The sequence below is a fragment of the Astatotilapia calliptera genome, chromosome 5 (assembly GCF_900246225.1).
Source record: "Astatotilapia calliptera chromosome 5, fAstCal1.2, whole genome shotgun sequence".
In the NCBI taxonomy this organism is placed as follows: Eukaryota; Metazoa; Chordata; class Actinopteri; order Cichliformes; family Cichlidae; genus Astatotilapia; species Astatotilapia calliptera.
In genome coordinates this window covers 5,435,830-5,559,830 of record NC_039306.1, presented here as the reverse complement: position 1 = coordinate 5,559,830, position 124,001 = coordinate 5,435,830, and the positions used below count along the sequence as shown (strand labels likewise).

The following is a 124,001-nucleotide window of genomic DNA, read 5'->3' as shown; positions in this document are numbered from 1 at the left end:
CAAACGTAGAATAAACAGAAAAATCTCAAGTACAATATTTCAAAAATCAAACTTGGTGCAAAAGTGTAAAGGTTGTCACTTTGTGCAACTGACAGCATGAATACGTCATTTTCACACACAAAAAAAAACACAAAGAAAGAAAAAAATCAACTTAGTGTGATGTACACATTAAAACAGTACATAACAAATATAACACACACACACACACACACACACACACACACACACACACACACACACACACACACACACACACACACACATATCACCTCATTAAGAATTTTAAGATATGTCCATGAATATTAGTTATTCCAGCAAAAGACTCGTAGATTTGTGGGATTTCAGTATTATTGACTGCTGTCTGGTGCCACAGTCACTGTAAGAGTCTGCAGTAAGTCTAAGTGCTTTCTGAAAAGAGTGGTAAAAATGTCACAGGGTTGCTGAGGTCACTTGGGAAATCAAAGGGTTTTCAGACTGTAGACGAACTAATATAACAGCCAGTTTCAAACTTTGAGAATTTAAAGCTCCCCAGACGGAAGAAACTGGAGGTATTAAATTCCCTGTGCTTTTGCGTGATTTCAAAAACAGACTTTAATAGCTCTTTGTATCTCATTAATGAGACAACATTGTCTATGATTTTCTAAATCTATAGCAAAGGGGATACAGCTGTGTTGTTGTTTTTGTAGTTGTTATCAGGCGTAGCTCTCCAGATGGCGTGTGCAAAAATCAGGTGAGTTATTCATTGTGCTGAAGATTGAAAACTGTCTCAGAGGAAAGCTGGAGCCCATTCTGCAATACATAATAGCTGCCAGTAGAGTGCAATGCTCTCACGATGCAAGCCAACATTACAATGACCAAAAGGGGCTTTATCACCCAATACACACCCAAAATACAAGCTATTCACCGTGGCTGTGGATAAGAATAATGGGTAATTAAGCACTTTTATTATTTTCAGTGCCATTAATGGCTGTCAAGAGGTCATTCTGGTGATCCACTCCTGCTCATGATTATTGGCCACAGGGATTTAAGCTATAACTCTGAATCTAATGCTGAAAGAGAAAAGGGCTTGAAGTTTTAGGGCATACCAGAAAAAGCACAAGTGTGCTTCCTATCTATGACTATGCAGCATTTCTGTGCTATTCGATAACTGTCTCTTTTTTCCCCTCACAGTATCTTGAGGGTATACAGAGAGCACAGTCAGAGAATTGTTTCTCCTGATAGGCTGCTGGTGAATGGTGTCTTCCCAGCCCTAATAGAATGTCTCTATTTCAGGCTCCTCAATTAACCAGCTCTGTTCAGGCTGCTGACTGGCTGCTGTGAAGAATTCGTGTCCTCAGATCCGTTGTCCCGTGTCCTTGTCTCTCTTTTACAAACAACCGAGTGTGCAAAGTTTTTCATTTAGCTCCGCTTTGTTGTGAAAGCAGTGGGTATAGAGCCTACTGGCTTAAAATTGAACCATCAAGAGGGATTTTCTCAGTGCTGGTCTTTTTATTTAGAACTGATCAAAAACAGTACTTTTGTTAATCATCAACAATATTATAACATGGTTTTTGTTGGACTATTAATGTGAGCGAATGAGTGTTTTTATTGAATATGAATATAATTTTAAGTACTTTTTATTTCACAATACTTCTCCAGTTCAGGGGGAAACATAATACTGTACATTATTTTATAGATATAACTCTAAAACAAATGACACACTATCACCCAGCACTTAAAAAACTATTTAAATGAGCGACAAGACCATACTACGCATTACAGCTTTTCACATGTGCCTGTGTGTGTGTTATGATTAATAAATCATTGCCAGAAAATGACATTGTGTTATTTTATTAGTTTGACAGAGTGACTGGTGACTCCAGAAGCATGCTATCCTCCTTAAATTCCTAACCGTCTTGTCCCTCATCATTTCACTGATGATTACTAACCCAGATAATGAATACTTTGAGGATGGCTGATTTCTGTTTATCAGTGTGAATGATAATATGATGGTTATGGTGATTTTCCTCCAGTGGTCATGGAAAACAGTAAACCACGGAAAAAAACAAACACCCAGATTATCAACACTAAGACATGTGCAGGGATGAAAAAATAAGCCTCCTGTGAGCAATATTAAACAGAACAGCAGCGGTGCTTGCAATCCTTTCACTCATTTAGCCAGGTGTTATCTTTTTCATTCATTGTCTACATTTTTATATTGTTCCTTGCAAATCCCTTTATTTGTTTTACATATAAATTGGTAGAAAAATGAGAAATGATGCAGCAATTTATTGAAATGTTCAAAATTACACGGAAATACAATATATAAGGTGAAAGCAATGCATACAGTTCTAATAAGCTTAAGTGTAAATATGACGACGTTTATTCTTCTGAACTTTTTTAGGCATACTTTCTTCTAACTATTTTAAATATTTTTCAGAAATAGATCCACAGTCTTCTTGAAGGAGATTAAATGCTCTTGTTTTGATGTTGGCTGCATTGTGTCCCATTCTCTGTCAAGAGGATTTCAAACTGCTTCACCATTGTTGAACATTTTTGAAGGTCTGGGCTCATGATAGGGTTCCATTGCATGTTTTCCCATTTAGGTATTCTTTCACTGAATTGCCGGTGCGTTTGGGGTCATTGTCATGCTGATCAGACATTTTTCAGATGGTGTTGCATGGTGGATCAAATTCTAACTGTACATTTCTGCATTCATAATTCCATCAGTTTTGACAAAAGCAAGACAAAAGCTCCACTACATTTTACAGATGACTTTAGGCACTCACTGTTGTAGCTCTCTCTTCACTGCCTCATTCCACAAGACCTGTTGACATTGAGTTTCAGTTCAGTCCTTGCATTATTTGGCATACTACAGTCTGTTCTCCATTTCCCTTTCTTAAAAATGACTTCTGCACAGTCATGCTTCCATCGAGACATTTTTGATGAGGCTTTGGTGAACAGAAGATGGATCAGCTTAAAGGCCAGGTGCATCTCTTGGGTTATGTGTCAGGTCTTTGATGGATTTTCTTCCTGTTTCTTAAGGACATGACTTTTAGATATTGTTCATCTGCTGTAGATAATTCTTAGGCCTGAAAGATCCTCCTTTTTCCTCTACTTGTCCAGTTTCCTTATTTTTTTTAAGGACACATTGCACAGTGCGATATGCCAAATTTTTGGTAATAGCTCTGTGGAAATACTCTGTGCAAAAAGCACTATTATGCCCATCAAACCCTGTAAACTTTAGCATTTTCCATAGATTCAAGAAAAAAAAAAGCTTCTTTGCTAAGTTGCCCTATATGTGTAGTTACACCACTGGTTCATATGAGTTAGGTGGCTTTTTATGCGTGATTCCATATTAAGCTTAGCAAAAACAAAAAACAAAAAAAACAAATAACAAAAACAGTCCTCTGAAAATGGTGAGGTATAAGAAATGAACTGAAAATTAATGGTATCCAGTGGAAAACCTGGAAAGAATTAGAAAGCCAGGAGAAGCATTCCTCAAATGGCACATTAAAATGAAATCTCAAAGTCTGACTCCTTGGAAGTAATTGCAATGGCAATTTATTTTTATAGCATGTTTCATTATATGTAAACTTAATGCGCTTAACACTAAAAATAAGAACATAAAAACATGTGTGTGTTTACCATTTCCTTAAGGCAGTAAAAACAGCAAAATAAAACTTTAAAAAAATAGTTTCGAGCTTGTTTATGTCTGTTGGTTCAGAAGTAATTGATCTCAGGTCAGCAGGCAGCTTGTTCCAAAGAACAGGGCCTCAACAATCGATGGCGCCCTCAGCATACCTCTTCATTCTAAGAAATTTTTAAAAGATCTACACCTGATGACCTGAGAGCTCTGACTGAGTGCACAAGTCAAAGATGTACTGGAAGGCCAAAGCACTGAGAGCTTTGTGAAGTAATAACATGATTTTAAAAGTAATTCTCTATTTTGCACTGCGAGCTAACAAAGTGATCTCAGTACTGGAATAGGTGCAAGTGTGTGTCATCTGGATAAGAATTGTAGGATATATTATGATTTTTTTTTATGATAGTACCAAAGCGGAACATGTAAAGTTTAAAGAATAATAGACCAGGAACAGAATCTTGAGGAACTCCTGGTTGAATCTTTACTTGTGGATGTCTCAAACTGCTGACTGAAACATAAAAACGTCCACACTTCAGGTATCATGAGAGACAAATAAGAATCTGACTAACTGAATCACGAAGCCGTTAAATTAAAATGTGATGAATAACAGTGTCAAAAGCAGCAGTGAGAGAAAGTAAAACTAAGACTGAAACTCTGTAAATCACTATTGATCTTCAGTCACTTGTGCTTTTGGTAAGAGCTGTTTCTGTGCAATGATTAGATCTGAAGCCTGATTGGCACCTATCATAAACACTATGTAATGAAAGCTTTTACACAAAGCTCAAAACTTTTACACAACACTATATAATACGTTGTCTCCTCTTCCTCTTCCATGGATATGCTGGAGTTTGACAGTTAGATGAACAATACTGCATGTGAAGACTTGCATAGTGGAACATACATATATTGGTGAATAAACCAGTGAGGGAAGAAACATTATAACACATGTACAATACAACCAATGTTATTTGCCTGAATGTTATAAAACATTTCAAGATTCAAAATTCAAGAACTTTATTGTCAGTAGAACAATATACACAGTATACAGTGTAATGAAATGCCGTTTCACCTCAAGAATCAGAATCAGAATACTTTATTAATCCCGAAGGAAATTAGGGTTACAGCAGGCAGCACGCTAATGGCGCATGCGCACTTACAAAGGAACCTTCTGACCAACTTTACACAAACATCACATTGGGGAGACATGTCAGAAAGGTAGGCTGATAGGAAAAAAACAACAAAAATACATAACATGAGGTAAGAGGAGGAGAAAAAAAAACTCCACTCAGACTGAGCTCCTAGTGGGAGAACAGTTTGATAACAGAAAAAACCCCTCAGCACAAAAAGCACATGGCTATCAATACACCATAGAAACACAAGACAAGCAACAGGGGCGGGTAAAGGGTAAGAGAGAGCCGGTGTAGACAGCGCATCCGGTCCTGCAGCATGTCTGTGCTGGTCCAGTCGACTGCCATGCCCCCCCATGGTACATTTGCTAATTGTACCATGGGGGGCATGGACTAAGAATGAGAAATTTTCTATTTTGAGTGCAGAAGTAACTAAATATTGTGAATAAAGCCAAAGCAACTCAAAAAACATTGTAATACATCAGTGATCTAATGTGTAGCAGCATGGAACCCACTGTATGTATTCTTCATAAAACATTGATACTGCTAACAAAACTGTTAATTTAATACGTTTATACTTTAACTTGGTAGTCCTATAAACCTTCTTCAAAAGAAAGGCTTTCAAGTCAAAATTTTGGTGTCAGCACATGTTCTTTATGCTCCTTTGTACTTTCCCCCCACACCAATCTTCCCCCACACTCTTTCTCTTATCTCTTTTGACATCATTGCTGACTAGGATGTTTTTTTTGTCAAATCCATAGACCATTTTTAAAGATCCTTGCTTTCAGTGAAATTCTGAATCCAATTCTAAACCGGGGGCTGATATTTAGCTCTTCACTGGAAAAAAAAAGAAGAAGAAAAAACACATTTTATTTTTCAAAATAGCTGGATGAAACACAAAGAACATCATTTTCATTTGCTCAGCTGTGACAGTTCCAAGTTCCATCATGAGAAAATGTTTTAAAAGTGCTCTCACAACTGCAAAAAAACATGTTTAACCCCTAACATCTGGGGCCCCGGTCTGAATCGCAAATGCATATACTTCAAAAACCTCCATCTCTCTTACTTCTGCTGTATTATTCCCTTCTTAAGTGAAAGTGTGCTGGTATTCAAAATGAATATTTCATCTCCATTTCACACCTGGCACTCCATCGTAGATGCCAGACATAATGTGGAGATGACACACCACGGTGGCACAGACGATCAGAGGAGAGGAGCTGTAAATATAGCATCAGTCTTGCCGTGAGCCGATGACAATCTAGGATCTAATCTGAAGCAGTTATCAGCATCTGTTGCCTGGCACCCATTTCTGTGGGGGTTTTAGTTTTTCATCTATTGCTCCATATCTATCACTTTTTTTTTTGCATCTGATTCTCTGTACAGAGGACACATTCAAGAGTGTGGGAGGATGTAGCCTCTCAGTAGCCCCCACTAACTTACTCTGTCACCAGCACGCATGTGTCCGCTGCCAGCTCACCTAATGGCATGAAGAGGTTAAGTTTTAGAAATTGATTTGTTTTGCTAGTGACCATGGTAAATGTAAATTGCCTGAGCGCCTGACCTTGAAGAAGTCCTGATTAATAATTTGCATATCTCCAGAGGGGTTATGTGTCTTCATGCTGCGGACTGCCATCATGGTTACCAGAGCCTTTGTTTTGTAATCATGCAGCAGCAGCTGGATATGAAATTTAACATCTAACAACTGTTTTTTCATTCTGTAGTCACTGTGTACAGCATGTAAGCAGGTTGTTTACAGTCATTTTTTTTGTTGCAAGTCGTAAAAAGTCTCATATTAGCACAGCCATTTAATTGTATCTTCACTTGAATAACTGGATATGAACTCTGGGAACGTTACTTGGAAAAGGATGTAACGAGTCTAATTTATGGCTGAGACAACAAGAAGTCTCTGGGTTTAGATAAACTTGAATATGAGCAGACAAAAAGGGAGACCGCCACAAATCACAGGCTTACAAGAGACGGGAGACAATTGGAGGTTTGTGATTTATCAGCGTTTGAACCAGCTTTTTGACAAAGGCCTTTTCTCCACAAAGAGACAAACCAGCCTCATCAATTTGGCTGTCCACTGCAGTCTTTGTTATCAAGGCTTGTGAGTTATAAACCAGAGTATGTTGATCAGCATGGGGCTTGTTTTATGCCCCTGTCTGAGCTGAATATGCCTCAGCTCATTTTCCTGAAGGTGCGATATTTTTTTGTAATGTGTGCAGAAAGAAATATATTGAATGACGACTGGGAGGCACTGTAAGGCCAAAAAAAAAAAAAAAAAAAAAATTGGCTCTAATATGTCACCAAGACAAGAAAGGAATGAATGCCATCTTAACGTCAAATATCCCTCAAACTAAGATGCTTTCATAACTCAAAATGTGACCTATTGCGTGGTTTATGATATCTAAAAGACATTGTTGTTTTCCCTTATGAAATGGACTTCACTAAACCCGGTTTGCTAGGATCAATACTTCACTTCAACACTTGACGCAGTCTTTCTTCCTCAAAGAGTCTGAACTCACCTGCATTGAAAGTAGAAGTAGCAGTTTATTCTTTGCAGCTGCCAAATGCAACACATCTGTTAAAATCAAAGGTATAAATATAAAAGGGCACCGTGACACTGTGTAGATATCATGTCTCTCTCCTGCTCTTAAATTGTACTCAAACTCTTAAAAAATGCAATTTGAATAAATTATTGTACAATATGGAAAACACATATCTCTCTTGGAAGAGGCAGCCTGTTTATCCAGGCAACCATCCAGGCTAAAAGCACAAAATAGTAAAATTATGAATGGTAATTTAATCACATAATGGCTCCTACACTCTCCAAAAGTCTAATTCCTTGTGTCTGCTCCTCTGTAAGTAGCATGCAGTGTGAATTTCAATGATGGATACTGAGGACAATTGTTTTATTCCATTTTAGACAACTCTATTCGTGACCGATGGAAACGGATCTTCAGCAGATTCAATATAATAACTGAAAAGGAGATATAATGCTTTTGCACATCTCTGAACAATGTTATAAAAGTGTATTAGATTATCTACTTCATAAGAAATATCAGAGTTATAAAAATTCCAGAATGGCTTGTTATGCTTTCTTCTTCTGCTTCACATTACACATTTAAGTATTTATCTGCAGAGCTAGACAGTATTCAAGGAGACATTGATAAGATTTTGCGATAGTTTTATAAATATTCTAAAGTTTAATCCCAATTGGGTCCATCTGTGGGGCTCATAATTTGGCAGCTGCCTGTACAGAAATCAAAATTAACTTTGATGTTTAAAACTATTCCCAGGCAAGAAAGTTAATAATGCATGATTCAAAAAACTGTGCATGATCTTTGGCAAAGTTTTAGAGTGCAAAATGTCTACATCCACAGATAGTTATTACAGTTGGGTTAAAGTCTGGAGAAAGATGGTCCATATGATTATTATAAACACAACCTTTAATTGCAGGTCAGTGACAAGAGGAAAGTTTCTTGCATTTCAGTTAAGCAACTTACATCCACAAACCTGACCTCCACATCCTTTCTTTCAGCCTCTTACAAGTAGCACACAGTAAGTGACAATTTGCTAAGCCCAGCCCTTTTAATTACTGCCCTTATCCCTGTCAGTCTTTCTATTCGTGCACAGCAGATAACAGGGGTTTTTAATGCCTTTGCAGTTTTTAAGCACTTTAGACTTACTAGTAAGTGGGGAAAAGTTGCACTTTTTTTTGTAACTGCAAACTTTAGGGTTAGTCTTTCATGCAAATGGACTGGTTCTTATATAGACTTTTCTACTCTACATGAGCGCTCAAAGCACTTTATACAACTTGCCTCATTCACTCATTCAGACCCACTCATACAAGACATAGAAACAGACTTTATTTAATCCCACACTGGGGAAATTCATTTGTTACAGAAAGAAAAGGTGAATTAGAGCTATATTAGAAAAATATAAATATAAAAAAAAAGAAGCCAGAATACTATACAATGCAAAGATGACTGCTATGTACAGAAAGCGAACACTTTTTCCTACCTAACTGCTTTCTTTCTAACATTCACACACATTTATACTTTGATGAATGCATCGGAAAGCAGCTTGGGGTTAGTATCTTGCCCAAGGACATTTGGCATGCAGACTGGGAGCAGCCAGGGATTCATCCACCAAGCTTCCGATTAGCAGCGCTACCTCCTGAGCTCCAGCCGCAATGTGTTTCATGATTTATCGACATTTTAAGAAGTTATCTTGTTAGTCATGTTACACATGTTATGCTTGCAGCTTGCATTAGAGCAGATAAAGGCACTTATACCTATATAAGATGAAATCCAACTATTTGGATGGTGTACACAAGAGTGCGGAACAATGTTCACTTCTCATGGCTGCCATCCTGCTATCTGTGTGCTAGAAAGGTAAAAATTATAGACTTAAGTCAGAGGGTAGATCTGACTTTAAATAATCATAATGGTGGGCTTGATATAAAGCTTGTCATTTTTACTTTAATGGTGAGCATAACTCACTAAATGAACATCATGTTGTATTCAGTAAGACTACAAAACCCTATCAAAGACTACTAACCATAGAAGTTGCCATTTGCTGGCTATTATGAAAAGTACAGGTTTATGGCATGTATGCACTGGGTTCTCTTTTCAGGCCCAGAGGCATGTCCATGTTTTTCACATGCAGTCTGTTAGCCATTAACAAGCCTCTGGCTGGATATTTGACCAGCTGTCTTGGCAGAACTGGTAGATTTTATTTAAACTGGTTGATTTTAAGTGGGTCAAAACCAGTTTATTGGATCACCCACCTGTGTCCAAGTTTTAACCAGCTGATTTATGGTGAAGTTGAAAAATTTCAAGATAGTCCTCCCTCTTTATTATTCCATCCACTTTCCGCAATGAACTACCACTGGCAGCAAAAACACAGAGCATGATGCTACATTGTGCTTACAATTAGAGAGGTAGATTGTTGTTAGAGTTCAAAGAGTCACCTTAACTACTTCAGACATACCTTTGTAATTGTGATAGCTCATTTTTGTCTCTTCTGACCATGAAATGTTTTTCCCAGAGAGTATATTTGCTTGTCAGTTCAATTCAATTCAGTTTTATTTATATAGTGCGAAATCACATAGCAGTCACATCAAGGTGCTTTATGTTGTAAGGTAGAGACAGTACAATAATACAGAGAATGTTGGCAACTATAAATTTCAGTCGTGCTTGAAGGTATTGATTTTGGAGCTGGGGCTTCTTTCCTCATCAGCACCCTCTCAGTCCATTGTGGACAGTCACAATTTTCCAGCTAAGGGTAAGCTTGAGCTTACAATGTATATTTGTATATAATGTATTTATGTATATTTGAACCTGTGTGTATAATTTTGACCATGTCTGCATTAGAGAAAAGCAAAAAATAAAAAAATAGAGAAAATAAATTCAAAAATGTGCACCAGTCCTTGTTTTTACACTCTTTAAAGATGCAATCACAAGAACATTTCAAATATAATTCAAATTTCCAAAACGACGACATTCATGCCTATGATGACTAAATAACACAGAATGTAGTACGTTACTTAATTACTCCAAAGAAAAAGTAACTCGTTATACTACTCTTTAATTTCATGTTTCTCCATAAGATGATGTGAAACACATTATTTCATAATCACCATCCAATAATATAAACCTACAGGCTACAGTCCCACACACCGACACAAATCCCTATTTTAATGAGGAAACACACAATCTTTTTCTTTGTATTTAGTTATAAACACAAAGCCAACCGCACAAAGCAAAGGTGAAAACCAGCACAAAGACACTTCAAAGCAGTCACCACAGTGATTCTACTCTAAAAACATGAACAGGTAGAAACGGAGGCCGCAGGCTGACTGCTCATCACTGCCTTTGTTACCTGTTGAAGTTCAGGGTCTGGCTACTGGGCTGGTGTCGGCATTTACGCAGCTTTATCATCACGCTAGGTTCTTGGCTTGCTTAGCATTAGCATACTGTCTTTGCAGGTGTTCGCAAAGATTCAAAAGTTCGGTAAGCGGCATAATACGGGTGTTTCTGTCCTGGATGCAGTTTCCACTTTAGCATCACACTCCCATCCTTTTGTGCAATATAAGTACAATGTCGATATCCACGCTGTAGACCGTGGAGTGTGCCACTATTTTCCTCCTCCAGCACATGAATTGAACTCAGCTGATTGTACCACAAGTGCAACTAGAACAAACAAGCTGGATTGATAGGCAAGCAGACTGTCAGGGTTTCTGGGTCTTTGACCCAGTATTCTTAGTTCATGTTCACTGTTTATATTCTGCCTGCTTCACCTCCTGTTTTATTGTGTTAGCCTTGGTCCATGTGCATTATGTTCCGTCCTCTTCCCGTTTATCATTAGGTCATTATGTTCAGCTGTGTACTCACCAGGTTCTAATCTCTCATCACTCAGCCTGTGTATTTATGTCCCTCAGTTCAACCAGTCCAATGTCGTGTCATTGATGTTATTGTGATGTTGTTCTCGCCGCTGTTAGGTTGTCCTCTGTTCAGTTCCGTCAGGTCAGCCGGTCAGTTGTCAGTCAGTCTTTCATTCATCCATTCAGTCAGTCGTCCAGCCGGCCAGCCGTTTCCTACTTCTGTTCTGTTTGTTCACTCCGTTGACAATAAAACACCAATCTTCACCTACCTGTGAGTCCAGCGTTTGGGTCCTCCTTCTTTCGTCCACGACCTCATCCTGACACAGACTAACAATTCCTAGGAATTGAACTATTTGGAACTGATTGTAGAGTACCGGTTCTCGATTCCCATCCCTAGTGATATTATGCCTAAGCGCTGAATATATCTATATATAGAGAGAGAAAGACATTTAAAACGTGTTTTGAAATTATGAATTTAAGTACCCTGTCCAAATTCATGTGCTACACTGCACAATTAAGAGTGTCAGACATGGCTTGGTAAATGGGGCATGAGACACAGGGCTAGTTTCAAAACATGGATGAAACCAGGTCATGGACCACAAACTTTCTCTATGAAAATTTCCATCAAACTTTACTTTCAATCTGGGAAATTTGCTGTTGTTTTCTGACTTGGACACAAAAAGTCAGTTTCATGCAAATCAGTTGCTTTTAAAATGACGTTTTTTAAAATGTGCATTTTTAAATGGGTGAAAATAAAATACATATATACATCCCTTCTGTCCTTCAATCCAAACCACCAATTTTGGCTTTGACAAATCAATAGACAAAGGCTAGATTACCTTTTGAGCGGCTGGAAGTATCCCTGCCAGCCTGCCGGGGTATTCCTCTGAAAGCCGGGCACTTTTCACTTTTATGTTGAAATGGTGACACTATTGATTCAGAGACATAAACCCTGGAGGACTTTCAAAGCATGTCTCCACCCCTCTCTGAATCAAAGACCCATTTGAGGGGATTTGAGGGGTATATTCCTGTCAGAAAAACAGAATCTGATCAGATACTCCAAGAAATTAACAAATAATGTGAAACTATATTTTTTCTGTAACTCTTTAAAAGATGAGCAACAAGTAAAAGTAACCATCACCAGATATTTAGAACTCATCAAGGTCTTTGTGCTAAGTACAATCTGTGGCTGGACTCAAATAAATGCCATTTGACTTCTCAGGTGAGTAAAGTAATTCTTTTTCTCGATGTGAAATGGCAGGCTGTGACTGCTCATATAGTGCAGTGTTTACCTCTAGCTTTGCCATTATCACTCACCAGACAGATTGTCTCAAAGGCACAATCAGACCAGTTGAAGAAGATTGTTTGTTTATGTCTCTCTTGCCGTGGGTATTTTTGTGCAGTGCCCTATTTCAGTCTTGATAGCGGGCCATAATTTCAGTGTTCACTATGGAAAAGATCCTTAGAATAAGCTCCATTTTCTGTCATTTTCATCAGTAAAAAGATCACTGAAAAGTCCAAGATGACAGCCAAATGAGAGAAAATGTTGTTGTTTTTTTGTTGTTTTGTTTTTTACCCAAAAGATCTGAACTGAGTTAAAATAAATCAGAACACAATAGTAACAGAAGGACATCACAAGGCTTTAAAACATTTAATTTTAAGCATCAATGACAAAGGGATGTTGGTATTTAGATAAGGTATTTCCCCCATATTGCACATTCCATGCAAGGAAGAAAAATGGACACAGCCAAAAATGAATCCAGCAGTCTCAAAATTTTAAGTACTCGGTCATACTTCACTCTAATCTAATTGAGTTGGAAATTAATGCTCCAGAATAAGGTTAGTGACAGAGCTTTTATAAATGAGGTATAATAATAGCCAATGCAAATTGGGTGTAATATCATCAAGTCAGTACTGGGAAGTCATGGAAGGTAAAATATCCATGGACAAAGTAGTGTAAAGTGAGTTTCAAATGTATTTTTTGTGCAGTTGCAAAAAATGCTGCATATTTCTAGTAAAGTGTGAATTAAAATGTGTATTTATAAATCATCTTGTAAAATTACAGCAATGTATCCTCAGTAAGTGTTTCACAGAATAAAGTCTTTTACGAAATAGTCTGGTACCGTGTTAAATAAATGACTCGATAATGACAGGAAAGTAACCACGCTCGCTGTTTTAGAGAAGAGGATAATATTTGAACTCGACACTGCCCTCATCAAAGTAATACATTTTAGTTGTTTATGTGTTTGACTTTTAAAGCTGATTAAGTTCAGAGCATTCATGCAGCTTTCATGCTAAAATTAACTCGGTCTGTGAAAATATCATCCAAATGTCATCACAACATCATACCTTCCTTTTCATTGTGAGTATATGGCCACTGACCCATGCCTGATTGGTCAGAGTGTTCAAACACTGGCGCTAGTGTATCGCTTTCTTTGATTTTCGCGTTCTTTCATTCTTTTTTTCTCTATCTGCTTCAAACACACACTTTTTATTTTGAACTTTCAGTCGGCGATGGTCCTTTTGATGTAAGGACAGTTTCAGAAAGTACAAAAGTTAGTGTTGCTGTGCTTTTCTACAATTTATTTTTTAGGTTGCAAGTAGCTGATAGCGGTCCCTGTTCACATTCGAGACACAGCTGTTTATGGAGAGGTCAGAAACTTGCCATAAATCAAGGTAACAACCACTCTCTTTTTTTCTGTATCAACAATGCAGAATCTAGCAATACAACATTTCTTACCAGCCTAGATTTATGCTACAGTCTCCTGTTTTTTTATTCTTGGCCTTTCCTGTGTTTCCTGTATTCAGTTGCTAATTTCCCCCAGTATGGTTGTTCTCATGTTTTGTTACTTCCTGTTTTATTTTGTCAGCCCCTCTTCTTGTGTTTATGGTGTTTGGTTTTGCTTCCCTGGTTTTGTCTACTGTGATTAGTTTAAGCCATGTGTCTTCTCACCCTCACATTAAATCAGTATACTCCAGTCCATCCAGTCCATCCAGTCCATCCAGACACCCGTTAAGATGAAACATCAATCCCCAAATTCCTCCATGAAAAGTGACGTATTTGCTGCACAATGACAGTAAAGACTTGGCAACCTTGCTTTTATGTAGGAATATAGACAGCATGAAGTACCAAGGTAGTTCAATCCCCTACTGCACAGACATGCAATGCAAGTGAGTAGTGCACATCGGTGCAGTCTAACTCAGATCAATTGCAACATGTTGGCATTGTATCCATTTGTAAATTGGATGGCAATCAAAATCTAGGAACTGGTTATCGATTAGATGAGAAAAAAATGAATTCAGCCCGTTCCCAGTAACTACACAAAAGAACTTACAGTTCCTGCTGCCTCAAAAAAAAAAAAATAATAATAATAAAAGACCTTTCTCAAGTTAGACACTTTTGATTTGAACTGCTGCCCTCGGGCAGATGTTTCAGAGCAATTAAAACACAGACAAAAAGATTTAAAAATATTCTTTATTCAAAGGTCATGACTGCACTAAAGACTGCTGGGAACAGTGCATTTTTTAGGTGAATGCATTGTGCCGTGATTTCCTGCAGAATGTGAAAATGTGCAGAATTTCTGTTAGAATTTTTGTATGTTTTTTATATTTTTGTGTTTTATGCAACTTTTTATATTTTTATATTTATATATTTTTTGACATATTTGGAAGCCGTTGCAGAGGTTTGCATAGGATTTTATCTAATGCTGTTGTAATACATTGTATTGTATATTTGCAGTCAGTCTGAGTCCGACCACCAGGCAACTAGTTGCAAGGTGATTGCAGTCACTTATTTTTAAGCTAGTATGACTGAACAATAAGGGAACATAATGTTGGTCTCTTGACCAGTCAGCTCACTGCTTTGATGCAGGTTAATTCACATGAAATATGAAACTTGCATCCATTTTTTCCTCTGATTTATTCTGGTGAGCCACCATGAGGTTCACGTCTGTGGAATTGAGTGAAATAGTTAAAACTATTAGAAAACTATGAAATCTTGCACACATGCTGATGTTTGTCAGTGTGTGTCAAACGTGTAGATACATAATAATCTGCTATTTTGCATTTAAGTCTAATTCAAACACTAATATCAACATTTTTGAGTATTTTAGCACATTTTTGAAAAGTGAGATTTAAAGTCATAATGCTTAGTGCTTTGATGTTTTTGAGGAACTGGTACATATTATTATGATGCAGACGATTAGTAACCCAACAGGAGGTTGGGCTATAAGATCCTACTGTTTTAGCATTTTCATCTATCAGCACGTTTTTATGTGCGTGTGTGTGGGCATACATGTTGCTGTAATACAAGACAAGAATTAGAAAATTCTTGTGCCTCTCACATGAAATCGCGCTAAACTTTCAGAGAGTGAGGTTTGTCACATTTGAACGCACTGAGGCTGATGATTTTTGTCAGCCAGGACTGCTATAATTGAAAATATTCATTACTCTGTGTAATTTATAACTTTGTCATAAATCAGCCTTGGAGTTCTTGGACCATCCAGTGTGCTCATTAGAGTTTTAATTAAAGCACTGAACTACGATAACGTTGCGATTTTCTGAAGGGCAATGAAATATAATGGTAGAATCACTATATCTCCTCTTAATTTTCTCTATTGTACAGTACAAGGTTTTGTCTCTTTTGCTGGGGCTTTTTCACCACATAAACACGCAGTGCTCTGCATCTTCACACATTTGCTTTCAGATTGCAAAGTTGGCTTTGTCCTTTAAATGGTGGGTTGGAGTTATTCATGTGACAGTTACAGCATCAATAGATGGGTCTGTGTCAGCCCTGCTGCTGATGGGTTTTCCATAGGCTGTATATAATTTAAAAACATGGGTGAATGCAAATGTAAAATTTACCACTAAATATCCACAGAAGTATGTCATAAACAAACAACCTTCAGAAAGGATCATTTGCATCACCATTAGAGTCGACTACCATCAATGCTTTAGTGTCTAATTGCTTAAATTGTCTGTTACTTTAACACACCTGCATTTTCTGGGTCCATTTGCTGTTGACAAACAAGCTTTAACACTCTGCCACAAAGCTTTCTATTCACCATTTCATCCTTATGGCGGGGTACTGCGTTTACATTTGAATTCCTCATCCCACCCCCACCTGATTTGAATCTGTTTTGTGCGTGCACTATTGGCTGTTATGAATTTCACGCAGGATTTTTGTGTGGTGTTTATTTGCTCTGCTGCTCAAAGCTTAAGAGGTTCCCAGAGTCAAAATCATTTCTCTCTAAGTGGTGGGCTTTCATGAGCAGCTGCTACACAGCAGCCGGTCCTAAGATGTTGGTCAACACTGCAGTTGATGAGTCTTTTCAGATTGTGCATTTTCTTTGCATCCCTGCAGTAGGCTGGATGAACGGGATTCACATGCTTGTTACTCTGTAGTGTGGCTTTATGTTTTGGATAATGAGGGGTGGGCTTTGATGTTTTGTAAGTGAGTCATAAGATGACTACTCAAGTACAATCAAGGCTACTGGGGTCCCTGTGAATTTATTAATCCACACCCACATTGTTTTTTGTTCTCTTTTTTTGGCTCTGTAGCAAACTGATTATCTGAGCTGCTTTCTCTCCTTTGTAAATGCAATCTTTGTATTTGGCATAGTCACGATTTCACTATCTTTTCTACATGTTTTACCTTCTTGCTCTGCTTCTCCAGTTGTTCATGCATTGAAACTGATCAGAAAACACCTTTGGCCCATGTCCACCTCATTGCCTTTATTTCCTTTTCTTGACTGCTACCTTTTTTCAATCCCCATTTCAACCTATTGTATCTCTTTTTCTAACAGCTATTAAAAAGGGTTTCTTTACTTCAACAAGGAAGAAATATCTGCCTTTATTCCATTTTGAATTTCCACTGCATGTATCTTGAATAACAGTACCATGCATCTTGCAGTAATGAATGTTAAATGGCTGTAGTAATTGCTGTAGAAAGGGTTTTACCAAATAAAGAGGGACATTAAAACCACTATATTTACAACATTTGTACTCATGATTAATATTCATTGGACTGAGGCTTGGCAGAAAGTCCAAATGAAATCATTTGCAATCATCATGGGTCATATATCGAGGGATATTATGTATATGAGCTGTGCCGTGTGAGATGGTGCAGAGTAAACTATGAAAATATCATGTTATTGGTTTTCATCATGGCATCACAAAGTAAATGGATGCAAATAATCCCTTTTAAAAATAAAATCAATTATCCTTGATGCTTCAATCATGCATTAATCAATTTTTTCCCTTTGATAGAGTTCTTAGCAGCCTATCAACACAACACTAATGTATCATCACTTCATGAAGCTAATGTGAATAGTTTTAGTTTTATTCATTATTTGTCAGGAACCATCCACTAAAATATTGATCTCACAAGAGGAAAGTTGCCTTGCACTAGATTTTGCTAACAGTTAATCTCCATGTGCATTCACTGGGCTTATACACAAAATATTAAATATGCTATAAAGGCAAATACATATCTACAATGCAAGTATAGTAATATAATTAAATATATTCATACGTCTGCAACATATTAGCAAAATTGCATTGACCTGGAGTTGTGTTGCTTGTGCTTCTTTCCCCTTTTCTGCTTTGATCTTCACCAGTTCTTAAAGGGAACGTGTGACATAGCCGCTTTATGTTTACAAGTCCTGTAACTTCTTCCTTTTCATTTCTTTCAGATCATAAATGTTTTTGAGCCTTTTAGGCAGTAAAATTCTCACTGATGATGTCTGTGAAAGAGAATCAAAAAAACTGAAAAAGCTGTAGGCTGTGCTAGTTAAAAAAAAAAAAAAAGTCCAGATAAAAGCTCAAATGCTGTTGTGAGCTTCGGATCACTGCAGCAATGAATAAAAATGTTTTGTCACACTTTTTATATTAAATAATTTCATTTAAGCAGTTTGGATTCTCTGGATTCAAACGCAACATAATTACCACCTGTTTATTTATGTTAATGATTCTTTTTTTTTATTCCTAAACATAAGTTATTAACCAACAATCAGTGAGAATGGCTGTAAGGTGATAATAGTTCATTTTAAATGAAGATGACATTGTTAATCATTTCATTTATTCAAGTGTATTCTGACCGTGAAGGTGAAGTCAGAGTTCTAGTATGTTAAAGCAAGCGTGACCATCGTCTCAGCCGACTTCTGCACACATAATACTTCATATGTGTTTGAGACCTTGAATTATTTTTATTTCCTTGTGGACTAATACAGCAGTTGAAGTACAGAGAAAAAAAATGTCCATGCAAACCTGAAACTAACTCACTGCCCACTATAGGTACACCTTGCTAGTACTGAGTTGGATGAGTTGGATCATTGCATAGATTCAGAAAGTGCTGGAAACATTCCTCTCAGATTTTGGTTCATATTGATATGATAACATCACATATTTGCTGCAGATCTGTTGGCTTCACATCCGTGATCTCCGATTCCACCACATCCCAAAAGGTGCTCTTTGCACTGAGCTCTAGTGAATGGAGGCCATTTGAGTATAGTGAACTCATTCCATGTTCGAGAAACCAGCCAGAGATGATGTGGAACAGTGCCTTATCTGGCTGGAAGCAGCCATGAGACGATGGGGACACAGTCAAAAATGGATGGACATGGTCAGTAATAATACTCAGATAGGCTGTGGTGTTTAAATGATGCTCAGTTGGTATTAATGGCCCCAAAGTGTGTGAAGAAAATAACCCGCACAACATCATACCTACCAGCAGCCTGAACCACTGATACAGGGCAGAATGGATCCATGCTTTGATGTCGTTTCTGACAAATTCTGATCCTACCATCTGAATTGAATTGAAGCTTATTAGACCAAACAACATTTCTCCAATCTTCTGCTATCCCGTTTTAGTGAATCTGTGTAAATTCTATCCAGAGTTTCCTGTTCTTAACTGAGATGAGTGGCACCTGTGCTGTAGCCCATCTGCCTCAAGTTTGATATGTTTAGCATTTAGAGATGCTCTTCTGCATTTGGAGATGCTCTTCTGTATTTCTTGGTTCTAATGAGTTTCTGTTAACTCCCTATCAATTTAAAGCATTCTGGCCATTCTCCTCTGACCTCTGGCATCAACAACACATTTTCCCACACAGAGTGAATGCTCACTGGATATTTTCTCTTTTTTAGAACGTTCTCTGTTGTGTGGGGAAAAATGCAGCTGATTAGCAGGTTCTGAAATGCTCAGAACAGCTCATCTGTCACCAACAACTGTGCCACACACACACACACACACACACACACACACACACACACACACACACACACACACACACACACACACACACACACACACACACACACACACTCAAGTTTAAATCAATCCAAATAAATGTGGTACCCTTGTAGAGATTGTTTTTTCTGTTTTATAAGGGGCTATAAAAAGACTAAATGACATACAAATATCTCTCATGCACTCAGCAAGCATTGCCCCAGGTGAAGGACAGTGACATGAGAAAAACCTTCAAAACTCAGCCTTATGGGCAATTAACTATTTAAGATATTTCCCAGTCATTGTGAAAGATTGGAACGTATGACGCATATAGTCTGAATGCACCTGTATTTTTTTAATCTAATTACAAAGATTAAACTAAACCTTAATATGCTGTTACAATTTTATCAATGAAAAAAAGAGCACATTGCCAAAAATGCAATTTTGTCAAAAAAAATATCCACACAATTAATTTTAAACGACATTTTCCCGCTATCCTATATTTTGGTGAATATTTGAAAGTCTCTACTGTCACTAGTTAATGTAAAGTACTGTGAAAAATTGCTAGTAAATGTATTCTCTAAAGTTCAGATGGCACCCAAAAGCTTTGAACGTGTCACAGTAAAGAGTATGAGAAATCATCAGGCAATTGACAGATTGAGGTAATGGTATGTCAAATTATTTAATATATTAATATATAATTCTGATGCAGACAATGATAACAATTGCATTAGTCTTTATTTTTAGGCTGAATGTTTTCATTTATTTATTTATTTTTGTCTTTGTTATGCAGGGAACAGTGATAGATTTTGGAATAGTGCACATTTACCTACATTTTATTTGACTTGGTGTGCATATCACTTAACATACAACGCATAAACTTCTATGTTTACACTAAATTTTACAGATTTATACAGGAAAATTGGAAAACTGGTTTACAAATGTGCCACAGCACCATAACATGGTAGATAAAACAAAAGCAAACCCCTGTGTGAAAAATCCATGCAACTTAAAATTTTAAATCCTGGGCATGATGTTGTACATCATGTGGCAGAACTTGATCTGAATATCTGAATGTACTGGAGTCCATCAATAGCCTATCTGTCTTAATACCAAAGCCACACAGCCTCTCTCTCCCTTTCATTTTCTCCCTCTGACTCTCCCCTCCAACAGCCACACACAAGGCCATCCATTCAAAGGCCTTCCTCGTCCAGCCCCAGCAGTCCCCTGAGGCATCTATACGTTCAGACCATGCTGCCTGGGATTAAAGTGTAAAATAGAAGTAGCTAGTGGGGATTGCTGCTTCTTCCTAGCTGATGGCGAGGCTCTGTAGGGCTTCCTTTGACACCCCCTCTCTGCTTTGGCTCACAGTTTGAAGATGAAGGCTTATTTGAGGAAAAATTATAGAGGATGGAGTTTTTGGTGCTGCTTTATATTAATGTTATTCTCTTGTACAGTATAAGAGACCAATAGTTAAAAGCATTTAACAATTGGATTACTGCATTATAATCCTGCCCTGTATTTCTTTCACATTAACTGTGTTAAAAAAAATCATAATGAGAGGTGTCCTGTGATTTTAGCTAGCTACTACTCTAAATTGTTCATGCGGTACTTTGCTTTTATGTACCAACAAAAATATCTGGACAGTCTGCTCTGTGTCAGCTGGGTTGTCTGGATTTAATAGAAAATTCTTCCAGGAATATGCATCACTAAGGTATAATAAACTGCATCACACTGTTTTGATTATTACTGAGGACTTTTTGCATTACTGCTTGTATTTTAAGTCTGCCCAAATTATGTGTTTTGAAATTACCACTCATCATCAAATGAGTCATCAAATGGCACAAATTTAAGGTGATTTCTTTCGGCATATTGCATTATTCAGAACGTGTAATTGACTTTTAGTTTTTCGCAACGCCAATATCGTTTCTTTATAAATCACGTAGTGTAGCATGGATGAAAGAGTAAGGCTGTTACATTACAAAAACACTCCTTTATGGACTGTTTGTGGTCTAAATGCGACATTGTGTTTAATGTATGCCAGTATCCTAGAATGAAATTCAATGAATAAAATAAAGAGCTTCATCTCAGAATCTACAGGCCTCAGCTAGTATGTTAGATCTTAAAGTTCATAACAATACAACTGGAACAAGATAAGATAAGATAAGATAAGATAAGATAAGATAAGATAACCTTTATTAGTCCCACAGGTGGGAAATTTGTTTTGTCACAGCAGGAAGTGGACAGTGCAAAAGTTATGAGGCAAAAATTTGAATACAATAAGAATAAATACAGTACACAACTGTACAGAATAGAATAAAATAAAATACTATATACAGTAGAATAAAATAAAATAAATATACAATAAGATAAAAATAGAATACAAATACAAATACTATATACAACTGAGTAAAAATACAACGATGACAGAAAGGATTATTGCACTTAGTATTATTGCATATGTATGGATGTGTGTGCTTGATCAGTTAAAGTCTTTATTATGGAGTCTGACAGCAGTGGGGAGGAAAGACCTGCGAAATCTCTCCGTCCCACACCGTGGGTGCCGCAGTCTCCCACTGAAGGAGCTGCTCAGTGCTGTCACAGTCTGCTGCATGGGGTGGGAGATGTTGTCCATCAGGGATGACAGCTTAGCCGCCATTCTCCTGTCACTCACCACCTCCACTGGGTCCAGAGGGCATCCTAGAACAGAGCCGGCCCTTCGGATCACCCTGTTCAGTCTCTTCCTGTCCCCAGCAGAGATGCTGCCGCCCCAGCAGACCACGCCATAAAAGATAGCAGAAGCCACAACAGAGTCATAGAATTTCTTCAGGAGTGGGCCCTCCACCCCAAACGACCTGAGTCTCCGCAGCAGGTACAGCCTGCTCTGCCCTTTCCTGTAGAGGGCGTCTGAGTTATGAGTCCAGTCCAGTCTATTGTTCAGATGAACACCAAGGTACCTGTAGCTGTCCACAGCCTCAATGTCCATACCTTGGATGTTCAGTGGTTGCAGTGGAGAATGCTTGTGCCTGCGGAAGTCTACCACCAGTTCCTTGGTTTTACTGGCGTTGATCTGGAGGTAGTTCAGCTGGCACCAGTCCACAAAGTCTTGGGTCAGACCTCTGTACTCCTTGTCGTCCCCATCAGTGATGAGGCCGACTATTGCAGAGTCATCAGAGAACTTCTGCAGGAAGCACTGGGTGGAATTGTGGGAGAAGTCTGCAGTGTAGATGGTGAAGAGGAACGGAGCCAGAACCGTTCCCTGTGGGGCCCCCGTACTGCAGACGACCCTGTCCGACACACAGCCCTGAGTCCTCACATACTGTGGTCGGTCGGTGAGGTAGTCCAGGATCCAGGTAGTGAGGTGATGGTCCACTCCAGAGTTCACCAGCTTGTCCTTTAGAACCGAGGGAAGAATGGTGTTGAAGGCACTGGAGAAATCAAAGAACATGATTCTCACAGTGCTTCCAGCGGTCTCCAGGTGAGCGAGGGAACGATGTAGGAGGTGAATGACGGCATCATCCGCTCCAATGCCAGGCTGGTAGGCAAACTGAAGTGGGTCCAGTGATGAGCTTATTAGGCGCCGAAGCTGAGCCAGGACCAACCGCTCCATACAAGTCTGAATATGTATGGCTTGTTTGGAAGGGTTTCCAATAAAAGCCTTGTCTCTCTTAAAAGAGCATGCCATAAAGCTTGGGTTTGCGAGGTTGCATCTTAACAAATCAAAAGATGTCCTTCAGAAAGATGAGACCATTGTGGAAATGTTTTGCCATAATACGCAGCACCAAGCTTGACGAAAACATACAGAGCAGATCAGCACAAAGCACTCTGGTGGAGGGATGACAATTTGAATCTTGATTTGCAGCCATGGGACCTAGTCACCTTAGAGTCATTCAGTTAACCATGTATAGGCTACCAAAGTGTTCAGGAGGCAAATGTCAGGCAATCTCTCTAGCAACTAAAGCTTGGCTGAACTTGGATCATACAAGAAGACAATGATCCCAAGCACACCAGCAAATCTACAACAGAATGGCTGCAAAAGCATCAAGGTGCAGCAATGGCCCTGTCAAAATCCAGACCTCAACTGGCCTAAAATGCTGTTGTGGGACTTGCATAAACAAATGCTCACAAACTCTAATGAACTGAAGCAACATTTAGAAGAAAAGTGGGCAAAATTCCTCCATAATGATGTTAAAGCATGTTAAAGTCATACTGAAATTTATTACTTCAAATTATTGCAGCTAAATGTAGTTTAGCTGCAATACAAGCTACTGAATCATGGGGTATACCCAGGCTTTCAAAGGGCTGCACAGGGTCCTGTAAAAAGTCTTTTTCACATGACTGTATGTAATAGCACTTTATTACTTTACACCACGATGCATTTTAAGGTAATTTAACATCGTTTAAATGGAAATACAAGACAGCAGTTTTTAATATTACGTCCTAGAGTACATGGTGATGTTTTAAAGTGACCTCTAGCTGCTGTGTTAATCACTGCATAATATGCACCACGGGTGTCCCACCTGTACTCATGATGGAAAGTAGTACCTGAAAACAAACACTGAGCTCTGTGTGTTTAATTTAGTAAAAAGCTGTATTTTAACTCAAAACACGTTGTTGTCCTATCCCTAACAAGCAGTTATATGCCAAAATGTCACCTACCATAAATAAAAAATGAAAGTAAACAAGAAATTAAAATAAAACTTTAAAGTGGCTTTGAGCAACAGTCACGTTCCAACATTCGAGGTAAAAGTTAGATGTGTTTTTGCCACCTTCCCGCTACCCTTCCTGCTTTCTAATGCAAACTTTTCCCCTTTTTTAAAAGTGCAAAAACCTGAATATCTGTCATGTCCCAGCAAACACTTAATCGATGAATTACCGCTGGCTGACAATCTTGTCTTGACATTTGGTATAGGAACAGTTCCAAAATGAAAGTTATGCCAGAGAAATAATCTAACCGTTATACCTTCGAGCAGATTTGTGTAAAAAAAAAATAAAAAGGGGGGGGGGGGGGGGGGGGGGGGGAGTATATTACATTTCTTCAGACAACACAGACAGAGGTATTTTTAAATTCCTTCCAAACAAGCGCTGTTTTGTCAAATATTTTGTCCACGAGAAAACTGTCAGCAGCATGCCAACGCATCAAGTGGCAATATAACTGACTTCATAAAAGGAGATGAGGGCGCACACCTTTGACACTGTAAGGCAAGGTTTTATTTTTTCATCTCCACAGGAAAAGGCAAAAGCAGAGTTTCTATAATTCTTCAGCTTGGAGGAAGTCTTCCGAGCTGTTTGTTTGCTTGTTTGTGAAAGGACGATTTGATCATTTAGATGAGGGACTTGTTAAGGTCAAACGTTAACAAGGGTACCAAGCAGGTTAAGGCGGGGTGTAAAACATTAGGCCTGCATGGCATGAAACATGTGCAAAGGGAATTATTGATAATACTACTACTACTACTACTACTACTACTACTACTACTACTACTACTAATAATAATAATAATAATAATAATAATAATAATAATAATAATAATAGAAGAAGAATAGAAGTTTCTTGTCTGCCAACAGGGTTTATTTTTCATTTTGAGATTATAAAAATAATAATGAGTAAACAAATGCATAACTTGAAATTTTAAATCGGATTTAAAGTTGATTGATTGATCAAGTCCAGTTTCCTGCATCACAACGTCACGTTCTGCTTTACAGTGCATCACCACCATACTGGAAGTGCCAAGTGAGTTGAAGTCTGTCACAGATGATGGCAAAGTGAGGCAGAGGGGAGGAGGACTGATGACACGGAGCTGGCACAGCGAGCGAGTCGTACATTGTACTTTGTGGTGAAGGAAGGGAAGCGTGCGTCTCCTCTCCATCACATTTCACTTTTTCAAACAGTGACGGGGAATCAAAGAAGGCAGGATGTAGAATCCGTCAGACACAGACCGTTTCTTCAGAGTCTTGCGGTTAATTCTGCTGCTTTCAGTTTTTTCGCTCTGCTCGGTGCGGGAGTCTGCCGATCGACCGAGGTGAAGAAGAGAGGTGTTGCTCGCTGCCTCAGCTCGCTGGATGGATCCGAGCTCATCCTTTCTCACTTACAACTGAGGACTCGGTTTGGAAGAGTTGGGATTTTGTTCCCTCCTCCACTCCATCTCCTTTTCTGTGAGTATTCCTGTTTTCGCCGACCCTTTTATTCAGTTCTTATCTTTGGAAGGGCTGATATAAATTTAGAAATTTGCATTTATCAGGTGAATAAATGCGTTTGTTGGGGAAGTTGTGCGATTCGTGCGCTGGAGGCGAAAAGCGGTGTTTCTAAGGCGTGAACGTTTCAGAATCACTTTTTGTCACGTTTTGAGTATAACGTGCACGGACACAAGATGTTTGCTTATACTCGACCAGGTAATACAAGTCAGTAAAGAAACGTCATCAGGTCATTGTGTAATTTATGTACTTTAAAATTCTAACAGGGAAAACCGCGTAACGTTATCAGCGCATGGAGAACTCTGAAGTAGATTTCCTCCTTATTTAGATTCAACAGGTTTGGCTGTCACTGTTTTTCACCGTAGGATAGTTAATGAAGCTGCTCAGAACAGAAGCCTTATAGTTGTTTCTTAATGTCGCTGATGCTGGTTAAATTGTACATCTAATTGTTCCTTTTCGACATAGGCTTGGACACAAAAGGCGAGTCATTTGATTCACATGCATACCAATTCATTGTGGTCTAAGTCGAACTCGTGCACATTTTATTTTTTTCATAGAAATCAGATTTTACATTTCACACAAACTTTTACATCCACCTTTAGCTGTTCTTTCCATTTTTAGCAGCTCAGGTGGCATTTTGTATAGATGACATTTTCAGATATTTAAACAAGAGACTGCTGAAAGTGAAAGGAGATTTAACAGAGAGGAAAAATGTTTTGAAACTCATAGTAGAATAGGCATGATGGTACACAGCACCTTGATGGTCAGCACTGGTCATTTGGTTGAAGACTGAATGTGTTGCTGTTAATTATCCACATTCCCTTTTTTGTGTTTTCTTCTTCAGATGCCAGATCATTTTCAGGGCAGTTAAGTCTGAAGGTGTGGAAGACTTTGCTTCACAATGGCAACAGGAGTAGCAGCGTGGCTCCCCTTTGCCAGGGCTGCAGCAATTGGCTGGATGCCTGTGGCCAACTGCCCCATGCCTATCGCGCCAAGAGACAACAGCAAGAAACAAGATGAACTTATCATCCTCAATGTCAGCGGCCGTCGTTTTCAGACCTGGAGAACAACATTGGACCGCTACCCAGACACCCTACTGGGCAGTTCTGAGAAAGATTTCTTTTACAACGAGGAAACCAAGGAGTACTTTTTCGACCGGGACCCTGACGCCTTCAGAAGCATTCTCAACTTTTACCGAACGGGAAAGCTCCATTATCCTCGTCACGAGTGCATCTCGGCCTATGATGAGGAGCTGACTTTCTTTGGCATCATACCTGAGATCATCGGTGACTGCTGCTATGAAGAATACAAGGACAGAAAGAGGGAGAACTTAGAGCGGCTGCAGGATGATCAGGAAGAGAATATGGACCTGAAGATGCCCAACATGAACTTCAGAGAGACCATGTGGCGCGCCTTTGAAAACCCCCACACCTCCACCATGGCCCTGGTCTTTTACTATGTCACTGGGTTCTTCATTGCTGTCTCGGTCATTACGAATGTGGTGGAGACCGTGCCCTGTGGTGCTACTGCCAATCAGAAAGACATGCCATGTGGCGAACGCTACACTGTTGCGTTCTTCTGCATGGACACCGCCTGTGTTATGATTTTCACCGTGGAGTATCTGTTGCGCTTGTTTGCCGCACCTAGTCGTTACCGCTTCATGCGCTCTGTGATGAGCATCATCGACGTGGTGGCTATCTTGCCATATTATATTGGTCTAGTGATGACCAACAACGAGGATGTCAGCGGCGCCTTCGTGACACTGCGTGTGTTTCGAGTGTTTCGTATCTTCAAGTTCTCCCGCCACTCGCAAGGCCTGCGGATCCTGGGTTATACACTCAAGAGCTGCGCTTCGGAGCTGGGCTTCCTCCTCTTCTCACTCACCATGGCCATCATCATCTTTGCCACGGTCATGTTTTATGCAGAGAAGGGCTCCAGCTCCAGCAAGTTCACCAGCATCCCAGCTTCATTCTGGTACACTATTGTCACCATGACGACGCTGGGGTGAGTAATAGACATATGCAACCCCCACACACGCACACTGACACAGGTAAATGCATTCACACACAGTTACACGTTGTGGTATATGTGTATTTTTGTTTGTGGAATTATAACAGAGTTGCTTATGATTTTAATAAACTGAATAATTTATGAAAACCACTTTGAATTTCAAATGAGCATTAAGACAGCCTTCCCCCATACTTCAGTACGCTACAGCTTATTTGAAACTGCCAGTGTGATTAATGGTGGGGAGTGTAGCATTTATCTATCAGCACAAACATTCATGGCGTTTTGTTTGCCTTAGTTAGAGCTCTCCAAATAAGAAGACACTGTTTGAATACATGCAATACACAAGTAGATGCTCAGATAATAGATTTGTATTTGTGCAAGGGATGTACAGCTCATGCAGAGCCACATCTTGTAGTTTCTTTTTTGATCAGTGTAAATTCATGGAAAAAAAAGTTTCCACATGTCATTAGGTTGCCACAACCAAAACATTTGAACATTTTTACTAATATTGAAACAAACAGTTCTATTCATAACCCTCCAATTAACTAACAACTCTTTTCCACCTCCACACTCTTATGGCATGACTTCTAATCATCTTTGAATAAATAGTAAGTTTGATTGTTTTCAGAGGACAAACAATAGCTTTTCTACAGTTTTTTCAACAAATTTTCCTTTTGCTAATTGGGGCTAAACCAGGAGCTCCGTATGCACAGCTAAAGCTTCAGTTAAAAAATGCTTTGCAAGCGTGAAATAATTTAACTGCATTATAAAGGGAGATTTTCTTCTGTACGCCTGGAGGCAAAGCGTCCCATGAGGCATCCTCTGTCACCTTTATTATGATTCCACTCTGCTCTTAATCTTTCCTTCGAGCTCGCTGAGATTCTGTGCCATGAATGGCAAGGTGAACTTAAAAGTGTTCCCGAAGTTTGGTCGAGTGTACTACTCTATTAAAGAAGCAGAATTGAAGAATAATTACAAATTCCTAAAAATGCATTCTTCCCTCAGGCTCTCTTTGTAGATAATGCTATGTATGTAAATGGAAAATGTGCTTTTGGAAAGAAATGACATGACACAAAATAATTTTAATGGTTTTTGTGACTCACATGGGTAATGTAAATGTATTTTTGACTATAAAAAACTTTCAAGTGAGCAGGAAACGCGTTAAAGGAAATGCCTATCGTTTTAAGTCTGTCTAAAAGGAATACCTACATTTTATATGTATTGAAAACATTTTTGGCCTCTGTCATTTTTCATTCTCTCCACAGCAACTGTGAAAAGATTCCCACCTCATGTGATTTCAGTGAAAGCAATGCAGGACTCTAAACTTCAGGATAAAAAGACAAAGTTTATATGAGTCTTCAAGAATTTAATAAATTGTGAAAAATGGACTTAAGATAATAATATTCACAATAACTGGTGGTAACCAGTTATTATGAATATTTTTGAAACTTCTATGAGTTGGATTTTTTTAGAGAAACATTGAAAGATGCTATTACTATACTAGAACTGATGGGTTGGATTTTACATTGTTTGATTTATGTGACCGCAAAGATATGTATTTTCTAATTATCAACAAGTGAGAATCGAGAACTTTTTGAACATTTATTAAAAATACATATGTACTCTACATTTCATTAATTATTTCAGCTCTTTTACAATATTTGATCAACTTAAAAAATAAGGAAAAACTCTAAAAAAATGCCTTACTCACTGAAATTTTACCAATTCTTTAACCAATTATTACAATAATGTCTGTAAATGTAGTGAATTTATAATTTTATATAATGACCACAAGGATAGACATTTTTCTTTCATCATTTGATAAATATAGTTATGTTGTACAGCCCCGATTGCTGGGGGGTAGCCTACTAGCCTTAATAAATTTTTATTTATACATATTTATAAACCTAATAAATAGACATTAAGAATTGTATTTACAACATTAAATTACTTTAACCTACACTGATCTTTATTCCTATCAAGGAATAAAGCTAATAGGTGCTATGAACTACGAATTCCCCTTTTAATTTTTCTGTATTGATTAAGAACAGGAGGCCTCACATGTGAGAGTGACACTGTCACAAGGTGACACTGGTTGTGTCTGCTGTAATGATCTGATTAGATTAGACAAGAAATGATGAAATCTGACAATTGTGATATTCTTATTCTCTAAAACAAGCGTTAAGCAGAAAAGTTTGTGTAACATCCTATTGCAGACCAGTCAGCTTACCATTTGTTATTGAGTTGGCCATCCTCATAGAGAAATGCCGCCTTGCTGAGATCTTCTTTGAAATGAAGTCTACATTTCCATAACATTTCTTTTTAAACTGACCAGATGTTCTATGCTGTTCATGTGTCTGACTTGCTGCCCAGCTCATCAGCTCTGTGCAGGTTGCCGTTGCTTCCATCAGTGTACTTTTAGCAGAGCTACTTGTGGGGAGCTTCTGAAATGCAAAGTGGCATATTTGGAGGAATCACAAGCATTAGCTTGACCGACCATGACCTGTTCCTACATCCCAGCGAGATGAAGGCACAAGGTTAGATGAGTTCAAGACGAAAGACACTGTAGTGAAATCATCATTAGAGATGATGCAATCATCATTAGAGATGATTTCACTACAGGAAATCATCTCTAATTCAAAGCAACTAAGTAACTAACGTTGCACTTTAACCATTTGTTTTATTTATCTATTTGACTACAAAAGCCATATCCTAGCTTTAGTTAGGACTTTGAATTGTACCGTTTGGTGAAAGTGATATTGTTTGTGCAGATATTAGTGCTGCTGGATGAACCAAAGAATGGCTTTAATTTATATGTGGAAGTTTTGTTTTACACATAGAGTTTAAAACCTTATAGAAAAATGGCTTTTTACCGTCTATCAGGATTTATATTGTCTAGAAACTACAAATATTTATGTTTAGTGACATAATAATTTTTATTTTCAAAAATAATTATGCTGTTTATCATTGAGTCATTGAGAAAACCATAAATACTGGATTGGACAGCATGTGTGGGAGCTGTCATGCTGCACCAGATTACTACAGATAACTACACTGCAAATGTCACGAGCTTCTGCCTTTTTCCTAAACTAAAATGAAATTAAATAAAGTATGGTTAGATTCCTGGTCAGGAGTCAAATGACATGTTTTGCTAGTCGACCTAAAACTTCCTGAACTAGACATTTCCCAGCTTGACTTGTGGCAAACAGCCTTTTTTCTGTTTTGTTGTATATACAGTATTGTGCGAAAGACAAGCATGGACCATAATAGTCCTGTTAGTCTCTGTGCTGTGTAAAGCCAGACAGACTGCCTGACCTTACCTGTGCAATATTTGTGTGGTTTGCTGTGTGTGGTACAAGTGCTTTCTTTTGTATCACACATACTAAAGGATACAAATGCCAAGGTGAAAGCATTATGTAAATTGTAAACCTGAACAATGTGTTTTCACAAAGACCCATTATGTGTGATGCACAATAGGCAGTGACACTGAGAGTCTATCTACAGCTCTGACAAAGTGAGCCTCATCACTACCCAAGGACAGTTATTTGTAATTGGGAAAACTATCAATTGATGCGCGTTCAAAGCAAACACACGCATCATTTTGTAAGTGCTGAATTCAAGGGCTGAAATTCAATACCTATTACAAAAACTAACATTGGATACTGTTGGAAATAATTCTGCAGCAAATCGAATGTATGAAGTCAGGTAGGGCTGTGCGATATGACCAAAATCTCATATCCCGATATAAGAATTCTATCGTCGATAACGATATAAATCACAAAAATTTAACATTTTCTGTAAATTATGTGAATCTCGGGCAGCTCGACTTGCGGGAAGTGTTTCCAGCTGCGCATCATGTAGCTGGAGTCGAGTGTTTTAACCGATGCATGAAACGATACATTTTTAGACATAAGTTGTAAAGGCCGCCGTTTTCTTTGTGAGTATTTATTACACAGCGTGCTGCGGGGAAAAGCCTGTTCTAACGTTTGAGTCTAAGGTTTATTTTTTAACACCTGGCGGCTCTTTTTTTAATTCTCATCCGTAAATGATCTGCTCTTTCACGTGATTCTGTTTATTTTGAAAGGTCTCAACAGGATCTTGAGCTTTATTGTGAAAGGTTTATGTGGAACATAAACAAGCGGACACGCGATGCTGTTACCGTCGTTGTTGCTAACCACAACAAATAAAAACAGGCACTTGTCTGTCCATAGTGTGGTTATATAAAATATAAGAGAAAGAGAGAACTTTACGAAATTAATATAGCCACTACAGTGACCATCAAAACGATGAAAAAATATTGCCGTAAACAGTTTATTTTGCGACACCACGAAACAAACGATAGCGTAAAATGAAAGATAGATGTTTTTATATCATCATCTGATATATATTGATATATCGAACAGCCCTAAAGTCAGGGTATAGATCAGTATAAAGCTAAACTATACCATACAGTTCATACCATAGTTTATACCATAGGGTTTTGTATAATTGCCTGAAAAAGATCTGTTCAGTATTATTGACTCTGTAAGTAAAAGATTCATTTTAATCTGAGTCATTGTCCCCTGTGCTTTTAGGCAAAGTAACACTGAGATCCGTTGCAATATTGTAAAATATATTATATTGTGTAATTTACTGTATATTGTATATATTTATAGTGTATAATATAGTATATAGTAAATCTTAAAATATTATAAGAGTTGTATTCAGCTTGAGTAATATCATAATCACTTCACCATTCTCTCCTATGTTGAGGTGGGCTGCATGTGTGCAGTAGTACACATCATAAAGTAGACATATATCAGAATAGATTCACAAACTCATCAAGGTCATTTTGGGCTTTTTAATTATTTCTTTGAAATCTTCTTTTTTTGAGGGTGGAATGATTGTACAGCATATATCTTTAATGACTTTAAACAACTAGAATTTGGCTTTATTTTGTTTTTTCTGTAATCCACACAGGGTCAACTATACGTATAGGCTCAAATATACACATACAATCATTTCAACTTTTAATAAGTGGAGCTGAATGTTCTAAAGTGTCTTTTAATTTGCCAAGGCCAAGGCCTGTTAGCTTCTCGTTAGTGGTCATGGTTGACTACAACTAGCAATTTGTTTGTCTGCACACACTAGACTGACCAATTTCAATTTCATTCAGTTTAGTTTTATATAGTGCCAGATCACAAGACATCAATGCACTTAATATTTTAATGACCCAACAAAATTTATGAGTAACACTCAGAACAATGGGACATTCCATGGAATTCATTGAGGCTCTAAGAAGGAGAACTATATATCTACACAAGTTGGGAGAAGGTTGCTTGAAGCCATTTCTATCCAACTGCAGATTTGAGGATCATCTGTACAAACAGTTGCATGTAAGTATAGTTTATCGCCACCCAAATGGTCACCCTCACATGAGAGGAAATTGGTTAGGATGTTCAGGAACAACTCAGGATCTACCAAGCCTTCCATGAACTGCAAACTGCTTGAATACCAGCATTACTGTCCACAATGAAACAAGTTTTGAATTGCCGTGGACTGAGAGGGTCCCAACAAAGGAAGATTCTACTCCAAATTGACACCTTTAAGCTTGACTGAAATTTGCTGCCGCCCATATGGACAAGCCAATTGCCTTACAATAGGTATGTTTGGAAGTGTAAAGGTGACGCTTTAAACCTAAGAACTCTGTACCAACTCTCAAGTATGGTGCGGTTAGGGCCATGCTCATGATAAAACAAGCTAAGGTTTTGGAATGGCTTTCCCAAAGCCCCAACCTCATTCTTTGCAACACACTATCAAACTTAAATAAACTTTACTGATTCATCAAGTCAAATATCCAGCCAGAATTATGCCCAAAGTCTTGCTGGCTACTAAAATCGTCTGATCTGACCTGCACCTTGCGAATGAACATTTAACCTTATATTACTGGGTGTATGTATCAGAGACTTTATGTATACTTGTGTGGATTACAGAAAATTCAAAATAAATTCAAACTTGTGCATCCAATTATTATTTGTTAGAGTCATTGAAAATGTATGCTGTACAGCTAATCCACCCTGAAAAAAGAACAGTTTAAAGAAATTATAAAAAAGTGCCAAATAACCTTTACATTTAACCGTATATAAATAACCATACATATAAGGTCATGATGTAAACTTCTAACAAAAACTCTATATTTAAAAGGGGAACCAAAAAACAAGCAAAGACACAGTATAGTACACCCTTTGTTTTTACAGCTTACACCCACACCTATAAAATCAAAGCAAGTCAGGTGAAAGTAGTTCAAATGTTTCTGCCTGTACATCACCCACCCCCCACTCTCTAAAGCTTCTTATATTTCAATTAGTATGGGTAAATATGTACATATGAGTACAACTGCAACTGAACAAACTCACCAGCCTTTCATGAGGCGCAGTGTTCCCTCCTGCCTGTCGCCTGTCAGTCTGTTCACCTACTGAAGGAACATATGCTCAGGTGATGAGGTCACCAATATCCCATCTGTCAATGCATATAAAAAGCTCTGGAGAAGAAAATCTTTTATCTAACACTGTTTTTTTATTCCCTTGAGTTCTGTTTGAACTGGTCTGTTTGATTTCTGAGAAAATCTATCTGCACTCGTTTATGTTTGCTTGTCTGTGTTTTATTATTTATACGTTATAAATGCTATAAAAACCATTTAAAGTGTTTGTTTTCAAATCAGTTTAAGTTTGTATTTCCATTTTTTATTTATCAAAAAAATGCTTTTAGCTGATATTGATATAAAAAAGTTTCTTGCTGTAAGTTTATTTTTATTTTTATCTTTAGGTAATGTAGGTAATGTTTTTTGAGGGGGGGGGGGGGGTTGGATCATGTGTGGACATAAGGAAAATCAATTGCCCATTGGGCACAATAAAGTTACCATTGAACTTGCAAGCAAACACCCATCTACTCTAGCTAACCACACACTTTATACCATATAAAAAACATTCAGTCTAAACCCTCTGATAGAATTTCAGCTTTAGCCTTCATACAACCTAAAGCTGCATATTTTCTCAAAGTTGTAAAAGAAACATTAACAAAGGGGGTCTGAATATTCTCCCTAGATTGAAACAGCTTCAAAACCACTGAAATTCTAAACTTGTCTTTTATTAGATCTATTCCGACATCTTTCAACAACCACATTGTCACGTTAGAAATACACAAATTTTTGAGTATCACAGCTCATGCCCAGCTTCAACACAGTGATTCTAATGATGAATACACTTATTCAGTGAAGTACCCTTATAGTTCAGCATAAGGTGAAATGGTTACTGCATTCAATTTGGTTAGCGATCATATTTCTGTGAGACTGCTACAAAGTCCAGAAACACAATATACAAAACAACAAGCACCTTTACAAAAAAATTGGATGTGGGCTATTATGTTATGGGTTGGAATTTTTAAAAAAGCCATTAAGATTTGCATAAAAAATACTCAGTTACCAGTTTCTTTTGCAACAACAACAAAAAAATCAAAGTCTTTGATGTTGATAGCCAATAATTGAGTCTGTCAATTATTTATCAGCCGCATTTAAATTATAACCCCAAAGAGCATATATGCACATTCAGATTTTGATTCATTTACACGCATAAGTAGTTATTGCCTTTGATCTTGTCGGGTTTATGACCTGTCTCCCTGCGCCCTCTCCACGTCTTCATGAGCCCAGACAGCACAGCACAGCAGTTTTGGGTAATGGGCTGGAGCTGAGGGAGATGAGGGGGGAAAGGGACTGACTGGCTGTATAATCAGCCACTTTCACTGTCCAGGAACAGGGGTGTTAAATCAACCTCAGGTGGCTGATAAAAGAATCTGGATTGAATCTCAGCAAGGTCTGCTGCCTGCCGCTGCCTGCCGACGCTGGCGCTGTCGGATACGCGGGCACCGGCATCAGTTGGACAGGATCCGAAAGATTGATGAGGAAGGAGAAATCCCTCTCTCCCGCTCTCTTTCTCCCTCCCACTGTCTTTTTCTCCCCCATCCTCCCCTCATCCCCCATGAGTCTCCCAGGGGAACAGCTATTTTGAGAGCACATGCACTGTGTGTGAAAGGGAGTTAGCAGTTTCAACTATAATCTGATACATGATCCAGACACAATGCATGAAAGCAGTCATTTTTACCTGCATGACAGGTGCACTGAAAGCAAAGGTTCACTGGTGAGGTATCATCTCTCCCAAGTCTCCCACACCTCTAAAAACATTATTAACCCAATAATGAGAGAAATATTAATGAGGTGTGCATTGAAATCTGACTCTGGTGTTATAATTAGATTGATTCTCCCAGTTGTAGAGTCCTGGTCCTGGACGGAGGCTTGTTCTGTAGCAGAAAGTGAGAGAAAATGTTGTTATGCATGTAGGTCATGTTCCCATCTCTGCCTTAATCAGTGGCTATATATAATCTGCTTCTTTCTTCAGAGAGACTTTAAGCTCGCTTCCCTCTGTGTTCTCTGCTCAACATCTCTATTAGATAAAGTAGACTGGGCCTAGGGGCCAAAGGCAGGACTAGAGAGTTCAGATGAGTTGTGCTTCCTGTTCAAAAGCGCTCTTTGTTCTAGTATTGGGAAAAATGAATAGGCTGAGAAAGACAAACAAAACTCGCCAAAGTCACTCCTGTCATAGACGTTGCTTCAGTTTTTTATTTTTAATACAGTGCTCAAATTCCTAAACCACACAACCATAAGCATGCAGACCTGAAGAGGAAACTAATCATTATTTTCATCATCGATCAAGATAGGGATTAATTTTTCAGTGTGTCCATTAGGCTCAAATTACACTGTAGAACCATGAAGGATTGCCTAATGTAAATTTATTTGTCCGTGAAGGTGGGAATTAATTTTTTTTCCACTGGTTACCTTCAGTCCAGCATCTGACGTTGGCTGATATATAAGTGAAGGTGCGTGTGAAACTTTTCAGGAAGGTTCTGCAAACACATTACTTAAATTGGGTTATTTGAGTTCAAACCTCGATCAAACTGACTCAAGTGAAAGCAAATGAACAAATGTATGCCTATAAGGTCCAACCTGTAAGGTGTGGTGGGGTTGGTGAAAAATTTGCAATGGCAGGCACCAGAATAACTTTTTATCTCAGAAAGGAACCGGGTCTCCGTGGCACTGCATTGGCAAGTCACACTTGAACAGCAGAACACAAACAACATAACCAGTGTCAATTCATTAAAAAAGCAAGAAGGTACCACCGTGTGGTTTTCATCCAGCAGTGACAAAGTACCTCTTAAACTAGTGTGTCAGTTGGAAAGTGGGCAGTTTTGTGAAAGACAAATATTAATACAATAATAATATGCATAATGTGGCCTCAATCCAACTAGCACTTCCACTTAGCAAATGCCTTTAATTGTGTTTAAAGGCTAATTATTGATACTGAATTACATTTTCAAGGAGGGAGACCACTTAATCAGTAAAATTAAAACAGCAAAATTCAACCAAAAAACAAATAAACAGCAACAGACTTGATAACTGATATGTGTGTATCATATATTGCTCCAATGCTCCTCTCTGCAAATGTTTGCCTTGAGTGTAAAGTTCAGCATGTGTGTTTGCAATCCATGAAAACTGGGATTCGTTTTTTATGCAATAACAACACATGGCTCAGGTGACAAACCATGTTGCAATAATGACTTCTCAAGGTTCTGTCCCAAGATACCAATCTCTGCACTGCTAGATTTCCTTTTCCAATAGTCAAGTCTGGTTTCTTTGACCTTCACCATGGGGTACCTATTCTAACCAGTCATCCTCATCCCCTAGTCATAATACCATGGTTTCCTGATCTCATACCAGCTGTTTTCTTACGTAAACCAAACAACAGCATAACTATGGCAGGTTCACATCAATACACCTGCAGGTTGATATTTGCAAAATGTGCAAAATACATTCATTGATTTATTTAGTAGTCTTAGGAGGCACTGACAAAATTATTCACACGTCCCCAAAAAGAGCTCAGATCACACAGTGTTTGTCTTTTTGAATGTTATTATTAATAATATTTCAGCATAGGATCACATAAATATTTTTGTTGTTTTGAGCTTTTCCAAAACTCTTATTCTTTGTGCACCCTATGAATATTTCACAAAATCTAAATAGGTTTAATTGCTCAACTTCACCACCGATCCCAAGGGTAATGTTAAATTATAATGAGTAAGTCTGTAGCACTAAGTTTGGTGATGATAAAGAAAGCAATAAAGAAAGCAACAATCTTAGACCTGATTTTAACTCTTAAATCCTTTCTTAGTTCAACACTCAGTTATGTGTAAAGGGATTAATTAACACTGGGAAGAACAAAGCCTCTCATGTTGGGACTGAATTAACAGTCTGTAAAAGAAGCTGAGTATTATAGTTGTTTAAAGACTGCATGTACTATCTGAAGGATTCTTTGTTTTTCCATGGAAACGTGATTATGACTGTGCAAGAAAATGGGATGCGAATTTGATTTCTAGCCTCTGCTTGTTATGCTAATCTGTCTATTTCCCTAGTACTTGCAAATTGTGTTTGCAGTTAATTATGGATCATTGGTAACAAAAGTGGGGAGTTGGATTGCATTTTAGAAAGCAATAAATGTCAATTAATTGTGGAATGTCATACGTTTGTTAATAATGCAGGATCTCTGTGCCAAGCTGAAACAGAACTGGGAGGCAGCGCTTTCTAGTTTCTAAGTGCGATTATTCCTTCACACAAATCATCTGACGTTGTTACAGATTGTTGTAGTTTTCTATGGCAGTCTGCTTTCAGACAAAATTAATGGGCTATTTTGCTGCCTTGCAGAACCCCTGGGGTCAAAATGAGTGCAGCTAGTAGGAAATTAGAAGTATTCCTGCCTTTATCGGGCCAAGATGCTCTTGGAGCCAATTTCCCAACACAAGGCTCTTTAATAGAAACCTTTCTAATGATAGCTGTGGAATTTAATTTAGCTCCAGTACGGGTTCATTTAACACCTAAACTCATTTTAAAGGAATTAAACTTGCAAAGGATAGTGGTCTCTGGCAAGCTTAACAACCCCTACACTCTCCTGACATTTTTCTCTTTCTCTTACTGGGATTGTAAAATGGCCAAAGCTTCGTCCCATATGAAATTCAGATACTAGTTTGACAGCAGGGAACAAGAGAAACTGGCAGGTAACATTGCAAAGGGTTTTTTTTTTTTCAAACTATGTTTAACCAGCAGTGTGCTTACATCATTTCTCTGGTGGAGCAGCAGCACAGCATAGTGTACAAAAAATTGCTCATCCAATTATCAAGTTGTGTTTTTTCTGCATGAATCATGAGGCAATATATGCAGAAGCAGGATTAATAGTCATACTAACAATCCTCATTATTATCTGTGTACAAAACTAGCCTCACTTTTAGGCTAATGCTTTTAAGAAAAATGTTATCCTCCTAAGACCCGAACTCTTCCATGGCATACGTTTAAAAATAAGAGCCACATATGAGGATATTTGTTTAAAATTTTGATAGAACAGTGGCAGTATAATGTCCTCGTAAGTGGATATCAGGCCCTTGTAGAGCAAAATTCAGTATTTTGGTCTAAATAACCCAAAATGTGATGTCCACAGGTCCTAGGAGGTTAAATGCACCAGAAGAAGAGAAGAAGGGTATTCGCTTTTTTACTACGATAAAGCAATTATCCTTGGTTCGAAGATGTTACCTTACAATAACCTATTAAAATACCACCTTAAAGGTAAATCTAACATAAAGTAAGTTCTCACAAGAGCTTTTCTAAATACAAATGATATAAACAATGGTGTATGAAATGCCATAGCTAGAGGACATTACAGGAGTGAGAAGGCTAACGAGCTTGTCAGAGATATAATGTAATACTAAACCCATTAAATTTCTTTTTAATATTGTCAAAGAATTCCACCTACTTCTGCATAACCCAGGTATAAACATCCAGTGACAGGAACACTGGCAGGTAAAGTTATAACCTGGAAATTAAACAGTTGTGGAAAACTGGGAAGCTGTTGCTTACTTGCACATCTTGTAGATGCTGAGAAGCATAGTATACTCCCACTAAAAGGATGTTTTTGGCCTGGAACCCCTGAGATACATTCAGTTTTCTTTTTGTAAAAGGTAATAACTACTTCAGTTTGTTCAAAATGATATTTCTTGTGTTCAGTGCTGGCTAGAGTGTCTTAACAACTGCGGCATTTTATAAAAAAAAAAAAAAGAATTAATACATTTATATTCACAGTTTTGCAACCTTAAACTGAGTTTTTTGTACCATTTCTCTCCCTCCTAGACATCTAATAGTTTTACACCATCAGTCCACGGGCTCTGTAAAAACTTCTCAGTTATTTTTATTTCAAAAGTCAGTTCTTTTATGACACCACTTGCCTAAAACAAGCAGTTGGGGCATTACTGAACAGTCCTTTATCTATCTTCATAGAAATCCAGCTTGAAAAGGCTGAACTATTCACTCTCGTTCTCTGCTGTCCCTGGACTCCAATTTTTTTTCTTTCATCTTCTTTTCTTTCATCTCTTTTTTCTTTCTGGCCCTGATTTTTTTGTGCTCTGTTGCCAGTAAGGCCTGATTGCTTTTAACAGTTGAGCTGCAGTAATAAACATACTGCAGTCCATTCACTATTAGTTTTTAAGCAGTGAGGGGAAAACGTTCTCTTCATATAGTCTGAATATAGCCATAAAAATGATTATTGATACAGCTGAAAACTTCTTTATACAAAAGCTTATTATAAAGTTCTTCCTTTTCTTTCTAGTCATTGCATTTTGAAAACGCTACATTTTTAGGTTTCAAATTTGTTTCATGACAGATTACTTGTAAAAGTCTTTCTGCTGTAAACAAGAGCTGTCGGCGGGCCTCCTTTAACCATGACCTATAGTGCACGCTCTCTCTACCCACTTCCATTCAAGTTGCGTGTTTTGCGTGGAGGTGCCGTGACATTAAGTGTCATAAGTCATAAGTGGGAGTGTGTTACAAAACACTCCACAGAGAGTCTGCCACAGTGCTTCACTTACAGGCTACATATAAACATGTGCTGTTTGCCACGGAAGACGATCCATGCAAGTGTAAAGTGTATGTGACTACCGGTATGTTAACATTTTATAAACTAAAACTGTGATATAGACATAAAGACTATAAGCTGCTGTCTTCACCCAAATGTCCAAGACATGCAGTCACAGATGACCACAGTAAAAAAAGAAATTGATTATCAACCTTAAACCTACCGTGTCCTGGTGACAAGTGTATTTATGACTTCCATCATGGTCAAAATTTGTATTTGTTACAGACAAACAAACACCGAAGTTCAGTAACATACACCTCTCTGGTTCAGCCAGTGCAGGTCATTTCTCCCTCACGCTACTCCAGGTTTCCCTCTCAATGACCACTTGAGAACTGAAGTCTCCCAGATGGAACACTTTCCAGTAACCTACCCTGAGACTCCAGTACTCCAGGTACTCTGAGCTGATGTTTGGCCTGTAAGCACACATGATGCTCAGAGTCCATTCCCTGACCTAAATGGACATGGAAGAAACGCTAACATACACGAACCAAAATGGTTGGACAGAAGTACACCCACCCCTCTTTAGCCACGCCTTGACGTAAACCCGACTGCCTGTATCTCTCAACATTAGAAGCTTGGGCCTCCTCCACCAAAGAGATGAGATCCTACCGGTGGTGAGCCCAAAAGTGGGTGAAGCTATTTGGCTGAGGTTAGGCCCTGTTGGGTAACATTGCACCAGGCAACATAACACCTGGGATCACATCTTATACTATGATAAAACAGTAATTAAGAACACAGACAAACCAGGTGGATTATGTGCCAGTCATAGCAGAAATATGGAGGGATTGCTTTTTTAGCGAGCTGCAGGGACACTAGTGGTGTAACCCAAGGGAAAAAATTACAGCTGATCTGTCAGCTACAATTATGAGAAAGTTGGAACCAGCTGGATGAAAAATATTTTTCAGTAGAGAAGTTCATACCTCAGGCTGCACGACCTAAGAGGTGCAACAGCCTGAGGTACGGACCATGAGGTATGGCACCTCTAAGGCTTACAGCCTGAGGGCGAGCAATAAAGCATTAATTGTGATGGATTTTTTGATGATTTCATACTTTTTTCTCTGAATAATCTGGGAAAAACATAAATTAAATATAGTTTTTAAATTTGTTTTAGGTGTGTTTCACAAAGTCAGAATTTCCTTTTAAACAAAAATGGGTTGTCTCATATGTGTGGTTTGTTTACAAAGTAAAGTTGCTACAAAGTAAAAGAGTTGAAGATCACAATTTTTACTAGGAGCTGTAAACATTTTTATTAGGCCATTTTATGCCAGTGTGAATCTAAATTAAATAAATAATAATTATATTAATATAAATATAAGCTCTAACTCATATGGATTGGAATGAATATATTTTTTAAATGTTAGTTTAACACAGAGCTTCCCAAAGTGTGGGGCCCGCCCCCTAGGAGGGGCCACAGAGCCATTGCAGGGGGGAAAGGGGGAGAAAAAAACTGCTTGGACACTGCTAGCATGGGGCGCCCACACAAACGCAAAGCAGGAAGTGAAGCATCGCTGAATATGTTTCCAAACCAACTTCATTCTAAGCCAAAGACTAGAAAATATGGTGAAGCATATCTGCCCTTTGGTTTCACCTGCACAAGTGCCAAGGTAGGTCTCCCCTGCAGAATTGGGTTTCCCTTGGTCGGGAGCGCCCTGGGCTCTTCAAATCACGGACAAACAGTATCCCACATTCTTGATTTTTAGTTCACAAACACTTCTTGTAATGACTAACTACTCCTGACATTTTGGAGATGTTAGCTCTTTATACAGTAAAGTTACAGTGGGATACAAATAATATCAGGCTGATCCTGCTACGATTTGTTCCCCCTGTACAAATCACGGACAAACAGTATCCTACAGCTGTTTATGTTTTTAAATCCATTTTGCACAGAGAGGCATTTTTTGAAAAATGTATTGATAGCAATGTTGAATATTATTACACAGGAAAAAAACCAACTACACGTAAAATAATCACACCGTGATTATCACACTGCCTTTCTAAATGGAGAGACAGTAACTGCGTGTGTATATGCAAGCGTGTAAAACCTGAGGATAGTAAGATTAACAGTAACAGTATTTTGTCTCTATCTGCCATTCTGCATTTCATCTCATGTAAACAATAACGTGGCGCACATGAAAAAAGGCACATACCTTTGACGTTGCGTGATGAACTCTGTATTCCTCGTCCACACATAAACGCAAAAAAGGAGTTTTAAAAAATCTCGGTGATTCAAAACGCCGTTTACGTGTGGACGAAACAGCTGCGTTTTCAAAAATACCCGTGTAGGTGTGGACGTAGCCTGAAAGAGTTAGTAGTTTATTTTATTACTACCTGTAATTTATTGCAGATTACTTGTATTTGCTTAATTGTTTGAATGTTTGAGGTGTGAAATAAACCGCAATCGAGCAAAATATGGGTGTGTGTGGTTGGAGGATGTGTTTGTGCGTGGAGGGGGGGCGCGAACATTTTTCTTGTAAAACAAAGGGGGGCCTAGCAAAAAAAGTTTGGGAACCACTGGTTTAACAGTTTAACTGTGTGTACATGTCTGTCTGTCTGTTGCTATGGATTGTCTTACACCGAACACTAAAAGGATGGCTGTTTAATAGCATATGGCAACTTTTGTGACAAAGGCACAAGTTTGCCTCCTTTAAACAAGTTTAAGTTTGTTTCTCTGCTACTTAATGTGAAAAATACACACACAAAAAAAAAAAGTCAGGCTGTCTGCTCTGCATGTTTGTGAAATTGTCCATGACATGTTTTGCTTGCTGTATGATCTCACCCTCTGAGAGAGTAGGAGCAGTCTGTTGCACTTGGCTGAGTGAGTGTATATGATTGAATTTGGTACACAAAGTTCGACAAAGTGAGGGGAAGTGTAGGAAGATTATGTAAAATTAGGTTAGGGGAAAATCAACATGTACAAAGGGAAGAAGGATTGGAAATTTGAAAACATTTTTAGGCAAGGCAAGGCAAGTTTATTTGTATAGCACAATTCAACAACAAGGTGATTCAAAGTGCTTTACAGAGACATTAGAAACAAGAACAAATAAAAAGCATGATTTAAAATTGAATAAAACAAGCAAATAAACTAACTAACTAATTAACAAACAAACAAACAAACAACAGTATATAAAATCAAAACAGATAAAATCAGAACAGTAGATAAAATCAGTAGTTAAATGTAAGTTTTGAAATTTAAGCTTAAAGTGTGGATTTGGTGCTTTATTCAAATGCAGCTGAGAACAGGTGAGTCTTCAACCTGGATTTTAGATAAAATTATCTGAAGAATGTGACATTAGGAAGTGATAGATGAGAGAAAGTAGGAAAAAGAAAGCAAGTAGTAGAAAGGCAAAAAGGAAAAAGGAAGTAGGTGAACATCAAATTAAAAAGAAAAGGACAAAAGGGAGCAAGGAGGATAGAAGATGTGATTGTATCTAGTATAGCTCGCTGCAAGTTATCTCAAGATGTTTGTATCAGGACACAAAGACGAACCTTGAATGACACAGCATGCTCTTTACCCCGAATAAGTGCGTTATTTTTAGATGCTTGGCCCTTATCTCACTACACAGCTGGCAAGGTTTTGGCTCACAGAAAAGGTAAAGAAAATGTATTAATAACCTTCAATGTGATGTGAAGGTGGATGCAGACAGGGGAACAGGACTGGAACAGTTACATTATCTGAGTGGACCGTCAAGGTTAACTGAGCGTACCTTAAAGATAAAATAAAATGCATGAAACAAAGAGAGAATTAGAAAAGTCTGATTGTAGAATTTTGTGTGAGCTAATTTAAATGAGATGTAAATGAATGTTACTTGGCGTGTGTGTGTGTGTGTGTGTGTGTGTGTGTGTGTGTGTGTGTGTGTGTGTGTGTGTGTGTGTGTGTGTCCAAGCCTCCAGTGCATATATCTAACTGACATTATAAATAACACCAGCATGTTTATTTATGTTTTCCATTACTGTCTCAAATGTAGCTCTAGGATACAGACTCAGTTCCTTCTTTTTTTAACCTCACCTTTAAATATCAATTTATATTCAGCCAGAGTTCAGCAGATGGTTAAATAATACACAGTGTTGGTTTTCCATACATGTTTCGAATCAAGTGTTATTTTTTATTCAATATCAGACTTGCAAGTCAAGTCATGAAGGAAGTAAAAGAAGCTTTCTGATTGGATGTCAAAAGTAATCAACATTACATCATTTAAATCAGTTATAATGAGGACAAACAGCATATTCATATGGAAGAGGGGTGTTGCATTTATATTGTGCCATTATAAGTGAATGACAATGTTACTTATTCTGTTACTTTTCTGGCTAATTTAAGCACCAGTTTGAAAAAGCAAAGTGGTGATTACCATAATTATACCTTAATCTGGCCTCATTAGCAAACCAATGTCTGATGTTAACATGTAATAAGAGAGTTTTCTGATAATTTCTACCTGTACCTGTTTTTTATTCAGTCTATGCTTTCATAAACTGGGGAAATGCTATCACATTTCCACTAGTGATTTCTGAAAGCATTCATTTGAACACAGATCAAAATAGTTAATCAAATACAAACACATAATTTAAGTAGCATTCCATGAATTTATTGGAGTGAGGAGCGTCACTGCGCTCTCGAGCTTATGAAGAGAAAAAGTAATAATTTCAGTCAAAAACCTTTTGAAAAATTTGTAAACTGACTCATTTTGTATTTGCATAGGAGTGATCCAGTTGAGGTCATAAGTGGTTGGAACTTCCACAGGAAAGCCAAAAAAAAAGTGAGGAACATCCTGGGCAGGTTGCCAGTTTGTCATAAAGAAACAGACAACCGTTAAAACCTACAGCTGATTTGGAAGCACCAGGTAACCTAATCATGTCTTTGGACTGTAGGTAGAAGCCAGAGTATCCATAGACAACCCACACAGGCACAGGGAAAATGTAAACTCCACATGGAAAGGACACATACCTTCTTGCAAAAAGGCAACAGTGCTAACCATCATGTCACCCTGTAGGAAGTCATGATTTTTGTTTGTGCAGTTGTTACAAAAGCTCCAGTAGTGAAGCTGTGACATGTTCGATGTGTTTAATCTTTTATTTCCCCCACTCCTCCCCTCTGACATTTTCCATTCCCTACCCTGGAAATTTCCCTCCATCTGATATAAATGTTGGTAGTTTGTCATTAGTCAAAAGTACTGGGTTAAATTTCAGAAGTCATTTTTTAGTAATTATACACATGTTGACTCATTTTGTATTTTTGCATTAAACACTGGCCCTAATTACCAAGTAATAAATATTCCAAAACAAGTATTTTTTAAAAAAATGAGGAATGAACCAGTTTTACCACACGATATGTAACAACAACAAAAAAGTTATGTAAGAGAAAGCTAATTGTTGAGACAGTGAACTACCACTTCTTTTCTTAGTGTAAACTTGCTCCATTGAGATAGTTTAACAAACCAAAATGTACAGTAGTTGTATAATGATGCTAAAATGTGAAAGCTGTCACTCAGCTGGACATCGTAGCTACTAAGCCATCGCTTTGTCAAAGCCTTTAAACCCTTGAGAGCATAGAAGCTGGGTGGCCTAACTAACAGTTGCCATAAAAGGACTGTAAGGTGACAGTCTGACAGCTGGCCTGATTTTGCTTTTTAATGTCTCCAGCTGTGCTGTTTTTCTAAACTGCCTGTGAGCCACCAGTGAACAGTGACATTACTTTTAAATATGAAACAGCGGAAACATACTAAAGAATGAAACAGATGTGTCTCACAGATTACTGCCTTTACATGATGTTTGCAGATTGTCTGCGCTGGTTAGGTTAATACGCCACTGGGCTAGTAAACAATACAACCACAGCTTTTTTGATGAAATTCCAACAAGTCTTAATCTTGTGATAGTTTGCTTTAGGCTTTTTTTTAACTGTTTTCAAGTATTGCCTACTTTTCAAATCTTCTACAGCTATGATATCATTCAAAGTATAAGTAAACAGATAAACAGGAGCCTTGAGGTGTGCTTTGATTACCATTCTTACAGAGTCAGAGCCTCCATTTAGAATTGTTATCGTCTGTCAAACAGGGGCCCGGCTCTGTCTGTGGCCACTTCAACATGTCGCATCTCTCCAGCTGCTCTGGATGCCAATTATGTTGGCATCTACAGACCAAGCTGACTTCTATGTGTCCTTTCACCACAAGAAGCCTCTTCAAAGTTTGTCAGACAAACATCATTACATATTCAAACTGCATTTACTGCAGTTACAGGGCATGTTCAGCCACTGAGGATCGTTTGGTAATCTTCTTCTTCTTTCATTTTTATTTATTTATTTTTTTAATCACCTGGCACTAAAACATCCTGTTCAGGCAATGTTATTTATGTTAATCGTCATTTTGTTGACTAATGATTGTTGCATCACTGCATCGTTATGAGGCTGTAAATTATTTTGTCAGAGCTCACAAATACATTAATTCATGACATTTTCATTTTTCTTTATTTACTGTAAGTGTGTTGATTAGAACAGCCCTTAATCTCTTGTTTTGGTGATAATGACATTGATTATATTCAGCATAGACATAAAGATCATTATGAATACGGCTTGTTAAACAAAATTGTTTTGTGCAGCATGAATTGCTTCCCTCATAATTAACATGTTGATTTTTTGTCTGTTTCCAGTAACATGTCTTCATTTTTGATGCTTCTCTCATCTCTGAACTTTGATCTTTATTCGGTGCCTGCATGTTATTGTCCTTTGTTGAACTGCTGGAGTCACTGCAGAGATCATTATGACCAGATGAGTAATTATTGGTGTGTTCTGCTTATCTACTGCTAATCTGTAATGACAGGAGTGGTAATGACCATGTGCTGAAATTTGTCTGACTGTTATATTTTTGACAAGTGTTGAATTGCATCTGTTGAATTCACCATGCAGCTGTGTTAAATCCTTTTAGATAGTTAAAAATGTCAAGCTGAAAAGCTTAAAAAGTAGACTGATAAATGTGAAATACACACAGGCATGGCCCACAGATGAGACCAAATGACATATCTTCATAGACGCACCAAGCAGTTTCAGCCATAAGCATCAGCAAGGCATTTATTTTTCCTCAAGCATACCTTTAATGTATACCTGTATTCCTTGTCTGTGCTGACTTCCCAGCCTGGGTGGAACTTGTTTATGAATTCCAAAATGTTCCAACAGAAAACGTTTCAGCTCAAAGAGGTGAAACTGAGCTGATAGTCTATTTAAGGCAAATTTTGTGTATTTGAACAAGCAAATGTTGTTAAACAGTACTTTTTAACTGTTGCAACTGTCAATAAAATGTGGATTCAGTGCATTTCTAAAAATACTATCTCATGATAGCTGTTCACTTACACAAGCACATGCATTTTAGCTTTTTTGGCTGCCCCACCAACACTCAGCCTTTCAGTCTTTTGCAGTTTGACTATTCAATTAATCATTTTTCCCCTTTTTGATACATTTGGCCTTGTACTTTCACCTTTTTCTTAGAACAGGAAAATACATTTTCCTTTTTGAAAAGGCAATAGGAAAGATGTAGAAACTAAAACACCAATTTTAAAGCCATTGAAATGTTATTGAGTGGTCAACAGGACATAGCAACAAGCTGGAACCAACTGGAGAACTAAATTGATCAAGTAAATTGCATATCAAATTTGAATTTCAAAGCCCTGCACCCATTTCGAAGCGCTCCATAATAAATTGCAGTTTTGAGCTGGAAGATTGATATTCCTTTTTCATGTGAGCAACAGAGTAATCATGAACCGTGACTCTGTCCAGTATCATCATTTGCATCATCTGTATCTCTCTCTCATACAGAAAGACAGACAGACAGACAGACAGATAGACAGATAGACAGACAGACAGACAGATAGATAGATAGATAGATAGATAGATAGATAGATAGATAGATAGATAGATAGATAGATAGATAGATAGATAGATAGATAGATAGATAGATAGATACCACCACCACCAGTTGTCTGCTGCTGTAACCCATCTGCTACATTGTGTTTTGCCTTCAGATATGCTCTTCTGCATACCTTGGTTATAATGAGTTCTAGTTACTGTTGCCTTCCTATCAGCCTGAAGCAGTCTGGCCATTCTTCTCTGACTTCTGACATCAACAATGCATTTTCACTCAGAGAACTGCGGCTCACCGAATAGTTTCTCTTTTCCTATCCACACTCTGTAAACTCTAGACATGTTTGTGTGAAAAAATCCCAGTAGATCAGCAGTTTCTGCCACTAAGAAGCATGCTACATTCAAAGTAACTTAAATCAGCATTCTTCCTTATTCTTATGCTCAGTTTGAACTCCAGCAGGCTGTCTTGACCATGTCTACATCCCTAATGCACTGACAGTGAATGTTGCTGACATCTAATTGGCTTTGCGTTAATGAGCAGTTGAAGAATTTTACCTAAGAAAGTGGCCAATGAGTGCGTATCTGATTTAGACTTCTTTACATCAAAAAGCATTTACTCATATACTCCCTTTTGGGAGTGATTGTGTAGTATTTTTTTCGCAGCATTATGCTACTGTACAGTGTGTTCTGCTGTTCCACTTCTGCCTGACTGAGCAGTTTACAATGCTGATGCCCGGTCAGCCGTTAATAGTCAGAGGTCAAAATTATAAAACAATGTCTTCACTTCTGTTACATCACTTAAACGTTGAATATACAGTACTGTGCAAAGGTTTTAGGGAGGTGAGGAAAAATGCAGTAAACAAAGAATGCTTTCAAAAATGTAACTTATTTTCATCAATCAACAAAATGCAGAGAATGAACAAAGGAGAACTCAAAATCAAATCAATATTTGGTGTGACCACGCTTTGCCTTCTTCTAGGTACACTTGCACACAGTATTTGAAGGATCTTGCCTGGTAGGTTGTTCCAAACATTTTGGAGAACTAACCACAGATCTTCTGTGGATGTAGGCTTCCTCACATCCTGCTGCCTCTGTTTATGTAATCCCAGACATGCTCGGTGATGTTGAGCCCATAGCATCACTTCCAGTACTTCTTGTTCTTCTTTACTCTGAAGATAGTTCTTAATGACTTTAGCTTTATGTTTGGGGTCGTCATCCTGCTGCAGAATATATTTGGGGAAAATAAAAAATCATTTATATTTCTGAAAGCGTTCTTTGTTCACAGCATTTGTTTCACACCTGCCTAAAACTTTTGCACAGTACTGAATGTTTCTTTCCACTTGATAAAGTCACATATCCCATCAACAACAGATTGATTATTTGCTACATGTGGCAACAAAAATGGCCTTGATTCTACTGTAATTATAAAAGAAAGTGCAAAACAAAAAAAAGTTTCCCATTAATGTTCTGTCATTGTGTGCACATCTGTCTATGGAGTCCTCTGTGTTTTATGTAATCTAACTCTTCCACAGCTTCAGCTATATACCCCTGTCTCATCTGAACCCAGAAGTTCAGCACTGAACTCAACGATAGTTCTAGGCCTTTACTTCCTGGGCTATTAAACTTATTATTGGTCTCATTATGCTATTGTGTATTCTTGATTTGCTTGTTTGGACACCGCTGTGGTTGTTGCATTTTTCTAAGTGGCCCATAATGAGGAACCAATGTCAGTTGCACTTTTGGTGTAATTTGATGGCTCTTCTTAGTGGCAAAGGGTCAAATATAAAGAGTGCACACACGCTCCCCGCTGCTGCTCATGGCTCTGTGTGTGTGCCAAACAAGACCATTTTGTTTCTATTTATTCTGCTGCTGTGAATTACCTTTTATCAATTCTTTATAAAACTCTTCAGGAGATTGCATAGATTTGTTTTCCACATAGCTGTCACCTCACATCTAACAGTGATTGCCACTATTGATTTTTCTTGTGTTTGCCGCCTCCGGAGAGCACATCTCTGCTTGTAGTATCTGAACATTTTTGTTTTAATAATTTAAGAAAGGATTGAGAAGATGGAACCCAGGCTTACTGAGAAGCAATAATCTTGGTCTTTGGCAGATGCCACTCAAGCATAAGAGAGAATATCATGTGCTGAGCTCAAACTGTTTGTTTTTATTCTCTGAAGTTATAAAATGTTAGACTTTCTTGTACTTGAGTATATTTCAGTTTCACCTTCAAAATAAAATCCACCTTGTAATTATTGTGGTATCCTCTGTTAATCTGAAGCTTCCATTACCAGAATGTTTATACGGTTTATATTCTGGTAATTGAAGATAAATAAAGCTTTTTTAAATATATAATGTGTGCAACAACTTTAAATAACATTACAACTGTTTCTTTTTTAAACATTTATGCATGTGTAGTTATTCATATTTGATTTAAAAAAAAACCAACCTTTTCTTAACACAAAGGCTATATTAAGAACCCAGACTCTTAGCACTGTTAAACACCATTGATACAAATAATCATTACAATTACAATATTTATTCAGGTATTCAGCTAGTGTCACTACTTTATGACAGAACTTTTAAATCTTTTATAACTTGCAGCAGATTTGAACTCTTATTTATGCAACAACTTAACCACTGACACGTATTGTGATTGAGTGTTTAAATAAATTATTTGGGATGATCAACTATATATATTTTTTGTGGCGTGCCCACCTTTGTCTACTCTCGCTCTTATCACCAGGTTTCCTTTAATATACCTGTAACTACTAGCAAAACTTACCCTGACTGATTCAAAGTGAAAGCATCATGATATTGATTGATATTCACTCCAATTATTTGTGCAAAGTTGGCTTAAATACATATGCAAAAAAGACTGTGCCATATATGTAATGCCAACTGTCCTCACAGGATGCTGTGTCTGTGTGATGAATCCCACAGAAGAAGCAACATGCAAAGTTGTAGGTAGTCTGGCCCATAGTAGTATGCATAAAGTACATATGCATATAATACTATATGAGTAAAATGTGCTTTACCTGATTTTAGTTGTGATATTCTTAAGAATTTAAAATTGCAATGAGATGAACCACAAAACATTAAGTTGCTGAAAATATGAAATAAAACAAAAAAAGAAAAACTATGTTTTCACGGGACTAAATGCAATCGTGTGAAATATTTAATACAACCTTACTGCTGGGAATTAAAAAGGTCGCAGCCAGATAAAAGCAGATGTTCTGGCAGTGTGCTGGTCTGGAGCATTCAGGTGTGTGTTAACACAATGTCACATATTCCCAGGAGTTGACATATCAGCAAATTCACCCCAAGGTCAGGTTGTGCAATGCTCAGAGAAAGTGCAAAAACCCCAAAAGCTACGTCTTAGACTCTGCAGGCCTCAGTTAGCATGTTAAATGTTAGACTTTAATGTTAGTTATTCAGTAAGATCAAAAAAGATTGAATAAGTATGGTTTGTGTTTAAGGGCTGCCAGAAGAAAATCTCTTCTCTATAAAGAAAATGGCATTTCCATTCAACATGTGCAACTTAATAGTGGCCATCCCACATGTTGCCCATCAACATGTGCTCAACAATATGCATCCTGGTGATTCATTCACATCTAAAAAGCAGAAAGCTGCCAATCATTCATAAGAACAGAAGATTCCTGCACGTTGACAGGAACACTGTATTAGCACACGCAGTTAATATATCAGCCATTCTCTTGCTTTGCACACCATCTCCAACTGTGTAGAAGTTTCTTTGAAGTCACTATGCAGAAAGGTTTCTGCAAGGGGTGGTTTTATCTGGGTGACCTGATCATAATGGCCTCCTTCCATTTATCAGAGTGCCTCTTGTAGAACACTTGGTTTTGGCATAAACTGGCGGAAAAAATTTCAGTTTCCCACTTTTTACATCCATGTGTCGTCTGTATTAAATCAGCTATTTGTCATGACGATTAAACTGGAGAGATTATGTCTTGGGTACAAACAGTGCACTTTAAATAAAGCATTTCCTTAAAGGGTCCAAGGGATGGAGAGCTGCTGTAAGCATCTGTGTAATTTACCGACTGCAGTCCCTTTTTAATCCAGTAGCACAAACCTCTTAAAATACTCTCTTTTAATTTTAATCTTGACTTCAGTTAAGATAGTGAATGACATATGTGCTTGCCATCCTCCCTTAATATCATATGGATGGGAGCATTGCTACTTTACGTCCAAAACCATCTTTTTACTGTACATACTGTGCCTAACAGCATGAACAGCTCTTTTAGGGTGAGGGTTGTCTCTTTTCTCTCACCTTTAAAGAGTGACGCATAAGAGTCATCTCACCTGCTGTGCTTGGTGCTTGGTGCACGCTCGTTATGTTTGGCATATAGCCACCATCAGACAGATGCAAGAACTTTTCATCTGACACAAATAACTTTCTTTCAAAATAGTGTTTGTCTCATTGGCTATTAGACAACCACACAACACAACAGGATCAGAGGCTCTGCAGGACGCCTGTGTTCACTCTGCAAGAGCCTTAACTGTTGCAGACATATGCACAGTAGCATCTTTGCTCTCTCAGTGCCTCTTCATTGGTTTGTTTCTGTGCAGTGTATCTGAGTACTCCCTGGCTGACTCAGTTAGCCAGCATGCTGGGCAGTCATACTCTTACGTACGTGATACAGCATGTCTCTCTAATCCCATCATTGACGAGTAAGCGTGTGTGTAATGTCCTAGTCTCCTGCTGTGGAAAGCATGTTGAGATAAAGGAGTGTTGTTTTCACAAGATTTTTTTTCAGACAGATAAGCCCTAATTTGACACCTTTAATAAATTACAATAATAATACAATAATAGTACAATAATGCCACTTTTCACTACTTTATTGTGCTTTTTTCTTTGTATGGGTTGTTGTTCGGTATATGTCACCTACTTGTGGACCTTGTTATACCACAGTTATAGCATATTCAAAAACACATATACTCTACATGTACTAGAGTAGACCTCTATGCAGTGGACCACACTGGTTCCACATGTGTGATTTGAAAATGTCCATAAGGTTGGTAACATAAATATTAATACTAAATTTGACTGGGCTAACAAAGCTAGCGGCTGGCACATTTTAATAAATAAATAATATAATAAATACATTTTAATAAAATAAAAGATATCACTTTAACTGTCTTTCTAAGAGCACTATAAACATAATATTTGCGAGTATTTTCCTGACAGTATGACATTTATAGCAAATTAACTCAAAAGGTTTTGTTGAGCAATAAAAAATGTTAAAAAAAAACAAAAAGCTTGTTACTGTCAAACACGTCTCTGAAAAATACTGAAAAAATACTTAACGTAACACTGAAAAGATTGTTAACGTTTGTTCCTGAAACAATGACAGGAAGATAGAAACTGTTTGCTCTTCTAGTGATATACCAGCATGCCCTGAGCATAGCATGAGGCAAAGTAGATGTTATTTCTGTATTGTGTGTTTAGCTTTGGTTGTTTCTGGTCCCTGTACAACCAAAGTGACAGCTTGGACCACACTGTCCGCAAAAGTCTTATTCATTCCTGGTGGTTGTTGGTCTCTAGCAGAGCTGCCCTTTGTCCAAGATTCTCTTCATTACTTTTTGTGGACAGAGCAGTGTCCTGTTCATGTATAGTGTGAGTGTGGAGCAGTGGTGTGGTGTCTGCAGTGACGAGGATGTTGTGCTGGCATGTTGAAAATGAAGCTGCTGAGTTACAGATCAATCTGTGTTTGAATCTTCATCTAACTATCTCACAAGCTTTGGGTAGTGACTGAAAGAATGAGACTGAATACAAGTGGCAGAAATGTATTCATTTGGGAGGGGTTCTGAATACTGTATACCCACTACTCCTCTTTACCAAAGGAGCCACCTAAGGTGGGATGGGTGTCTGACAAGGATGCCTCCTGGACTCCTAGGTGAGATGTTTCAGCCATCAGCTGCTGGGAAGAGGCCCCGAGGAGATCCAGGACAGACTGGAGAGATTACATCTCTGGGCTAGCCGGTATTTATTATGTTAGTATGTTTATTTCAGTTATTTTATAGTGAAAATGACCCTGACTGGTTTCATCATGTAAATCCAGCACAAATAATTACTTGATATTGCTGAAAACTAAGGGATACCAGAGGCTAAAGAAAAAGCCTTTGTACTTTGAATAAAAGCTGCAGGTTGTATTGAAGAAAAAGCATAGCTTTCCATGTTAGAAAATATACAAATTAATGGTATCGACGTGTATTACACAACTAATATTGCTCTGAGAAGATAGTTTTGCTGTTATTATGATTTTGCTATTATGATTGTTTCTTACAGTAAATAATTCTAGGGGTCCCCAGGGACCTCATGTTAGGTCGGTGGGATGAGAGTTAATGTGTGTGTTGAAAAAACATGTCCTGGTCAAAAATTACTCCAAGATTCCTCACAGTAGATTCGGAGGGGAAGGTAATGCCATCTATATTAAGTATCTGGTTAGATGCTGTGTTTCAGAATTTTTTCCAAGATTTATACTGGCAGAATCATTCTTGATGTATGCAAACGCTCTTCTCCCAGTGGTGTGACCCCTGCTCATCTTATCTGAAAAAGGGAAGCAAACTGCCTGATATTTAGCTCTCCTTGTTAGTATATCTGCACAGAAGTGACTGCACTTACACAATTCTACTGTTCTGTCTGTGCAAGAAAGCACACATAAGAACTGGAAGATAGTTCTCAGTTAGGAGGAAACTCTCACAAGAAGAATAGAAGAACACGAATTGGACTACATAAATGGAAGTCATTGGGTAGTTGCTCTTTTTCCACAATCAAGCTGAATCAGAAGACTGGTTCTGGTTGGGCTTCACAGTGTCACTGAACCATTTTTTGACTCTTCTAGGTTCATGATAACAAGGTAACCAAATGTTTCTTTTTCTCGTTTCATTCAAGGTGTTCAAAGATGTTTCTTCTTGAAAGAATTCACAGAGTTCACTGCACTTATACTACGTGGAATAATTCCACCTATTTCCACCCATTTATGCCCTCAAATCTCTCACAGTTCATAATGTTCTGATGTCAAATCATGAAATGAGCGTAAGTGAAGTGCAAAGATTTTAGCTTTTAAATAGCTTCAGTGGCTTTAACTATTTTTACAGCCGCAACCACAGAGCTTCAGAACTTCAAAGAAATGCAATAACAAAAACATATTACAGTTGGTGTATACAACATGTCTACAGCTAAGATTCTGGATCTAAACTTTACTGAACATCTGGTTTTCATCTGTTCATCTTACTGAAATATCAATTGTCTGACCAAAAAGAAAAGTTATGGAGGTTTATAAACACATTTCTCAACTTATTTTAAAGTTCCAATAACTCATGATGATTCCTGTAAGACCTCATCTTTGTGAGGTGTTGTCTATGCTTAGACTTAAGCATAGACAACACCTCTTGTTAGCACCAAGTCAGACTGGAAGAACCAGGGCAGCTTTTCAAAGCAGGGAGTCACCATGGAGACGAACCGACTCAGTTTAAATTGTCTCCTGTGGCCTTTTCTCATCTGTCATTGTCTCTTCAGACGAAGCAGCAGCACAATGCTTCATTCCCTTGAGCTGTCAGGAATGTGTTCCTCTACTGTCCTCAACACAATAGACAGGCTGCCTTGTTTGGTGCTTTTCCTGGAAAGCAATGTGACTGTGGGAGTTTGGGCTCCGAAACAGTATTGCTGCTGCCATAAGAAAAGCTCTTTCAGGTATCGATTTTTCCCCAGAAATGGCATTCTTTATCAATTTTAAGGCAAATGATCTAACTAAACTTTTACATTACAGTTTACATTTTCATTATAACATATCTATAACAATTTTGAAGCCACTCGTTTTGGGTTCTGACTTCATCCTGCCAATGTGTCAAACTCATAGTTTTCTGCACAACTTTCCATATTTAGTCTAACTTCTTTAGTTAGACAAAGATTCATAATTGGTACCCTCTTTTATGCTAAGACCCATCTATGTGACTGTTAAATATGAATATATATATATATATATATATAGATAGATAGATAGATAGATAGATAGATAGATAGATAGATAGATAGATAGATAGATAGATAGATAGATAGATAGATAGATAGATAGATAGATAGATAGCTGAATAGCTTATATAAATAGCTTAATGTGAACTTAAAAAAAGATTTAAAAAAATACAAAAAAGATTTTGGTAAATGTATAGCGCTTTTACTAGTCCCCCCCCCCCGGGGACCCCAAAGCACTTTACACACCCAGTCACCCACACACTGGTGGAGGCAACTACAGTTGTAGCCACAGCTGCCCTGGGGCAGACTGACAGAAGCGAGGCTGCCATATCGCGCCATCGGCCCTTCTGGCCAACACCAGTAGGTGAAGTGTCTTGCCCAAGGACACAACGACCGAGACTGTCCGAGCCGGGGCTCGAACCAGCAACCTTCCGATTATAAGGCAAGCTCCCAACTCTTGAGCCACGATCACCCTAATGAAAATCATTTAGTGAATGTTTATATAATTTTACATTTTTTAGATACAGTAATAGAGTTAGAATATACACAGGTAAGAATGTTGTTTAAACAAGTATACAGTAACTCTGTGTGATGCACTGAACAGAAAATAATACCACTGACAAAAAGAGAACTTTATTTTATTTGCTGAAATATCTTTTTCGTTCTCTGTTTTGTTGTCTGGTATCTCACCATTTATCACTTTTCGAATGGGTTGTGTTAAATTTTAGATGCAGGCTCGTTGTCTGCAGTCATCAGCAGTGATAAATCAGATGGAGCAGCAATTACTCCATACCCTACACAGTCTTCTAAGGTTTACACCTCTTAACAGCAATATCTTTAAGTATGTACATGTTTTTTGCCTCATGTTCACTGTCAGCCTCTTCAGGATAAATTGCCCACTAAAGGTGAAAATGCCCCAAAAAGCATCTTATGAGCTAGATTAACATTTTGTAGCATTTTAGCACAACAGATATTAACAATCAAAAGTGGAATATTGAGAGCCTGAAGGGATGCAAATTTTAGTAGATATCTTAAAAATGCTTTACTGCTTATTAACAGAAGGTTAATCTATAATAATCAATATGCAGTTGTGGAAGTGAACATAACGGTAATATGACATCAAATCTAGACGACCCATTAACTAAAAATGTTTCCCCTAGTTGAAATCTATTGAGTTATTCTTTCAGCTCTTCCCTTTAGGGGTGACCACAGCACATCATCTGGCTCCCTAGCATTCTCCTCATTCACACCAGCTCTCTCAATAAAGTCATACTACTGTTCACTGATCATCTGTCCTTGACCTAGCTTTTCTCTTTTCCTATATTTTCATGCTATGGCTGTTCAGTTTTTTCCATCTGTGGTTACTAGCTAACTTTGCACATCACACTTTTTCTTGAAAATTGGTATCAGTCCCCTTCTTTTCCATTCCTCTGGCATTTTCTCACTTTCCACAATTGTATTAAACAGTCTCATTAAAAAAGTCTGCTGCCCTCTCTCGTAGACATTTCCATATCTTCACAGGTTTGCCATCTGAGCTAACTCCATTTTCACTCCTTATCATAACTGCCCTCACTTGCTCCTTAGAAATCCTCTGCGCCTCCATCCATCCTCCTCTCTCTCTTAGTTTCTTCATTCACCAGTTTCTCAAAATACTTCTTCCACCTTCTCAACACACTGTTTTCACTTGTTACTACGTTTCCATTTCTATCCTTAATCAGCCTAACCTGCTGCATATCCTTTTCAGCTCAGTCTCTCTGCCTAGCCAACTGATATGAGTCCTTACAGGGAGTGCAGAATTATTAGGCAAGTTGTATTTTTGAGGAATAATTTTATTATTGAACAACAACCATGTTCTCAATGAACCCAAAAAACTCATTAATATCAAAGCTGAATGTTTTTGGAAGTAGTTTTTAGTTTGTTTTTAATTTTAGCTATTTTAGGGGGATATCTGTGTGTGCAGGTGACTATTACTGTGCATAATTATTAGGCAACTTAACAAAAAACAAATATATACCCATTTCAATTATTTATTTTTACCAGTGAAGCCAATATAACATCTCCACATTCACAAATATACATTTCTGACATTCAAAAACAAAACAAAAACAAATCAGCGACCAATATAGCCACCTTTCTTTGCAAGGACACTCAAAAGCCTGCCATCCATGGATTCTGTCAGTGTTTTGATCTGTTCACCATCAACATTGCGTGCAGCAGCAACCACAGCCTCCCAGACACTGTTCAGAGAGGTGTACTGTTTTCCCTCCTTGTAAATCTCACATTTGATGATGGACCACAGGTTCTCAATGGGGTTCAGATCAGGTGAACAAGGAGGCCATGTCATTAGTTTTTCTTCTTTTATACCCTTTCTTGCCAGCCACGCTGTGGAGTACTTGGACGCGTGTGATGGAGCATTGTCCTGCATGAAAATCATGTTTTTCTTGAAGGATGCAGACTTCTTCCTGTACCACTGCTTGAAGAAGGTGTCTTCCAGAAACTGGCAGTAGGACTGGGAGTTGAGCTTGACTCCATCCTCAACCCGAAAAGGCCCCACAAGCTCATCTTTGATGATACCAGCCCAAACCAGTACTCCACCTTGCTGGCATCTGAATCGGACTGGAGCTCTCTGCCCTTTACCAATCCAGCCACGGGCCCATCCATCTGGCCCATCAAGACTCACTCTCATTTCATCAGTCCATGAAACCTTAGAAAAATCAGTCTTGAGATATTTCTTGGCCCAGTCTTGACGTTTCAGCTTGTGTGTCTTGTTCAGTGGTGGTCGTCTTTCAGCCTTTCTTACCTTGGCCATGTCTCTGAATATTGCACACCTTGTGCTTTTGGGCACTCCAGTGATGTTGCAGCTCTGAAATATGGCCAAACTGGTGGCAAGTGGCATCTTGGCAGCTGCACGCTTGACTTTTCTCAGTTCATGGGCAGTTATTTTGCGCCTTGGTTTTTCCACACGCTTCTTGCTACCCTGTTGACTATTTTGAATGAAACGCTTGATTGTTCGATGATCACGCTTCAGAAGCTTTGCAATTTTGAGACTGCTGCATCCCTCTGCAAGATATCTCACTATTTTTGACTTTTCTGAGCCTGTCAAGTCTTCTTTTGACCCATTTTGCCAAAGGAAAGGACGTTGCCTAATAATTATGCACACCTGATATAGGGTGTTGATGTCATTAGACCACACCCCTTCTCATTACAGAGATGCACATCACCTAATATGCTTAATTGGTAGTAAGCTTTCGAGCCTATACAGCTTGGAGTAAGACAACATGCATGAAGAGGATGATGTGGACAAAATACTCATTTGCCTAATAATTCTGCACTCCCTGTATCTCCTTCTTTAGTCTGCAGCATCAGATACAAATAACTGTAAATCTTTGCCTTTGCCATGGTATTTATTTTGTTAATTATATTTTGTGCACATTACAGGTTCTGTGATGCTTTGACTGAAATTTGTGTAATGAAGAGGAAATATTCAAGTAAAATATAAGTAATTTAATTCAATTCAATTCAATTCAATTTTATTTATATAGCGCCAAATCACAACAAAAGTCGCCTCAAGGCGCTTCATAGATACAGAGAAAAACCCAACAATCATATGACCCCCTATGAGCAAGCACTTTAGTGACAGTGGGAAGGAAAAACTCCCTTTTAACAGGAAGAAACCTCCGGCAGAACCAGGCCGTAATGCACAATTGTACTTCAGTACTTTACTAGATTTCCACTGATGAATTTGGAGCACCTTGTTGTTTGAGTTTAAAGCAGCCCAACTGCTTATTAACACAGCAACACTTTAAACCTATACATGTTTTATGTCATTCATTGTACTTCTTTTTTAGATCCCACGCATTTACAGCATCTGTTGTTTGAGTGGTCAAAACAGAACTTCTAGTGTTGTTGATCCGGCCAGCTTTTCTCTGTGTTTTTTTAAACATCTCTGATTCACACACAGCCAAGTATCAGCAAGCAGAGATGAGAAACAGAGGGACTGCATTGTGTTAATGGTTGAGTGGTTGATGATGATGGCTCAGCCCTCTTACAAATGAGCCACAAGATGACCACTTGAGCACAATGAATGTTCCAGGCTTTCAAATGAACTTATCGAGCCCACCAATCAAAACTCTCATATCTTGCGTCTGTCTTTTTGTCTGTTTTTCTCCGTCCCACTCCTTCTGCTCCAAATTCTGCATTCAGAGCCCATTAGACCCTATTTTCTCAATCTAATATTTATTAGCTTCGGAAATATGCGTAACATAATTACTCAGTGTTGCAACAAATCCTTGTAGCAAACAGGTAAAGTCATAAAGCAGCTGGTGTTCAGGAACACATTAAGATTGATATGTACCCTTTCCTAAAGAGCCACTAAAAAAAATAATGATGCTAATTAACTCCAAGAACTTCTATAGATGCAGAGCTCATACTAGATCATTTGCGGTGCTGAGATCAGGCAGAGAGCCAATGCTCTGATATGTATGCAGTGTCAGGAGGTACTTGATGTGGTTCTACTTAAGGAAAAGTCACACATGGCAATCCCTGATGTTGTTATTGCGTTTAAACAGAGAAGGGAGTGGAAGGCATTAATGGTAATGATTGTGTACGTCAGCATCACTGATAGATGTCCACCTACACCCAAACAGGTGGCATCCTGCAGGCAAAGCAATCACAACCTCATCAATAAGACGTTGGCCAACTAATATTCTGTTAACATTCAAGTCTGTTATTTGAAAAATGCAAAGATAGGTGCATGTGTGTGTCTGTCTGTGCATGTAGTATCATAAATGAACAGTACAACTTGTGAAGCAAGATGCTAAAACAACTTAACACAAGTCTAAATTGGGAGCCACAATAAGGCATTACCACTTTTAATATGCTCATGTCAGGAAGGCTGACACCCTAAAGAGCATCGTGTGTCATTAAGTCTAAGACTTGAAATTAATTCTGTGACCTTTAGGCACTTTTGTTGCATTGCATTTAGAGGTTGATGTATGCTTGCTGGTTAGAATAGAATAGAATAGAATAGAATAGAATAGAATAGAATAGAATAATCCTGTAATTGTCCCACAAGGGGAAATTTGGTTGTAACAGCAGCCAAAAAGACACATATACAAACAAACAGTACACAGGACACGGAACAGAAACATACACAATTTTTCTTACATATTTACATTAAGGACAATGGTTACTATATACAGAGAGTACTGTACAGTTATTAAATTAAATAAAAATAACTACAGATAAGAGGCAAAGCAGGTTGTAGTGCGAATCAGTTAATTAACTTATTGCAGTTACAGCGCAGATGTAAACATCTATGTTTGTTGGGAGGTTAATTTCATTTTTAAGTGAATATGATTGATTACTTTAGGACATTTGAAGCAGACCTGTATAAGAATGAGCCCCACATTTCCACAGTGCCAACAAAGTCCACACACAGGCACACGTTCATTTTTTTTTCTCAAAATCAAAGAAAAACAATAATTGGTGCAACCTGGATTTAAAGCCTAATGAATAATGACATAAATGCAATCAGGGTGTAAAACTAATGACAGGAAAAAGCACTGCAGTGGCAATTTTGAATTAATCCAGTCTCACTCAGACTTCCAAAATGCAATAACAACACAAATAAAATAGCGGTTTTGCTTAAAGGTAAAAACCAGGAAGAGTTGTTTGTTTTGCTTTGTCTCTTTCAGTGCAGGTAATTGAAAGCATGTTTGATAATATCCTGCATATACTTGTGTTGTATTCTTGTGAAAGTAGCTAGCCTCTCTATCTCTGCTACCAGCTAACGTCACTTTCTCAGATTACAGCCAGACCCAGCATGAAGAGGTACCAATTTATTATGGTCATCGCTCAGGGCACGGTTACTTTTGAAACGTCATGCACTTGTTAAACTTTTAATTACATTTTTATTATCATGGGCCTTTTTCCATCGTTTTCCATGCACCTGAGCTAAACCTGCTTCAGTATGGTGGGGAGTTAGTTTGAGCTTTTAGAGTGGGCAGAAAGAGGTGCTCTGCATTTATACCTCAACACAAAACAAGAGCACTATTACGAAAAGGAATAATAATTAGGATAATTGCTGTATGGGTTGTTTGTTTTTTTTTTCAGAATTGGTGGAAGTCAAAATTCTAATTGAAAATAAACATTTGATTAATTGCACTGTCATGTAGAAGAGCAGGGTAAACAGCCTTCAGAATCAGTGCATCATTAATGAAACTTGGTCACTGTGTGTAGTTTGAGAGAATCTGCAGTGATGTTGAATTTACAATACTTGGAACAGAACATTAAAAATCAGAAAGCCAAATAAAGCTATTGTCACACATGAACTCAAGTCAGGACATGAACTCGAGTCTGATGTCTCCCCACTACTGAAAATTCTGGGTAGACTTTGCAGAACGGGAAACACGTGAATCCCAGTGGGATACTGTGAAATTAGCTGCTCTATTCTCACTAGATCACAATCAGAATGACCAATAAATGTCTGATCTGCTGAGTCAGACACTTGCGTTCTCACAGACAGCACTGCCGGGTAATGGTGAAATAAGTAGTGCTGTAATAGAGTGTGAAATGACAGAAGAAGAAAAAAACATACATTTAGAAAGTCTAGGTCATGGGTGATATTAGAAATGTTGTAAAAATACACCAACTACAGTGTAATGAGAATTTTGCAAGGATTTGTTAAAAATGTAGGCTGTGTGAACTGTTTTTTATGCCATTTTATGATTAATTGTGGAAAACTGTATACAATTACATGCTTTATAAACATCTAATATTAAAATACGAATTTTTAAACTGTACTGTATGTTCAGATATTTGTTACTTTTGGCTTTATAATTGATTCTCTTCCTTAGTGAGAGAAAAACACAACACAAATGATGTGTGTTTGTTGTATGTCGCCTAAATTTCATTATGATTTTCCCGTGCAGTTATTGCCAAGTCAATCAAAACTCTTCTTGAACTGCTCTGGATGAAAGAGAGTGATAATCTCTGAGGCAATATTTCAAATTAGCCGTAAGCAGCTGAAAAACAAAATACACAAATGCACAGTTGACTGAGTGATGAACCCAAAACTCAAAGCTGAAAGCCTCGTTGGTATTAATTAAAGTGCTGTAGCCAAATAGGCCACCTGTTAAAGCAAGTTTAATTCTGTGGTAGTACAGTGTACATATACTGTCATGCCATTAATACAAGACTTGGGTCCCTTGGGCTGCAGGCAGAGGCTGAGCCAGATGAGTGCCTGATCACACCGCTCCGTGATCCTTCAGGGACTTCCACGAACACTGAGTTCAGTGTGGTCTTAGTTGGAATGTGCATTCATGTGGAGCTTATGAGTAGTGTTGTGACTACTCACAAGCTCCACATGATGCCATAGCTGTCACACCAGATGTGAAATTAGGTTTCTAATCATGTGTTCTTATGCTTTCTGCAAAATCGCACAGCTGCAAATCTCTAAAATGAAGGGCAAAGCATGTGCACCCACTTAACCTAATACATAAGATTAAAAATTAGAGTTAAACTATGAATAGTCTTTAAAATGCTTTGTATTCTGATACAGAAAATACTGTGTGCTGCTAGTCTGTGGAAATTATGCCCAGCTTCTGAATAATAAATATCCCAGGCTCCAGCTCCAAAATTTTAAAATCAGTCTTGTTGCTCCATTTCTGAGCAGCTGGCAGGCTGAATTGTAAATTGCCCAGACGCTTAAATCAGTGAAAAGTTTTAAGTGAAAACTGGGCAATAGCAGTTCAAAGACAATATTCAGTTCAGGCGACTGGATTATGACTGTATTTCACTCTTTTGTGTATGACAGAATGACACATGCCAGGATAATCTGTAGACCTGCAGAAATATCAAATATTGGATGTTACATTTTTTTAACGGTTGGGCCAAGGACTTCATGATAGTTCTGTTAGCTCTTAGAGAAAAAACATAGCATCTTACGACTTGTTTTTAACATTGTTTCCCTTTTTCTTGACTGCTTCGCTCTGCTCTGCGTGTAGAACATGAGGCATACACATACAGAGTGAAAAACAGGGCTTTGAAAAATTACTTCATACTATTTGGATGAGTTTTAAAGAAGCTGCACACTACAGTCTGCCTCAGTTAGTATTCACTCAGCTCCTCACAGTCACCATTTTCAAATCAAGATTTTTAATTTATTGTCATGTAAAAACAACTGAATTACAGTTATGCTAACCTCACATAGTGTATAGAATTAAATAAGAAACGAATAGACTAACAAATATAGACTAATATCAAAGTGTGATTGAAACATTCAACTGAGAAAATGACCCTAAAAAATGTATAATTGGATGATCTCCCAATAAAGGTCATCCTCTCTGGCATATCCAGACAGCTTCCAGTGTGGCTATTATTTTTAGATCAGTCTGTAATCTCACCAGGGACTTCAAACGTGTGCTGAGAGTAAACAATCAGTTTGGTTTCAAACTATGATTACCTGCTTGAAGGCTCATTAAACTGGCGATCTGGCTAAAACTGAACAGTTTTTTGTTTGTTTCTTTCCACAATCTCAAACACAAAGGAAGCAAATCAGGTGAGAAATGAGAGTGAAAGAATGCGCATCGTTTTCTCCGACATTCATCATGTTGCACACTGTGATTTATTGCCACAGTATCACACTATAAGTGTAGAATTCCACTAAATTCAAAAGACTGCTTTTTTGAAAGAAAGGAGATCCTGCATGCAACACAGGGGTACAAGGAAACATAACAGGACTGAAAATTCAAACATAGCAGCTGTTGCAAATGGTCCTGAGGTGCACAAGAAGATGGCTTTGAATGTGAGCTGACTTTCTGTCCATCTCTCCCCCAATTCTTCCTACACAATCAGGATTTGAGCAACCAAACTTGGAAAACAGGTATATCTTAGACCACTATGGTTCGTATCTATAAGACATACTGCCACATTAGCATCACCTAGCAACCACCTGCCAACAGGGCAAAATTAGCCATTTGTAGCATTTCTGCATCAACAGTATAGTGCCTTGTGAAAGCGTTGTATCATTTTAATTTGGCTACAGTAATTTATATCTGCAAAGGTAAATATATATATCAGTTAATACCATGTTACCTAGCAACAACCTAACAACAGATTATATTTATATAGAAGACCATTGCCTTTCTAGACTGAAAAACAAGGTCTATCACCCCTTTTTCTTTTACCTTTCATTCTGATTAAGTATATCAGCTTTGGCTGGTAAATATATGTAAGCATTCATTCACACAGGATTTAATATATTCTTACAATACGTTAATGCTGCAATATGTTTATTTAATTCAGGATTAATTGTGTGGCTGCTTTTTGAAAATGAGAAAAAAAGCTTTTGTTTTTCATGGCTGCAGTTTTCAGAGCTCCATAGTAAAAGTGTCTGTATTTGTATGTGTAGAATAGGGAAACGTGAACCTTTTGCTCTCACACATATACACAGTTTAAACACTAAAAGCTAGAGATACTGGAGAGAGCAATTTCTTTTAAAAAGTTAATAATTTTGACCTCTCAAGTCCTCTCGGGCATGTCTTGTATTAAGAGTTAGAATAAATTGAATTCTGAAAAGAGACAGGCGAGGGAGGAAATGAAATGATTATTTCCTGTATGAGTTTTTCTTTACAGTGTGTCCTGGGATTAATTTCTGTTTTCCTGTGTATACAACAGAAAACAGGTTCATCTCTCATTCTCTGAATTTACTAGTGTCTCGATCTCAGTGCAGTTTTTTTTCCTTCCCAAGTAGGATAGGTGCACCTAAGTGGCTGGATGTAATTTGTGAAATCTTTTGCTTTTGCCTGCTTTGTTTGATTGCGATAAACAAACATCTCGTTCTCCCAGTGACAGCTGGACACCGTAGATGCCCCAGACAGCAAAACAAGGTGATTTGTAAATTACAGGGCCTTGTTCTAATTGCACTCAGTACCAGTGAGTGCTGGCAAAGGTTGACTAAGTTATTTGATTTCAGTTGTAGCTGCTCACCTGTCAACAGAGCACCAGTGAACAAACTTAAAGTTCAAATGCTTTTATTGGATGTTCATGCCTGCGTTGCCCTTTGTATTATGTCACTAGCACTGGAGAAATGGTCGATCTGTTTTTGTGTATTTTCAGAGAATTTTTTTTTACATATTTTGGCATTTACCTAACAGATAATTAATTTTTTACTCTACATACTTTTTTTTTTAACCAAGACTACTCTTCAATTTGACGTTTTTTAGCAACTACAGGAATTTTTTCACCTTTAGAAAGATGCCCTTTTGGATTCGCTTCACTTTTAAAGAGCTGGAAGCTCCTTGTTATTTTTTTTTCTATACATGTAATATCTTGTGAAAATAGGGATACAGCTCTCTACAAGGGAGAACAACACTTTAACTGAAATTAAACCTATATAACACAATTGGCTCATTATTGCTAGATGTTAGAAATCATTTCAGCTAACTTACCTTTGAGGTCAGAATGCAAGATATTACCTTCCTCACCTCTGACAGTTTTCCCTGAATTCACCTAAAATTGTTTCGGTAATAGAGGCTTTGGTGCAATGCGATGGCATCCAGGGAGGTGGTCTCTTTATGGTTTTGTACTTGCTGTTAAAGGCTGAGGTCAGGCTGAAAGGGTACTACATGAAGCCTCAGAGCTTGAGTGGGATGGGGAGGGTACATTGGAGTTATAGACTCCCCCTGCTGTGGACCACGGTGGGTGGAGAGCTCTGAAAAGCACAAGCACGTTCTGTTCTCTCTCACCAACCCCAGCTTCTGCAAGATGAAAGCAGGGGGATGATGGTGGAGACGTGGCGTGAGGGGGAGTATGCAGCTTCAGAGGAATCGATAATAGTATGTTTCTAACTGTTATGCTTTGTCTTTTGTTTTATTTTTGGCTGTCGGGAAGGGCCGTGTGTACATACATGGAAACGTGTTTCCCTTTTCCTGCTATACATTGAAATACGGAGATGTTCGCTTTATCTTTACGGTACTTTTGTGATATGGCTTTGCATTTCTTTCATCTTATATCCTCAAGCCTCCAGCTACAAAAGGGATTTGTTCAAAATGAGCCTCATACTTTTATTTCACCTCTGTGTCTTTATTAAGCGTACCCTGCATTGCTTTCCTCTTCCCACCTTGTCGGAGACTTGGAACTGATCTCAGGAGATTAAAATGGACATTTCGTCCCCTGGCACACTTCAAAATAGAAGCCTAGCAGTGAAAAAGGGGGAAAAAAGCTTAGATTTATTTTCAAAAATGCCTTGCACTATAGATAGTATAAGAGGTTCAACATTAACATAGCTGCCATAGTCCTATTAATGAAATGGAGCAAAATGTGTAAGTTTTGTGTACTTGTTTTTGTTTATGTATGCATTTGCAAATGTTTTGCAAGCTAATAAAAAAAACAATGTACTCTTTGTTACAAGATTATACACTACTCTGAATTAATAATCCATATAGCCACCATAATGTCATCCATTGGTTCATGTACTTACTTGTAAAGCTTTCGCTTGGGCTGGAGCACTGACCTCTAGGAGCACTGTGGAGCATGCTGAATTGAGAACTATATTTACAACACGTGCTTCATATGATGCAAAAATTGAGAAAAATTAAATGATAGTTAACACTCCACAATGTATTGTTTTTAAAAGGACAAGCATCATGAGTCACAATTTATAAAGCAGACGATTTGCAACATTTATAAACAGCATGCTGGATAATGCTAGCTAATTGGCCAGGTGGTGTGACAGTGTGCTACCAGCAGGTAGTGGCTCTGCCTCTGCATTCAAAAACAATGAAGACAGATGGAGGATGATGAAAAAATGAGCAAAGATGCTACAAAATGTGACCAAGAGGAGCTGTGTCAGCTGTTTTGGGGGGTTTCAGAAATGAAATATATTTTTCTGTTATTTCTGTCACATGGCTTCAAGTCTCAAGCAGCTCATCTGTACATAGCAACAGGGGACCAGGTCAAGGTAAGAGCATGTGTTACTCAAGATTAAAAGGCTGTTTTTTCTAATGACAGGTTAATTCGTTAAGTCAAAACTTTGGAGTTTGTTTTAAAGATACACTTTACAGATTTGCTGTAAGAATACTTTGAAACAAATTTTAGTTACACTGCTCAGTACTTCCAAGCTCCTGCTGTATAAGTAAATTATTAATTTAAAAAAAGACAGACACACCCTAACTCTGACTATTTTACTATAAACTGGACCTTAATTTAAAAATTTAGCATGATGTGAGATAAAATACTCAAAACCGGCAATCACAACTATCAGGAAAGTATAGTACTTTTTTTTAACCCTGACATATATACAGTCTGACCTGTTTTAGCAACTACAGGAAGTTTTTTCACCTTTAGAAAGAATCCAGGTGTAAGGCACTTATGCATTACCTTCACTTTTAAAGAGAAATTCTTGTTTTATATACAGTCTGTATACAGTCTCTTTGCCAACTCTGCAGGCCTCCGGTCGAGGTTTAAAGACTGTAGTCTTTTTAACTGTTGCACTTAACTCTTCACACCATATCCAGTAAACCAGGTATGAAAGACTTTCAAAATAAAAAGGCTTTTTGATGGATTATTGTAATCATCAAATCTTGCTGTTAGCCCAGTGGATATAAATTTTCAATTTATAAAATCCACCTTACAGTAAGCATTAAGCAGGATTTGTACCTCACATTCTCAATCATTCATGGTAGTAACGATATTCATCATGCATGTAGTCACCTCTCTTCTCCATCCACAATGTCCAAACACTAACTGCAGCCTGCAAACACATCATCATGTGTGACAGCTAAATAATGACAATATTGTATGTAATCAGAAAGAGGCACGGAGGCACAGTGCCGATGTGTTCATTTATCATGTTTATTGGCTTCTCCCAACATGCTCTGTGATGCATTTGTCCCATAGTAAAGAAAAGTGGTTTGGTGCATGTCACGGGGTCCCCTTCCAGACCTCTCCCGGACAAACACAGGCGTAGTCGGTAAGGTATTAGTGTGGATACTTTATTTGAAACGGCCTCCCCAGTGCATAAAAAGATGGTTCCAAAGACATAAAACTGAGATCCGCGCTACACAGCCTGTATGTTACAACACACTCCCCTTCATATCCGGCTCGCCGTCTCTTATATCCCGTAACCCCTCCCCCTTGGCGTCACCACCAATTCTTTATTCTAACTTTAATCCCCGTCTCCCTCCCCCAGAATTTCTTTTTCATTATACACTCACAAAACATATACATTGATACAGGCTCTCAACTATTTCCCGGAAGTCTACCCGACTTCATATACACATTAACGGCCCACGTAATGAGGCCATTCTCATGACGGTCCAGACACACGTGAACTCATTATTTAAACCCCACACCCCCATACCATCGGCTTGCGTCACCCTGCACGATTGGCAATCCCCCGCACGTCTCCCCGACCGACGCCCTTAACAAGTAAGTGGGAACCAAAATCTAGCCACCCCCGATGCGGCTCACAACTTGCTCCTCACCCCTTTTATTCCTCTACTCGGTCGTCAGAAAGATACGCCGCCCCGGGTGCCAAATCGAACTAATGGTGGCGATCTAATGGTGGCGGTGACATACTCAGCGGACTCTGCCTTGAGACGGGTCACTCCGTCACAGTGCATCACAGTGAAATTCGTGAAATACAGCAAAACGAATAAAAACTGCATTATTCTCACCTGATCTGATTAAATGGGCATACCGGTTATTAAAGTCCAGTGCAATATTAATCTGGCATTTGAAACAAAGGTCTGATTAGCTCTCTATTTGACCAGAAGAGGCAAAGCACTTAACTACAAGTTTATTTGAGATTTATTTAATTTTGATGTAGTTCACTCAGATATCCAGCTCTTGTGAGATTCACCATCCTCTATTCCCAAGGAACTCTCCAAGCTTCTAAAAGTTAATACTGGATCATTATAACGACTGGTGAGAGAAAAAGATTTATGCATTGGTAAAACACATTTTGACTTGTTCTTTCTTCAGGTGCCATGTGTTTCCTTTTTTAAATAATGGTAACATGCATTTATGATTGTGAAGATTCACACAGCAAGGTAGGGATGAACGATAAGTCACACAACACTGCTTCAGTATACACCGCTGGCTAAAAGCAGTCACTCTAACATTTCATTGGACTGCCTTTACCTCTGATAATGGCACACATTTGCTGTGGCATAATTTAATAAGCCATCCAGAGAGACACTTTTTATATTTTATCAACATTTTGTATTAATGATGGGAGAGTTGGACCACAGTGTAAAGTCTTCTCCAGCACATCCCAAATTCTGTCAAAGGGGTTAAAGTCTGGACTCTGTGGTGGCCAATCCATGTGTGAAAATGATGTCTCATGCTCCCTGAACCACAGTTTCACAGTCTGAGCCTGATGAATCCTGGCATTGTCATCTTGGAATATGCCAATGCCATCAGGGTAGAACAAAATCCATTGATAGAAAAACCTTGTGATTCAGTGTATTTTGGTAGTTTGGCAACATTTTCTGGACACATGACATTGCTGAACCCCGATGTGACTAACTGACGCAATCCCAGACTATAACCCTGCACTCATGGGCTTGTATAGTAGACACTAGGCATGATGGAGTAGTAACTTCATTCATACGTTGCTTACTTAATGCTACACAGCTGTTTGGTCCCAATCCCTTGAGTTCTCCTTGCATTGTATATGTAGAAACGTGCAATATTCAATTTTTTTACAATCTGATTTCACCAAATGCTTGCGCCACATTTCTCATTAAAGATGACAGACCACTGTGCATCCATGTTTTCAGTGATGCATTGGGCAGCTCTTAACCCAATGTTGGTCATTTTCTATCTCCTTAGTTGTATTGTGGCTTGATGGCAGCCAGTAATTTGACCCTTCCGATACAGAATAACACGTTTTCCAAGAAAATGGGATATGTCTTCCAATGTGGTAATTGGATAATCACTGCAGTAGGTTGTTCAACGAGAGGCTCTTACCCAGTTAGATCCTAGTGTTGATTTTTTTTAATGGTGGAACAGGGTAGAATGCGAGAAACTGTTGACAACAGAGCTGCCATATTACTGTCATGCTTGTTTGTATACAAATGGTAAAGCTTAGCATTAGAGCATTAACATAACTATAGACAGTTATAGCACAACAAGTCAACAATCATAAAAACAAGTAAAAACAAAAACATTATAGAAATCTGTCAAAACCTGGTTCATGCTAAAAAAAATTATATTGTTATTTATTTGGAAAAGAAAAAGCTGAATGAATAGTTATATATACAGGAATGAGCCGGCACACTGGAATCAAACAAGCATTCAAAACCTAAAACGAATTTTGTTGTTCATGAATGAAAGTAAATAACTGCAATTTGCCATCCTAATCAAAAATAATAATGTGCTTTACTATTTTTTCAGATTGTTTTTATAAAAGAGTAAATTTGAAAATTCATGGATAAGAACCATAATTATATTTTAGCATTAAAAAATATAATTTCCATTAAATAGCTTGACCACACTGGTGGATTAACCACCACAGAAACAAAAAATAATTTTGTAATTAACAATACTGTTAAATTTGGGCAGCTGTGGTATAAACTTTTCACTGGTTAGTAGTGTAAGACATTTCTTTAAGCACTGAAATATTTAGTAATGTGAGAAGTGTAACATAGAAATACATTATCAATAAAGGCTATAATAAAATGAAATAAGTCTTTAAGCTATGGAGAGCTAGGAAAACTTGACAGACTCCATGCCATCTTTATTCTCCTCATGTACCAGATCTACATCTTCTTTCTCTGTAGGGTTACTCATATTCCCATGCTATTACATACTGCTCACACTTTTGCCTGCAGTTGGATGGACTCATAGAGAGAGAGTGATTGAGAGATGAGACCGGAAGATGTAGAGACTAAAATGAAATACAAGGTGAGAGACAAAGTCAAAAAACATGTTGAAAATTGCAGGGACACAAATGGTAAGTCCACAAGTCTGTATTCATACTTTGTATTCATTCATTCACAGCTGACACACACATTAAGGAAAGCCGAGCAAAAGGGGGAAGAAGCCCATATGTAAATAACACAAGAAAATAAACTGTTTTCCAGCGGCACAGAATCGCTGCATTATCACCCTCATGGAAAATGTCAACTATAATTTATTCTGAGACTGCCAGGTAGCTCGGGGAAGCTTTTCTGCCTAATATTTAAAACCTATCACAGCTGAGCAGATGTTTGCTCAGGGAAATGGCAAAGTAAATAGTGTTTGTTTAAAGGCCTAGTACATGGAGCGACAAGCACAAACAGATGGTAATAGTCTTGGAATTACCTAAACGTACACCTAAAACTGACATTATAACAAAGTCCTTGTCTGGGGTGCAGCTATTGTGCTTCACAATTTAGCTGCCTAATGCCTTAGTAACTGATTTGAAATGTCTGCTGACTGACCTCGCCTGACAGCAAAGGATCAGTTGCCCTGCAGCTAATATCATAACAATCATTCCTTCTAATAATTTAATGTAACAATATTGAATTTCAAGTCTAATTTGCTATACCTCACTGCTACATTACAGTTTGTAGCTGTGTTAGAAATGCTCATATTTCAGGAAAATCTAATTTATTTCTCATTTGCTGATCTGTTACCTGCAAGTTGCAAGATCAGATTTTAAGCATTAGGAATAATTAATCTACACTGACTGGTAGTTAACGATGTAGGTATGTGTACATGTAGTACATACACACAGTTTTTCATGTATGTGTTATGTTTCTTTATTCTTTATTCAGCACAAGTTAAAAATTGAAAACTAGAAGGTGATTTAAGATGCAGCCTTCCTACAATCCGCAGATCTAGTTCTAGTCTATATTTTAGCTTATTGCATCAAATATCTTCAGCAGTAAACTGGTTGATATAAAAGTTGGGATATATTATTGTCCTTTAATGAATTATTTCTAGTTGATTTGCCCTTATTTTTATTCATTCCAAAGAAAGGCCAGTCAGTTTACTACATTTCAGAGGTGAGCAACACGTGCACACCTACAAATCAGCCCCCAACAAAATTGCAAATACTAACATAAAACAGCTCCCATGGAGCCCCCAAATGGAAATCATCCATATGAACTGTTATGAAATGTCAAACTTTGTCAAACTTAAACATTCCCCAAATGTATTTCTTTAAGAGACTTTATTTCATCCAATATAAACCTTTAACCCCCAAAACAGCACTATCACATACTGAAAATCTCACACCTAAAAATCTAAACCAGAAGGGTAAAATTTCTATGTTCTTCACAACTGATGTATTATGATAAAAAGACCACCAAAGATGGGTTGGAGGCATGGAGAAGAAAACATACGAGAAGCTGATTGGGAAACAGCGTGCTTAAAGTCTCAAAGCAATCAGTGAATGCAAGAATAAAGCTATTACAGCGCAAGTGGTTAATGAGAACTTATATCAACCCTGAAAAGCTGAATCTTTGGTCCCCTGACATCTCAGACACATGTTGGAAATGTTCAGAAGAAAACAGGCGCTCTGTTTCTTTTTGTGGAGACTGTAAAAAAACAAAACAATACTGGAATGTTGCTGTTCAGCTACAACTGATATCGTTGGTATGCAGGTACATTATAAAGCAAAAATGTGTGTTCTAGGTGTACAACAGCACTTATAGCACAACACATGCTGTCTGTGTCTTGCTTTTAGGGTCAAACATTTGCACATTTACACATTACTTTAGAATGAGTAGATTACTTTAATAGCCTTCTACCTATTGTAGTATACTGTGTTGGTGTGTTTCTGCCATTTGGTGAGGAGTGAGACTTGATACAGCACAAATCTACTATCAGTTCCAAATCTTGTGACACAGCTGCATTTGGGAAGCCAGGAGAAAAATGAATGGGGGGAATCAACCAAACAGAAAAAATTAAAAAAAAAACTTTAAAATGCAAAATTCTCTGTATTTTTGTCACACCAGCCACTTTTAGATTGTTGTCATTCAATACATTTTAACTCTAAAGTGTCAACAGAGAGGTGAAGTTCACCGCTGTAGACTCCCAGTTGTATTTGGATGATGAGTAGGCAGGTTTACTAATCTAGCAGGAATAATTGCAATCTGAATGTTTTACTTTGGGTTCAAAGAATATGCAAAGAAGTTTACCCTGTCTTGTTATTTTTTTTTTTTCATCATGTGTGAATTCAGTCGGCGTAGGGGCACGGTCTACTGAACCAGCAAGGGAAAACAAATTGCCTGAAGCTCAGATTCCTTAATTAGAAACATCAGAGGAAAGAAAGTCATTGCTGTTGTGAATGAGCTTTACAGATGGCTGTGGGTAGGGTGTACATCTCTATTAAGATGCAGTGATAGGAAAAAAGATTGTGTTCATATTTTAGAATAGAATAGAATAGAATTCAACTTTATTGTCATTGCACATGTCACAGGTACAGGGCAACGAAATGTAGTTTGCATCCATCCAGAAGTGCTTTAGTGATATATTACAATATATATTAGCAATAATAATGATTTGTGATAATAATAATGATATGTGATAGACCCATTTCTGTATATTACAGAAATGGGTCTATTATGGCATGTTATAATGTACACGGTATGAAGTATGTTGTGAATATTCTATAACTATAAGTATGTACAGGCTATGAACAGGATATAAATATGAAAAACTATACAGAATATGAAATAAATAACTTTACAGAAATCTGAGATATACAGTTATACAGAAATGGGAACTATGCAAGTTGTAAACAAGTTGTAGGATTAAAAATTATCAAATGTACAGAATGATTATTTACACAGAGCTATACAGTAGTCCAGTTAAGATAAGTAAGATATAATTCCTACAGAGGCTATATAAAGTGCTAGTGGTTGTGAGTGGTGGTTCAGTCCATGTTATTATTGTGTGTTTGAGGGTACAGTTGTCCATTGTGGGTGTGTGTATGTTCAGTCCATGTGTTAACGTGGGTCAGATGTCAGGAGGCAGAGTTCAGGAGTCTGACAGCTGTGGGGAAGAAGCTGTTCCGGTACCTGGTGGTCTTAGTCCGGAGGCTCCTGTAGCACCTCCCAGAGGGCAGGAGGGTGAAGAGTTCATGTGATGGGTGACTGGGGTCTTTGATGATTTTCCCAGCCCTTTTCAGACACCGCTTCCTGTAGATGTCTTTTATGGCAGGAAGTGGTGCTCCGGCGATGCGCTGGGCAGTTTTCACGACCCTCTGCAACGCCTTCCGGTCCGAGGTAGAGCAGTTCCCGTACCAGACTGTTATACAGTTGGTCAGGATGCTCTCGATGGTGCAACGATAGAAGTTCACCAGGATGTCTGAGGACAGGTGGTTCTTCCTCAGAGTCCTCAAGAAGAAGAGGCGCTGGTAAGCCTTCTTGACCAGCTTGGAGCAGTTGGTCGTCCAGGTGAGATCCTCGGAGATGTGGACTCCCAGGAACTTGAAGTTGCTCACACGCTCCACAGCCGTCCCCTTAATGTGGATGGGTGGATGTGGGTCAGCATTCTTCCTGTAGTCCACAATGAGCTCCTTGGTCTTCTCGGTGTTAAGCAGCAGGTTGTTTCTGTCGCACCACTCAGCCAGACGATCCACCTCCTCCCTGTAGGCGGCCTCATCGTTGTCACTGATGAGGCCAATCACCGTGGTGTCATCTGCAAACTTAATGATGGTGTTGGAACCATCAGCAGGTCTGCAGTCGTGGGTGAAGAGGGAGTAGAGGAAAGGGCTCATCACACAGATCACACAGCCTTGTGGTACACCGGTGTTCATCGTGATTGTAGATGAACAGTGGTTATCCAATCGGACATGTTGGGGGCGGTTGGTCAGGAAGTCCAGTAACCATTTGCAGATGAGGGAACTGATACCCAGGTCTGTCAGTTTCCTGATGAGTTGCGAGGGGTGAATTGTATTGAATGCTGAACTGAAGTCTATAAACAGCATTCTGGCGTAGGTGTTGTCCAGGTGTGAGAGGACAGAGTGCAGTGCGATGGAGACTGCATCCTCTGTGCTCCTGTTCTGGCGGTATGCGAATTGGTGGGGGTCCAGGGTGGGGGGGAGACAGGATTTGAAGTGTGCTAGGACCAGCTGCTCTAAGCACTTAGTGATGATCGGGGTGAGTGCTACTGGGCGGTAGTCATTGAGGCAAGATGGGTTGGAGTTTTTGGGTATCGGGACGATGGAGGTGGATTTGAAGCAGGCCGGTACCACAGCGTGGGCCAAGGACAGATTGAATATGTCTGTGAGCACTCCTGCAAGCTCCCCAGAACATGCTCTGAGAACACGCCCGGGGATGCCATCAGGACCTGCAGCCTTGTGGACATTGATCCTGCTCAGCACCACTCCTACATCGGTGGAGGAGAGAGTCATAGGTTGGTGGTCTGGCATCACGTTTGCTTCGGTTGTGGTTGTGAGGTTCCCTCGCTCAAAACGAACATAAAAGTTGTTGAGCTCATTGAGGAAGGAGACATCAGAGGATGCGGGGGAGGGTTTGGTGGTCCTGTAGTCTGTAATGGTCTGGAGTCCTTACCACATGCGTCGGGGGTTGGAGTTGGAGAAGTGTTCTTCTACCTTCTTTTTGTAATGGTGTTTGGCTTTTTTGATGCCCTTCTTTAGATTAGCCCTGGCTGTGCTGTAGGTGTGTGCATCTCCTGACCTAAAGGCAGTGTTGCGGGCCTTAAGGAGGAGACGAACATCCCGGTTCATCCAAGGCTTCTGGTTGGGGTACATGGTGATCCGTTTCTGGGTGGTGACACTGTCTGTGGTTTCGGAGATGTAATCCAGTACAGATGAGGCGTACTGGTCCAGGTCTGTGTGGGTGAACATATTCCAGTCTGTGTTTTTAAATCTGTCCTGGAGCACTGCGTCTGTCCCCTCTGGCCACACTTTAATTGTCCTCACAGCAGGTTTCACACGTTGGATGAGTGGTGAATACCGTGGTGTGAGGAACAGGGAGAGATGGTCCGATTGTCCAATGTGGGGGAGGGGTGTGGCTTTGTAGGCTCCAGCCAGGTTGGAATACATATTCATGTATGGCTCCAGTGTCTATGATACTAAAATATGGTTGAACCACTTTTATGTTCTTGACATTCGCGACACTACGTATCTTTTATTCTGACAAAACTATATCTGTCAGTCATTTTTGTATTGGAGTGAATCATTTTTTTAATATTAATGAAAAAGCACTGAAGTACTGCATATCTTGGAAAGCCTCCTCAGGCTCCAAGGTTAACTTCATGATGAAATTTCCAGAAACAGTTTTTTATGCATTTTGACCTCTGTAAAACTCACTTACCGTCAGTTTGTATTCATGCTTCATAAAATCATATTTCCTTTTCTTTCAGTTTCTTGCGGCATTAGTGGACGCAAAGGCCAAGTATTTTATATCATTTTTTCAAAAAAGTTTTTAGTCCAGCCTTTTTAACCATTCAGTTTTATACAATTTCAGTGAATATGTGAATAAGAATTTGAATGAGTAGGAGTACTTTTTCAGTAAATTGTTGAACAGTTGTTTTTACAGTTCAAGCTGTCATTTCTTTCTCTACACGAAGTCCTTTTCTGTTATTAGTTTTGCATCCCTTGTAAAAAACATTCTGCTGAACTGCTGTTTTTACCTGTAAATTAGATTCCATCTTTGTCTCCAGATTTTAATTAAAGTATCTCATTAAAGCACCTCCTTTCTGTTTCGCTGGAATTTATTTGGGTGGATTTTGAGTGAAGTAGGTGCTCCAAACAATCCTGTTGACAGTCTGTAAATATTATCACCTTTATCTCCACTTGATTTGTGCACATATAAGATTTTTTTTATGTTATGCCATCTTCTTCAAATATTCTGATGCCATCTTTTTTTTTCTTTAACTATAGCTTAATTATTGCTCATGATAGATGGCTCTCAAAAAACATGATTTGTCACACCTTTGAACCACTGAGACACAAAACAGAGAAACAGAGAGAAACAAAAGTATGACACAGAATGGTTACATGGTTACCATTTCCTGCTTTGCACCGGGGGGGAAATAACAATAGTATAAGTGATAATAATAATAAAATGCATAAATTCATGTCTCATATGCTTTAGTCACTGATTTAGCACTTGTAATGTTCTGTGAACAAAGGAAACTCAAAAAGGTTTCTTTGCTCGCCAGCAACACAGTATATCTCTTTGTGAACATTTACATCCAGCAACTCTTGGCTCTCCCTTTGTCTACACTAAGCTCCTGTCCAAAATATAAGTGAAAATGCCTAAAGATAAAATCTTTGGAAAAAAATTATGTATTTATATATGTGTTTCTTTGTTTATCTAGGACTGGCAATGAAAGGAATCTATCCCAGCAGTGTGTATATGGGATATTTTGTTATGGAAGTGAAATTTACATTTCAAATGCATAGGATATTTCTCTATTTTATATGATACCAGAGAGGAGTCTTCTATTGCTGCAAAGCCACATATAGACTGTGGCTTCTCCCACCTTAAGAAGGAATATTTCAGTAGCATCCACCACAGAACCACCAAGGGCCAAAAAACCTTAAAAATTAACAAGGGAGTCGTTTTATTTCCAAGATATTATCATAATAATGCTTGGAGCCTAAATGAATTGCCTACATCGATACTGTGTGTTGCTCAAAGCAATACATGTGCCATCTCCTCACTCCAGCTGATACATTTGAGGCCAATTACGCTCAGACTGCTTCATCACAAATACCTCATCTCTCCTTTCCCATCCTCTATCTCTTTATGTAGACTCCTGAAGTGGGATGCCACTCCTCTCGAGTGATACAACAGTAGCTCCTTGGGTCTCTGGAGCCTTTCTGGCAGCCTACTTTCTCATTTAACCTACTTAGGAGGCTTTTTAAAAAGATCCCAAAGAAAGCTTTTTTCATTTCTGTTCTCATCTCACACTCACTAATGGAACCTAATGGGAGAGACAGCTGATTGGAGGTTGAACGTGAGAAGGGATATACCACCAGTAAAGGCCGACACGTGGAAAGGGAGACGTGTGTTACTGGAGAGCAATGCAACCAGTACTGGCTCATCAGTAGGACGTTTCTCAGCCAAACAAAGGTAAACTGAGGTGGGAAGTAAATTCTGGTAAAATATACTGTTTGGAAATTTGAACAAGCACAGTGTGCAGGTGCTACTTCATAGTAATACCGATTTACACCTCTGCAGCGAGCCTTCATGATATTGATCTCAGTGCTGTCTCTTTTGTCAAGCCCTTCCTGTTGACAGTTTTCCTTTTGCAGCATTGTGGATTTAAAATTCACCAGCCATTCTTGTCACATCACATAGGGATATTTTTCTTTTATTTATTATTATTTAACACAGTATATCATTCAGACAACCAAGCATGAAATATTACTGCATTCCTTCTTGAAAAGACTCACTCTAGTGACCTTATTCGCATAATCGAAACAGGCAGTCAAGACCACGTCTGTGTAATTCCACCTTGCGCAGTGCTGTGCCAATAAAACACGGATTCAGACAGCCAAGGTTTTACAGACCTAAAGAATAAATTCTTTGCCCCTGACAAACTTGTCAGAGTTGAGGATAGGAAACAAGGTTTATCTAACATTGGCAACATATTAGTAGCTACTTGATAAAGTCCTTTGTTTTTATGCGCGTTTTTCATTTCAGTAAGGCGGTCACTATTTTATTTTTCTCCTGTCTTCTGTTTCCTTTTTTAACATTTTTTTGTGTTTGTGCTGCTTCCCTTTGTTTGTCATGGTACAACAGACTTTGAGCAGAGCAGAGAGGAGACAGGTGAAGTGCAGATAACCTTACTAGACTTGATGATGTAGGTGCAATAAAAGCATTCCATAAATGTCAATCCATCTGTTCTTTGTTGTGAGTTTTGTTTAGTATTAAAAGCTTACACCTGGCTGCAGGATTTTTTTTTTTGATGCATTTTATGACCACTTATTTCTCCCGATCCACTATGTTGGCTTCAACGCTGTGGACCCGTGGCTCCCATTATCTAGCAGGTGACGCTTTCACAGGGAGGGCAGGGTGTGGACCTAGGACTTATTTCCATTGATGGCCACATACCAAATGAAGAAAAGGTGCAGTGTTAAGTCATTGGACTGGAGAGAGTTTGTGAAAATACTCCTTTAATGGTCAAAATCCTTTATTTTGAAGATGACCTGTATTGGGCAGCTGTTTGGAGAGTCTTGTCCAGACTGGTGGCCGTAATCCAGTAAACCACTCAACACACATACTTGCTAGTCATCAGCTGCGTCTGGTTTACCATCTGGGTGGATAGCAGGTCCCTACTTTCTGTTTCCTCTCATTTAGTTTTGGATTTTTCCTGCCAAGTTCTTCCCCGGTCTTTAAGTTGTCTGTGTTGTTTTGGTTTTTGTAATGCAGCTTCTTTACTTGTCTGACTACAGTCTGATACTTGTTTAAAAGTATCATGACGTTCTCTTGAAGAATATTGTGTCACGCCAGCCTGAGAAAATACTGTCTTGAATCTCAAAACTAGCTCTTAAGTGAATAAGTAACCCTTCCTTTACCTAAGCAGTATAAGACTGATAACCTGTGACTAACTCTTCACAATAACCTTTTAACCTTTTGAGTTTGGTAAAAAGACCCATTAACTGCTTGTGTGGTCACTATACTGTGAATATATAAAGTATTATTTTCCAGCAAAAACATGAAATTCCTAAAACAATCAATATATTGAGTTTAGTTTATGCTTTTATTAGTGCTGTCAATGCCAGTCTCGTAAAAATGACGTTAACGCCATAACCACCATAACCTCAAATTTTATGTTTTTTGTAAAATTTTCATGTCTTTAAGACATTTTAGAGAGAGCAGTTTTGTTTTTTGTATACGCATTTTTTTTACTTTTTTTAAATACCCACAAAACTAATGGTCTCACTATTAGTTCTAATTAAGTTTTTATTGCTAATTAACTAATAATATGACTCTTACCCACTAAAATTAGATGGTGACCATGGGAATGTGATGCAGCTGCTAATCATCACCATGTTAGCTTTGTCACTGCATTTATATCCACTTATTCTCTGATAGTAGTTCTGGTCCCTGCACAGTCACTGCATAGAGAGTGTGTCATATCTTCAGTGATGGAGCTCAGTCACAGAATTACCAGATTTAGCCATTAGGGAATGAATGACAGAACAGGACTTCCTGCTTATTAATTGCCACATTTTCATTTCTTTGCCCCTGATATGACACAGGAGGCAAGTTCCCCAGATTCACTGCTAATTGTGTGGCATTCCATCACATCATGCTGGCAAAAATTCAAGAGCCATTGATCAAAAGCTATAGCTCCCTCCACTGGATACACTCATGGTGATGGTGATTAAGGCCAGGAGGAAGAGGAGGAGAAGCAGAAGATTTAAAAATAAAAAAAAGTTTGTGATTTAAAATTGTTGGCTGCATTTGTCTAACATATAAGAGCATATATAAAGGGAAAAGGCATTATATTTGTGCACTGTAAACAAGGACCAGGTTTAATTTTTGAATAAAATAGCGAAGGATTATTTGGTCACATCTACCTTCACAGAAACAGCATAATTCACCCTAAAGTATTATAACAATACTCTAAGGTGTTGTAGATATCCAGTACAATTACAGGCTATCAAACCCCAAATATTGAGCTTTTCCTCTGAGTTTTGTGTTGCTGTTTGTCTGCAAAAGAAATAACTCAATAGAAAAGAGAGCTCCAACAATGCTCTGACTTGTCAGATAAAGATATTTTATACCAAAAGGATTTGAAGTGTTGGCATTCAAAAGCATAAGTCCTTGATTAAAATACTTAAAGTCTTTGCAAGCATTCAGGTGGTTTTTGCCCAGTATTTCATCATCCTGAAGCATCCAAAACATGCTGAAATTTTAATCATTTGGCACTCGTAAGTATGTCTGTCATTCACTGCACTCGTACTGTATAGTGCAATAGTTCAAACTCTCAGTTCACCATTAGGAAGAACTCCATGAAAGCCAGTTAAAGTAGAGCCTCCTGAATGACATCGTGCTTTATGTGCGTGTTTAGACATCTGAAAAGATCTTCTGTTTCTTCAAGGCTTAGCGGCTTTATGTTCATTCTGTGTGGACTTTTTATATCATTGTAAATGAAAGTAGACAAATTCTGTTCCCTTGCCCACCGCTGATACACTAGCGATTCAGAATGTTCTACTGACTGAGCACCTCTCAGAGCTGGAAACAGTTCTGCATTTCTACAGCAGAGTGAAATACAAAAAAATAAATAAGAATTTCCTGTCATATCCTCAGGACACCATGCGTCATTTCTTCTTATGATTGTGTAGCTAAAATTGTCAATGAGACCTCCCTAAAAGTGCAGGGAGAACTCCACAAAGAAGCCTGTGCAGTCTAAAACAAGAGGAAACAAACAGAGAATATAGGATTCAGAAATATAGTCCTTTAGGATGGAGGAGAAACACAAAATATATGTTTCATGCTACACTTGTTTAAGTTGTACAATAAAACGTATTTGTTAATGCTGGTTAGATTTTTGTAAGTCTTCCAGACAAAAAAGAGAATAGGATGACCGTCATAATCAGTAAACCTACCAACAGTAAAGTAACAAATGTGTGTAGAGCATCTTTTAGGCACAATCAGAATTCTACCTGGGCCTTGTTAATAAGCCAGTGTTTGTTTCTCCAGTCTTTTTGATAATGGTACGTTTTTAGATTGAAGCATGGTCACTAAGCATGAAGGCAAATGTCTTGACTGAACACACTGAAATACTACTTTTCAGAACTGCATGGTCTCGAGTAACAATGGTGACTGAAAAATATTGATGAGAAAAAAGAATCACAGAGCGGATGAAAAAGAAGGAAGCAGATGGAGGACAGTGACAACCTGGGGCCTGTTCTCCAAATGTGGATTAGTCTTTTGGATGCATCAAATTGTCACTGCTACATAAAAGGAAACCATCACTCAATAGTGCTGCTCAGTTCTTGTGGGAGGAACTAATAGTGATCGGTGCACTGGTAAGAAGAGCATTTCAAATTAAGAGAACAGTGTGTGATTGTCATTACGGTTTAGTGGTCCCTGACTCAAGAGCCTCCTTTGTGGGAGGGAATAATTCACATGAATTGACATTTTTTAATTATTAGCACACTGCACAAAAATATGCGTGGTAGTTTAACTGGTGATCCTTAATTGGTTGTTAATAGGAGTGTGAATGTTTTTTTGTCTTTCTGTGTTAGACCTGGACTGGCAACCTGGCTGGGCCGTACAGTTGGGCATGCCTTATAGGGTTGTAATATTAAAGCAAAGCATTTCTTCTTATGTTCTTATGCAGTGCAACTTTGCGAAATGCTAAATTAATTAAAATACCTTGTGGTTCAGAGTAAGAAATGAGCTTGCTCGACCTCTGTAGCCCACACTATCCGTTTTTCAGGCTGTCTCAGACTACTGTACTCTACCACTTGCATTGAATCTCTGAATGATTAGTCAGAAGTTATTTACTGGGCAGTGTAGTTGTAAGGCTTTGATGAGATCAAGAGGGGAAAAAACCCAGATTGTATCCTGAGTGATTTAAGTTTTCATAGTATGTCAAAATGCAGCTGTAAATCTGTGGTGTGCTGTAAAAATCCACTATAACTGCAAATACTACAAACCAACAGAAGAATACTGGAAAGGAAAAACAAATGAGCAACAAAGAAAAGGACAGTGACATTACTGGGTAGTGCAAATCAATATTAGTACGTTTTTTTTCTGTGAGTAGATTTTTTTTTTCTTTAACAAAACGCTTAATTCTCTACTTTCATTTTTAGCTATTGTGCAGCTTTTGGAATCTCATACATCATCCTCTGCTAACACTGAACTATGGTTGAACCCTCTTTATTCATGCTTTTAAATAAACTCACTATTGTTGGGGCCATTTAGATCAGCCCACTTTGGCAGGTTAGCTTGTCCTCAATGTTAACTTGCCCTGTTAAAATGAACCAGCCTCTAATTTGAAAAGGAGCTCACGGAGGTCATGATGGATGGTGTTTTCTTTCCAGTGGCAGGAGGTCACACGAACTAATATCCCACATCTCTCACATGCTTGTGTGTATAACAACAGACATGAAATTGTTTCTTTTCCTCATTTTTAATCCCATTCCACCCCCTCCCTTTCCCGTTTCATTCCTAGTGCTTGTTTCCGTTGTTATCACACCATCTCCTGTTTGCCTTTAGTAGAAAACAGGAAGGTGAGCTTGTTTGTGAATATCAGTACGGCAGGTATAAGCTTGCAGTCCCCCCTGGATAGATGGTCAAGTCACCCATTTCTCATGTTCACTTCTGTGAGATTTAGTAGGGCAGATTGGTTTCAGGGTTGGCCCCGCACTGATGAGGGGAAAAGAAAAGGGTCGTAAATGTGTCCTGAAATGTGAAAGAGAGAGCAACAAACATGGTGGAGCTGCAGGGTGCTGTTTGACCTGTGAATGCTGCTTTAGCTGCAGGGAAAGAAAACTGCGGTAATTTTACTCATTCTCAGTACACAGCATCTCTCAGCAGTGTTTTAAGTTATTCATGCAGCTTTGCTATTTCATGATCTGTTCTCAAACACTGAAGCAGTGTTACTTGAAAGGGTATAAAAAGCCCAAGGGCAACTCTTATACAATCTTATATTTCATACAGCAAATATTAGCGTGTTTTTTGTGCCTATTGACATTGTGTAGTTTGTGTTTAATGCAGTGTTAGAGTTAACGTTAGCATCTTTAAGTTCCTCGCACAGTTGTAGCCCATACTCTAACGAGTAAAGCATGTTTTCAGATTATTATACATTTGTTTTTAGTACATTTTTTAATATACAGACATTATAACAAAAGTGTTAAAAAAAGACTTTTTTAAGTCAACTCAAGTTTGCTTATGTAGCGCACTTAAAAAGCAACAGCTGTTGACTAAAATAATCAAATGACATAAAAATAAATGGCAAAATTTAAGACAGAAAAAATAGATTTACAGAAAAGTTCTGCTGGTTCAGCTTTGACCTGCCACAATTATCGCAGTGCATCAGTTATGACAGGATAGTTTGTTTTATTTAACACAAAGTTTTGGTCCTTTCATGTGTTTGAAAGAGGGCCTTCTCATTGTGTCTTTGTTTAGGCGATTGTTGGAGTGCCTGACAAAGTGGATTGACATTCTCTAAGCTGTGTACTTGTATCTACAATGAGATTATCCAACACTCATTCTTGTACTGTTAGGGCTATTCAGATTGAAGGCAGATTATATAAACATCATGCAGAGATCTTGTGTTAACCTGCGCTGTCACACAGCAAATGTGTGCCTCTTACCAAAAGCAATCAGGATTGAGCAGCTTAGCAAATGTGCAGGAGATTTATATAAATTTGTTATAGTTAATCCTTTAAAGACATGAAAGGATAATCCATCCAAATTACTGTTTTCAAAACTTTACATGTGCATGTGGCAGATTTAAAGACAATGTTTCCCATAAGGTAATAATAGCTGTTGCCTTATCTTTCAAAATTGCTACTTTATTTTAGAAAATGAATTCGGTCTCACTTTGTGGAATTAAAATAAACTTATATTATAAAATATGTCTTTTCATCCATGGAAACCACCTGAAAAACTGTTTATAAGCTGACAGATGACTTGTTAATTTTAAATTAATTGCTCCATTAATTGCTCTCTGTTGTCCATCTGCAGATGGACAACAGAGACATTTCACTGTTTACAACGTGTAATGAATTTCTTGAATAATAATGAACTCAAATTTAGAGCCCTTTTTTGCCAAGTGCTGCATTCTGTGTCATTACAAGCACCGAGATGAGTTCTAGTTAAAAATAGGCTTTAAAATTTTTGAAGTTCATTTTTCTCTTTAATTTTTCCTCTCACAATATAAAAAGACTCGGCAGTCTTGCAGCATCAAGGTGTAATTTATTTATTATATGCTGCTAGTTTAGAGTAGTCCATTAAATCAGTTCTGGGAATCACTTCAGCTGCAGTATTAGAAACAATTTACATCACTTTGCAGGTAGTATTAGAATCCTTCAGTGACCGCCCATCTGCCACTTTCTCCACTGCTTCATAAGTTGTATCTGCTGGGTGTTTTCCAGGTGGTTTTGATTTGCTTCTCTTGCTGTAGAGATTTAAAAGCAAAGAGTTTTGTTAGTTTGAGGTGTGTGTGGTGTATATATAGACAGACAGACAGATAAGATGCTTTAATTATTTGCTGGTGGCTCTATAGCTGTGACGTGGGAGCTTCCAAAAGTGGAAATTTTCCAAGAATTGCAGAGTTTTTCTTTGTTTTGTTTTGGCACTTGGTGTTGGCTTCATTGCTAAAAGTGGCCCATGTGAGAGTGTGTGCACTGATTGATGACCAGCAACAATGGTTGTTTTACAGATTTTCAGCGTATTTTTCTAGATACTCCCATAGAGGTGATCAATCTTCATGAATAGAAAATAGGAATGATAAATTAAAGTGTAAGCTCGGAGTAAACTGTCAAACTAAGAATAACACAGGCCCTGTATAATTAAGAACTAGTTTTGGCCTGTTTCCTCTTGTGATAATGATTTTAAATGTTCTTTATCACAGCTGTAACAATGTTGGACCTCCAAATGGAGGTTTGGCTGTGCCAAAGTCTGCTTTTCATAAGCAAAGCCATTCACCAACAATAGTGGCTTTTTGCAGCTTGTCCATTCGAATCTCTTTGATTTTATATCCATCATAACTATCTGGATCATGTTGTTCCTGTCACACGTTGCTGAAGCAACAGCAGCTTCTTTTAATAAAGTCCAAAACAAGCAATTTCAAACGATTAAACACAAGACTAAATAAATGATTTTTCCCACCTGCTACTGTCTTAATTTTAAAATGAGGCAGGAGGACAAAGCAAGGAAATGAGTCCTTCTGATGCAGCTGTCCATTAACCAGAGAAAGGTTGTACTGCTGTGTTTTGTACCTCACTACACCATTTAGTCAACCTGTCACTGATCAGTTCACTATTTATCTTTTTATCTTGATTTATTTCATTTTAACAGGTGAAGAAAAACTAAAATGAATGCTTATCTGGCAGATAAGCGCCTGCCTGGCCGGTACACCATTGGAAGTATATTTTCTGACTGAGTTGGATGTTTAATTGATTATAATTGAGTGAGGAGATTTATAACTTACAACATTTGGAATTGCAGCTGTCACATTTCTAGCTCCCAGTCTGCTTCTCCACTCAGATGTGAAACTTTGCTAGTATGCAACTTTTTATGAAACAACCATGGAAATTGAGACATCTCAAATGCTAAAAGTAAAGACATATTAATTTCTGTTTTTTTAATGTAATTTTATTTATACAGCATCAAATTACAACAACAGTTGCTTATAATAATACCCCAAGAAAACCCAATCTAACAAATGACCACCTTTGAGAAAGCACTTAGAAACAGTGGGAAGGAAAAACTCCATTTTAACAGGAAGGGGTTGGCTCAGGGAAGGGGTGGTCATCTCCCACTGGTTGGGGGGAAGAGAGGGGGGAAAGACACACTGTGGAAGAGAGCCACAGATTAATAACAATTCATAATTAAATGCAGAAATGTATATAAACACATAGTGAGTGAAAAGAAACAATGCATCATTTGAAGCCCTTAGCAGCCTCGCCCTATTGCAGTGTAAACAAGAGATGAATCGAGGTCACCTGAGCCAGCCCTATGCTTTATCAGAAAGGAAAGTTTTAAGCCTAATCTTAAAAGGAGAGTGTCTTTCTCCAGAATCCAAACTGGGAGTTGGTTCCATAGAAGAGGGGCCTAAAAGTTAAAGGCTCTCCCTCCCATTCTACTTTTAAACACTCCAGGAACAACAAGTAAGCCCGAGAGTGAAGTGTTTTATTGGTGTGATACGGTACTATAAGGTCATTTAGATAAGATGGGGCCTGATTATTCAAGACCTTTTATGTGAGGAAAAGAATTTTATATTTAATTCTGGATTTAACAGGGAGCCAACGAAGAGAAGCCAGTATGGGAGAAATATGCTCTCTTTTTCTAGTCTCTGTTAGTACTCTCTCTGAAGTATTTTGGATGAACTAAAGGCTTTTAGCATAACCAAGTAAAAGTTAATTACGATGGTCCAGCCACATTAGTGTTTTAAATTGTCTTGCTTGGCAAACTATTATGTTTACAACATGATCTCAGAAATAGGTTGTGAAGCGTTAGGCCACAGAGACCGCTTGGCAGGCTCTTGGCAACCCCTGCACACTGGAGAAACATGTCTATTCACTGGCCAGTTGGCGAATGGTCGTTACTGGCAGCATCTAAGTGAAATTGGTTGGATACAGGTGTATGGTGCTGCACCACAAGCCTCCTTGCAATTGCTTTTTTGTCAGCAGATTGCAGCATTTGCCCATAGTGTGCATGCTCTGTGCAAACTGTCCAGGTACTCCCCAAGCAGAAGTGAATCATGGCTTTTGAAATGTGTTAGTTACAGCAGTAGAAATGCGGTAACTGAAGGCAAACATTCTACATTCGGCTTTGTGTCACACTTTTTCCAAGTTTCACTATCGCTCAGCGAGTAGTTTGCCACTGTTGGCAGATAAGTCAGCGTCTTCCATCCACCTACATGTTACCATGGTAGCCTGCCAGTAAGCAAAGCAATGATGGTGCAGCACCTTTTTTGCAACCACTTTCACCTAGTGAAAGCAACGACCAGCAAGCAACCCTAACCACCAAGCAGTGGTTGAATACAAATATTAGGCCTAACCAAAGGTTGCAAGGTGTTGCTGACTGGTCTCTAGTCCTGTGTAAATGAGGCCCAACAAGACATTTTTGATATACTGTTTATTACTGGAGTCATGTGATTCCTCTAGACAGGGATTCAGATGAGAGAAAATACTATGTTCTTTGGTAGTTCTTGATTGACCTTTGAGATAATTATCCTTGTAGTAGCACTAGGAATAAGAATATGAAAAACTAAATATGAACAAATCCAGTCAGAAAAGACTGAAAAATTACAGTTCTGTTATTCAAACACCAAAAATCTCTAAACAGGAAAAATAATACATTCCCTTCAAATACATCTGCTGCACCCTTGAGTGTTTAGGCACAACTTCTGTACAGTATTGGCACCATCTCCCACAAGAAGAAAGTGACTTCATTGAAATTAATGAGGTGGCTGAGTTTTTACAGACACACAGATAAAATTGTTCTAAACGTAGCTTATGGAGCATTGGCACATGAGGATATGCAACATTCTGTGGTTGTAGATAATTTTTCACCCCCAGACTGATCCAGTCAAATCATCAGCAATTATTTGGAAGCAAGTTTAAAAAAACATTTCCACCAGAATGGACCTTTTCATTACAAAGTATGTTTCTATTTTGCACAGCAGTCAGTCATCACTGTGAATGAAGGGGTGCCTCCATAATGAAAGCGAGGTCAAAATCCATTGATGCCAGCACAAAAGTAACCACAACCCTTAATTCATTAAGTGTTTAGGCACCAATCTCTCTTTGAAACATGACGGCCTGATGTGAGCTAACTCGCCGCAGAGAGCTAAGTTTTGAATATTTCACGGTAATGCAGTTCGCAGTCGTAATGATATTTGACACATCGTAGCGGGTAAGGAACGTCAAACATTATTACAACAAAGCAGTCGGAGACAGCCAGGAGAATGTCGTCTCTCATCAGCTGACAGACAGCTCGCGAAGCGAACTGTGAAATAATTTGTCTCATTGTCTGGCAGCCAGGAGCAGGACTCAGCAACAATAACAACAAGCCCTGTGGTCATCTCTCCATCGTTTGTTAATAATCCTTCATTTTTCTGACTCTTCTCTGCTTGGTGTACGCGTCAACCTGCCTGCCAGGAAACATCATGAGAGAAAGTTCTCCTCAAAGAAAAAAAGAGCTGTTCGAAATTCAGTTTGGTGAATGAAGAGCAACAAAAATGTATTATTCTTCTTATGTGAACAGAAATAATAATTCATAGAGAGCCATCATAATTGATGATAGCTAAACCTGTCCCCTACTTTCATGCTGCTATGCCTTTGAAGTTTTCTATTTTGACAGGGATGGATAAAACACAAGCTCAGTATTCTTTGGTTTTTCACCACTGAGTCCTTTACTTTAGATACATACAGGTAGACCAAAGCAGGGTTACAAATTAATTACCATGAACTCTAGAAACTGGTTTAAATCACCACATCCTTTTCTATGAATCAAACGTACTGTAAATTGCACAATGAATTTAAAATTTTTAATGGCAATTCTGCAAAATCGCTAAACTTGGCATGGACTACATTGACTTTATTTTTCCCAATTTATTTCAGTGTGGTTAATAAAAAGCAGTCTGTTCAATTCTTTTTTTCATTATATCTGACATTACTTCTGTTATTTCTGGTCTGAATCATCTGTCCTCGTCTTTACTGTGTAGAGAACAAAAATGGAAAGTCATTTTGAATTACGATTTGAGAAACATATTCTTCCCTACCTGCGCGCATTGACTCAGGCAGAGCGGACGGCTGCGTTTGTGATAATCCCTCATCTCTTCATTCTGTGCGAGCAGGAGGTGGGTAAGACTGGTATTATACTGCTCTTCGGGAAGGAGAGCAGGCCACGGTGGAAGCTTTAGGTCAAAAAAACAAGAGTCAGAAAGTTGGAGAGCATCCCTCAAGAGGCCCAGTGGTCAACAGTGCATGGGTCTTACCTGTCATAGGTCTCTTGGTGTCGAGAACGCAGTGGAGAGGAAACTCTGGAGCCAAAGAGGCCAAACAGTCAGAGAGGAGGCAAAAAGGGTCTTTTGACAAGTGCAAGTGTTCCAGTGAAGCCTAGAGGATTAAAATCAACTCGGTTCTTGAGCCTTTTTTAAGTGACTCTTATGTAAATGGGTTGACCAAAGTCAGAGGTACTATATGCAGCATAGTCCTCTCTGTTTTCTTCTTACACAAAAAAGTGCACAAGCAAACACTGGTGAACATCGTTTCATGTCACAGTACTTAAAGTCGATGTAAGTATCCTCTCCAGGTGATGATTTTGTGTCTCTTCTCGCCAACTTACAAGCACGTCCTGGAAGTCCGTTATTAAATCAATTTGTTGCCCCAAATGCCATCATGGCTCACAGCATTCACCAGAGAGTACACCTTGGCTTCTTCCTCGCCTCAGAGCCCACTGGCAAGGCTTTGTTATGCCTGGTCTGAGCCACATAGATAGCACTGGTCCTATCTTTCTGCTTCTGTCCACCTGTCACAGCAGTCATTCACCTGTGTAATCAAATTATCAGGGGCCCAAAAGAAGCAGACGACAACAGGCATTAAAATAGGGAACAAAGAAAGGAGAAGAAGCAAAGATTTCTGTACAATGCTATGTCCAAAATTATATAACTGCATATTATTGATGTAGTAAATCAGTAATAAATACCTAGACCAGAAGCAATGAACCAACAAAGAACAATTGACTTTTAATTTCCCTTTAGCTGTACAGAGCTCAGTACTCTTGTACTTTTTTCATTTAATAAAAAGTATTTATAATTTATCTGAAAATTGAGGAGTGTAAAGACAGAAATAATTAATGTTCCTGCATGCATGTGATGTTGTTTCCACTCATTTTGTGGCCAAGGACAGGGTTAAGGTTCAGAGCAGCAACAATGATGTGATTAAGGACTTTTAGCTAGCACTGGTTGTGTTATTTTTAACATATGACAAAAGCAGATTTTTCATAATTATAGCTGAATTGATTTATTTTTACTTGAGGTATTCTAGGTTTATTTAGCTTTAAAATTAGCTGTAGCTCATATACTTTAACTTGTCTTTCCCGTTAGTTCTTAGATTTACTTTTTTTCTCAAGGTCATTTACATACTAATGGAACGCCCACTGATTACATTTTCCATCCATTTTCTTCCCCATATTCAGTTCAGGGTTATGACGGGGCTGGAGCCTATCCTAGGTGTCATAGGGTAAAAGCCAGGGTACACCCTTGACAGGTTACTAATCTATCACAGAGTTAACAGGGAGACAGACGTTCACACCTATGCAATGTTCCTCTAATTTTTCATGTGTCTGAGCGAACACACAAACTCCCTGAGCGATCCCTTGGACCACTGTGAGCGACATCAGTCTGTCATAGCCTGTCAACCACGTTGATTAGCTGCGTATATACGAATGTGAATCGCATTATTGGCTGGACTATGGGATAAGGTGGCATCGTTCTAATCCCATACGGGAGCAGCCAGTCACTTACTGACTAACACTGCAAAACAGAATTGTTAAAGTATTAATTTTAATTTCAATTCAGGTTAGATTTTTTTTGTGCGCAACGCAGATTTTCTGTGCGCAGAGACTGTGCCAGGGGTGCGCAATTGCGCACGTGCGCAGCTTAGAGGGAACATTGCACCTATGGCTAATTTATCATTTAACCTAACATCCATGTTGAAGCCAGAATACCTGGGGGGAACCCATAAAGGCACAGGGAGAACAGCTAGCCGCCACAGAGAAGGTCTCAGCAGCGAGTGGATTTGAACCGTGTGGATGGCTTTGAAAACACTCGCTGTTATACTGCTGTTCTGACTAATCTCCGAAGCCAGAAGAAACCATTGTTGAGGGGAAAAAAGAGGAAATGCCAAATTACTCACGAGCAAGACAAAAAAAAAATCAGTGTGAACATGTCTTGTGGAGTGATGAATCTAAAATTTTAATTTGTGGTTCAAGTCACTGTCAATACTTCCCGAGGTCAGTGTCTACGGCTATCTATAACAGATAGAATCTGCATTTCAGCAAATGGTGGGGATCTTATCAAAACTGATGAAATTATGAACAGAGAAAAGTGCTGTCAGATTTTGATCCACCATGGAATTCCATGTGGAAAATGCTGGATTAGAGAAAACTTAATTTTTCAGCATGACAATGATCCCCAACACTGCCTATCCCTTAAAAGCATAGAGTGTCTGGAGAGAAAACACACACATGGAGCACTACCATTCATGCACTGGCCTCCTGAGAGCCCGGACCCCAACATTATATATAATATTTAACAGTGATTTAGAGAGAACAGACCAAAAGACAGCCAATATCCAAAGAAGAGCTTCAAATGTCCTTCAAGAAGCCTGGAGAACTTTTCCCGAAGAAAGTTGTGTTGAAGAACAAAGCTGGTCATACCAAATACTGACTTTCAAGCTTATTGGAATTGTACAGACTTTGTTTTTGTCTTATATTCTGTTTCAAATTATGTTTGCCCATGTTTCAATACATCACTGCATCTTAAAAGGTGATATCAGTTGTGTGTTTAAAGCATATATCCCACTTTAATAACAGCATGACAAGAATGTTTCTGGCGCTTGTCTTAACAATTAAATTTTCAAGGTTGAGAATTGCAATGCGGAGCCAGTAATTGCACTGCATTCAAGGCGCATAATTCAGTTGTGAGCAAATTTCTTTAAGAAACAAAATGGAAAATAGAAAATCAATTTGCTTATTTATTTACTATCATAAAAAAAAACTTGGCCTTCATTAAGTTCCTTGACAGGATGCAACCGTCATGGTTACATCCTGTGTTCTGTGTTTTAGACTTTTTAATTTTGCTAAATTCATTTTGAGTTTGAGAACTGGGCCTATTTCTGGATGTTATTATGTTGGGTTTTCTTTTTTACTTACTTTAGGTCATCAGTCATCAGTTTATTTTCCTGTTCCCTTAGTCCTGTCTCTGTGTTTCTTGTTTAGTGATTTCCTCCTGTTTTCTTACACCTGTCTTTATGTTTTGTCCTCAACATCTTCCATGTTAAATCTATTGTTTCCATGGCTGTGTCCCAATTCAGGGTCTGCACACTTGAAGTACGCATTTCAAGTGCGGTTACGTCACCGCCACGCGACGACGGCTGTCCCAATTCGAAGTGTACTTCAAATGCATACTCCAAATGCGCCGTCGATTTCCCCAAATATCAAGCGTGGTCCGGTGCACGCTTCTTGGTCCCATATATCCCACAATTCATAGTGCGGCGGTGGGTGTGGATAATTTTGCCGCAAAATACGGCAGAAGGGAGCAGCCGAAGAGGGGTTTTTTGTTTTTTTTCTCCAAACTTTATTGAACTTATAACGCGAACAGTCAGTCATTCCAGTTCAGTTTGTACAGTAGACATACAAGGCAAATAAGAGTAACAATATACAGTACAATGGAATAAGAAGGATAAATAAATAAAGGATAAAAAAAAAAAAAAGGGGGGGGGGGGGGGAATGTGACAGACTTCATAACAACTTTGTACTTGAAAGTTGTGACAGCTCATTCCTTAAACATTTCTGAATGAACTTCAATCAATGATAAACCTTTTTTATTGGAAGTTAATTTAAGAGAGTTTAAGTAATATTTAATTTCAATCAAAAGCAAATTAAATGATGGGGTTGAGTTTTGAAATTTATGTATATGGAATTTCCCTAATGAGATGGAGCGGCCGAAGAGTGAACTGTCAAAAGTACTGAATATGACGTCACTTATTTGTTTAATAATTAAAGTCAGTCATATATCCACAAACACAACAAGCTGAAAGTCAGTGATATATGTATATATATATATATATATATATATATATATATATATATATATATATATATATATATATATATATATATATATATATATATATGTTATTCCCGGGATCTGCTGGAGCCACTTGCCTAGCGGTGACTCCCAAGCTAGGCAAGTGGCTCCAGCAGATCCCGGGAATAACATCGGAGATCTCTGTCCAGAAGAGCGCAGTCCTGGGAACAGGACTGTATATATATATATATATATCTCACAGATTTTACGCTTGCATGTCGTATGCGTGCTACTTCCTGTTTTATTTTGTCAGTCCCTCGTCTCATGTGCCTTGTTTCAGTTTTGCTTCTGCTATAGTGATGTGTAACAAAAGTCCAGACTTTAAAGGGGAGTCCTTACAGTTTTACACTGCAGTGTTTATTCTGTATTTTTTGACCTTTCTGATGAGTGGCAGGCAGTGTGAATTGCTGCTTTGTCTACAGTAGCAGAAGCAAGCACCACAATATCAAGTGTATTCAAAAACTATAGCCTTTCTTTTAATATGCCAGCTTTTTTTCACATCAGTCAACGAGCAAGGACTTTTTATACAAAGTGTTTTCTTTTCTTTCTTTTTTTCTCGTTTCTTCATGCACATATTCGAAACACATTAAAACAGGTGCATATAATTACACAGTAAAGTGCATTTGAAACTATGCATCAACGTTCATCTTTTTCCTAACCTTTCTCATTTATCTCCTTTTGTAGGTATGGGGACATGGTGCCAAAGACAATTGCTGGAAAGATCTTTGGCTCCATCTGCTCCCTGAGTGGCGTCCTGGTGATCGCTCTGCCCGTCCCTGTCATTGTCTCCAACTTCAGCCGCATCTACCACCAGAACCAGAGAGCAGATAAACGGCGTGCTCAGAAGGTACAAGTTAGTGTCTTTTTCTCATGTGCTTCGACAGGGACAACAATGAATATTAGGGGTGCAACGATACACAAAATTCACAGTTCCGTTCAGTTCGATACTTTGGTGTCACGGTTCGATATTTTTTCAATACAAAAAAAAATGTTCATGCCTTTTTAATTTGCCATTTATTAAAATTATAAATATATATTTTAACTCAAAAGTACAGTTTTTAAATTTAATGTTGCTGAAACAACAAAGTAATAAAAAAATAAATCTATCAGATCGAGAAATCACTCATCTTTGGAAAAGAGAGTTTATTACAGAGAAATGTCTCTTTCCAAAATAAAAGGTATACTATACGCTTCTTCTGGGCTATATTCTCAGCAGCATATTAAACATATCAGGTCCCCATAAGGAGAATCATGTGCTAACGGCTGTCTAAATGACTCTTTGTAGCATGCATGCTTGTTGTTTTTGTCTTTGCACTAGGATGATGTCGGCATAAATGTGCAGTCATATTCGTTGTGTTCCCACTAGTGCTGTCAGCGTTAATCTTGTTGAAATGACGTTAACGCCACAACACGGCAAATCTCCATTAACGAGCTATGGTGGATCGCCACGTGCGTGGGGCTGGACGGCGTCAACACGTTAATGAGCAAACTGCGCTAACACACTAGTTCCCACCCATGTAATTGAGCATTGCGTGGCACATCCAACATACTGTTTTACTTTAGTCCATGACGCGCTTACCTTCAGGGTCATACATCTCATGAAAACCAAAATAGTTCCAAACACCAGATCTGAATGAGGGTGGGGGAGGTTCAATTTGCCATGTTGCAACGAGAGCTCTGTCTCGCTAGCTTGCCCTGCGGTCAGTGCGTCACTGCGTTCGGCTACTCCGCCTAGGCTGCACTGTCGAGCGCAGATCCACTGAGCGCTCACACAGACAGCATCGTCAGAAGAAAAGTTGATCAAATAAATTAAAAATTTTGTATTGTTCGATACACATGCGTACCGAACCGAAAGCACTGTATCGAACGGTTCAATATCGATACGAGTATTGTTGCACCTCTAAGGAATATGTGTGGCTGAAATCAGTGGCTGTGTTAAATCATGTGCAAATATTACCAGAGGAGTGCATGCTCTTTATTTTCAAAAGGCCGAAGTTGTAATGCAATATGACACATTAATAAATTAATGAGAATAAATGGAAGGATGAAGTGTTGAGTAAAACTTTTGGATGTGCTGTACTAATAGTTAGTCCTAAAATGGGAATAAAAACTTTTGAAAGTCCTTTTGTTTTATTCACATCATTAAAATAATGGATGTGAGTTTAAAGATCTTGATGACAGATGAGTTTCGTTCATATGGAAGGCACACGGGTATTTTTACCAACTTAAAAAAAGGTGCTGGTGAAAGGGACTGACCCCAATTAAGAACTGTACAACTGCTTTGCGAATGAATGTCCTTCACCATAATTCATCCCACATTTTTCAGCACCATCATACACACAAGAAATGTGTTGCCCTTCAGATGCACATTAACTTAACATACTTTTAGACACACTCACACACAAGTTTCTTAGACACACACTAAGTACCAAATGTTAGCCAGCCATTCACTACAATTCCCCCAGTAGGCTTGACCTTTCTATGGGGCTAGATAAGAGCGCTATTAAGTTAGAGAGCAGCTGCTGATAGCTAATTGAGGAGGGAAAAGTGTGATTTGAATCCTTACTGATATTAGAATCCTAGGTGTGTGGTTTTCTAATTAATATACTGATTTCAATCAGTTCAAACACAACAGCATGGGCTCTCTCGCACCTTTATTGAGTCCAGTGAGGCTCAGTTCTGAGTAAAATAGGTCTGATAGAGGTAATGAATTGGTGAACTGGTGAAGTTGGATTCATCCTGTTAGATCAAACCTCAGTCAGTCTTGGTAATATTTACATTCAAGAAATTGAGAAAAACCTTGTGTACTTAGATCTGGTTTCATAATATTTTCGAAAGGCTGCCCAGTTGTGTATGTTTCATAAAAATATGACGCACTAAATAATTTTATCGTGTCATTGCTACTTTAAAACACTGTTTCTCACTGATGTAGTATACAGAAAATACAACCGCTGCAGCACTTCTTCTGTAACACTTTCATAACAGATGCGTAGTTACTTGTTCATTGACAGAATGTCTATTGTTTTGATATTGACATGCTTAAGTGGGCATGGTCGTACTGTTGCTAAGCAACAGCGACTGACAGTAGGGCTGACCAAATATACTCCATGACCCAGCAGCTTTTTTTTCCCATGCATTTGTTGTGCAAGTTGCTTTTTATATTGATCTTGAAGGATTTTTTTTTAGATATCATCTTTCAGTGGTTGTAAAACATTTTTAGACCACAAAGGGACCATAAACTCTTCACACTAATGAAGTTCTTTTAGCTTTTTGATGCTTTTCAGGCTTATAGTGCCTATTAAAGCAGTGAGGAGGCTCTCTGGGAAACATAGCCCACTCTCAATGAGGAATTAATTTACAAAAACATTATTAAGCTGTTAAAGGATAATTAAAAAGAAATAACATTTTATTGCTGCTTTTTGCCGTGGTCGTTGAGGATCTTCCCTCAATAGAAATCCCTGATGCAAGTAAACCATTATTCACATTTTAAAAGCTTAAAGGCTTAAAAACTAATGTTCAAAGTTGAAACAACGGACAGGACAACAAAATGTAAGCAAACACGGAAGTGCAAAAGTGCTTAGAAAGAAATCTGATTCAGCAATTAGAGTTAAGGTCTATAGGTGGCTTTAATATAGTAATTTAGCATAAATGTTTGTATCTAAAGTGTCACGTAAATAAAACAAATTTTAAAAAAAGAAAGTAGGTCTGGACTTGGTATTGTATTAAAAAAATTGTTACCTTGCAATTAATAGGAAATGAAAAAATAACTTGTTCTGGTATTTCAACATGACAAGCTGCACTCTGTCATGGCTTTAAATGGATTTAATCCTATTACACAACAAAAATGTCCCTCACACACGTTGGTGTTTTTGTGAAGCTTTAGTTTATCTTGGTCATTGTCTGCTTTTTCACTCATTTTCAGTTTTTCCAGTCTTTCTATCTGACCACTTTCAGAGGAATGTTTTTGCTTTTTAAGCCTCTTAACACTGACCTGTGAATCATTCAAGAAGAAAAAAGGCACCTAACTCAAGGGATGAGCCAGTGTTGTGCTTACACCTAATAAACATGTTAGCAACAAACCAGTTCTAGATTATAAATTTTAGGCACAAGAAACAAGAACCCATCCCAAAAATATATAATTTCTTGCTACTTCTTTAGTTGAATTTATTAAAAGATGCGAAAAACAACATGGTTAATTAGCATAAAATAGTGTTTTTGCTATTTAGATCGCGGCCCCCAACCTTTTTTGCGCCACGGACCGGTTTATGCCCGACAATATTTTCAGGGACCGGCCTTTAAGGTGTCGCAGATAAATACAACAAAATAAAACTAGTACCGGTACCGAAAAAAGAAGATTTATTCATAACACACGTGAAAAGACCGAGGAAAACAGAGTTAACGATAAAAACAATAACAAAAAACTGATAAAAACCCTGAAAACCATACATTTCACACCCGAGCCTCAACTCTCGCGGCCCGGTACCAAACGCCCGGGGGTTGGGGACCGCTGATTTGGAATATTTAGATTATTTAGTGTGCAGTGTGTCGGTAACAAAATGATTAAAGTGCATAAGTGGAGGACAAAAGAAAAAGTGGCAGGCCTAAAAGAGCAAATGAACAGTATGTCAAAGTGATGTCCTTAGAAAATAGCACAAGACACCGACACCAACCCTGAGAGATGCATTTGGCCCTTCAATTGATCCATCTACTGTTCACCGAAGCCTCATTAGAAATGGTGGAAGGGTGGCTGTCAAGAAGCTCTTCTTGACATATGACAGTTATAGCAGGCAAAATAACAGACCCTGATGCAGGACTCTGAATACAGGAATGAACTAAAACAACAATGAAATCCAACACAAATGCAGGGCAGGAGCAGGAACATAGCTGAGTTTATTTTGTCTGTTTCATTGTCAATATGTACAAAGGAGGTACAAGAGTGTCTACAATCATCTGTTAAACACAGCAGAGGCTCTGACATGGTTTGCAGCTTCATTTCAGCAAGTGGCGTTGGGGACCTTGTCAAAGGTGATGTTGGGGATCTGGGCAGAAAAACTAAGCAACACTATCAGTCGTAGACCAGCCTGCCCAGAGCCTGGACCCTGACATTAACTAGAACAGTCTGGGAACAAAAGGCAGCCAAGAGATTTAAATGTTCTGGGGGGTTGGGGGTATTCCTGAAGACTACAGGAAAGTTTCCCTCTGAGAGTTCAGTCTGTACTGAAGAATAAAGATGGCTGTATACATATGCTGGCACATGTTTCAATAAGCCAGTGAAACAATTCCTTGTTTTTCCAGCAAAATATAAAAAAATTATGGACTACTGCTCATGGTTTTTGTACAGTGTCCCCCAGTGAGCTATATTTGGTCTAATGAAGTAGCTTCTTCTTCTTCTTCTGCCTTTAATATAACTTAAAACAATAGGAAGAAAAATCAAGGGGAAATATCTGTTATGGTAACTCTGTTCAAAAATTAATTTTCCTTTTATTACTTTATATGTTCTGGCCTCCCATTTCTCTCCAGAACTCATTCGTCTTCATTCTTCTATAACCACACACTGCTCTCGGTTCCTATTACAATTATGTAGTCATCAGGGGATTTGATTTTACAAAAAGGTCTTCTCGTGTATCCATTGTGGCTTCTCAGTCATTAAATAGAAAGTAGAGAAACCAAATTGGGCTTAATGATAGTTATTGCCTGCTAACTACTGGAGTGTATGCCTCAGTGCAAAGTACGGTCTGTCTTGAAGTTCAGTAACCCACTGAGGATATAACTAGCCACAGAAACAACCCCTGCCCTGATACTAATGTTCCTAATTCCCCAATAATTTGAAAACCAAACGTGCAGATGACAAAGACAGGTTCCTCTTTTATTCCTTCAGCAAATCAGCACTGCAGCACAGTGCAGTCAGAGTGCCGATAAGTGTCGAGGCAGTAAATGGACTGAGGTCACACCGGTAATGGGACAGCAAAGTCAAGTGGAGCCACACTGAGAGATGGCAGGTTGTTAAGGAAAAAAAGTCCTGAGACCAGAGACGTGAGGGCAAAACAAGACGATGGGAGCAAGAGAGGAAAGAGGGATGGAGGTCTGACAAGAGTAAAAAGAGTAAGAGAATAAAAAGAAGACCGAGGAAGCAGAAGGAGGAAGTGTAAGAGAGGTCTTATTGGGGTAGAAGAAAGAAAAAACAGGAAGAGGGCTCTATATAGCAGTAGTTTCAAGGCTCACTTGTCTTGGAAGTGAACATTTTGAACCTTTCTGCTGTCTGACTGTCAGACTGTGGGTGGTAATGTTGGAGCATATAGGTCTGATTTGTGCGGTCAACTGAGACCACCGATGAAGTAAAATCACCACAATCATGACTGGATTTTAGTCAGGATGTTGAAGAGGCTCGTTCGGGGCACACCAAACTTTAGAGTAATTTCTTAAAGAACTTCCCCAGCCATGAAATACTTATTCATCACCCTTTAGGAGGCATTTACTTCTAAAGTTGAGTTTAGTGAATTTCAATTTTTGGGATTTTGACGGATTTTTAACATAACCTCTCCTCCCCTTTTACAGTATCATGCTTTGTTTTTAATTTTATGGAGGGAATTTGATGTATCAGAATAACAAAGTATCAAGTATTTGATACTTTCATCAGAATTTTTATACTTTAATAGAAGAATGAGGTTTATTCAGGTGGCTTTGGCTCAGGAGGCAGAGCAGGTCATCTGCTAATAAGAGGGTTGGTGGTTCTATCCCTATCCTCCAGTCTGCCTGTGAAAGTATCCTTGGCCAAGATACTTAACCTCGAGCTGCTCACAATGCATTCATTAGAGTGGGAATGTTAGAAAGTGCTTGTGTGATTGGGAGATGCTGTATAAAGCGCTTTGAGTGTATTTGCCATAAAAATAACACATTCATTCATGGGGTTTTCCGTTTTATTTTACAGTAGAATCTTAAGGAATAAAGCAGTAAAGTATATCAATTAAACTCTGTGGACTTTTTCAACATATTTGAACAAGCAAACATATGAACAACTCTCAAACAGCTCTTTTAGATGAAAGCTGTATGAAAAAGACAGAAAATTTTTAATCATTTTCATAATTTGAATATATAAATGACATAACATTTCAGAAAAAAGAGGCCTCTAGTGAATTTAAAAGCATTGTAGGGAATATGGGGAATTAGAGCTGTGGGTGTTTTTCTCTTGTGTTTTATGCTTCATGTTGTGGGTATTTGTATGCAATATATTGTGTTGTAGAGGTTGTATTTAATGTTTGCTTCCTCGGTCAAGAATTGTGAAATTTGATCTCAGTAGAACTTCCTGGTCAAATGAAGTTAAAGCAGATCAATCACATTTCAGCTTGGGTGTAAGGTTGTAAGATTCTCCGTAGGGAATGATATGTGACACCAAACATCCAGTGTCTTCTCTTTGTTATTGAAATGTGTAGCATCATCATGCCTACATCTAAAGAGCTTCCTGAGACCTTTGGGATATTTATGAATCTGGTACTGAGGTAAAAAAAAAAAAAAAAAAAAAAAAAAAAGCTAACCATTCCAGTCCAAGGAAAATATTCTAGAAGTAGAAAAGATTTTCAACAACATGAGAAAAAAATGCCAGTCTGTCCAGGGTTAGACTAGAAGCCTCAGATAATGTAAGATTTCATTACAGGATGTGCAGGTAATGCTTGCAACTGTTGCTATTAGCATGCACACATTTATAGTCTGAAAGAGAATCACAAGCTTAACCTGCATGTGAAGCTTGCCATTAAAAAGTTCTTTCTATCCAAAATGAACATTAGAGTAAAACTGCAGCTTGCTAACGTGTACGCAAAGACTTTTTGGAATAAAGGATAAAGACAGAAGCTTTTTGGCTACAGTAACAGCGGACATTTTTGTGCATTGATTACAAGATTGACATGTTGTATCTTTTCTTTTAAAGAGTAACAAATTATTATGCACAAAAAGAAATTCAAGTGAGATTTACTTACTTACTAATGCCCATCTTTTTTTCTTTCTTTTTTTTACCTTTTTTTGAACTTTTAAACTTGCAAATTGTGCAGCCAAAGCCTAATATACAGTAGTATTTTCCTAGTACACTTTCTTAGTATACATTAATGAGGCACAATGAACTGAAGACATTCTTCTCATGATGAACTTGGGTACTGTAACGGCTAGCGAGGCAAGCCACGTGGAGTTATGAAGAAGGACCCAAAATGAAGGCACTTACTTGATGCGACTGAGCTTTACTTACGATAACAAAAGCTAAACAAAAGCAAGGGAGGCAAAATCAGAACTAAGAAAACCTGAACTAGAAAAACTAAGGATCAAACAAACAAATCTGAAACCTGAAGGAGATGGAGAGCAGAGCAAACATGGGTTAAGATACACAGGGAGAAAACACGGAGTTAACACGGATGGACCCGTGGTGCGCACAAGAGAACACACACTTTAAAAAACAAAGAGTCCACTGTGAGCGACCATCTTTGAACAGAGGCGGGGGTTTACGACACCAACTCTCTGCCATCTATAATCCAGTTTTGAGATCCCTTCCCAGACGCCTTAACGCCCACTCACATCCTGGGCCATCTGATCTCAGGAATTCGCATGATAAGGTGGGGCCAGGTTTCACAATGAACACACCCGAAACTCTGGCTGATTGGGACCCACACCCAGTTTCACACCTTGGCTCAGGCGATTAGAGGATCATCAGGGGGTCCTTTTGTCCCTCTGTGGGGGGTTTCTCCCACTAGGTTTATATCTGGGACTCTCCACCATTTGACCTTAGAACTGAAGAAGCTTCTCGGATGAGAGGTGAAACGTCTTCAAGCAACTTAAAGAAGTCCAGACGCTTTTCTTTGCAAGCTCCTTTGACCATCACATATGATCTTCACAGTGCAGAGAACACAAATTACCATCCATTACTATAATGAAATTATTTGTTAGTTTGAAATGCTACAGGGAACTATGTACCTGTACATTAATGCTGTGGAAAGACTTCCTGTTCACATAGTCTCCTTCATTTACTGAAGGAGCAATGATTGGAATGTGAGTGCCATCTATACAGCCAATCACGCCTGGGAACCGTGAGAATAAATGTAAAATTTAAGTAGTAGTTCAAGTATCACCACATCATGAATTAAGTTTTGTTCATCCTGATACCTGCAATTTTGTGGAATCCCTCTTTGATAACTCTTGTGGGTCTATGACCGGGGAACACCACAAACGAGTACAGGAGACGTTTCAGTGCAACTGTAACATTCCTGACTGCCCGACAGACGGTAGCCTTGGAAACGTGCTCAGCATCACCAATATTATACAGAAAGCTCCCGTTTGCAAAAAACCGAAGTGCAATACAAATAATATGTACAGAACTGAGAGGATGTCCGAGATGTGTCACATGAGCAATATATGGCCTGAGGATGTTATCCAAATAAATTATGGATTGTGCTGAAAAACGGTAACGTTCACACAGAAAATCATCAGGAAATGATAAAATGCGCTCTAATCACTCTCTCCCGGCGGAGAGCTCTGCGGAGAATTTGGGCTTCAACATCTACAGGTTTCTGACAAAGAGGCGGAGAAAGTCAGGGTTAGTTGAAGTAAACCTGATAGGGGGCAGGTTAGCTTCACGGAGTGTGTCGTCATAGTAACTCACTCAGAATTAATCTAAACTCGCTTTGTGAAACCGAAAACCCAGAGTTTTCGTTAACTCAGGGTATACTTACTCAGATTTGCACTAAACCGGCTTTCTGAAACAGGGCCCTGTTGTTAGAATGTATTTAATATTACTTTCTACACCAGGATCTTTTTCTACGCAGCTGACGGCTGTAACTGTGCAGGGGCGGCTCTAGCAAAGTTTAGCCAGGGGGGCCGATAGGGCATGAACAGGGAAAAGGGGGCACAAAGACATACTTTTCTTTCTTATTCTCATTTAAAATGTCGAGCTTTTAATAAATAATTATCTGAATCTGACACCCAAAGTTTTAATCTGATGTAAAATGTATAGAAGTCCATTACTGTATATAGTAACTGTTAAGTCTAATATACCCTAGTAAGCTATAGTACATTTTCCTTTGGGAAGGTACCATCTGTGCAGTCTGCAATTTTGTTGAAGAAAGATGTTGAATCTATTTAATATTTCTTGAAAAATAATTGATTTCTGTGCATTTTTTTTCACACTGCATCAAATTAAGGTTGATTACGTCGATTAAGCATCATGAGGTGGCGCGTGAGGGGTGGTTCCCTATTTTTTATTTATTTATTTTTGTTGTTGCTGGGAGTTGGAACCCTATTAGTTAGGTTGCTTAATATTTACGCTAAGTACTCTTTAAAATACCAGAATAGGAAGGATGGTGTAGGTTTAAGTTTATTAGATTGATCAGTATTGCTGAACTATGAAATATTTTTTTTTGCATACAGGTATAACAGAATAGCTTTAGTGTAGTTGTTGTTTTAAACTTGAGTATGAACTTATACAAAATGCAGCAAGATATTTTAAAAAAACAGTTTTGTTGATTAAAAAACACTATATCGGATTCATATCGGTATCGGCAGATATCCAAATTTATGATATCAGTATCGGTATCGGACATAAAAAAGTGGTATCGTGCCATCTCTAGTTCTAACACACCTGAATCAAATGAATGGCTTGTTATTAGGCCTTTGCCAAACTTGGTGGCATGCTGAAAAGGTAATCCAACCATTTGATGCAACTGTGTTGGAGTAGGGATGCATCTAAAAGCTGCAGTAGCTCTCGAGGACTGGGATTCGGCCCTGATCTGACATATGAAAATTCCTCGGTTTGTTTCAGTTATTTATTTACATTTTTTACTTACTTTTAAGTAAACATAATTTTTTTCTGTTTGGCATTTTCATGATGATGAGTTTTGTAGGACAAAACAATAAATTCATTATCATTGGTAGAGAATTTTCAGTTACATTTTCACTAACATTTCAGTGAAAGATTCATTCAGTCCTTCTGGGGCTCAGACAAACTTTTAAATCAATGGGATTTTAAGGCCATCAAAAGCTAATTGACCTTTAAAAGGCCTGGTTTGCAGTTCGTTCAAGAGCATACACAATGGTTTACAGCATAAAAATGAACACTACAGTGCTCAGTTGGAAAACAAATCATTTTTATTGCAGCTAGACAAATATTGATCCATGTGTGATACCTTTATTAACTATTCAGGGACTTGATTTTAAAGCAGTTTGACTTAATCTGCTTCAATATTTTCCACTGTCTTTAACTTTGAACTAAATGAGACTCAATCACACCTCTGGAGTTGTCATGTGTTTAGAGTAAAAGTTTCTTAGAGAACTGTTTGGGCTCAGCAGCTCATCCCAGACGCTCAGCACAACCTTTTGCACTTACAGAAAAATCAGAGACGCTTATTCTTTCATATTTTTCCCTTTCTTGTGTCAAGTAGTACTTTTGATCAATCATAAAGCCAGGCAGCTTGTGACGGTAATTTCACTGGTTCCTAATTCATTCACTCTTCAGCTGCAGAAAGAAGCAGTCAATGATCCTCCCATTTTACCCCTGTTTCACATACTGACCACGTACATACACAAGCACTATTATTACCTCTCAGGTTCCAGCTTTTCATACAACTTCACTAGTCTGACAGGCAGTTTTTGAAGCGTCTAAATATTACTTTTGAATCATGTCTGGAAAGCAGATGTTCTTCGGTATCTCCTGTTTCTTAAAAGTATATAAAGGGGGTGAGAGAGAGAGAGCACAGTGGGGTGAGGTTAAAGATAAAGCTCACCTTACAGTTGTCATAATATCCTCTTCATTTTATGAAATCCTTAATGCAATATCTCTCTCATTTCCTGCCTCCTTTGTTCTATTATTTTATCTGTTATTTAAAGCAATTTTATCTTTTTGCTGCAACAGAAAGGGAATAAAATAAACTGATAAATGTTGGCAAACATTGTTGTGAACTCAGTAGGTTCTCATGGGCATAATTGGCACTAATGCAGCAAATTATCAATTTGTGCTTGCAGCACCATTAAATGCAAGACTTGGCTTCATGTTGCATTTATATTTTTCTTAGTTTGAGCCCATTTTTTTTTGTTGTTGCTTTTCTTGGTGGACCGACTCTTTAGTTTTATCCTTTTTAGAAGAATCAATCTGAAGGGTTCAGACTCAAAAGTCTCACAACTTTCTGCCAAAAATTGGAGTTTCAAAGAGATCATCATGATTCTTCATTCTTTATTTATGATTAGTCAGAGTTTGCTGCTCTTCCAGGGATCCAAATAAAATGAATTATAAAAAAAAAAAAAACAACAACAACTCTGTATCAATGGACTGGAAGGAAAAACTAGAAAAAGCGAAGCTGTAAAGAATCAGAAAATATAAGGGCTAAAGTTACAGATGAAAGAATAAAAAGTTAAAAGAAGACATTCATTAAAAAAAGCTTTTTGATTCAATCTACACTGCCTTGGCAAAATTGTTGTTAGACATCCCAATTAAAGCTACAACTACCCAAGAATTGCTTTCATGATTTTGATTGTTGTTTTCTCTATAAAACATAAGAGATCTTTATATATTTAAAAAGAGCACTGTGTTAGACTAAAAACTGATCAAAGTATTTACATATTATTTAACTGTTTTAAACCTGTTTAAAGGTCCTCATATTCTTGCACACCTGTAATCTAGAGTTGGTATAAGCCTCCAGTAACTTGAAATCCTATCATGTTTCCCCCAAACACAAAGACAAGCCATTATCGTAGAATTTGCTGTCTAAAACCTTTTTCTAGCTGGTGACTTCAGCCTCAGTCAGCATCTTTGGGAAAAACTGGAAACTGAGCCAGGCCTTATCGCCCAACATCACTACTGGGATTTCAGCTAAATGTGAGCAAAAATCTGCAGCAGCTAGATAGCAACATATTTATGCTCATTTCAGACTTGAAATTAAATTTTCAGCAATCCCAAATGAGTGTATTGTTTGGGTGCCGACTTACAGACATACTCAGTAGCAGCATGTTACAGGCACAAGAACATGACAGCAGTCTCTGTCATATATAATGAAACAGAGAAACTTGAAAATGCAGAGATAAGAGCAGTCATGTAGTAGCTGTGAAAATTACTACAGAGTTTGTGTGATGAGTTGGCAGATTCTTATCATTAAATAGGTATTAGTCATCTTCTCCGACCTCCCGCCTACCTTGTCTGATGCTGTGACTTCTTCTTCGTCCCACACCCAGAAAGCCAGACTGGCCAGGATAAGAATAGCCAAGTCCGGCAGCGCCAACGCCTTCCTTCAGAGCAAACGCAACGGACTTCTCAACGAACTGCTGGAGCTGACGGTGAGAAAGACCCCTGACCCTCTGAATGCGAAGATCCACCAACAGCAAAGTGGGCGCGATGATTTCTTGGAAGCTGTTTTAATTAAGTGTGCTCATTAAAAATGGTGCAATGCCAGCAGGTTGTAATTCAGTATTAATCATGTTGTTCCTTGTCAAACGCCCATGTACTAATTATTTCAGTTCACTGCAACTCAGTTGCTTGGAGGCAACAACTTCACATCTGCAGTACGCAAACACAAGCAAAGTGGCAACAATTACTGTCAAATAAACAGAGAACAATTTAAAAGTAATTTAGAGGCTATAAAAGAAGAAGTTGGAGCCATTACATTTTTGTTGTTATGCAGGGCAGAGGTGATAGCAGAGGCTAATAATGCCCCATGTGAGTGTTATCTGTGTAATAACACAAAGTGCTTTTTTTGGTTGTTCATCAGTCTGAGACTTGATTTAATCTGTGTCTGTGAAAACGGTAAGCTGAGGTTATCTAGGATGTAAGATTGTTCTTACTTGCTTGTCGAGTCGCTCTTGGTAATAATTAGGTTGTTAGTGCATTAAAGGAGGCTTCAAAGCAAAACGGAGCCGCTGAACAATGAAACAGTGGAGACAATAGAGATTAACTTGAAAGTAGTTTTGAAATTCAGTTTCTAATGCCTAGCCTAAGAAGAGGACATAAATAATTATTTGCTCTACTGTAATGCATGTCTGCGCATAAAGATCAGAACTTTCTACTTTTTGAATCAATCATCCCCTCACTCTTTTATACAATATATATATATATATATATATATATATATAAAAACCACCCAGCACGCCCCTGCGGGCGGTTTATCCTTCAAGCTCGGGTCCTCTACCAGAGGCCTGGGAGCTTGAGGGTCCTGCGCATTATCTTAGCTGTTCCCAGGACTGCGCTCTTCTGGACAGAGATCTCCGATGTTGTTCCCGGGATCTGCTGGAGCCACTCGCCTAGCTTGGGAGTCACCGCACCTAGTGCTCCGATTACCATGGGGACCACCGTTACCTTCACCCTCCACATCCTCTCGAGCTCTTCTCTGAGCCCTTGGTATTTCTCCAGCTTCTCGTGTTCCTTCTTCCTGATATTGCTGTCATTCGGAACCGCTACATCGATCACTACGGCCGTCTTCTTCTGTTTGTCTACCACCACTATGTCCGGTTGGTTAGCCACCACCATTTTGTCCGTCTGTATCTGGAAGTCCCACAGGATCTTAGCTCGGTCATTCTCCACCACCCTTGGGGGCATCTCCCATTTTGACCTCGGGACTTCCAGGTTATACTCGGCACAGATGTTCCTGTACACTATGCCGGCCACTTGGTTATGGCGTTCCATGTATGCCTTGCCTGCTAGCATCTTGCACCCTGCTGTTATGTGCTGGATTGTCTCTGGGGCATCTTTACACAGCCTGCACCTGGGGTCTTGCCTGGTGTGATAGACCCCAGCCTCTATGGATCTTGTGCTCAGAGCTTGTTCTTGTGCTGCCATGATTAGTGCCTCTGTGCTGTCTTTCAGTCCAGCTTTGTCCAGCCACTGGTAGGATTTCTGGATATCAGCCACCTCCTCTATCTGCCGGTGGTACATACCGTGCAGGGGCCTGTCATATATGTATATATATATATATATACAGTGGGGCAAAAAAGTATTTAGTCAGCCACCGATTGTGCAAGTTCCCCCACTTAAAATGATGACAGAGGTCAGTAATTTGCACCAGAGGTACACTTCAACTGTGAGAGACAGAATGTGAAAAAAAAATCCATGAATTCACATGGTAGGATTTGTAAAGAATTTATTCGTAAATTAGGGTGGAAAATAAGTATTTGGTCACCTCAAACAAGGAAAATCTCTGGCTCTCACAGACCTGTAACGTCTTCTGTAAGAAGCTTTTCTGTCCCCCACTCGTTACCTGTATGAATGGCACCTGTTTGAACTCATCATCTGTTTAAAAGACACTTGTCCACAGCCTCAAACAGTCAGACTCCAAACTCCGCCATGGCCAAGACCAAAGAGCTTTCGAAGGACACCAGGAAAATTGTAGACCTGCACCAGACTGGGAAGAGTGAATCTACAATAGGCAAGCAGCTTGGTGTGAAAAAATCAACTGTGGGAGCAATCATCAGAAAATGGAAGACATACAAGACCACTGATAATCTCCCTCGATCTGGGGCTCCACGCAAGATCTCATCCCGTGGGGTCAAAATGATCATGAGAACGGTGAGCAAAGATCCCAGAACCACACGGGGGGACCTGGTGAATGACCTGCAGAGAGCTGGGACCAAAGTAACAAAGGTCACCATCAGTAACACACTACAACGGCAGGGAATCAAATCCCGCAGTGCCAGACGTGTTCCGCTGCTGAAGCCAGTGCATGTCCAGGCCCGTCTGAAGTTTGCCAGAGAGCACATGGATGATACAGCAGAGGATTGGGAGAATGTCATGTGGTCAGATGAAACCAAAGTAGAACCTTTTGGTATTAACTCAACTCGTCATGTTTGGAGGAAGAAGAATACTGAGTTGCATCCCAAGAACACCATACCTACTGTGAAGCATGGGGGTGGAAACATCATGCTATGGGGCTGTTTTTCTGCCAAGGGGACAGGACGACTGATCCGTGTTAAGGACAGAATGAATGGGGCCATGTATCGTGAGATTTTGAGCCAAAACCTCCTTCCATCAGTGAGAACTTTGAAGATGAAACGAGGCTGGGTCTCCCAACATGGCAATGATCCAAAACACACCGCCCGGGCAACAAAGGAGTGGCTCCGTAAGAAGCATTTGAAAGTCCTGGAGTGGCCTAGCCAGTCTCCAGACCTCAACCCCATAGAAAATCTGTGGCGGGAGTTGAAAGTCCGTGTTGCTCGGCGACAGCCCCAAAACATCACTGCTCTCGAGAAGATCTGCATGGAGGAATGGGCCAAAATACCAGCTACTGTGTGTGCAAACCTGGTAAAGACCTATAGTAAACGTTTGACCTCTGTTATTGCCAACAAAGGTTATGTTACAAAGTATTGAGTTGTATTTTTGTTATTGACCAAATACTTATTTTCCACCCTGATTTACGAATAAATTCTTTACAAATCCTACCATGTGGATTCATGGATTTTTTTTTCACATTCTGTCTCTCACAGTTGAAGTGTACCTCTGGTGCAAATTACTGACCTCTGTCATCATTTTAGGTGGGGGAACTTGCACAATCGGTGGCTGACTAAATACTTTTTTGCCCCACTGTATATATATATATATATATATATATATATATATATATATATATATATATATATACATATATTATAACCACCGTGGAAAAATGTGTTAGGTAAAGTGTGAGCAAATTGCCTAAATCCCATCCATCTAGACCATCGCTCGTGTTTTCAGTGACACACTCCCCTCCTTGCAGATGGTTACTAAAATCCATTTGGACCTAATAGAGTCCAGTATGAAAGCTCATGGGTGTCTGCAAGTGGTTAGAATTATCATATAAATGCCATCTGTGAGCACTGAGCACCCCCCTTTCCTTTTCGTGTCTGTGATGAAGCTGCCAGAGTCCTGATGCATCAAATTACGATGGTGTCAATTCTGACAGTCGGTGACGCTGCGTGGGTCCGAGGTAGGAGTGAGTGGAGATATATGACAAAAATCACTGATTCTGTCACAGTCATTAGTTAGACTAGAAGTTCACTCGGGGTCTGGTTGCATCTTGGCTTTTTTTATTTGTTACTTAGATCACGGGTATTGATAATCCTGTTGAGTTTTATGGTAATCTTGCATACGAAGGCATTACAGCTTTATCTCTTATCTGATCTTTTTTCCTGGAGTCATTTAAATCTATAAAAAAACTGCTCAAAACAGTATCACAGAGGAATGGTGCGTCATGCACTAAAGAAACAAAGAAAGAAGCCACACACCAATAAAAGCCAGCTTCACTTATACAAAAATCAGCACATACAAGAACGCAAAAAAAGAAGGCTGTAGTGAACTAGGACAATATATATAAAATAAATGAGTGGGTCACTCATTTACTTGATGCCATCAAGCCTTGAAATATGTATATAAACATATATTTGTACTTCCTGCATGCCCATGCCATCAGCTATGCATTAGTACACTTTCAGGTTTCCAAAATGATCAACTTTCCGCCCCAGGAGCTGAGTGTTCCTAGTCTTGATAATGCGCTTAGACCAAATCAAATTTTTCATAGGTATTATACCTTATGTCACCCACTTATTTTTGAAGGTTTACAGCATCTCCATTTCAGAAAAAAAAAAAAAGAAATAACTTTTTCCTTTTACAGAAAGTAAGGATACATAAATAAGTCTGTTGAAATAAGTCTGAATTATCTGTCTGGCAGCTCAAAAAGGTGAAACACAAGATATTTATCCATCCATCCATCTTCATCCGCTTTATCCGAGGCCGGGTCGCGGGGGCAGCAGCCTAAGCAAAGAGGCCCAGACCTCCCTCTCCCCAGCCACCTCCTCCAGCTTATCCGGGGGAATACCAAGGCGTTCCCAGGCCAGCCGAGAGATATAATCTCTCCAGCGTGTCCTGGGTCTGCCCCGGGGCCTCCTGCCGGTGGGACATGCCTGGGACACCTCACCCAGGAGGCGCCCAGGGGGCATCCTTGTCAGATGCCCGAACCACCTCAGCTGGCTCCTTTCGATGTGGAGGAGCAGCGGCTCTACTCTGAGCCCCTCCCGGATGGCCGAACTTCTCACCCTATCTCTAAGGGAGAGGCCAGCCACCCTTCGGAGGAAGCTCATTTCTGCCGCTTGTATCCGCGATCTCGTTCTTTCGGTCACTACCCACAGCTCGTGGCCATAGGTGAGGGTAGGGATGTAGATCGACCGGTAAATTGAGAGCTTCGCTTTTACACTCAGCTCCCTCTTCACCATTACTGCAGCTGCAGCCATAATCCGTCTGTCGATCTCGGGCTCCCTTCTCCCATCACTCGCGAACAAGACCCCGAGATACTTGAACTCCTCCACTTGGGGCAGGAACTCATCCCCGACCCAGAGTGGGCACTCCACCCTGAGAACCTGAGAACCAGCACCTCCAAATCTGAGAACCATGGCCTCAGATTTGGAGGTGCTGATCCTCATTCCCGCTGCTTCACACTCGGCTGCGAACCATTCCAGTGCGAGCTGGAGGCCCTCACCCTGGTGTTGATGAGGTCCGCCCCGAGTTCCTGAAGGCTCTGGACGTTGTAGGGCTGTCCTGGTTGGCACGCCTCTGCAATGTTGCGTGGAGATCAGGGGCAGTACCTGTGGACTGGCAGACCGGGGTGGTGGTCCCCATCTTTAAGAAGGGGGACCGGAGGGTGTGTTCCAACTACAGGGGGATCACACTCCTCAGCCTCCCTGGGAAAGTCTATGCCAGGGTGTTGGAAAGGAGAGTTCGTCCGTTAGTCGAACCTCGGATACAGGAGGAACAATGCGGTTTTCGTCCTGGTCGTGGAACACTGGACCATAACAAGATAAATATAACAAGATATTTATTTTAATTGTTATTAAGAAACAATGGCTTTTTTTTTTCAAATAGCAGCATACATCCAGAATATATGCTATAAAACTCCTGAACAGCTGACCTACCCCAACTGCAATTTGTACATCAGCACACTTTTTATCCTTATTTTTATCTTTATTATCTTGTTCCTTTAACCCTTACCTAACTTGGCATTTGTGTATGGACACCAAAGGAAGAATTTCATTGCACAGAGAAATGCTATTTCTTCTGTATACATGACAATAAACACTTTGAATCTTGAATCTTGAATAAGATCTGAGTTTAGGTACTATCTTGATCAATGTGCTATAGAAGTATGCAACAACTCGGACATCAGCTTAAATAAAACTATATTTATTATTTCACTGGTTACTCAGCAAATGAAATGAAAAAAGGTGGGAAGCTTCACAATTGTATTATTTATATTCAACATATGCATAATTGCACAAACAGTGACAACAAGCAGACCCAACTTTAAAGGGAGGCACTGCTGTAGTAACTCAACAGCTAGCTTAGACCTCAATCACAAAGGCCTAGAGATCCGGTATCCACAACTCACCAGGAAAACTGGGTGCATGGAGGTCATTATGAGTCACTTGGTGAAATTGGTTGCAAAGACGATGCTGCACCGATTACCTCTTTCAGATGGCTTTGGTCGTTAGCAGTTTGCCATGGCTGCCCACAGTTATGGTAGTTTTGGGAGTGGGAGTTTTTCCTTCCCGCTGTCACCAAGTGCTTGCTCATAGGTGGTCGTCTGATTGTTGGGGTTAAAGTGCCTTGAGACAACTGCTGTTGTGTTCTGTATAGAAAATCTTGTCTGCAATTATAACCTAACTATTACCAAAAATGGAGAAAATTTGCCTTCAAAGTCAAGTTATGCCTTTTACTTTGAGGTACAACTCTCTGTTTTCACTACCGCTTGGAGAGAGCAGTTGGCAAGTGTTTGCAGGTGTTCAGTGTAAACCTCTTTGTGACTTATTTCACCTTGTGACAAAGGTGAGGCATATTCAAGGAATACACATTTAATCCTCATGACTGGTGATTGCCAGATGGTGACCAGCTGGTCTAGGCCTGTGTGACTGAGGCCACAGCACATAGCACTCTATATATCCTGAACTCACAGCATCCTGGACCTGACTCACAGCTAAATGCCAAACTAACTGATATTACCCTTCACACTTCCATTGAGGCAATGGCCAGGCCAGCTCCAGAATACAGAAGTAACTTAACATTGGATAAAGTGCATTAATGTCATTCTCTAACTGATTTGAACACCTATTTATGGTAATATGTGATTGAATAGTGCAGTTACAACATTAGTTGGATAGCCAGACTGACAAATCACAGCCCTCTAATGACATCTCCAGGAACTTGACATTTGGGTCATACATCCATTTTGAGGATATTGAAAAATGCCCAGATGGTAGAAGACCTTCTTGAATCTGAAATAAATAAATTGAGTTGCTACAAAGTAACAAAATTAATTGATACATCATTTAATATTAAATAAAATAACCTATAAAAAGAGTCCTGCATCCCTGAATACATCTTTAATCAAGACAATTAATTTTTGGATTATTTCATTTACTCAGTCCCTCAAAAAGATATGTTCACATAATTATACACATCTCATTATTACTGTTGTAGTTTTGGACATCACATGAATAACACTGAATACTTAAGGGCAGAGGTTCCCAAAGTGTGGACGAAAGGTGCAAACACATAGAAAAATCTGCGTTTTCAAAAATACCCATGTACACGTGGGCGTAGCCTGAGTTTTTAAAAAAATCGCAGTTTTCGGTGATTCGAAACACCATTTATGTGTGGACGAAAGGCCCAAACGCGTAGAAACAGCTGCGTTTTCAAAAATACCCGTGTAGATGTGGACGTAAAACAGTTAGTAGTTTATTTCATTGCTACCTGTAATTTACTGCAGTTTACTTGTATTTGTTTATTTGTTTACTAAATATACTAAATGCAATGGAGTTTGAAAATAAAATATAACAAAATACGGGAACCACTGCTTCAGGGGGAGTTTTTTATTACAAATACATTGGGAAAAAACACATTTAGTTATTGTCCAATCATTCATTAGCAGCACGGTTATCGTGATCAGCTTCCTTTTACTGACTGCACAAAGTCAGCTTCTTTATTTACATGAAAGACCATTGAATCTCGCTCTGTATCTATATTATGTGTGTATAGGTCCTCTGCCAGAGGATAAATGCACAAATCCAGCGATCGGAAAACGTGCCCACGTGACGGTGTTGTTCATGTTCCTGGAATCCAAATGAGAGTCCATGGGCTGGTTTGCCTCCTACCCCAATCCTCTGAGTAACAATGAACAGTGTGGGGAGAGAATTAACCATTTTCAGTTTTCATGTTATTTGGTAATTGCAGTTACTTTGAGACAAAGGAATATTAAAGGCTGAATTTCAAACTAAGCCTGTCAGGAAAAATACCAACAAAGGGTTCCATAAGTTTCTGCTTCTGTGGGTTTTTTTTCCCTTCCTCAAACTCTGCGATTTCTCTTCTTTCTGAAGCTTCTGACATCAATAACTGTTTAGCTGCCTCCAGCATCAAATAACACTCAGCAGTACCTACTTAGACAATTAAGTTAGAGGATTCGCAGTAGCACGGTTTTATAATTTGCATGTTGTTTGCTCAATAAACTGAAATTGGAAGTTATTTTGCTGCTTGCTTAGACAAGGAAACAAATCAAAGAAAAACAGTAGGCTGTTTGTGGATTTTTTTAAAAAAAAACAAAAAACTACAAAATAGGAAATAAATTACAAATTGGAGAAAGTGGACAAACCACTTGCTAAGCAGACCTAAAGATAAGGGATCAATTCACTCCAAACAGGAATGTGGTTCACTATGTAACAAGTAAATTATTTGAAAGCAATTGGCAGGAGCTGTTGTCTACCTGTTCATAACTGAAATGAGGAGAAACTCATCAAACATGAACAAAAAGAGTTCAGATGAAACTGAATGCCATGAAGCAGAACCTCCGGCTTTTTATTACTACTTCATTACTAAAAGTTCATTTTCAAAGTATTAAGTATTGAGTAAATATCAAAGAGCAATCTCAGCATCTGGGTCTTTATGTCTAGAGATTTATGTCCAAGGGCAACTTCCTGAATAATTTCATAATACCTACTAATACCTACTGTGTGTGTGTGTGCGTGCATGCGTGCGTGTGTGTGTGTGTGTGTGTGTGTGTGTGTGTGCGTGCGTGCGTGCGTGTGTGTGTGCGTGTGTGTGTGTGTGTGTGTGTGTGTGTGTGTGTGTGCGTGTGTGTACAATCAGGGTACAGAAGAGGATGAGCAGAAGCTGACCCAGAAGTCCATCTCTCTGTTAGAGAGCCAACACCACCACCTACTGCACTGTCTGGAGAAAACAACAGTAAGTGCACTCTGTTATAAATATACATGTCCACTGTGTAGCTATGGCTGAAAACTTGGCTAACATTAATGAAGCTAGCGATGAAACTTTTTTAGATTTTCCAAATGTTACCTTATCAGAAGCTTGCTCTTCACACTGACTTTGCATGTAGCTGCCAACTTCCCCCAAAACAGATGAAAAAAGGTGTTTAGGGCATTGCCAAAAATGTCTGTCATTGTCACAGTAAGGTGTTCTTTGCTCTCAAATCTGTGGTTTGAGTTCAGCTGGAAGCAAAAAACACATTCTTGGTAAAATAAATAATTTTTAAAAAAAATGTCATAATGTTTGCACGCCAGGTTGACAGTTGTTATGGGACTTTGTGGGTGTGGGGTTTAGAGTGGGTCTGTAAAAACTGGAACTTGCGGGGTTTTACAACTCAGCTGCACCATCAACTACATTTGGCATATTACGATGCCAAATCTGCTACACTGCAGTGAACCTGGTTTCTGAACTGTCCACCACAGTTTTGTCATGCAGTTCACACAGATGAGGCGTCACTGACGGCACACCAGTGTGTATTTGGACAGAGGAATATTCTCTTTTATTATTTTCTCTGTGTTGTCGCTTGTGATTTGCGATGTTGTCACTATTTTTCACATTTCTATATTGTTTTATATTTATTCAAACTGAGTTTTTGTACACAGTTGTTCAGATTTTCAGGCATGACAATGAAGTAAAGATTCAACATTTAAATGAGTTTCCTTTCAGTACTGAATCACATTAAATTTAAGGTTCCCTATTAGACAGAATACGTCAGTTTATACTTGTGATAGTCAGTCGAGCTTGAATTAGAACTTTCTGGCTTCAAGCTAACAGTTGTACATCATAATGTTGGACATTTATGTATTCCTTTAGTCTCTGTATGAGGATGAAACTACTCTTGAACTTAAATTATGATATTAAAGGAATATTCACAGTATCTGTTAAACATAACTACCCCTAAGTTCACTTAAACCTGGTCTGTGGTATACTTGTGTTAAAGTTTAGCTATGGTAACCTGTGCAGACCTGTGCAACAAGACACAGAAGACACTGGTTCGTACTACAGTTTGAGGACAGGACAGGATTTAGATCGTCATGTAAAGGTTTGTCTCAAATCTGCATCCACTGTAAAGTCTTTAAAGCTACTGTTGCAAAAGATGTTGGCTAAGATCTGTATTAAACACTGACAGTGTTATCCAGGCAGCCAATAAAGGAAATCAGCCAGGTGCATGATTTTTGTATGATAAGATGAAGGTTATTTTTTATAATTTCTTTAAATTGTATTTGTTTTGGTGTGGTTCCTTTTGTAAAATTATAAGTGAAGTACAACTGGGCAACAAGTCCTATAACGCTGTTGTGTAGCCTATTTACAGACTGCTGTTTTTCCTCTCTCCTGTTTTGCTATCCCCATGTTTTTTTTTCATTCATCTTTTTCTCTCCAGGCTCACGAGTTTGTGGACGAGCAGATATACGAGCAGAACTGTTTGGAAACGGCTCTGCAGACCTATCCCTCACGCAGTCCCTCTGTATCCAGCCATGACAGCTCCACACGTACCTGTTGTAGTCGAAAGAGAAAGAGAAATGTTCCTCTGCCTAACACCAGCCTGCCCACCACCCATTCAACACACCAGGGCCCGCTGCAGGAGCTCAGTGCCATCCACATACAGTGTGGTGACCCACTGTCCCACACCACCAGGTGAAACAAAAACAGATGCAGGGGCAAGCATCAGAGGTTTGGCAAAAATTTCAAACTCCTGGTGTTTGGCCATTGAAACTGTTTTATGTGTGCAAGCATTAATCTTTCACTCCAAAACACATCTCTGGGGGTACACTTTGAAGTCCCTCACTCGACTCTAGACATTTAATAGATGGATCTGAATAGGCAATTGTCAACATTAATCCAGCTGCATTTAAATAATCTAATTAAATAAAATATATCTTTGAGAAATTAGTTATACTTTTTAACTAGCAGAGTACATTAACTTTTAAAAATGTCATTTTAGTTTTGTACAGCTTTATTACACAAATTCCTCTCAAAATAAAAGGTATTTTAAGGACTCACATGTTTCATATTTTACTTCTCAAATGCATCACTAGATACACTATATGGACAAAGGTATTTGGTCACACTTCTTGGTCTCTGGTTCCAGGTGTTTTCAGTCCCATTGCTACAGATGTATAAAATCGAGCATTTAGACTTCTGCCTTCACAAACCTTTGTGAAAGAATGTGTCGTTCTAAAGAGCTCAATTAATTTGAGCATGGTACAGTACTAGGATACCATTGTTGCAACAAGTCTGTCTGAAATATCTTCCTTTCTAATATTCAACGATAAACTGTAAGTGGTATGCAAATTGCAAAGTGGAAGCATTTAGGACCCACGGCAATTCAGCTACTAAGTGTCAGATCAAGTAAAGTTACAAAGTGCTGAGGCACACAGGGCTTAAAACTTACCAATGCTCTGCTGACTGAATAACTGCAGAGTTCCAAACCTCCTCTGGGATAGCATAGAAACTGTCTGACGAGAGCTTCGTGGAATGAGTTTTCACGTCTGGAGAGCAGCATGCGAGCACAATGCCAAGCGTCTGCTGGAATGGTGTAAAGTCCACTGCCCCTGGATTCTGGAGCAGTGGAAATATGTTCTGTGGAGTTCCAGGCAGAATGACGGATTAGTCTTGGTTTGGCAAATGCCGGACCCCTCCTCCACCGAATTTTACCTTATAGGGTTGTTTATTTTTAGGATTGGTCTGGTCTGGTTTGGACTGATCTATGCTTCAGTGTTGAAAAAATCAGTTTGGGGAAGACCCTTTTCTCTTCCAGCATGACTGTATCCCAGTGCGCAAAGCATGGGCCATAACATTATGATCAGCTGATAGTGCTGAAGACCTTGAGTGACCCACACAGAGCCCATTAAACACTTTTGGGATGAACAAGAGTGGAGATTGTGAGTCATACCCCTCATCAGTGTCTGACCTCACAAATGTTCTCCCGGTTGAATTGGCAAGAATTCCCAGACACACTTCAAAATCTTGTAGAAAGTCATCACAGAAGAGTAGAAGCCATTATTGCTGCAGAGGGGAGACCATTTCCATTTTAATGCCTATGAATTTATAATGGGATGTCATAAAAGCTCCTGTAGGTGTAATGTGTAGGTGGCCCAGTACTTCTGTCCATAAAGTCATAAAGTGTTGTTTTAAAGATTTGTTTAGGCATAAATAATAAAGCTGACTGTGAGTGCAGTTAACTGATAAAACTTTGGTATATAAATTTCTCCAGAATCTTCATTTCCTGCCCAAATTTACAAAAACATTATAGAAATTACAGAACATGTTTTGCTTAAAAATCATATGTAATTACATATGCAATTACTACTGTTTGTACTAGACATTAACCACATTTAATTATACTTAACAGCCGCTCCAACCTCAACCTTAAAACTGACGAGAGCAGCAGGATCAACTGCAAAAGTGGCCAGATCACCACAGCCATCATCAGCCTCCCAACACCCCCTGCTTTAACCCCTGATGGAGACGGGTTCCACGGGCCCCCACAGCGGAGGCCGCCCCAACCTCCAAGTCACCCACCACCCTTGAGCATTCAGACCACAACAAGCTCAGCTGGCGCCAACATCATCAAAGTCTCGGCTCTGTGACTGTGTGGCTGAAAGATGTAACTCACCCCACCAGGGGGAAGAAAAGCAGAGGAGGAGGAAGCAGGTAACACTACATTCATGGACGTACCGTGTTCCCTAATACAGGGTCAGTGAGAAGAGAGGTGTACTCCAGAGGACTCACCAGTTATGGAGACATTATTGAGGTAGAGGACTGTAGATATGTGACCTGAGAATCACGCTCGTGTCATGTCGTGTATGTACTGTAGATACGATGAGAGCTGCTGCATTTCTAAACGTTTCCTACAGCAGTGGAGATGGTGGAAAATAACTGATGATATTGTGCAACTGGCAGAAACATCAACAAACCCTGTTGACCATCACAAATTCACAGTAAATTTGACGTGAATTCACAGTGAAAAAGAAGATTTGTTGGATTAAATACTGAAGAACAAAGCTGTTGAATCTGATTGGTCATGTTTGTGTTATGTGATTGTCTATAGTATTTTGAGAAACATAAACTGTTTTAGTTTAAAGTCGCCATGCCTGATGCTGCTAATATCATCCCTGAAATGTGTATTTCATTTGTTGCAGACTGGAAACAGCGTTTCTTTGTTTTCGTTGGATAATTGTATCGATACATTATGTTGATTCCTCAAACCAAACTGTGATTTTAGTTGTATTTGAAAAATCCCACTGAATGTGGACTGAAGGCTGACGGTCGTCGTACTGCATTGAAACAGAGCAGTGGTTCTCAGCCTTGAGCTGACCGGAGAATTACTATAAAGCAAATGTGTAATTTAATGTTGAAGGATGAGGTTACAGTACATCCCATGAAAAGACCAAAACCAACCACTTGATTAGCTGAAATTCATTCATCCTAGTCTTAACTGTTTGTGTTACAAAAACACAGGAAAATAACTTGTTTTAAATAATTTTCTCCTGCAGATTAATATATGTGTTGCAGTAGTTTGTACAGCAGAAGGACAATGTACATGAGGGTTCTGACATGTTAATGTAAAGAAGAAACAAGCCATGCAGTGAAACAGTGATAATAATAAAAGGTATATAACATTGCATATTTTGGGAGGGGAAATACTACAACATTTGGTTTCAGTACAACAGCAAGTGTTAGTAAGGCCAGGATACTGAATAACATGATTGTATCGACAGTGTCCCAGAATGAAGTATCGTTTATGGCTCAGTCACACTACAGTAAAACTGTTGCATTCAGCAACCGATTGCAGGTAGTTTCAAAAACTAACTGGGTGCCCAATTTTGATCCTAAGGTGATTTTGTAGGTTACCTGCTCCGTGGCAGCCTGTGTCCAAACAGTCTGACTCAAACTGACTCCAGTCACTCTCAGACAGACTGGTTAAAGCTTGCAAATAATTGCCGTCTAATTTATAAATGTAGACAGATTGCCAACAAGTAGCAATCAATCTGAGTCAGTCTGTGCAGGACTCATCTGTGCCTCATCTCTTTGCAGTTGATTTTAACACAAATTGTTGCCAACTGCTTGTATTCCTAAATAAAAGCAAAGCTGCATCTATATCATTTCGCTGTCTTGCAGCAACCATCACATCGCTATTTGTGGAGAAATTTCTGTTTTGAGTCTATGAGGTTGTAACTGGACTCTGAATGTAAGTAGTTCATTTAAATTTCTGTTGAGTGTAAATTTCTGTGTATGTAGATAGCAACAGATTTGCAACAGACAGCAACAGATTCACAATTTGCCAACTGGAGCCCCTTCTGTCACAAACTGACAGCAAACTGAAGACAGCAACTGGGGTTGCAGACCTGGTCCCCATCTTTGAAAAAGCCATTTTGAAGGAAGCAAGATTCCAAGTCAACTGCACACTCTCACAATATCTTTGGTGTCATGCTCTCCAAGCACTCTTTCCTGGTGTCACTGTAGCAATTTCCGATCTTAATAACACCACAATTTAATTTCAAATATCAAAAATTATTTTCAATTTTTTTTTCACAACTTAAGATTGGAAATCGTTGTGTTTGCACAGATTCACTTTGATCGTCTCTTGATTTGCCGGTTTTAAATCACTGCATTTCACCTTTTTTCCTGCCATTGGCAACATTGGGGAAACTTTACAGATCAAATTAGGTCACATACATGGCATGAATTGATAGGATGTTTACATTTAAATAGCCATCATAAAAAAATCTTAATTTTTTGTAACTAAAAAATAAGGTTAAACTTTATTTATTATAAAATACCTCTCACAGAACACCTGTAGTACCTACTGTGGGTACAAGTGGGCTGCAGCCCAGACTTTGAGAATTACTGAGCTAGGTTAAATTCATTGTTACATTGTTGCCATCTTATGGAACAGAAACAGAGAATATTGCCGGGCTTATCCTGACAAACAACCTACAAAATTCATATTAAAAAATAAATTGTGGTTAAGTGCTTGTGTGAATTTGATAGCACACTGACGCTTTATGCCCACTGTGCTGCTGCCACTCACGTTGAAGGTTGAGCAGGACACTGAAATGGAAAATAATACTGTGCATGTTCATCATGAATGTTTGGGTATTGAATGCCATGAAGGTTGAGCACCACTCGACCTGGACAATTACAGGACGTAACGTATTCGTGTTCGGTTCGGCATTATAAAACTAAAACTAAAACGAAATCCGCTGAATATTTGAAAATATTTTAAGTGTAGATAAAATACCCAGAGCTAAAAAATTATTTGTTTTTTCAGGTATTCTGTCTTACCTTAAAAATTTTAGTTGATTTTTTATTTTTTACTTTCTTTTTGACATATTTGTAGCCCTCTGTGTCTTCTCTAAATGTCTCTGAAAAGATGTGATTTCACTGATGACTTGAAATATTTGTGTGCTGTTCATGAGACACTAAGCACAACTCATATCTTCTCAAATGTTTAGAAAAATAAAATAACTTAATCCACTTAATGTTTTCAGTGATTTCCACCTTAAACATGTTTTTTTTTCTTACATTAAATGTGTTTATCTTGAAAGCCAGTTAAACCAATATTATACCAGCTTCTGAGCAGGATAAACAGCACATGTGAGTGACCCTGGAGTTGGCATAGTTTTGTCAAACTGCTGTTTTTAAGGTCAAAAACAAACTCATTCTAAAGAATATGCAGCTAATAATTCGGTCAGTCTCAGAGATGCTCACAGGATGGCAGCAGAGATACTTTCTAACATTAAATCAAAATGAGCTGAGCCCCGTAGGACTGATTTCTGGCCTTACT

At 38.7% G+C, this 124,001-nt stretch overlaps 1 protein-coding gene across 4 annotated transcripts; it reads left to right on the top strand.

Annotated features, from left to right (window-relative positions):
* Positions 1-25,141: 25,141 nt before the first annotated feature.
* On the top strand, positions 25,142-123,456 carry LOC113021953 (potassium voltage-gated channel subfamily D member 3-like). Of its 4 annotated transcripts, XM_026166854.1 has the most exons (8): positions 25,142-25,517; positions 26,401-27,560; positions 95,608-95,770; positions 108,118-108,219; positions 117,035-117,130; positions 118,152-118,253; positions 118,593-118,846; positions 120,564-123,456. In XM_026166854.1, the coding sequence occupies exons 2-8, from the start codon at positions 26,458-26,460 to the stop codon at positions 120,799-120,801; spliced, it is 2,058 nt and encodes a 685-aa protein (XP_026022639.1). In that variant the 5' UTR covers positions 25,142-25,517; positions 26,401-26,457; the 3' UTR covers positions 120,802-123,456. The 4 variants fall into 4 exon arrangements, with proteins under 4 accessions (XP_026022639.1, XP_026022642.1, XP_026022640.1 ...); XM_026166857.1 differs by lacking the exon at positions 118,152-118,253; XM_026166855.1 differs by lacking the exon at positions 118,152-118,253 and having other exon boundaries at positions 95,608-95,776.
* The last annotated feature ends 545 nt before the right edge of the window (positions 123,457-124,001 follow it).

Bases quoted from the DNA above. Each gene is read 5' to 3' on its own strand.
- LOC113021953 (XM_026166854.1), top strand. From the start codon at position 26,458: ATGGCAACAGGAGTAGCAGCGTGGCTCCCCTTTGCCAGGGCTGCAGCA. The intron at 95,771-108,117 runs GTACAAGTTAGT...TCCCACACCCAG, and splicing joins ATAAACGGCGTGCTCAGAAG to AAAGCCAGACTGGCCAGGAT. The intron at 117,131-118,151 runs GTAAGTGCACTC...CTTGTGTTAAAG, and splicing joins ACTGTCTGGAGAAAACAACA to TTTAGCTATGGTAACCTGTG.